The sequence below is a fragment of the Chroicocephalus ridibundus genome, chromosome 4 (genome assembly GCF_963924245.1).
Source record: "Chroicocephalus ridibundus chromosome 4, bChrRid1.1, whole genome shotgun sequence".
Classification (NCBI taxonomy): Eukaryota; Metazoa; Chordata; class Aves; order Charadriiformes; family Laridae; genus Chroicocephalus; species Chroicocephalus ridibundus.
In genome coordinates this window covers 61,278,458-61,422,636 of record NC_086287.1, presented here as the reverse complement: position 1 = coordinate 61,422,636, position 144,179 = coordinate 61,278,458, and the positions used below count along the sequence as shown (strand labels likewise).

Genomic DNA, 144,179 nt, shown 5'->3' with positions numbered 1-144,179 from the left:
AATTGTGAGGCTTATTGAGAACCAAAGGGAACTGGGACTCTCTGGTTCCTTCTGACCCTTTAATTAGAGCAGGAGGGTAGAAATAAATAAACCCTGCCTTCTTTATTTATGACCTTTGATTTCTGACACTGCAAGACACTCTGAAGAAACATTTTAATAACAAAATTCCTCATCTGAGGGAGGGGTAAATAGTCTGTTCTTCCCCTCCTGGTACAGTAGTTTGTTTAGAGATGAGAACGTGGCACATTTTTGTTCAACAAACAGATAATGTCCCTTTCAGTTGAAATGGGTATTAGGTACTTGGTGTTACACTATTGATCTTTAGTTAATAGGGGTGTGTTCCAAGTCTGAAAGAAAGTTCTTCCTGAATGTTACTATGACAGATGAGTTAAATGTACTGAGCAACTGATTCTCATTTTCATGATAAAAAAAGAGACAAAAGCTCAAATTGAGTCAAACAAACTATCTCATAATATTAGAAGAACAAGTTAAAGAATGACTTATGTTTCAAATTCAAAGCCAACTCTTTTACTTGATTTGAATGTAATCCTATAAAGCTGTTCTTTTTTATTTTTATTAATTTTTAAAATGAAAACTCCCATTTTAGAAAAATTGGAAAATCTTTAGTGTAAAAAATTCTCAGCTAGATGAAATAACTGAGTACGATCCAAATGTGTGTCAGGTTTAGTTAATTTGGTTGGATTTCCAGTACATTTAATGGTTTTCAAAAGCAAATCAGTCCACTTAATACAGCTCTTCATAAAGACTTGTTTGCAGACTCTGCTTTGACCTGCAGCCGCATTTATTGGCCTCTGTTCTTTTCACATAAAATCTCTGTCAGAACAATGAAAACTTTGAGGCAGGCCCTCAAGCTGGTATAAACTGAAGGAATTTCTCTGGCTGGTAGATTTATGCTAGACTGAGATTCTGGTGCTTCATTTCAGCAGCTTTATGAATAGTTCAGAAAAATATATTCTGTAGAAGATTATACAACACTGGTTTAAAGAAATACAGCTATAATTATCTGGTGTAGTTCTTCCAAGTGTACTAATCCAATTAATTTTCATCAGCAAGTGTGTGGTCCTTTTTATATACTGGAGACTCAAGCATAAGCAGTGACAAATAGGCCAGACATAGCTAGGAGAAGAATCAGTGACTTCAGGAGACACACGCACACACATCAACTTAGATCAGATAATAATTTGGCCCAGTAATCTTATTCTTCCTTCTTTTCCTCCATGCAAATCCTGACTTGTGATGCATTTTAGGAGTCTAGCTTTTACAAGACTTTTTTAAATTATTTGGACATCTTTATTGGCAATGTACTGGAGGAATAATAGTAAAGCTTCACTTCTCAAAGGGCCATCCAAGAAAGGGCCTTTTTCGAAGGAAACAGCCCTTTGTTTCTCTCAGCAACACAAGAAAGCCTCCCCGAAGAGCTTCCTGCTATTCTGCAGGGTGTCTGAAAAGAAGGGGAATTGCTGTTAACCATGCCTCTCAGGCTCCATTGTTATCAGTATCCAAGTTCTTTGCCCATTTTCCCCTCACCTTTTGCTATTTATATTTCCTCAGGCACAAATTTCCTGCTTTTGAAAAACGGATGCCTACCTGCCTCATGAGAAGCTTTTTGGACACAGGGGAAAAAAAAAAATCAGAGAAAAGTAATCTTAAGTTATACATATGTTAGTGTAACTTGAAGACACTACGGGTTCACTTTTCCCCCATATATCTACACCTTCTTTTTACAATAGACTCACGGTACGGGAGTAAGGCTGCGTGGAATTCCCCTCCCCTACTACTAGCTCCTCAGGAAGCCCTGAGACACATTTAGTCTGTGTCTCATACACACCATATTCTCCCAAGGTGCCAGAAACCTTAGGTTTTGTCGTTATTAACATCCACTCCCTGTCCATTTTCAAATGTTAAAATGAACAGGGATAAAAAAAATGCAGGTAAATCCCCCTGATCTTAGTTTTCACTGGTTAAAACTGAGGATTGTACCTCCATTATCATTCTTTGGGCACATCTTAATTATTCCCATTTAAAAATCATGGTTGTGTTGATAATGCTTTCATATGAAACTGTAAAATAAAACAAGTCACAAATCCTTTAATTTGTCTACAGATTAAATTGAAATCCACATATAATGGGATTTAACATAGATTGAATATCTCTGCTCTAGTTCCAATATCACCAAACCCAGTTGAGTTACTGGCTGCTGCAAAGAAACTGCGTAGTCTAAATAACCACAAATGTTCAAAGAAAGGACTGACAGGTGCCAAAAAAATTCTTCTCCTTGAAAGAAATGCTTCTGCAATCTGAGTGACCAATTTCTCTGCAAGTCCAAAACAAAAATAGTCTAGATGTACTTTGTAGCTAGCATCTGACATACGCTACATTTTCACCTTGGTAAAAATACAAGATCAAAAGAGCAGAGCCGAGGGGTATAATTTTCTCCTCCTTTGTCACATCCCAAAATGTTAAGTACATGTTCTTTTCCAGCAATCCCCACACAAAAGGATAAAATGAACAGCAGTGAACTTCAGTCTATTAAATGTCACCCCAAAATAGGTAATTACCATATGAACATTAAACTGATGCACTCCTTTCCTTACAAGCTTCCTTTTTACTAGCTAAAGATATTACCAGATCTTAATTGGTGTGGAAATGAAGTCTCTTGGAGCTGCAATTCAAAGACCTCCAAAGTTTCACCTACCAGCTTATTCTAAACAGTGTTAATAAAAGTAGGCCAAAATAAGCCTTAAAAAATAATCACTAAGCACACGTACACAGAGCATGTGTTAGAGCCAGAATTGCGTGCAGAACTTTGAATTCACGTCTATGCATTTAATCTACACGGGTCACTTCTCAGACAGTAATTGCTGCTCTGTTCCTCTATGAAAGGTTTCTACACCCTTATCTGTGTCCTTACCCATGAGCTTCATGGTGAAATACAGACACATGAGCATCAGTATGTTGTAGACTATAGGAAAATAGGATACCAGCAACAGGCATCAGCTGAGGAGTTCAAATCAAAAGCTACAGACAGACTGCACATGAATCTAGCACTTGTTTCATTCACTGAGGATAAGAGAGGAAAGACATGCATTTCCAGTTCTTTAAAAGATTTATCTGTAAAATTCAGAGCTATTTGGATACAATCTGATTTATCTTCACTCCAAAGAAATACTTAACAGGGAATCTCTTTTCTATGATAGTTCCTTCATCAGCTCTTTCCTAAAATAGAGGAAAGGGAGAGAAACCCCTGGACGACAGGGATCGTGAGAATGGCTGCATTCGTCTTGCACCAAGGGCAACCATGAGAGAAGTCTTAAAATTAGGTAGCAAAGGAAAAATAATGGAAAGCGCTCCAGTCCAGACAGGCCAAAGCATGAAGCTTTAGTACGTCACATTATTTTAGTTCAGGATGTCCTATCCAGTTTTGTTCTTGTATGAACTGTCACAAAGCTCCTTTTTCTGCTTATATAGTACTTAACAGTTAAGTAAAGAGTACATATAAAAATACGCTGACGCCGAGAGGCTGAACAAACCCTGGCATGTTTGAGAGGATGATCTATGTTAACTTTCAAATAATCATCTACACCTTTCCAAATGTAAAGCAGCTGATATTTACCACGAATGAAGAATATTCTTTTTTTTCTAGAGGAATTGAAGAAACTGAGAAGTTACTTCAAAGGGAAGCAAACGTCTGAAAAGCCACACATACACATAAATGCTCTGTAATTTTAAGGTCACGTCATATTGTTGATCAGTCCATGTAATCTCCATGTCAACATGGAGAAGTCATATATGAAAATATGCTACCATCTTTCTAACAAGGTCTCTAATAAATACCATATCCTTCCATGGACTCAGCACTTTCTTTGTTGCTTAATACTCAAAAGCCATAACTTGTAAAATTATTCTCCCAAGCCCACAGCTTTCTGCTTAGCTACAAGTTTTCCTTAACAAGTGCCCATGAGCACTTGTATGCTAATAGTATTTCTTTGTTTCCTCACTGCAGATTCCCATGTAGGAGGAATCACCATAGCCCAAAAACTGGGCTACACAGGGAAGGAGGCATGTCACAAAGCTGCAGCTCTCCAAAAGCTTTCAACACAGAAATGAGCTTTCATATTTCTATTCAAATTTGACAGTTATTTTCTCCATTTGTGTCAAAAGATGAGTCTCATCCACAGTTTTGCAGCAGACCCAATCCAACTGGCACTGCTAAGCTCACAGAGGCTTGATGCACTAAGCTATAAACTCTGACATGAGTTACTGTCCCTGCTCCACAGACCTGCTTTCTCTCAGAGCATCAGGGGAAGAAAAAAAAAAAACAAAACAAAAAAAACCCAACCAACCAAACAAAAAAAAAAAAGACACTAGTCTGCTTGCAAGGGTTTTATTTTTTCACTCCTCTGATTCATCACCTAAGCATTTATTTGTTGGGACAATCACTGTCATTATCATGCTAAATTGACAGAAAACTGCAATTCCTGATTTATATCCACAGCAGAAAGATTCAAAAGCAGCACAACATAGAATTCAACAGCAGCACATAACTTCTGCAACCAAAACTTTATGGAGAGAGTTGTCTCGTCTTACCTCCCTCCCAGCTGCCACAGTCCTCCCCTCTCCAACCTCTGTGGGCTCTTGGGCCTCCAGTCCCTTCCATCTGTTCGAGCCTGTGTGAAGCTTGGAAGTCAACCCTGGATCAACACAGATCTCATGAGCACAAGTTCCATATAGATTTTTACAGCTGCTCTTCATGTTCTAAGCCACAGCACATGGACTGATTCATCTGCGAATACCTTGCCAGCTCCTGCACTTGGTTCTGCCTGTGGAGAACAGCAGCAGTAAAAAAGGTCATGACTGCCACGACTGTCACTGTTCAGCATGCACATTTAACATGCTGAAATAGTTCTTGCAAGAGCTAGCACAGACACACAAAAAAAATTAAATCCTTGCTCCAGGATGCTGGCAAGGAAAATTATTCCCTCTACCAATATGTTGTCAATGAAAATTTTTTACTTTTTCCCCCCTCTTCCACCAGTGCTTTCAGATTGGAAATTTTCTTTGCATCAGGATGCTAGCCAGTCTAACACAGCTCAAAAGCATGTTGAAGTTGACATTTTTTATTTCCCTAACAGTAACACTGAAATCTTTCAACACCGGCTTCATTAACTAATAAGCACTGCTTTCAATACATGTAGAATCATAGAATTGTTAGGGTTGGAAGGGACCTTAAAGATCATCTAGTTCCAACCTCCCTGCCGTCGGCAGGGACATATCCCTCACTAGCATCTCATACAGAGAGATTTTTAGGTATACGAGCCATTCTACCATGAGGTTAAGAGATAGCTAAGAGAACACAGGTTATGTTTTGTGCTTGTGCAGAGAGATTAATTGTGTCCAAGTTCTGTCACTGACATACGCTGCCTCTGCAGATCAACTTTCTTCTCCAGTCTATATCACAACCTTAATTTTGAAGCAAGAACATTCTCAGTTTTGCTCCTACCATGCTACAAGCCTCTAGGTTCAGGGAAAGACAACCTCCACCTCATATTGCTCTTTAAGTAAAAGAGGATTTGCAAGGGCCTACTCTCAAACTCAGACATTGCCTGGCACAACAGGCACAGCTTCTCATTTATAGTACATACTTTCTGCCGCATTGGACAAGTTGCAATGGAAGAGGGAACTTCAATTTTTCTCATCTTAGACCCAGAAACTGATGCTCTTGGAGCCTGCCCACAGCTCCAGAAGTTCCACATTCATGTTACACCACGCCCCTTAAGCGTGTCATACGGCCGTACACTACTTCTCAGCAGGGTTTATTGGATTAGGTTCACTAAAAACTGCATGGCTTCTAAACAGGAGCAGACCTGGGACATGGGTACAGAGCCTTATGCATCTGACCATATTAATCGATACCTGTTTTCATAGGCCTTGCACATTGCCATATCTACCAAGGGCTGCTTTTGACTTCAGGCAGAACAGTCACCGTGAGTTTAGCAGCAGCATTTCACAATCAAGGTCTTCCACAAACAGTAATTTTCTGCAAGATGAAAGCCGATTCCCTGGACGGCAAGTAACTGGCTCCCTGCAAAGTTTGTGCTCTATGCCCTTCAGATTAGGGAAATTGCAGATTTGTTTTCATTATGAGAAATAAACTGATTAGCAGATAGCTTTTCATTTTTTCCCCTCTGTCAACTCTAATATAATATAAATGGAAATCTTACTTCAATGAACATTCAAAGAGCTCTCAAAAAAAAAAAATCAAAATTCCTGTACATTAAGTGTGTTTTTTGCAAATGAAGTAAATTAATCTTTTAAAAAGGAACTTTGTTTTTACATTTGACTGATAGCACGCAATATGATTAAAATACATTGATCTGCAAGCTTTAAACAGATGACTGAAGATTAACTTGGACATTAAACCCACTTAGCTAGGTTTTACCCAACTGAGTGGATATTCTTCAGGCTGTGTAAGTATCATTTGCTGTCCTTTGGCTTAGTATCTTTATCAACATGCAAACCATGATAGGGTGTTAAAGGACAAAAACTCAAGCAAGAAAGTCACACTTTCAATTTGTCACACTCTTCGGGGCCAACAAGTCCGAAGCTTTTGCCTAGATGTTGGTTTCACATTTATGCAGCGTGCAGTGGAATGTGCATTTGAAATACGCAGGAAAGCACTCATGCAGGAGGCACAGAAACGTGTGCAGGGAGGCCTGAGCCCATTGCTAGAAGAAGAGGTAAAGATGACCTGTCACCCTGGATGCATCATTCCATGTATCTTTCATCTCCAAACATTTCTCTGCCAGCTCTATTTTGATTATAAACACTTAGTTAGGACTGCTCCCAACAGCCCAGGGAGGTCACTGCCTCAAGGGGCTTCCCAAATAGCATAATGTGAAAACAAACAACTCTGGAGGGGATTTAAAGCACTATAAAAATACAGGAGAAGGCTTTATTTCCTCTGTAAGCTGTTGTTCAGAAATCACTGTGAAAGGACAAAAGTCACCATTACACTGGGTACTCTCCCGTACCCATTCAGCAGATCAACTTTAATAACAATGGGATCCAGCCTTGCTATAAAGTTGTACAAAAAAAAAAATACCACAGCATTTCAGTGTATTGCTATCATGTTTTCACATAATCTATGCCTTCTTGATCCCCTACTATCACCTATCCAAGGAATTGTCATTACAAATACTTTCTCCCTGACCCAGGGAGATGAGGGAAAGTGCTGTGGATTGGTTGCAATAGTTTCCTTCTCTTGCCCAAACCCAGCAGTAAGAGCAGCAGTACACCAGGGTCCAACACAATACCAATCAAAAAATATGAAGAGTTACTGTATTGTAGTAGCAAATACAAATCTGGACCAGATAGGAGACCCGTAGAGCAAGGCACATAGTCAATGAGTGCTTGCCTCTCACTGGGAGTATACCTCTAGTCAATAAAGCACTTAAACATATGTGTAAGTCACATTGCAGTCAGTGAGCCTTAAAATGATTAAGTGCTTTCCTGAAGAACAGCTTAAAGAGGAAATAAAGTATTCTCCTGTATTTTTATAGTTTATTTCAGAAGAGGGTCCCTTGATTGAAATAATACTGTTTGTGTTGTAACTATTTGACGCATGGCTTGAATTTCCTGCCGTATAAAGTTTCCCCAAAGAACACCTGGAAACGATGAAATGAGGATTTTTCTTAATGGCCATTTCCAGTCTTGCAGTAAGGGCATCAATTATCTGTTTCCTCCGAGACAATGAACAATAAATTGTTATCTAAAAAAAAAAAAATCAGTCAGATATTAAAACATTCTGTGGAGCAGAATGAGATCTAGAGCTGTCATCCTAACCCAAAGTCCGGAAATGAACCAGAAATGAAGTCTTCATGGGACCTGAGGGAGCAGAGAGGACCACAGGGCCTCCTAGTTCCCCTCTCATTCCCAGTATATTCCTCGTCTTACTTTGACTCCCTGGGTAGTAATACCAATAATGTATCTCAGGTAACAAATCCACAGATCTAGACCCTTTTTCAAAGCCAGGTTTACCTGCCATTCTTAAAGCGTTCAACTGCTACCTCAACTTGAGCTCTAGAGCTCTCTAACAATTACAGAGGTAAGAAAGGCTTGCAACCTTAACCCAACTGGCACCCTTTGGGTAACTGTTTAAAGCAAACAGACAGGGCTGAGCATGCTTCAGCCCAGTCCATCAGGAACAGCACTCAATCCTTCCTAAGGAGAGTGCAAGCTCAGAGCCCAGAGCAGTCAACCACAGGCAGGAGTGTTGGGTTACAGGACCTGGCTCATGGTCCATATTACAAAGCCTTTTCTTCATCATATGACGACAACCCTCCAGGGTTAGTTTATCACCAGGGATGCTTACCAAACCTTCTGCAGTTTGCATGGCTTCAAAACTTTAAGAACTTCCTAGTTATTTCACCCAAAAAGAAAGAGTTAAAGAAATTTAAAGCCAAGAGATTGGATTTTTACTGTGTGAGATGAATTCAACCGAACACAGCAACCCAGTGGAATCCCCAGACCTCTTTAAAAGAGCCCCTACAGCAGATAATCTGGTCTTAATCAGTTTGATGCTCTGATAAATCGGCTCCTATTTCCTAGCATGGGGAGAAAAGGACCAACTGAGTCAACGCTTGTTTGAAACAGAATATTTTGAGATAGAAGCTATTTGCATATGTAAATGCCAGAAAGCCTCTAATTTAGAAACACAGGCCATTCATTTCTATTTCAACTCCATAAATCTGTTTGTCTAATCCTGGGATATTTGGGGGGATTTTATGTTAGCCCATGTGCATATCATTCCACTTGCCTGCGCAGCAAAATTTGCCTGAATACACAAAACATATAGCTACTTGTTGGGCTGAGTAATAGTAATAATCCATCTAATCACAGTCAATTCAGTTGCTGGTTGCTTATAGGCATCTTTTACACATTAATTTAAAGACTGAATAAGCAAGATCAGAGCAGCTATTTAACAAAAGCATGCTCATAAAGCTTCTCTAAGCACCCAACACTCATTTTCAGAGGCTTGTGATCTGGGAGCATGCTTTTAAAATAAGTTTACCAGCTTTAACCTTTCTGCCTGTCATCAGAAAAACACTCTCAAGTCAAGGAATTTTATTTCATTTGTTACTAAATAACACAAATGTCTGATCGCTAACCTGAGCATTGAGAAAAAGGACACAGATATACAAACGTAATGTGGTGGGGTTTTTGCTTTATTTTCAGTGAGTTACACTCACTCAGTCAAAATTACCCCAGCAAAGCGATGGGCAGCACAGGAGGTCTAGGCGGCAGGAGCAGTTTCTTCATGAAGAAATATTTCTTGTTTAAATATGTTTAAGCAGGGATACTCTGCAGCTGCCTCAGAGCTGGCTAGCAGTAGTGGTGACCAGCAATGAGCAGTTCATGGCCTACTCAAACAGGTCACTGCTACAAGCCCCCTCTGCTTAAACCTGTGACTTGTGTCCCTTACAGTGTCACAACAGGGAAGTAAAGTAGTCCACTAGCTTGTGGCTTCAAGGGTGGATGTTGAAAAACTAAGGGACAAATTCCCCCAAACTAGGTGGACGTTCCCATGTGGAGCAAGCACCGCCTGGTCAGAGTGTCAGGATGTTGTATTGCAAAGCACACAGTTAAAAAGCACAACTCCAGACTTCTGTCCAAACTTGTGACAAAGGTTGTTACAATCCATGGCACCATAAACAGGATCTGGTCACTTGGACCATGATTCAGAGCTGGCTGGAGATGATTTTGTAATAAAACCGTACCAATCAGTGATATGCTTCCCCACAGGCCACAATACCACCACAGAAGGTGGTTCAGGGAAAGCACAGATCAATGGAAGTCATAGTGGTAAAGAAATTAATGTTTGGAGCAGTGTGGGGTTTTTTTTAAGTGAAGTATTTGACATGACAGGTAGGTATGCATGGAGATGTCACTGGTTCAGGTCCAATATCACATGCAGAACCTAAATTTCAATTGGAAGTCACAGTTGTGCATTACCTTTCCCCTTCTAACTTGAAAAGAGATACTAAAAAGCTCCCTAGTTCTTTTTAGAACAGTACCTTTCTTTTAAAAACACTTATTTACACATGACTAAGGATGTGCTAAGTTCTTGACTATACATCTGGTCAATATAAATTTGACTTGCCAATATAGCATTTGAATTGGTTTATGAAGCAGCAAGGTCTCTGGGCAATGAACTCTGCTGGTACTGGCTACAAAGTTTTCATGTGCAATTAGACTTCTCTAAAAAGTAATCACTTTTTGATCAGTAAATCATTCTATCATATATTGCATACAGGTTTCTCAAGGAGGCTTACTAATCACCATAAATTTCAGAATATTCCAGTGATATGCATTTACTATACTAGACATTGCAGAAGAAAACAGATTGAAAAGCCAAGTGTCTTGCCCTCAGATCCCTTAAATAGTCGGTGTCAGATTCAAATTGTTCTTTATAGTAATGAAAAGGAAGGCTGCTTAATAGCTAAGCACCAGATTGATATTGAGACATGTCAAGTCACTTCTTTCCCATACACCTTTTTTCGTGGCTGGCATGCTTCCAGATATCTCCAGGTTTATTCCTAGTACAACTGGGTGAAACTAATTAGACAGGAGCAAGATCTGTGACTCCTTAGACAAGGACAGAAAGTGTCAAAGTAACCCAGCCACACACAGCACGAGCAAGTACTGCCTGTACAGTAATGTTGTTTTCCATATGAACAAATGGAAAAATAACTTCTCTCTAAATTGCCAACTGTTTAGTCTTAGACAATAGGAGCTAAAGCACATGTTAATCCAAGTAGATGACACACTTTACACAAGGCAGCTGATTCCACCTTTCCTTTCAAAGTATAAAATGATTTCACATCAAGGCAGTCTTGGAGCCCCAAGAATGTGGGCACCAGCCCATCTCACACTAACTGTGAAAAACAGGGACCTGCAATTTACAGGAACAGCAATATGGATCTCGGTCTTATGGAATTAAAAATGTGAAAGCAGAGACATAATGGAGTGATGTTGGCTTTGACTTCATAATTCCTTTGGTTCTGTGTTTCAATAGACTTATTCAAAAACTTGCTTAATAAAAGAACGCACCTCATGCATATGGGCTCCTAATATACTATGTTGATTTCAGCCTTTCTTTATATGTTCTCTGGCCAGTGCAGTGCAATTCAAATCACACATTAGCTTCAACCTTTTCATTCAATCAGCTGTCAAATACATAGTATACATTGAAATATCTTTCCTTCTCTACAAGTATGCAAAATTTAAGATTAACAGAAAGGACCTCTGGGTCAGGCTTAGAAAAATGGTACAGAAAAGATCTGGCTTTTCAAGCATTCCTCTATACCCTGTATATGTTCTTCTACAGCTTTCCCAGTATCAGTAAGTCTGTTCATCTCAGGGGGATTACATTTGATAGCATATTTAGTTCACAGGACTAGCACGGTTACATTAAACAGAGGCTGCTAATAAAACATTACATCTCCCTCCCCCTGGCACTCCATTTGCCATGATGTAAAAGGCAGACACCCCATAGAGAAATTAATCAGAAAGAAGGAGAATGAATCTAAGGAGTGAAAATTAAAGACCCCATGACATCTACATCCATCTACTACATCCAGATGAAACAGTGTCCCAAAACTCAAGGATGTATTAAGATCCTTCTGAGAGATGGAAGTGGTTATAGAATTCAGCATATTATCATCAATATAAATTATAGTTATTTAAATGGAAAGATTTCTCTTTGCTCATCACTGAAGCTCCACAGAGAGTACAATGTCTTTTAGAGGAAAGCACACCTGTTTTGCTCTGCAAAGTGATGGAAAAGCTTAAAGGCAGATCCTGTAGAGGCAGTGTCAGTCTGACTGCGGTAAAGCCATTCTGCTTTACCTCCACTAAGGTTACAGCCTAAGAATATACATTTCCCATAAAGGGAAATCTGAAGAAGTGACTGTGTTCAAAGAAAGAGACATAACTGGGTGTCCCCAAATCCCAAATTTGGTCTAACTGCTCTCAAAGCTTTTCAGCACCAGAACTATTCCAACATAAGTACCTAAAACTGTCTTAAGGACATCTTCACTTACGCTTAGCCCTTAACCAGATACTCATCTGTCAGCATCCATACAAAAAGGTGCCTGCAGAATCTATTGAGGCTATATATGGGAAGGATCCCAAATGCCTGGGCTAACAAGTTTGGCTGAAATGGATAAACCTGGATAGAATGCAAAAGAAGCAATCTTGGCTTTAAGCACACATGCATTATTCTAACCTTTATAGACTTGAACTTGTAGCACAGAGGACAGCTTTAACCAGCAAGGGAAATAGTAAGATGTGGACAAAAGTGCACGCATTGTGCAGCATGTTTTAAACAACCATGCAGGTACACAGGTTTTGCAACTCCCTAACTAAATGCTGGGATTTAAATTAATGACATGTGAGCAAATTATATGCAAGAAAAACCTCATGAACGTTAGCTCCTACAGACCGTACTAGATTTATGAAGCAATAACCAGATTAGAGCTTCCTTAAAAAGGAATTTATTAGAGCAGGGTGTGAAATGCTACTTCCAAATCTCTTATGCCTGATTCAGCTAGAAGACCTGAACTTCGAGTGAGGAGTAGGGAGAGAAAGACCCCTAAGTAAATCACAGCGCTCCACAATCCAGGATACAGAGTAAACACAATATCCTTGCTGTATAAGTTAAGTTACATCACTTCAGGTGTCCACATATGAATAGGACTGAATCAGCCATGCAAGCCTAGTTTTTTTTAGCAAAGGCTTTAATTTTTACCAAAATAAAAGCTTAACTTTATTTTAAATTTAAGCTCCCCTCTTCTAGACACACAGAGCAACCTTAAGTCACTTTAACGGAGACTGCAAAAATCCCAACAGGACAAGAATTTTAGTATAAAGCTGCTTCTATTCTCAAACACGAAGATTATTCCAATCTTGGCAGCTCTGAGTCAGACATCACAACTGGGCCTTGAGACATCGTTAAACAAGTATTAACGTAGGATGAGGACTATATTACAGGCTCTTGCTAGACAGTCTCATACTTCCTGTGTCACAAAAGCTGTTACTTGCTGAAACAAGTGGCCGCATACCAGAAGATAGATAGGAAACACCAAATTTAGTTAGAGCCGAGTTTCAAAACACACATCATAATTTATTCAGACTGAAAAAAATTCTTACCTCATGCTCTTGCAGACTGCTGAGTTGAGGAGAATACAGTGATCTTGCCTCCTCTGCAGGAAAGACAGTAGTATCAGACTGTTTGAGGGTGGAAAGGGTCTTCCCACATATTTTGAAGTCCTGTTTGTATTCACACTCCAGTAAAAGTCAATCATGGCAAAGACTGCAACCAAAAAAACAAGACAGACAGTGCTCCCATGAGTTGCTATCACTGTAAGCCCACTACTTGTCAGGAACATCTTTGGTACAGTCCTGCCTAGTTACAGAAGATGTGCACCAAGTCCTGCCACCAAAGCACCAGAGGAACAAACTGCAGCAAACAATTACTTTGCTACAAGATTCAAGTCTGCCTTTCTCACTTTGTCTCTCCAAATGCTCCATCTTCATAACAGCTTCCTTACCTTTCTGCCACTGCATATGCAAAAGACAGCCAACAACTAACCAGTTGCCCAGGCCCTGCATTTTTCAGAAAAGCCCCTCTGAGCATCCCAGCTAATAAGGAGCCCTCTGTTTAAATTTACTAAACAACCCAGTGACCAAGCAGCCTCCTATTATTTCATCTGTAGCATTCTGTTACTGGAGCTACTTCATTTAACAAATTTAACTAGATCATAGAATAATTTAAATTGGAAAAGACCTTTAAGATCATTGAGTCCAACCATTAACCTAGCACTACCAAGTCCACCACTAGACTATGTCCCTAAGTGCCACACCCGCAAGTCTTTTAAATACCTCCAGGGATGGTGACGCAACCACTTCCCTGGGCAGCCTGTTCCAATGCTTGGCAACCCTTTTAGTGAAGAAATTTTTCTTAATATCCAGTCTAAACCTCCCCTGGTGCAACTTGAGGCCATTTCCTCTTGTCCTCTCACTTGTTACTTGGGAGAAGAGACTCCTACTTTGCTACAACCTCCTTTCAGGTAATTGTAGAGAGCAATTAGGTCTCCCCTCAGCCTCCTCTCTTCCAGGCTAAACAATCCCAGCTCCCTCAGCCGCTCCTCATAAGACTTGTACTCTAGACCCTTCACCAGCTTTGTTGCCCTTCTCTGAACATGCTCCAGAACCTCAATGTCCCTGTAGTAAGGGGAGGAAAACTGAACACAATATTCAAGGTGGGGCCTCACCAGTCCTGAGTACAGGGAGACAATCACTTCCCTAGTCCTGCTGGCCACACTATTTCTGATACAAGCCAGGATCCTGTTGGCCTTCTTGGCCACCTGGGCACTCTGCTGGATCAAATTCAGCCAGCTGTCGACCAGCACCCCCAAGTCCTTTTCTGCCAGGCAGCTTTCCAGCCACTCTTCCCCAAGCTTGTATCGCTGCATGGGGTTGTTGTGACCCAAGTGCAGGACCCAGCACTTGGCCTTGTTGAACCTCACACCATCGGCCTCAGCCCATTGGTCCAACCTGTCCAGATCCCTCTGTCAAGCCTTCCTACCTTCAAGCAGACCAACACTCCCACACAACTCGGTGTCATCTGCAAACTTACTGAGGGTGCACTAAATCCCCTTGTCCAGATCATTGATAAAGATAGTAAACAGAACTGGATCACCACTTACTTATACATCAGACACCTGATAGTAACAGCTCCTCCCAGTATTACATTATAAGAGACTTCCAACACCACCATCAATAGAACAACAGCACACCACATGAAAGCACTATGGCTATGTCCAACGCCGTCCTAGTACTTAATTTTTCTAAAAGTGGCAAAACTTATCTTGGGCTGTGGCTGTAGTTACGTCTGCAATACCAAGATATCTCATTCCACCACTGCAGTGATAGCAAGGTGCTATCCTGGTTACGTGATAGGAAACAACAAGTACAAAGGGAGTGTTCAAGTAACATCATTTAGTAAAATTATTTATGCTACAGGTCTTCTGGGATTTAAGAAACATCCCAAATACATCCTATAAACGTTATGGTACTGTCATTGTAAAACACAGGAGAGGAAAGGATGAGAATATTTGTAACAAGTGTTCATGGCAGATTAAGTCAAGATGACTACCTATGCTTAAATGTTGTTTGGAGGATGTTGGTTTATTTACCTCATAAAGGGCGGAGGTAAACTACTAGATCTTGGTGCTGATCAGCATTACACATGCAAACACTGCAAAATATTAACTAAGTGAAATAAAGTGAGTTGGAAGTTGCCATGTGTTTCTGACTTTGTTTAATGCCAGATTTTTGTAAATTAACACTCACTGGCTTACTCTTGGCATTTCCCTTGGTTATTTTCCACTACAACCGTATGAAACATTAGGCATTATTTCATTACTGTGTTCAGTTCTACAGTTCTCTCTCTTCTTATGTTACTATCACAAGAACAGTAGGAGGGCTATTCCCTATACCTTTTAAAAAAAGGTCTGGCCCCATGGGCACTTGCTGAATAGAAACGCAAAGGTTTTTTGCCCTTGGCACATTAATCCGTTCCCTAATACAGCGGGCAAACAATAATTAAGATAAAAGCTTAGGTATATGAATAACTTTCACTACATGTTAGACTGATGTCAAGGGTAACTTCACTCAAGGGTTAATAATCTGCCCAGGGTTGAGGCCTGTGTGAAATGTCAGGGTTTATCTGAAGCTGTAAGGAAGACTTGTTCTAGCTTTCAACACCAGCAAATAAAACACTTTATTTTAACAAGTTCACAAAGCAAAGCAATGCAATTTTGTTGCTACCACAGTTTTCTGCCTGAATGTGTCTGTGCGTATAATAAAATGAATCATTTAGTCCACATCGGCTTTCCCCAGGAATGTGACAATACCCAATTGTAAAAATATCAGTGAATTCCAACCTGAGGCAAATTTAGCAGAATTCAGATTTGCTAGTTTTACAGCGACAGTACAAGTATCCTTTCCTCAGAAGCACATTTTTGTCCTGTAAATAACATTTCTGCATTTGATTCAAGATGTTTGCACAGGTCCAGGCAACATTAGACTGGTAGCTCTGGGATGTGGTGTATTTTCCAACAGCCAGAATGAGGAACAAGGAGCCAAGTCTACTACCTACTATCTTCACTGACTTGTGTGCTTTTGCTCTTCCTCAATTACCCTCAATAGCACTTCTCTAGTAATAGCTTGCTTCAGTGTTTGCAAAATATACTGAGTACTAGGCACTGTGCACCTAAATACATATACTAACAATTCTTCTTCACAGTAGGGTGCTCAGCTCCGAAAACAAAGTATTTTGGCATGAGAAAAGGCTTAACTGAAAACCTCTTCTCAGACTAAATGCTTTAGTTCAGACTGACAATTTACATTGGAAGAATTCACATCCACTTCAGGCTTAGATGTGCTTCAAACTAACAGAACTTTTTGCACTACTACGAGAATAAGAGAACTCTGGTAGGAAATACACATATCAGCACTTTCTTTTCCCTTTAACCACAGTGCAGGCTTTGAAGCGGCAACAAATGAGAACAGGTGTATTTTGTAAACAAATTTCTACATCAACTTGCAAGATTCCCATGCAAAGTGATTAAAAGACTCATCATCTTCCTTACCATAAAGAGTAACAAAAATAAACAATTTTATTTTTTCCAAGATATTAAGTTGATCAATTAGGCCTATTGCAGAAAGACTTGAATTAGCCTGATTAGTCTCAGCTACTTAAATTCAGAAACAGATGCCTCACTTTGCAAGACTGGTGATTAAAGGCTGCATTCACAAAAAAAGAAATTGGATTACGCACACTTAAGACAATACCTACCATTTTTCAGCCCTCCCCCACCAGCAGATGGCCTGTACAATTAGTGACTTCAAAAAATTCTCACTAAAACTCCTCCAAAGCCAAGACATGACTGCCCTCACTTCTAGAGACAAAGGTATGTACAAGCCAAGACTATTTTCAAATGTTCTCATATTAGGACTGATCACAGAGGTCAAGAAAGCCATTCAAACCATTTACACAGGGGTGCAAATCAAAATACAGCGCTTGCACGTTCCCAAAAGAGTCACCCATATGGCTACTAGCAGCACGGGAGAGGCAGAAGAATAATATAGGAGGCTCAGCAGCAAATAAAATCCACATCTCACCCTCATAACGCTCCAGCCAGCACAAGCAAGTGAGAAAGCCAGAACTCAAACACAAAATGGCTCATTATCTACCCCAGAAGGCACAGCACTGCCAAGGCTGCTCTTTATCAAGTCCTTAACAGGTGTAAAATTAGCACTCGTTATTAAAGACAATGGAGTTACATGTATTGCCAGCAGCTGAAGAAATGTGCTAGAATTGTTTTCACCTCCAGTTAATTCGCTACCATTCAATAATGCACATGAAGCCCGTAAATTAGGGAAGTGCTTTCTGAAGCATGGCAGTGAGTTAAGCCAGTGTGTAAGCTTCCTTTCTAAACACAGGTGCTTTCCTGAATTACAGCCAAAGGACCAAATTCTCTTTTCATCAATCCTGATGTAAGTTCAAACAAACTAAGTTTACCTGAGTGTACTCTCAGGTAAAGCTGCGCCAATGTAATCCATATCCAGAATCTGGAGCTGTAAGAAATCCTCATAAGCAAATTCCAGGACAGAGTTATTTTCAGCTTTTCTAACCCCACTGAACACAGATCGACTGGCTGCACCAATACCCTCTCTTCTCAACTACTTACAATTCATTCCTGGAAGCAAAGGCGTTATTTACTGAGAAAAGCAAAACCCTATTTCAGATGTATCTCATTACGGGAGATGACCTCAGGTTTAGGACTAGAAGTCACTGAATCACTCAGGAGTATGTTGCTTCATTGCGTATTTTTCTGGCTTAATACCATGCTCGACTTTTTAGAAGCAAATTACTTAGATTCATACTGCACACAGGAACTCTTCTCACCACTGAGCCATTTTTATTCAATAGTGCTGTACATATGACCACTCTCCCCCTTATCCTCAGTAACTGGGAGGAGGGTTGGCCGCCATCAAACAAATATGACCAAGGACAGAAATCTCAGTGATAATTACGTTCCCACGGGGCTTCATGAAAACTGGCAGCGAGATAGAGGAGGAAATTAACTCCTCCACCAAGGGAAGGGCGGACGCAAGTCAGGCATCAAGCAGTCCCTGCGGCAGCAATTGGCCAGGCAGCCAGCATGCGAATTGCTCTGCACTAGCCACAGCACACGCTGCCTTTTGTCTGCTGGGGTTGTTGCTGGGGACGTGTCAGGAGCTTCACTTTAGTAGCTGTAAGAAACCATGCTTCTCTGCTTCTCCTGACAGATACCATGCACAGCCTGAAGTGCAAACCCTGGGGCAAAGCTCTCATGCATTAATACGCTCTATTACTGGTATGTGTGGGAACAGTACTGGTCTAAGGGAGAACAATAAACTCAGAGATAGTTACTAATAGCCGCAGGTTCTCTTCTGTTGTAGTTGTTCTGCAGTCTTCCTATTGTCATTTCATGATGCAGTCAGAACATGTCTGAAACACCCACTATAAAAAGCAAACTGTGTTTCTATTCAAAGGCCTCTGGACAAGTTCAAGTTTGGACAAAATGGGGGGGAAAAAAAAACCCTGTTTGCTAAGGTATGAAGCATCTTACTGCTGTCCTTGGTTCATCACGCATCTTAGAAAAGGCGAAAATCAACACAAAACAAATAAAAAGAGCAATTTGTCTTTATACAGAGTAAATCTCCAGCTCTCATTGGATTGCTTGGTGTGGTGAGTCACCAGCACACTGCCAGGGCTGTCAAGTCGTCACTCAAGCTGGCTACAGTACAAAGCCGAGTCCTTCCACATAGTCACTGCTCCCCTCTGTGTGCAGAAGAGCTGCAACAAAAGACTACAGCCTTTTCACTCCTTGTTCCAAATGCACAGTGAAATCTGTTATTTCTTCATTGGTCTCACATCGCTCTGGGCAATGGGAGTGATCGTAATCTGACGCATGTAAATGCTAACGAAACCCCCATCTTGACATTAAGTGGTTTAAAATTTAAGGTACAAGAAACAGCAACTGCAGTAAATAAGGACAAAAAATGGACACGTTCCAGGTGGCCCACACTGGCACTGACATCTGTGACATTGCTAAAACTAGACCTGTGACTTTTCAAAGACTGAGAACTAGCAGGAAAACTTGAATCATAGTCTGGCTGCCACAGATACTTCTGTCAACCAGTGGAGCTGCTCCGTCAGGCACTGACCCTCTCCCCAGCCTACAGGTGTGCACTCCAGAAACAAAAAGCAGCAACGGGTCCCTTAGAAGAGTATGTGCCAACACGTTACAGACTGGCAAAACACATCAGGCATTCACTCTGATAAGATGATGGCACAACAGAGGCAGGGCTGATGCAACACATTTGTAAACACAAAGCCACGCTGGCTTTGTTGAAGTATTGCCACATTTTAAACTTACATACAAACAGCACAACTACTGCCTGTGCAGCTTATTGCTGTGGGAGATTACAGTTAAATTACCCCTTGCAAAGTATCGGGAGCTCTGTGTAAACAGCAACACAGTGGAAGCCACTTGAAATGCATGCAACAACTTGCATGTGTCCTAGAGTGCTGGGAGTAGCGCTACATCTTCTCATTTCCCGTCGGCTGGAAAATTATTAAGTAGCTGTGTATATGCATGGAGCAGAGAGAGAAGGGAAGGCAGGGCACTAGCATTTCCAAAGGTTCCCAGTTAGTTTGCATATGGTGCTGTCAGACTGCTGTGCTCGTTTCCAGCCTGATTATTAACACTGCTAATGGAGAAAGGCCTTGGAGGGCAAGGACTGCACAGCTGCATGCCTCGTGGCATACGGAGCCAAAATTCCTGGCCATATTCCCAACAAATACAAACCTATCTATTATATTAGCTGATCTTACATTGCATCCATACCATGAGCACCATAAAGGGGTAAATTTCATGAAGCTTTCGAACTTCCATTTACAATTTACACACCCGAAAAGGGATCTTTAGTACCTACGGCAAACCAGTCAGTGGGTTGTCAGTACGTCTGCAAGTCCCTCCTGACAGAGTAGCTTCCCTAATTTCTGATTTTAAAGAAAAAGTAAATGAGATGTGTCATTGAATTTTAATGTTTTGATGCTATTTCAGAGCTCGGTTTGTGTTGTGTTGGCTGTCAAGGACAACTCCATGAAGCAATTTCAGCATTCAAACTGGAGAAGGGAATTTTTCTAAAGTCACAGGACCTTTGAAGAGTGCTCCAAGGCACACCAAGAATATACCAGACCTTAGCTTGCTGATCCACTGCATTATTTTTTTCCAAACAGTAGATTAATAAGGCAACATAATAAGCTCCGAATACGTAAACCAAGAAAAATAGTTGCTTTCTGCATTCAACACTTTCCCTCAGCAGCCTACCAGGTACTTTATAGAGAAATCCCATGCAGACAGTAGCCATCTTGTTGTGGCTCTTTGGAGTATGGATATGTGGTGCGTATGCATTATTTCAGTAGTTGCCTAAAAAATAATCTTAAAAAATCCTAGCAGTGTGAAGTTCTATCTTTTGAACTTGTATTTAGTAATCATAGAATAGAATCATAGAATATGTTGGGTTGGAAGGGACCTTTAAAGGTCATCTAGTCCAAGCCCCCTGCAGTAAGCAGGGACATCTTTAACTAGATCAGATTGCTCAGAGCCCCATCAAGCCTGGCTTTGAATGTCTCCAGGGATGGGGCCTCCACCACCTCTCTGGGCAACCTCTTCCAGTGTCTCACCACCCTCATTGTGAAAAACTTCTTCCTAATGTCTGATCTAAACCTACCCTGCTCTAGTTTAAAATCGTTGCCCCTCATCCTATCACTACATGCCCTTGCAAACAGCCCCTCCCCAGCTTTCTTGTAGGGCCCCTTCAGGTACTAGAAGGCCGCAATAAGGTCTCCCCGGAGCCTTCTCTTCTCCAGGCTGAACAACCCCAGCTCTCTCAGCCTGTCTTCATAGGAGAGGTGCTCCAGCCCTCTGATCATCTTTGGGGCCCTCCTCTGGACCCGCTCCAACAGGTCCGTGTCCTTCTTGTGCTGAGGGCACCAGAGGTGGACACAGTACTCCAGGTGGGGTCTCACGAGAGCAGAGTAGAGGGGCAGAATCTCCCTTCTGGATCTGCTGGCCACGGTTCTTTTGGTGCAGCCCAGGATGCTATTGGCCTTCTGGGCTGCAAGTGCACATTGTCAGCTTGTGTCCAGCTTTTCATCCACCACTACCCCCAAGTCCTTTTCCAAAGGGCTGCTCTCTATCACGTCATCCCCTAGCCTGTATTGATAATGAGGATTGTCCCAACCCAAGTGCAGGACCTTGCACTTGGCCTTGTTGAACTTAATGAGTTTTGCTCGGGACCACCTCCCTAGCTCATCCAGGTCCCTCTGGATGACATCCTGTCCCTCTGGCATGTCGACCACACCACTCAGCTTAGTGTTGTCGGCAAACTTGCTGAGGGTGCACTTGATCCCACTGTCTATGTCATTGACAAAGATGTTGAACAGCACCGGTCCCAGTACGGATCCCTGAGGGACACCACTTGTCACCCCGCTCCATCTGGACATCAAGCCATTGACCACCACCCTCTGGATGCGACCAGCCAGCCAGTTCCTTCCGCACCAAACAGTCCACCCATCAAATCCGTATCTCTCCAACTTAGAGAGAAGGATGTTGTGGGGGACCATGTCAAAGGCCTTGCAGAAGTCCAGATAGATATATCCGTAGCTCTCCCCTTGTCCACTGATGCAGTCACTCCATTGTAGAAAGACACTAGGTTGGTCAGGCAGGACTTGTGAAGTCATGCTGATTGTCTCAAATCACCTCCATGTCTTCCATGCGCCTTAGCATAGCTTCTAGGAGGATCTGTTCTGTGATCTTCCCATGCACAGAGGTGAGGCTGACAGGGCGGTAGTTCCCATGGTCCTCCTTTCTACCCTTTTTAAAAATGGGTGCGATGTGTCCCTTTTTCCTGTCGCCAGGGACTTCAGCTGACTGCCATGACTTTTCAAGTATCATAGAGTATCTCATCAGGTCCCATAGATTTGTGTATATTCAGGTTCCTCAGGTGGTCACGAGCCTTGTCTTCACTTATAGTGGGAGGGACTTTGTTCCGCAGGTCCCCATCTTGTGGTCCTTCAAACCAGGAGGCCTGAGGAGAGAGACTGTCAGTAAAGACCGAGGCAAAAAAATTGTTCAGAACCTCAGCCTTCTCCTCATCAGTTGTTACCAGTTTGCCATTCTCAGTCATCAGGAAGGGCACGCTTTCTTTGACCTTCCTTTTCTGGTTTACATACCTGGAGAAGCCCTTCTTGTTATTCTTAGCATCCCTTGCCAAGTTCAGCTCCAGCCACGCCTTGGCCTTCTTGACCTCGTCCCTACATACCCAGGCAGCATCCCTATGCTCTTCCCAGGACACCTGATACTGCTTGAACTGCCTGTGCATTTCCTTCTTGCCTTTTAGTTTGACCAGCAGATCCCAACTCAGCCATGCTAGTCTCCTCCCTTTTTTACTTGATTTCTTACACCTGGGGATCGAGAGCTCTTGTGCTCTATGGAAAGCATCCTTGAAGATCTGCCAGCTCTGTTCTGCCCCCTTGTTCCTGAGGACCGTTTCCCAGGGGGTCCTATTGACTAACTCCTTGAACAGCTGGAGGTTTGCTTTCCTAAAATTCAGGGTCCTGATTAGGCTCTTCATCTGTCACGTATCCCTCAGGACTGTGAACTCCATCAGTGCGTGGTCACTGCAGCCCAGGCTGCTTCCAATCCTGACATCCCCGATGAGCTCACTGGCACTGGTGACTATGAGGCCCAGTATGGCATCCCCTCGGGTAGGGCTGTCTATTTCCTGTCTTAGGAAGTTATCATTGAGGCACTCTACAGCTCGCCATGTTACTTTTCCAGCAGATGTCAGTGTGGTTGAAATCCCCCAGCAGGACAAGAGCCTTTGAACGTGATGCCTCCTGTAGCTGGAGGAAGAAAGCTTCATCAGTAGGTTCCCCTTGATCAGGTTGCCTGTAGTAGACACCAACCACAAGGTTTCCCACATTGCCTCAGTCTCTAATTCCTACCCATAAGCTTTCACCTTCCTCTTGGCTGTTCTTTAGGGACATCTCTTCACACTCTATCCCTTGCTTAACATAGAGGGCAACACCTCCACCCCTCCTTCCTCATCTGTCCCTTCTGAACAGCCTGTAGCCATCGATAGCCACACTCCAGTCATAGGATTCGTCTCACCAGGTTTCAGTAATGGCCACTATGTCATAGCTTTCCAGCAGCACAGTAGCTTCCAGCTCCTCCTGTTTGTTGCCCATGCTGCATGCATTCGTATAGAGGCACTTCAGCCAGGCTGTTGGCTGTGACGCCTTCTTAGAAAAGCACCCCTTAGGGTGTTTCACAGGTTCCTCTGCTGACTTGAACTACCTCAGGAGCCTCTGGCTCATCTCCGTAAGACTTTGGCTGTGAACTAGCATCCCCACCATGCCTCAGGGCAACAGGTCGAAGGCCCTTCCTAGCACCCTGTTCCCTCTAACCCTGATGTGATGTCCCACAGCTTGTCACAGACAAGCCTAATATTTTCATCCCCCTCCCCCTTCACATCTAGTTTTAAGCCCTGTCGATCAGCCCCGCAATCTCTTGGGCAAAGACCCTCTTCCCCCTTTGATAAAGGTGTCTCCCATCAGATGACAATAAGCCCGGTGCCATGTAGGCCATTCCGTTGTCAAAAAACCCGAAACTGTCAGCAACATCAGCCACAGAGACATGTATTAATGGATTGGATGTGCCTGTTCCTTCCAGTGTCACTGCCTACAACCGGAAGGAGTGAGGAGAAAGTAACTTGTGCCCCAGACTCCTTTACCAACCTTCCCAAGGCCCTGAAGTCCCCTTTGATTGTTCTTGGTGTGCGAGTTGAGCTTCATCTCCACCTACAGGGAAAATCAGTAATGGGTAATAGTCTGAGGACTGTATCAAACTAGGGAGTTTCCTAGTTATGTCCTTAACCTGGGCTCCAGGAAGACAGCAGAATTCCCTGTGAGGAGGGTCTACCCGGCATATTGGACCCTCAGTTCCCCTCAGGATGAGGTCACCAATGACTACAACCCTTTTCTTCCTTGTGGGTGTGGTAATAATACAGGCAGTACACCTTTCTGACTGTGGAGATGTATCTAGTGTGGATTGCCCATCATCCACATCCTCATTTGACTGGCCTTCCTCGTTCAGTACCTCATTATCTGTTGTTCAGAGGTACTGAGGGGGATGGGAAGGGCAAGGAGAGGGTTTGCCCACTGCCTCAACCGTCCATTCACTCCCTTCATTTAGGCTTCTACCTGGCAGGAGCAGGGTATAGGGGCCTCTTGATGCCGGCTGCTTTCTGCGTTTCAAGGAGGGCAGAGCCTGGCTCCACCAGTCTACTTCGTCCCCAGCCTAATACTTGTCAAGCTTTCAACTTCCTCTCTCAGCTCTGCCACCAGGCTGAACACATCATCTACCTGTTCACAACCTATGCAGCGGTTCCCATAGCTGCCTGCCGTTGCCGGTGAAAGGCTCCAGCACTCCCTGCAGCCCGTGACCTGGACGGCCGCCCGTCTCTGGGGGAGCTCCGTCTGGGTTCCCACATCCCTTCGGCTGAGGCTGAGCCCACAACCTTCTTGCGGGTGGAAGCCATAGCTAAGCTCTTTAGCCCCTTAGAGAGTGGGGTGACTGCCTATGTCGTGGTGCTCTCAAGCGACGCCGGCCCACCCCTCGTTCGCTCAAGTGCTGCGCTCCCGAAAGGCTTCTTTTCTGAGGGGGCGGGGAGGGGAACTTACGCCTCGTTTCGATTTGCCGCCGGGGGCGCTGGCTCCGCCCCGCGCCTCCTCAGCTGTCACCAGCCCACGGAAATCCCGGGTACCGGCCCGGCCTGGCCGCTTTTCCAGGCTTCGAAAAGCCCTCAAAACGAGCCCCTTCGCCGGCCTTTTTTGCCGCGATTCCCTTCCCCAGTACGGACTTACCTGCACTGGAGCCGGTCTCCTCGGCGAGGGACCGTTGGCGTGTTTACGCCTCGTTTAAATCTGCCGCCGGAGGGGGGGGGGGGAGGCGGGGGCCGCTGGCTCCGCCCCGCCCCCGGCTGGCTCCGCAGCACCAAGCTCCCAGCCTGAGTCAAACCGAGTGTTTTGAGTTCTAGGTGTGGGCTCCATTCCCAGTTTTTCTACCAGGCAGCTTTCCCTTACCAACCCTTCCCTCTTCCTGCTGTATCCTCGCCGGGCAGAGGCCAGCCCCCATTGCACAACATCTAACGGCAAACTGCATTTACAATCAGAATATTAGTGAAGAAGAGCTCGAAGAAAAGGTGGAGATACTTTAAGATATCAAGGAGCAAATCAGAGACAACGTGAGGCATCCAAAGAGGCAACAGTAGGAAGGAAAGACGATGCCCTACTGAACACTAAGAGCTGGCAAAAGGAGGAAACAGGGCAACTTTGCGTTTGCAAATGTGTTTTATATCATTGCTACATCAAAGCTATACATAGGGGTTTTGCAAATGATTTGGTTGGTAGGACTCTCAGCAGAAACGTGACCAAGGATATACGTGGAGAGGAGCAGCACATGGCTGCCCTCGCTCTTCTCCAGCGCTTTGTGCCTGCCCAGCGTGCACGGCTTTTGCAAGGAAGTGGGCAGTCCAGGCACTGGCATTTTCTTCTGTTATGGATGTATCTGTATACATTATTACATTTTCCTCCTTCTGTTTCTCTCCCCAAAAGCCGAAGGGAAAGCAAAGCATTTCCTGTCATACAAGTAAATAACATGTCTTCACTTTGAAAACTAGGCAATTTGAAAATGGGATCCCATCGGAGCCTGTCTGCAGTGTTTCAGCTGCCGCAGCTGAAGGTTTTGCTCCGTACTCAGCACAGGACATTGTGAGATGCATTTTTAACTGCTACATGCTCAATTTGGAGAGAAACAGAGTAGTCCACTTTGTCCTTCCCCCTCACACCCTGTCTATTTAGGCTAAAAAATTGTGTTTGTACAGCACTTAGCCCCATGAGACCGAAGCCTTTAGGTACAATGTAACTCATTTAAATGGTAATGTACAACAAAATGAGTGGCACCCTTCAAAACAAGCGGCATTTGTAAGTATATCTGTGCCAGGTGCTGACAAATGGAGGGTCATTGTTACAGATGCAGGGAAAGGTCTTGCTGAGCCAATATTTAAAAGTCAGTTTTTCCAGTCAAAGGCCAAACTCTAAAACGTCCGCTTATTTCTCCACTGCCTGTGCCCTGGAGCACTGCGCCTGCCTCCCAGAGAGAAGCACATTAGGACTCCAAAGGTATTTCCCATACAAGGTCAGATCAATTAAAATGTGCTTTAAATATAGTCACGTGAGCTGTGTCAGGAGCTCTGCAGCCCTGGTTAGGTCCCTGACACTCTGAAGGGCAGAATCTGAGGCAATCTGCTGACCTCGCCTAGGAGAGCCAGATAACAAGGAGGCACAAACCTGCTTTTTCACTACCCTGGGACTGAAGGCTTTGCTCCTTCTGGCTTCGTAATATTGCTGTAATACCAGTGGTGCCAGGAGTTAACTAATGACCTGGTTCTTTTACTGAAGTCAACAGCAAAGCTCCAAAAATGAGACTTTTGAAAGTCCGGACAAGCTCTTTCAGCCGTCCCAGGGAGACCAGGCAGCACAGCGTGTGCTGCTGCCTTCCTTTGCCAGACCTGATAGGATGCTCCCACAGAAATGTTTACATTAAAGAAATAAATGAAGCAAAACCTTTGCAGAATTAAGCTATTCTCGCTCATGCTGGGACCTGGGCTGTCCACTTGGAAAATAAATCAACTAAACAAAAGCTGTCTCAGGGAGACCTCCTTACCACCAAGGTCCTAATCTGTACAGAATATGTTAATATAAAAGCCCAGCAAGTGAACTATGCTACTGAATAAGTCTTGATGCAGTGGAGAGAAGGCAGAAATGTTATTTGTATCTTCTATAAGAACATCTCTTTACTGTCCATCCCCCACTGAGATGTAGCCATGACAGCTGCCCTTCCCTCTCATATGGGAGCAATGCAACAGTCAGAAGCAAAAGATGTATAAAAAAGGTAAAAGCAGGCTGCTGAGGAAGTGTGCATCACCCAGAGTCCCTGTGTGGGTTGCTCTGGAAGATTCCCCTCCTTTTGCCACCATGCTCCTGCTCTCCCGCCCCCCAGGCTTGTGGGGAGAGTCCTGGGAAGGGAAACAATGAGTGAAGTAATGGGCTCCTATGTAGGCTGTTGTAAGGTTACTGTCCTGCCAAACAAACCCCACCACCAGGCAGTTCCCCTGCAGGTCTGATAATAAATCTCTCTGAACATCTACACTGTCAAGAGTTATGTCTTAGTCTTTGTATTCCACAAGCAGATTTCTGCAAGTCAAATTCTGCATGAAGCCATGAGATGCTACATACAGGAGCAGCCTGGGAGGCAGTTTCTGCTTTCTAAGTTGCACTTGTGACACCATTGCACATCAACAGACTCATTCTTTCCTTTCTCCCAAATACCACTGATAAGTAAAATATTTTCAGCGGGATTTTCATCTGGTGAAAACCAGCATACCTCCACTGAACCACTGCTAAAGCAATTTACACCATCTGAAGCCCTGGAGCAAAAAAATCCAAGTCAATGGGATGTAAGCCAAAATTGGAGTGTTTTGCTGGATACAAACCAGATTTACTTGTTTGCTTAAACAGGTGCCTAAGTGCTCTAGTGAATTGGGGCCCAAATACGGCACCATTTTTTATTTGCGTCCACTTCTGCCAGCTTGGACATCTGATACAGAGGTCATCTTATAGCTAACATTTTTGCCTTAAACCCTGCCTATAGCCACAATATAGAACAGCTGCCTGTGGGGTTATGTTCCACACATAACTTTAAAAATAAAATGCAAGTGACTGGAAAACGTGGGTTTATAACTAGAAACAGAATACATGAGTACCTTGAAATAGAAAGAAATGAAACACTTTCTGCATGCTGAGAAAAGAACAAATAATCTCATATTTCTATTACATTCTCTTTTAGTACTGATGTTTCAGTACTGCAGTTAGAATGTCCTAGAAATGCCTTAGCTGGAACTGGTTAGACCAGAAGCCCTGCAAGGAAAAAGGTTTTACACATGCATTCAATGAGTTTTTGCCTACACACCATCTGATTTCTCTATAGGGAATCTATGTTTGTAATAACTGCATTTCCAAACACTTCTAGCAATGCGGCAATGTCCCTGTAGCTGCACCACTTAGTAAATGGTTAGCAAGAGCACAGCTTACAGGAGTGGCTACTGACTCCTTCAACTCATCCATTCAACTTGTAAATTCTGACAAGTGAGTTGAAATCCCACCTCCCAGGAGTAGTTTTCTATATTGGACCATGACCATTGATTGCACGGGAAAATGCAAAAGTAAGCTTGGAGGCCATGCCCAGAATGCAAGGCTCTCCTTGCTTTCCTGAGCCCCTGGTCACCAGATAAGAGTCCTCTGCTTTCTCACTTGATTTCTGTTCCAGTCCATACTTCATCTCTTCCTGAAAGATGCCTGACTGTGTGACCGAGGCCGTGAGGACATCTCCCTGCCCCTCGCACACAGGCAAGCTCACCTCTGGTCTCCTGGTTAGTGAAACACAGTGAGAGGTGGGGTTTGAGGAAGGGGGAATTTACATCCCAGTTCCTGAAATTTAATCTTTAGGCTTCATCTAGAGTCACCATTGCATTGGTTTAAGAAAAACAGCAGCTGTCAATATATTTTTTCACATTGCCAGGAAATAAATGTGATGTGAGCTGCTTGGTAAACTGGGCCATCAAGGGACTTAGAAAGGGTTGGCCCAGCAAGGAGGAGGTGAGGGATTTCATGGAAAGGTCTGCAACCAAGGCAGAGAGAGTCCTAGTGTGAATTAGCCCTGCCAAAGCTAACTCGGGCAGTTCTCCAGCTCCGGTGTGTTTCTAAGGTTTTATTTGACACCGTAGCAAACTCAACACCACCACTTCTTGAAGTATGCAATTTAATGGCTATTTGAAATCATTAAATCTCGATAGAAAATTAATGAAATAAAGCATCCAGCTTAATTTTGCAATTATGATTTGTAACCTTATATAATCAAGCCTTTTGCAGAATAGGCTCGAATCAAAAACTAAGCAAATAATTGTATAAATTTTAACCAGACAGAACTGCAAAAGTAACCAAAAAGAAAGGAATAGTACAGGCTTTGGGGTCTTGAGATATGAATGATAATTTACTACCCAAAACTACCTATAAAGAACAGCATTTGCACAGGGAGAAGTCTGCTATTTCATCCATCAGTGCCTCACCTTATTTTGCATCTCAGGCTTGTTTTGTGTCACCGAGCCAGAGGCTAAATGTATTTAATATGCATGCTATTGCCATGTTTACATGGAACTAAGCAGCCCTGAAATGTCTCTTTTGATAGTTTGTGAGAAACATAACCACAGTTCGAAATTAAGGAGAAAATATCAAAGGATGCAGGCCTGATCAGCAAACGCTGTAAAGAGGACTAGTTAAACAAATTGTCGGGTTTATAAAAATTGGGATGGATGATTAGTGGCTTGATTTTTATTTCAGAGGATTACAAGATTGCCCGAATTGGGGAGAAACAATAAAGACCTCTGAGGAGAGGAAGAAGTAGCTGGCAAATAAAAGAAACAAAACCTCTTGTGTCCATTCAGGAGAGGGTTTCAGGCTACCTTGAAAATAAAAATGTGAGCCCAGCCCTGCTGTGACCAGGGCTCAGAGGCTTCCACAGGTCAACCTACCTTGCAGCAGCACCATTAAGATGTGCATCTCCAGAGGACAATATAATGGCACCAGCATAAAACCTAACACCACAGCATGGAGCTCCCCATGAATATATTCTCCTTTGGCCCTCTTGTTTGGAGGTTTTCCCCTCTGCTAAGAGACACTTATCCCTCAGCATGCTGCTGCCTTTTTTATTTTGATTGTATTTATTTATCTGATCCTTGCTCTGAAAAAAAAATACAGCGTATTGAATTACTACATGGGTTTGATTCCATCTTTGGAAGAACTGTGACTTTCTGCACACATACAGAAAGTAAATATAGCAGGAATTTACAACTTAATAAATATATCTGGTATTTGAGGATATCAGCAAGGAGATCCTCTAGAAATCATAGATGCCACATTCCCCCACATACAACCAAAGGCAGTGCCAAATGTCAGTAAGCAAACATGGTGCACCCTTTTCCAGGGATTAATCACAGAGGTAGGTAAAAGCGGGGCATCCTTTGTAACCTATGCAAAGTCACAAAGATATTTAAGCCTCAAACTCCTGCTCTCACTCTCCCACTTTTCCGGCTGCAGAATGAGGAGGAAAGCATTTACCCCCCTCTCTCACAGGCCCCCTGTGAGGGAAAGAGCACTTGGTGCTTGGATGCCATGCCATTAGGGCTGCATAAGGAGACAAAAAGAGGGAGGGGAAAATTTCACACATTACAGTCTGTTTGGCCAAATAGCTGGAAAATACTTGAGATGGCAACATTAGGAAGCACTAGCTTTACATTAAATCTGCCTGGAGTTACTCCAACCAGCATGAGTGGGAGACGAGGACGAGGCACAGCTACTGTCTAACCAGAGAGCAAACGCAGCAATGACAGAGAGAAATGAACATAGTCATTCGTTATGATGGACCTACATGGCCCAGGGCATGACTCCAGTTCCTAAAGTTTTCTTGTGTTTTTAGACCCATTTTTAATTGCTTTGTCTCATCAGGGATAACAAGTATGTGAGCCGCAGGTCTTTGTTCTGTAAACTATGAAGTGCTAAGAGAATATAAGTATTACCATTGCTATTTATTTTACCCTTTGGTGTTTTGTCTCTCTTTCCCGATTGGTTTATGATGACTAATGTCAAAACTCTGTTCCCAGTTATCTCTCTTGGGCAAAGAGATAATATATGACATTTAATAGTGTACCACAGGCCATCCGCTCTCTTCCAAATGCTAAAATCATGTACACAGCAAGAAGCGATCGTAACAATAGATGTATCTTTTATTCACAGATAAAAACTGAAGCAAGCTGTTATAATACATATTTGTACAAAGGATTTGAAAAAACCATAAAAAGGAAGATGATTAGAAAATATGATTCATTATGAAATGTGGTATTACGTACACTATTAAACCTTTTCAAAAGTATTTGTTTGGCAACAATTTATCAATAGTTTCCACACTTAAGTGGCCTCCTTCAAAAAAGCACAAATCTCATGCAGCATGTATAAACTTGATCCTGAGGGTTTGCCTTCCTTAGAAAAACTGTAAAAAGATATACTATTTGTCTTAAAAGTTCAAAATGCAAATGCTATATTTATAGTCAAAACTATATAAAAATATGGACCTAACTTAACATTTACAAAAACTTTTTGTTCCTTTTTTTTTTTTTGCTTGTTTTATGGTTTTGGTAATAAACATAATTCTCAATTCCTGCAGTCAGAGAGGAAAAAAGAAACCCAAAACAAACCACAGTGCCCTTTGTAGACCTCCTCACATTAAGTTTACGACTCCAAAAAAGACCAGGTCTGTGATAAGTGAGGTTAGTAACCAAGGAAGTAGGTAAGCAGTTAATATATATCTATATATGTATCTATAAAATGGAAAACAAACATTTATTTTGATCTGAAAAAAGCAATAATACAAAACCTGAAGGTAAAACAATCATCTCAAAATGCCATAATACACCTTTTCAATAGATAAATGTTCATAAAAATATCTTGAACCCTAACCAAGAAAACAATTATAATACAATTTTAATTCTGCTACATAAAACAGCTTTTCTATGAAACAAGAAGGCAAGTTCAGGTATGAAAACATAATTTACTTATTGCTTTTGCTACAACGTTGTTTGTTTTTTTTACATATAGTCATAAATACACTATACAGTATAAAATATTTCGTAGGAATACATTTTGTGGTCTGCTTAGGTTTGCTGGCTTTAATTCTAGCACCAAATACAAAAATGAAAATCAAATGAACTTTAAAGGCACTTCCATTGTATGTTTGTTTATTTGTTTGTTAATTAACGTCTTGGTTTGTACTAAATTTCTTCACTTCCCTCTGGTGGAAGCAATACTTGATCCTACTTTTATCTTTGTACAGTTCAAGTCACATTGAGGCACCAAAAGATTTATGAACATTCCCATCCCTCAGCTGTTTCTTCCTCTTACAACATTCATTGTTGCTTTTTAGTCTTCACCTTTCCTCCTTCACTTCCCAGCTACTTAATCTCTTTACTTCTTCATGTCGTACGATCCAGCTTCACTTCCCTCAGTCCCTTGAAAAACCTCTCTTCAAACCTCCACTTCCTTTACTCCATCTTGTGCATCTGTTATTCCAATATCAAAACACGTCACTATCATGATATGTGACTTGCACAGATTAACACACTGTTCCAGTTCCTCTGTCACTTGTTCCAGTGCCTCCAGGTACTCCTGCGACTCCTTATCGAGATCAGGATCCACTTCAACTGTCAGACAAAAAATTAGTGAGTGAGAGAAACAGCTCATGGCAAAAACATTATTCTATCACAAGGGAGCCAATAATGTAGAGTAAAATTTTATTTCTCTTGAACTAAGAATCTTTTTCACTTTGTCCAGCAGATGCAAAACATTTTTTTCTTTCTTTGGAAAGAAGGATGATAAGAGGTTATATAAGTATTTAATCTTAACAAGCATCACAGTGAGTCACCGCATTGTTTTGATGTTCTCTTCTGGTTGGTTTGGAGGGGGTTTTTTGTTCATTTCCAGTTCTACTCGGCACTGAACAAATCCTGTATCACAGAAATACGAATGGAGCCACAGAGTATTTTAGGGCTCAATTCAACAAAATATCTTAGCAAGTGCTTAACTTTTTCAGTGGCACAGCTCACATGCTGAAAATTTGTTATATCCTGATCACACTGTTGTTTTTGCAAAATACTTACAGTCTTCTTTCCACTTATTTGGATCCATCATCAACCTGCACTTTGTCTCTTCCAACTCTTCCTTCAAAAATTCATGCTTTGCCTTTACTTCTCTGATTCGCTGCTGGCGCCTTTCCAGTATCTTCAGTTTGGTATGGAAATACATCAGACCCTTTTAAGACACAGAAAGGCCATTTCATGAATTTGCCTGCTATGAGCTGACCTCCAACAGTTTGACACAAATTGCTCCCAGCTAATTACTTGGAAGAGTTAGCAGGTGGGTTGTTTTGTTTGGTTGTGGGGTTGGTGGGCTTTTTTATTGTTTTTTGGGGTTTTTTTATTTGAAGTTTACATTAATGGATTCTAATCTAGAGGAACAGCATGCTAGATCATTCAAGCATTTGTTGCACTTCTTTGAATTAGCAAACATCTCTAATACATTCTGAAATTACTCCTGTTTGTAGAGGATTTTTTTTCCCAGCGGTGCAAATGATAAACACAGCCTAATATAAGAATTATATTTAATCCTAAAACATATGAATTCTTATTTTCTTAAAAGCATTCCTACCTTCTCAACATCCTGGAAAGGCTATTATGAAAGAAACGGGAAAAAGGCATCAGAAGAATATAGAATTCTGGTCTCCAAAATAGAATTAGCTGGTGTTCCAATTACAAGTAAATTAAACTCAGTGTATCCCTGATTTAATAGAATCCTGTCATTTACATAAAGAGTTAATGACCCTATAGTTGAAGGATGCTGTAATGTTTCATCAGCCAGTCTAAGATTATAAAGTCTTCTCATAATGTGTTCATCGGTAACTTCCATTTACACCATCAGTCATGTTAGACACAATTAATTTTAGACAGGAATCATTTTCATTTTCTGTGTTAAGGGTACCCCAACATATGAATTGTAAAATTAATAATTATAGTGCTTTAATTGCAATCAATTTTCTGAACACCACTCCAGCATTCAAGCAAGGATTCTGCCTGTATACTGTAATTTAAGTTGTCTACAGTTGTTGTAAAATATGTGCTGACCTCAGTTTCCTCTTGTCTGTGTCGCTGTAATCGTTCCACATCATCAATCTCATAAACTTTAATTTCAAATGGCTCTTTTAAAGTGCCTGGCAAAGGTGGTAGATCAACCCATTGGCCAGTAACACTGGGTTTTCTTCCTAGGGAGGCAGCATCTGGCAACGGAGCAGGAATCAGTCTACGACGCTGGAGACCTAAAATACAAAAGACAAGCGTTCCTCAGACTCCAAGAGGCTAACAGACTGCAGAATGTACTGCAGTAAATTAAAGAAAGATCTAGGTTCTCAGGATACTTAAGAAGAAATGCTTTTCTTGATCTTTTCCTTTTAGTAAAATACCCTCAGGCTGCTAATTGAGTTACTGCCTTGACAAAGTATGTTCCACTTGGTTCATGGATAGGAGTAACAGCCATTCCTCTCCCAAAGTAGATGTCTGAGCATCAGTTTTCTGTTCTCTCCTTACAAAAATATTTTGCCTGGATTAATTTTTCTTTGGTGGGCTACAATGGTATTCATTACCTTGTAATGATAATGAGATAGTAATTTCAACCCAATACTGATAACTGGCAAATGAGTCTGGAAATCTCGTGCTCCTCCAGTTAAAGCCAAGCAAGGCTATATAAGATCCCTCTCATTGTATTACCTCTTTCCAAAGCAAACAGTTCCCTCCAGAACTGCTACCAGTGCTTTAAGCTGTGTATCGGGTTTGCAGCGGCAAGGGGGGGGTTTGGGTTTCGGTTTGGGGTTTTTTTTTAGGGGGGGGAGGGGGGCAGCTACGGGGGTGGCTTCTGTGAGAAGCTGCTAGAAGCTCCCCCTATGTCCAATAGAGCCAATGCCAGCTGGCTCCAAGACAGATCCACTGCTGGCCAAGCCCAAGCCCATCAGCAACTGTGGTAGTGCCTCTGGGGTAACATATTGAAGAAGGCGGGGGGGGAAACCCAAACAACTGGGCAATTGCAGCTGGAGAGAGGAGTGGGAATATGTGAGAGGAACAACTCAGTAGACACCAAGGTCAGTGAAGAAGGAGGGGGAGGAGGTGCTCCAGGCACCAGAGCAGAGATTCCACTGCAGCCCATGGTGAAGACCATGGTAAGGCAGGCTGTCCACCTGCAGCCCATGGAAGTCCACGGTGGAGCAGATATCCACCTGTAGCCTGTGCAGGACCCCACACCAGAGCAGGTGGATGCCTGAAGGAGGCTGTGACCCCATGGAGAGCCCATGCTGGAGCAAGCTCCCAGCAGGACCTGTGGCCCCACGGAGAGAGGAGCCCATGATGGAGCAGGTTTGCTGGCAGGACTTGTGACCCCATGGGGGACCCACACTGGAGCAGTCTGTTCCTGAAGGACTGCACCCTGTGGAAGGGATCCATGCCAGACCTGTTTGTGAAGAACTGCAACCCAGGGGAAGGACTCAGGTTTGAGAAATTCAGAGGACTGTCTCCCGTGGGAGGGATCCCAAGCTGGAGCAGGGGAAGAGCGTGAGGAGTCCTCCCGCTGAGGAGGAAGGAGCAGCAGGAACAACATGTGATGAAATGACAACAATCTCCATCTCCCATCCCCCTGCGCTGCTGCAGGGGAAGAGGTAGAGAAATTGAGAGTGAAGTTGAGCCTTGGAAGAAGGGAGGCATGAGGGGAAGGTGTTTTAAGATTTAGTTTTTATTTCTCATTACCACACTCTGATTTGATTGGTAATAAGTTAAACTAATTTCCCCCGAGTCAAGTCTGTTTTGCCCTGATGGTAATTGCTGAGTGATCTCTCCCTGTCCTTATTTTGACCCACAAGTCTTTCATTGCATTTTGTCTCCCCTGTCCAGCTAAGGAGGGGGAGTGATAGAGCAGCTTTGGTGGGCACCTGGCATCCAACCAGGGTCAATCCACCACATGGTGCTAAATACCAGCAGTTTTCAATTACTTTGTGGGATTAGGAGGCATTCAGAAGGCACTAACCAACAAAGCTGTAACTTGAGCCACCTCTAATGTCGAGGCCTATCACCATCCATTTGCACCAGCACTCAAAATAACTTCACAAAATAACTTCTGGGCTGAGACCTCTACAGGAGAGTTAAGTGCAAGTTAAGGCTGTCAGGCAAGCCCTGTCACAAACTTCAACATGAAATGGAGACAAAATCCCAGCAGGTACCCCCAAAGCCACACACTTCCATAGACACCTGAAGAGTTACCTGCTTACGTATTCTTAAGTATCCCTAATCCTTAATTGCGTCCTTGATAATTTCTAAATAACAAGAACAATCACAACAGGAACGTTTTGGAAAGAAGACTTGATTCTACTTCTACAACACCTGTTCATCATTCTCACAACCCCAATTCATTTATCCTTAATCACCCACTGTAACTCTGACCCTGTACCCACTTTGGTGGCAGCAGGATCCCTCTGAAGAGGACACTGAACAGATACAGTCAAACACATATACTAAGCAGACAAACTTCATATCCTTCCACTCTACCAGCCAGGGTCAACATCATCTCTCCAAGGATGAAGATAAAGGATAAGGGGACAAGGTTTCCAGTGGCATATATGGGAATAGGATCTGTCTTTAAATCCACAGACTGCATGACTCCAACACAGTTTGGAGCAATATGAGGTACTCCAAGAATCTCTTAACACTTTTGCAAAAATTTCAATATATTTTAGGCCAATAATGGGTCTGCACCAAACATTTCTTGTAAGAAATATTTCATGAGCTTCCTAGGAAACCTCATTCTACATATAAAACACGTAATTGTCTCGAATTCTACAGCACTCCAAAAAAGTAATGCATAATTTACTGATATAGAGCAATTTCAATTGGAAAAAGAAATAATTTTTCATTTTTAAAGACCTTATAAGCATTTCCTGGGGCAAAAACAAATACAAATCTGTCAGTGGGTAATGCCTTCTCAACATGTGTGCAACTTATACAGCTGTTAATATTGATTTGTAGGAAAGGTTTAAGAGGTTGATATGCTATGGAAGGAGAACTGCAGCAAATGTTACACTAAGTTTCCAAAATGATTTATCACCTGCTGAAGCAACTCAGTTGCTTTGACCAGAAAGCACCATGAGATCTACATCAGTTTAACTCATGTGGTTTTATTGCCAGAATTGAGCATCATGGGTGTCTACAGGGACTATAATAATTACAGCTTTCCAACCAAAAGTGCATTGCTGATATTAGTGCCTATTATATTTCCAACAGTCAGTATGTTTAGGTTGCTGAAGGAGGCTGGTGGTCATTACCTAAATGACACCGATTGCCACAGATTCTTTATGACACTACAGAATTTCAACGTAGATCAGTAAAAACGAATACTGTAACAGCAGTCATATGAGCCTGATTTTAAAGCTGGCTAGAACTAGTGGCACTTACATGAGCACCACCTGCCAAAGCAATAAGGAAAGGCACCGGAGAGCAGGAAAAGGGACCTGGTTCTCGTACGCCCACCTTTGCATGGCATGGTCAGACACGTCTGCCTTGGAAATAGGATCCAGTCCATTTCCTATTGCTTATGGTATCCACGTGTACACTCTAAAATTTCTTTATAAAAACACTATTACAGCGCAATACAATAGTTTTGCAATTAGCTGGTAGCATTAATGTAAGAGTCAGTGGATGTTACATATGCACCCTACTGCTCTGCCCCTAAGCCCTACCTTTGGATAATCTAGCACACATTCATCAGTCCTCATTAATTCACACGCCTTTCCCCTCCAGGCCTATTCTCTTGTTTCCAAACTACAGTCCCAGCCCCATCTCACTGAAATTCCCTCACACACGCCTGGCAGCAGAGCTCCTCCTCTCCTCACTGCCCTTCTCTCCACCTGTCTTCCCGGACACTCACTGGATCCTCACAAAAACTCATCAGCGCCCACCCAGCACACTCACTCTTCCCAACCCACTCATAACACCCTCCTATTCTGGGCCGCCCTGGTGCCGCACTTGCTGCCGACCCTGCTGAGGGAGGAAGAAACGTCCTCCCCTCTGCCGGCGGACATCTGCTGCCTCCTCTCTCGCAGGGAGGCTGCTGGCGCCCCGGGGCACCCGGCACCTCTCCTGCCCTCTCTGCCGCAGCACCTGTGTCACACCTGCAGCTTTGAAGTGAAATAAATGACAAGTAGCTGCTGTCACAGCAAGATGCGTCCACACGCAAGCGCATGCAGGCAGTCCGCCTACACACTTTTGAATTTCCCCCAAACCTCCTTTCCCTCTCTGTCAGAGACGCCATGACAATCCCCCATCCTAAGGGACGCAGTGGAGCATGGACACCTAGCCACCACCTTCCCCTTTCATTTCTTACCTGTCGATCGTTTCTTGGGGGACTTGAGGCTCCTCATCCGACCCGGCGACGACATCCCGCTTTCGCTCATGGAGTCGTGCGCTGAGGAGGCGCTGCCGGTGGCCTCACTGTCCCGAATCATGCTCTCGTAGCCACTGCTGCCCCCGCTGTGGTAAAACAGAGCCGTCCTCCCCATGGCCGGCGGCAGCTCCCCACTTAGGACACTGCTGTTGTCGCTGCCGTGCCCGCTGCTGTACCGCTGAGGCCGCCGGGGTGCCGTTATCTTGCTGTACGGAGAAGGCAGCACCGGGATTTGCGACTTCTCATCGCTGAGGTTAATGCCGCTGTCATTGCCGCTGTCGGAGTCGGTGGAGCCTCGGAAGTGCCCCACCTTGGCAGAGCCGCCCGACACCAGCTCATTCACACGGCTGTTGGCCGCCCTCATGGCCTGCTTGGTCCCCATGATGGTCCCTCGGCCGGGTTTGCCGCTGACAGGCTGCACGGAGCGGGGGGCTGCCTTCCCACCGGGGGCCATGCCAGAGCCCTTCCCTGCCGGCTGCGCCAGGGATTTCACAGAGGAACTGAGAGACTTCGACCCACTGGCGGAGAGGCCCCGGTTTTTATTCCCGTTCGCTTGCACTTTCGGGTTAGCTGTGGGTTTTGCCTGGCTGTTTTTACTGGGTGCAGCAGTGGTGAAGGGCGGTGGTAAACCCACACCAGAGGCAACAGGGGGGACCCCCAGCCTGGGGACAGAGCGCCCTGCCCGGCTGTTGCTCCCATTCTCCCTCACCAAGCTTGCTTTGGATCCAACCGACGTCAGGCTGTCGCACCTCTCCAGGGACATGTGGCTCCCATAACGGTGCACGGCATCACTCTTTGGCGCCTTCGCCTTTAAGCTGGACGTCATCTTGGGCAAAGAGTGGTCGCCCTTCAGGTTAATTTTGCTGCTGGCACTTTCACTGAAGTAAGACCCAGCTTTCAACCTCAAATCTGCTTCGTCTTCAACCTTTGGGGTGGCAGCTCTGGCAAAGTCCAGGCTGGAGGCTTTTCCCCCGCCATTACCCAGACCAACAGGTTTCTGTTCCAGGCTCGATTTGCGTACAGGAGGTGTTGGAGGTGTTGGCCCACCTGGCCTAGGCAACATGGTTGACTTCTGTGGTGTGCTCTTCTTTCCCAGTGATGATTTCAAGCTGCCGGTGGCCAAGGAAGCATCCAAATTCCCTCGAGATACAGACTCCGACAAAGTACTGTTAGCATGCGACACTGGCATCACTCCCAGCGTGGTGGCTCCTCTCTTCAGTTGTGGCATCTTCATCGTAACTTCTGACTTCTTTGCAGCTCCGCTGGAGGATTTGCAGGCCATTTCACAACCATCCACAACCCTCTGTGAACAGGCGAGCATAGTCTGCGACTTCGTTGGCCTGGGTGCTGCGCCAAAATACTGGGCAGCTTTTCCTGGCTGCTTCTCAGTACCAAATGTGTGAGATTTTGGAGACAGCAGTGAGTCTGCAGGTTTTGCTTCCAACTGATAATCAGTGCGCAACAGCCAGGGATCTTCAAATGTAGCATGTGGATTCTGCAGCTCTTTATAGCTGAGGACAGTATTATTGTGGATTGGAGACGAGGTAGTTTTTGTTTTCCTAGGAAGACTAGAATGTATTGTTTCTATCACAGGCGTATCGCGAGAATTACTAAATTTTATTTTTACGGGCTGATCAGTGACACAAAAAGCACTTTTTATCTGAGATGCTTTGGTAGTTTCAGAGGTTTGAGGGCTTTTGCTGATGCCCGAGGAGAGCTTGCTGGAACTCAAGCTCTCACTCTCCAGTTCAGAGAAGCAAAATCCACTGTCATTCAGAGCGCTTTTTAGGGGGATGGATAAATGGGATGAATCCAAGTTGAAGGGTTCCTCGGACTTATTACAGCTGTAAGATGACTGTGCAACAAAACTGTCACTAGACTGGGCTCCATCACTTTCGATTGTACAGATGCTGACTTCACTAAGCCACGAACTGATGGAGGAACGTCTGCTGCTGGTAAAGGGGTCCTTAGCAAAGGGCACAACAATATCAATATTTACACCAGTAGAAGTCTCCTGTGAGGTATAAGCATCAAACTCATCATTTATGCTGCTGATAATGCTGACTGGCCTCGAACCTGATGCAAGGGCCTGAAGGGAGCAGTCGCTGTTAAAGCTAATGATACTGGAAGGTCTTCCATTATCCATAATCCCACTAATGGATAGCTCTTCCACCACAGTAAAAACAAGCTCATCCTCTCCATTCAGCTCAACAGGCTGCTGCAAAGTCACCGTGGTGGTTAGTATATCCCGATCGAAACATTTCCCTCTGAATGCTGACCTGAAGCTGTGTACCTCTATCGCACCTGATTGATTCTGGCCATTGCTACCAACCAGGAACGTGCTTCCTACAGGGTTTTGCTCAGATTTGTTTCCCATCTGCTTGCTCATTCCCACAGGAGGAGTCCGAACCGCATTGCCATTGTCCAGCTCCAAATTCTCAGCTTTGGAGCTCAGTATGTGCTCTTTCTGCTGTGGAGGTGGAGGTGCTGGGCTTGGTAAGGGTCTCTTCACATACAAGGACTTTTCCTTAATGACACATTCAGCTGTGGCCTTATTCTGCTCTGGATTCCTTGAAGGGCTATACCTTGAGGACTGTGGGGAATCAGTGATTGTCTCTCTCTCTCCCTCCAGTACGGCATCTATTATTTTGTTGTCAGCTCTGCTCTGTGGCTTGGAAAGCTCTGTTTTCAAGTGAGGTGTGCTTTTTTCATGACAATTGCCATTGCCACCCTTTGGTGCAACAGCCTGGAAAGGAAGGTTATGTCCTTTTTTGGGAGATGCAATTTCTTGTGGAGCTGGTTTCTTAAATCCTCCAGAAGGAGAAGATATTTTTTCCTTTATCATCTTAGACTGTGCATTTTCTGTACCTCCAGGGACTGGACTACAATTGGACACAACAGAGATTTCTCCACAAGCAAATTTCATGGGTTCCTCACTTCCATCAATGCACTCTAACCTTTCTTGCAGTTCAGCAAAAGTGTTGCATTTAAAATGGTCCTTGTCAGAACTCCTACCACTAGCAGAATTGTCTTTACTTCTCTTCTTGTTTAGAGATGGGATTATGGGAACAAATTCTGGAGGACCTTCATTATCTGTCAATTCCCTGTCAGACAAAGCTGCACCATTGGGACCAACATAGATGACAGTATCACAAGACTGTTCACTGCTGGAGGAATAATCTGGATCACTAGATATACTCAGGACGGGAAGGTCGGGGTCAAGGGCAACAGTTCGCGGGTGGAATGGTCGCAAATGGGGCGGTCTTCGGACATGTCCTTCTTCACATGAACTCTCTCCTCCAGACGAGCTGGATGCATACTGCAAATGATCAATAAGGGAAACGTTATTAACACTGATTGATATATAAGTGTATATATATGTATATATAATTGATTAAAAGGTCAGGTTTCCTATATACTCTGTGCTTTGTTTATACTATCTCAACTACATCTAGTGGAAAAAACATTAGAGTGTGAATTAAAATAACAAGGTCACTCTACGTAGATTTTACTGTATTAGAAGTAATACAACAATCACACCTTTTCAGATAATTTCCATTAAATATTATGCATTGTCTTTCTCCTCAACAGTTTTCTGTTCCTTTCTTATTGTTTAATTAATACAAATAGGACCTTTTGAGATAGTTCCGCACATAAGCAAAGAAAGAATACGTGTTTGGAACAAAAAGAAGGGAATTTCAGGATTAAGAATGGGGGGCGGGATGATGGCTCAGTGCCAAGTCATTTGTCAGTTCCTCTCCTGAGCTTTTATGCATTTTGTATTCCTTCTTACCACCGAGAAATCCCATGTTCCCCCACCAAGAGGTTAGGAAAACTAATTTTCAAATGAATTAATTTCTGCTTGTTTGTGAACGAACCTTGGATTTCTTCTTTCTCATTCGGTGGATTCGCGATGCAAGCTGAATGGTGGTGAGAGTTTCTGCATAATTGGCTGGGGAGTCAGAAATATGCGCAATCATAGTAGTTCTGCAGTTGATGTTCCCAAGCGACTCCCTCAACAACATTGTCAACTTGTTGTCCCTGTGTAGCAAATGAGAGCACCAGGATGGTTTAAAGAAATCACAATCTTTTCTTGCAGATTTTTACACCACAAGCTGTGCTTCCACTCTCATAGGACATATGCAAGTATGGTACGTGTAGATAAGAAATAAGCTCCTATTAATTGACCACACTTAAAATGTGTCTAAATGTACACATACAAGAGATACCAATATTTTAATTATTTATCTGCCTGTATTTGCAGTATGATAAGTCATTTTATTTGTTACTTAGACAACTGTAAAACAATTGATTGATAAATGGTTTCGTTATCTCAGGTTTAGCTCATCTTACCCAAAAAGCTCACTAGTGCTGTTTTTGTAGCTATGCAGACTTAGTTCCTGGATAGCTAAGCTCTGTGAGCAATATTTCAAACTATTTTGATAACAAGAAAAAAATAAGTCAACAGAAATGGTAAGAAATTTCTAAACAAATATAACACTGTTAGATATCAGCAATATATTATCAGTATCACCCCAGCTAATATAGTTTCCATTCTGCCTGCTGTACTGTGGTCTGACATAGCAAACATGAAGCAGAATTTCTCTCTGAAGGCTCTCCTGGTGATGCATGTCCTCTGCCATGGACAGCAAAGCTGACAAGGCAGGTGACATTTTGTCCTCCACTGGTCTCCAAGACATCTTCCCCGGGCTCCTTGAAGGCTGCTTCCTATTGCCCCCCCGAGCTGGCCCAACGTGTAGGAACTACTGTCATGTCTGCTCACTAAACCATGGTGGGCGACAAAGTTGAGGATCTGCCCTTCCCTATTCTAGCCCATCCATCCTCTACTCCATCCACAAACCTAGCAATTAGCCTGAGGAAATTATCTTCCTGCCTAATACAGAAAGAAAGAACACCTGTTTGTGATGCAGCACTAGATAAATATGTGAAATGACATGATTGATAACAACGGCACAAAGTTATAACGCGTGAAGACAAGCAGCAATTAAATTTAAGGACCGAAGGCCAAGTTCTGGTAAGGGTGTTTACAATGTGGCTGTTGTCTTTAAGCTGGCTTCCCCACAGGTGTGTTTGACATAATATTATTGTCAGGTACACGCCACAAAGGAACACACCTAAATGTTCACTACTTCTGCTAAACAAGTGTGCAACATGGTGGTCTTCTTTCTCTTTAATTGAAAAAATGTATCATGCAAAAAGGCATACAGAAATAACAAACTTTGATGACCATACTTGGTAAACTTGCTAGTATTTTCTCAAATTTCAATACAATTTTTAAATTTGGAAAAGGGAGAGAAAATCCTATGAAATTTTGATGAAATTGTTCACTAACATCCAGCTGGCTGAGATCAGTCTGAATTCCAAACCCAGGAAACTAAGAGGAGATAGAAGGAAAGAAAACATTTGGGCCATTTTCCCCTGCTTTTTTCAACAATCAAACCCTCCCCAGCATCTCGCCCAACTTAAGTATATACCAATATGCATATAATTAAGAATTTCATGTTACTGTGTGATGTTTTAAAAGTTGTGTGTATGTATATATACGTACAGACAGGTAGAAGAATAGATATACGTATCTGTAATATAGAAGTGACCTTAAAAGAAGACGAACCCTTCTCTGACAGAACTTCTTTTAACTTCATCTTAGGTAAAGAGTAAATTGTTGATGCAATTCATTGCTAAGGTAACACCAGCCACAAATTTAAGATAATGCAGATAATAATTCACTTACTTATATGGCACATGCTTAGCACCATTAATTAAGGCCAAAATTACATTGCCCAGGGCAGAGAGAGACAGACACAGAGAGCCTCCTCCATCTCGGCTCTTGCTCAGCACTTTTTCACAGCTCCCTAGATCAATGAGATGCAAACGGCTGCGTCCTCCAGACACTAAAACAAAAAGGGGAAAAACAGTTGTACATCACGTTCTTGCATGGACTCAAGCCAAACTTGGTATTCAAAATGTATTCAAATGAGGAAAATAATGAATACAGCATGGGATAACTACCAGATTAAATATTAATAGAAAGGAAACCAGATATTAGCCGCAGCTACCAAAGTTAAAGGTGACTCCATTAGCTTGAGGGTTCACTTCATTTTTTCTTTTTTAAGTTTATTGCAAATTATTGCTTAAACTAACCCCAAACCACGTAATTTAAAAATAAACAATATGGTAAGAAGGGTCATACTTCCTCCTTTGCCACTCTTCTCCATGCGATACTGGTATATGTGAAGAGTAAAAAGCATATGTGAATTCCTCCTATCTTCTTCCTCGCATTCAGGTTTGCTGGTACTTCTGGCAGCAATTGCAGCATCAAGGAAAAAGGCAGCTTTCTCTGCTGTCGGGGCCCTTAGCTCACTTTGGTTTTGAAGCTTGAATATAAACAAGAAAATTACTAATTAGCACAGGGGCTTTTTTTTTTTTTCCAAACTGGTTAAATCTCCAGGGCACTAAAAGAAACAAATATGTACGCCGTGGGAGCAGGGCTTATAAATTAAAAGCAATAAATTTTTTTTACTGTCTTAAAAGTTGTCATAGTTGTTGTCAGATAAAAGGAAATATAAAGCAGAAGAAAGGCTCAGAAAAATCCATGTTGCGATATCCATTATACCTGGGTTCCACATATTGGATCTTCTCTCAGATAAACCCCAGGAGACTGGCCGTCCTGAAGGCTGCCAGTGGCTACTTCAGCTAACAAATCCTTAAGGTTTTCATCTTTGCCACTGATCTCCACAGCAGATACTCTAATCGAGAAACGAGTCCCAGTTTTTTCTTTACGTTCATTGATTAATTTGAAGAGCCAAGAAATTGCACAGGGGATGATACCAAGGCTTTGCGTGGAGCTATCTTTCCCAATCATGGTAAAAGATTTTCCTAGAATGAAAAGACAAACATGAACTTAATTCACCTTTCTTGTACAAGACAGCATCCTCTTCATATCATCACTGTACACTACATGTAACGCCATGTGCTGCACAGATAATGGGAAAGAGCAGATGCAAAAATGCAATGTATTTAATTATTAATCCATTACTATTTATTCAATCAGTTTTGCAATTTTTGTAACTCAGACCCACAGCAAATTAACGTTAAAAACATCTCTGCTCTTTTCATTTTCATCACAATGCACCTATATAAACTTTTTCTTGAATAAGCTAATCTGATGTTACGTTCTACCTTTTCAAATTAAAACTTACAATCCCAGTGTAGAAATAAACCATGATAAGTTTGCAAAGCTAATTAAAAAGAAATTCTAATCTATTCATATACTCCAGGTTTATTGTTCCAGGAGCTGACAGCATGTAATTACCAGACTGACATAGTAATTAACTGTAACGAATTTGGGAGCTCACCAAGCTTGACATGACCAAAGCAAAATATGCAACCATCTGCACCATTCACAACAGACTGGATTACTTCTGCTACTGTTCCAGAGCACACCTCAGCCTGAAAGAAAGATTAGACAAATAAGTAAAAGAGCATATACTGCTCTGTTTTTCACTATTCCTCTGTAATGAAATGAATGACTCAATATTTTTGAGGTGTAATATTCTCCCCATTTTTATGGCATCAGTCCTATTATTTTAGTAACTATGCTATCTTAAAAAAATAATAAAATATGCTACTGCAGCCTAAAATAGTTCTCAATTCTATTAAACCAATTCTCTTGGAATATTGATTCTATGACTAATGTAGCAAACTGAATGCTATCCAACCAGGCTTCCTGCTGGTATAATAGCTTAGCCAAGGCTATTCAGCAATAGCAGCAACTCCACTGAAATTAAGCTACTCAAGAGTGCTCACAGGAATTAAACAGACAGTTATACTGGAGAAAATGCATTAAGATCCCTGAATAAGATTTATAGTATCACATTTTCTTCTTCCAGGGGAAACATCATCATCAATGAAGAGAACTTGCTAAAATATCCGAGTGTACTAAAACCAGTTTATCCACGCCAGTGAGGGTTTCAAATATACTATAAGATGATCTATTAAGTACAGCAACTGGGGGTAGGGGAGAGGGTTGGTGTAAATATGTAACTATGGTGAAATGATAAGGCTCTGTTTGCAGGTGCATGGCAGCAAGCTTGCCTCGAGCAACGACGCCTGCACAGAAGTGGCTGTGCTGGCCAACGTCACCCAGAAACACCACAAACAGGCCACCCAACAGGCCCACCACAAGGACCTGAAAGAGCCTTAGCCCAAACCAGGGGTCAACAACTTGAAGGACTGGTGCCAAAACCAGCAGAGAAGCAGGCTGTGACTGGCCACCTTGCAGCAGGGGCTGGCAACACAAGTAAGAAAAAGCCACTTCCAGTTCGGGACTAAAGTCGAGATCACTGGTGCATATTTCTGCCTGAAGACGGCCATTTGAGCTTATGCAGAGTCTTAAACCCAGCCTCCTGGCATGGTTACCATTGCTTTAGACACTGATCTGTGTGGGAGGCTATTCTCCATCTTTCAGTGCTTGGCTAGAACTTGGACCTAATAGATATTTTTATATCTCTAGTTTGGGACCCCAAAAATTAAACGAAATCCTAGAAGAAGATCTGAGAGTGGGGTTCTGAACTAGATCTTGTCATTTTTTCTCAACATTAATATACCATTTTCACCTTGGACATTTTGTGTGTTATTTTTCTTTCACCAAACCCTATATTTTGTCAGGCATTTCAAACTTAAGTAGTTCTTCATACTCTGCTTAATTTTTTTCCTTTTTTCAAAGTTGTTCTAGGGCTCTTTTTCTGAGCCCAAGACTTTTCCCAGACGGAAATTCACGTGCCCAGTCTCACCAAATATACTGCAGCCCACTATCCTCTCAAAATACCAGCCCTCTTATCTGTGTATCAGTTTTCAGATGTGGGCTCCTACACCCTTGAGGGCAGGAGAAAGGCATGCACCATCAGCACCACCATCAAGATAAAATAATCAGTCAAAAACATAGTATAAACTACCTGGAAAAAGGCAAAGAAAATAGAAAAACTCCCTAACTGTTTCAGTATAGCAATCCCACAGGGTTAGCTGTATCTCTTCTCCTAACAGCAGCATTTAGTTTAACGTTAAGCACATGTTCATTTCCCATTGAAAGCAGTGGGGAAGGACTTTATTTCAGTGACATCAAATGGGTTAAAACCTAACTGGATGGAAAAGTGATTCTCAAATCGGCTGTGTGGCTTTCTCTAACAAGAGAAAATACAGGAAGATAATTTAGTCGGCAAATCCATCTCCCCAGCTATTACTCCTTAATTTTACATCTTGGCTAAACTGAAAATGTAAGAATTTACCCACTTATCTGTTAATTACCATGTTTTTTTCCAGGCATTAAGGCAACTCATTCAAATAAAATTCCCCAGAAACCAAAAGAACTCTTAAGGCAATCAAATGCAGTGGCCATGAGAAGACTCAGGAGGTTTATGGGAGTGACTCCAGTACCTGCGAAGCATCCTGGGGGAAAACCGCATCAAAGGCAAACATCTTTGGGACAGCAACAACTCCTCTCCTGTGACCTGCATTGGAAGGCCCACTTGCCGCTGGGTCATAAAACGTGATTTGCTTTTTTCGCGGGTCTACCTTTAGGAAGGACATGGATTCGGATGTTTCATGAGCTCCTTGAGAGGGACAAATCCTTACCATCACTTTCACCTGCAAGAATTCAGAAGAAAGCAACAACTTGAGTTCCCAGCTACAGATAAATGCATGCGAAGCATTCCTCCCAAACCCACTCCCCCTCCCATGACACGTTCATTTGTAATATTTAGGTGTGTCAGAACAACCGTGGGACAAAACTAGAGCCAGATTTTCCAGCCTGGTTTCCACCCTGGGGTCTTCACTGAACTAGCTTTTAAAGGTGCACTTTGTCCCTTCAGTTGACTCTGTTCCAGTTTTACCATTTCAATTTATAAATGTCTGGTCTGCAGGTATAATCCACTGTAGGTGTAATACCATGCCTAAAGAAAAGGAAACTCCAGTCTCCTACCTTTCAAGTACTTAACATGACCGAAAGCACAAACTGATCCACTCTGAAAATCAGTCTGAATAACACAAGGATCGAACAGCTAGTGCATTCAAACTGAACTATATCTAGAAGCTTTCAATTCCTGGTTCACATTCTTCTAATAAAAAGGTGCTTCTCTTATAGCCTTCCCAGGCAGACACCTTTATGCTGTCATTGCTAGGCTCTTTGGTGGTTAGTTGCAGATGGAGGGAAGAAAGAAAAGCATTAGAAGGTCAAAAAGCTTGAAAAGAAACCACTCACAAAGTACATTTCCATTGCAGCATTGCAAATGCCAATTTCCTACACATGGCATTTTAAGACAGCATTTTTAGAGAGCTCAGACGTGTTGGCTGCGATTTCCAAAGCAGCTTATGGGAGCCACGTGACTGGGTCTCACTAAAGTTCAGCAAAGGCTGCACACCTGCTTCTTTTAAGCTTCCTGGAAATCATACTCTTTGAAAAACTGTGAAATACTGCCTCACACCCACTTACAACCATTTATCCTTATGAAATGCTCCCAGGTCAGAACCAGCGTGTTTTATACACCTTGCACTGAAGTAAATGACTATTACAGGCGCAGTGCATCGCTTTGCCGATTTTCAATTCTGCACTGCTCAGCTGTTCAAACTTAAGAGAAAAGCAGTGCTCGGCCAGAGTGACTTCCCATGGCCGATACGAAATGTTTCAATAAGAAGTTGAACAACAGTATTATCTCTTTATCCAACTACCAGACAACTTTCGCAGCACCAGTGTCAACCATTTAGTTTCACTGGTGAAGAGCCTCCATGGCTGTAATTCACCACAGCCATCAGAGCTGGAACAATTTACACCCATACTCTCCAGAGTGTCCATCAGGAGCTTCATCTTCTGCAATGCGTCTACTGACCCACAAAACACCCACTAACTCCTTTTACAGCACTTGCACCCGATTTGGAAGGGGAGTGACAGATAGCAAACCCTCTGCTGCAAATCGCCAGATGAACCCTCCAAACAGAGAGGACGTGGTCGCTTGCTGATGTGAGTCAGACCCATCTCTAGCTCTGTGCTGGACGTTGCATGAGGAAGCCGGGTTTGGAAAGCATCCATCTCTGATAAAGAATAATCCTCCTTTTCAGTAACTTTTTGTTGCTAAATTTAACCTTAAATCTGCGAGAACAATTTGACTCCTATCTACTATGTTCTGAGAACACGTTTTCACTAAAATAGTGTGCACTTGCTACACTGACACATTATTTATGTCTTTACAAAAAAATGTGCTTTGCAGTCAGCACTTCCCTATCACTCCTGGATCCAGAGAAACAATGGCAAAGAAAGAACCAAAGCTCAAAAACTACTTCAGCAAAGCATGACATGGGAAATGAAAGGAACGAACAGAGACCAGAGCAGGCTGAGCCACCTTCTAGGACTGCCCTTCGTACCCGACAAGGTGACAGCATACACACCTGCAGCCAGTGGGTGCAAGCAAAATGTAGTGTCCAAGCCAGGATCACCCACAGCAGACGGGTGGATGCAGCAGTAAGCACCATGCCAAGCTGTCCCTGTCTTTCTCAGCTGGGGAGGGGGAGTAATTTGAGCATTTAATTTAGGTCCTCAACTGTTTCATTTTTCCAGTGCCTACTTTCTATGGGGGCTAAGCTGCATCCTTGCACAGTTACTCAAGCATCCTCACAGAAAATATTTTCCAGAAAGCAGCTATAAAAGCTTTTCCCCAACATTTTTTCCGAGCAAAGGGTTAAGAAACAACCGACCCCACCAGTAAACACTGCAGGAGACTCCAGCAAAGGTAGCAGCAAATTCTTCCACCTATTGACTCAAGCAGCCTCCCAATTTCAACACTTTATTTTCTTTCCCCTTTCATAGTGATATGAATATGAAAATACAGTCCCAGAAAATAAGCGAACCTTAGAATAAATGAAACAGCTGTTTCAAAAGCCAAGTGCATCAGAGGTGACACGCTCAAGGCTGTTTCCTTAAAAGCTCCATGAAGCCAGCTTTGTGCATTAGCCTGCTAGCTCAACCTTGACATGCTACCAAGGTACTGAGAAAAATAACCTCCCTCGGGGAAAAAAAAACAACAAACTCAACCAAACCTAAATATATATAAGTACAAATGCCCACTTCAGGGTCACTTGATTAAAATGAATTTTAAAATATATCCTGTTTTCAAAGCACTTCTCTAAACAGTCCTTTCTGTTCTCTCTTCCACCTATTATTAGATTATAGCAGCCAGAGCTTGGATAAGAGGAAAATTGGTTTGCTCCTGACCTAAACAGCAAGTTACCTCCATCAGAGCATTGCTCCCCCTAATACAAAGATGGCTTCACCCCCACAAAAACCTTGTACATCAAATCAGTTTTTTGAGACCACCCCTCTGAAGCAGAAAGATACTAAAATAGCAGCTCCAGGAAAAGCAGCTCCAGGGAGTTCCTCTTTTAGTGTTTTGTGTATAAAAGCTGATTTGCAGAGCAGAAAAACACTGATTTCAAATTTAGTTTCTCTGCCCACTAAATCTATCCATAAGTGATGCCTGCCAGAAACTGTAGGGTAATAATGTGTCACACTCATTCACGATGCTGAGCCAGACTCTGACTTTGCTCAGAAGTGAAGCAGAAATGCTCTTGAAAGCACCAGTAAGCACAAAGATTACTCAAACGTATGCCTTTACAACAACAAAAACTAAGCGCAGGCAGATCCTGGGTGCATGAACACACTTCTAAGTACGTAAAAGAAAGGTTTGGTGTTATACCATTTATTCTTCTTACAGTTCTCGCCCTCCTGTGTTTCAGGACCAATCTGAAGTGACAGGTTTTTATTCTCAGCTCTGAAGTTCATCCCAGTACTTTTCTGGGATAAGTCCTGCAGAAAAAGCAGTGTACCATAGAGCCAGCATGGTTCCTACCTTAAGGATCAATTTAACTGCATTTTCTCCTGGGTCTCTTTATCTAGTCCTCGTACAAAAGGCATGCTCACCTGTAGAGATAGCAACGTGCAGTGCAGGAAACCATCCAGATACAAGGGCCTGCAGTGAGGGGAGGATTCAAGAAAACATGGGAAACTGCAAATTTTAAAGTTGCTTTGGCCCATAACCGGAGAGCATAGCAGCAATACCTGCGCTGCACTCTAATACTTTTATTTGCTTATGAAAATGAGTGACTAGAATTAAGTGCGATAACACTAATTTCAGGCCCACTCAGGATCACACCCTCTGAGGGCAGTTATTCAACAATATGGCCAGCTTTCCGATGGTCAGTTCCAACTGCAGCGGTACCAGCTACTGGTAACACTTGCACAAAGCAAAGAAAACACAAGATAAGGAATTTAGAGGAGAATGGATGAAGAAATGGAAGAATAAGGCAGTTCTGAAAGAATAAGAACAGGACTGGGGCGGGGAGGGGGGAAGCTAAAAGGAAAGGGGGCAGGGAGGAAAGAACACAAAAAAGGAAAGACAATACAAATACGGCAATTTCGGAAAAGTCATCTCAGGCTCAGGGCATCTCTGACCTGACCACTTTTAGACTCCTTAAGGAGACTTAAGATGGCACATCCTTCCTGTGATGGGGGTGACCCTTCCTGCTAGAACTGGGGATTTTTGGGAGATTTAGATTAGATATTAGGAAGAAATTATTTACTGTAAGGGTGGCGAGACACGGGAACAGGTTGCCCAGAGAAGCTGTGGATGCCCCATCCCTGGAAGTGTTCAAGGCCAGGCTGGATGAGGCTTTGAGCAGCCTGGTCTGGTGGGAGGTGTCCCTGCCCGTGGCAGGGGGGTTGGAACTAGGTGGTCTTTAAGGTCCCTTCCAACACAAACCATTCTATGATTCTACAATTCTTTTTTTTTTTCCCCCTCCCTTTTTTGTATTTCTTCTTCAACGTCACAGAAAGATACAGAGTAAGAAAAAGAATTACAAGAGGAAGTTTATCATTATCAAGGATACAAGGATTTGTACACAGACGTTCACAGAGACATTGAATTCTGGATAGAAGCTCCAATTTAATGGAGGATCTTGATAGAAAAAAAGAGGATAGATTTGTATTTGAGTTCTATTTCTGCAAATAAAAATAAAAGGAACACAAACATGACAATACTTGCACATTGTTAACATTTTTCTCAGTGCCTGAAGACAGCCTAAATCATGCCAACCACTGAAGTATCTCATTAATTAACTGACTCTAATCTGGTGCATTTTGTACACTAGGGGTTAACACTCAGCTGCTGAACTTTCCAAATTCATGTTTCTGCAGGAACCACGAGGTCAGCAAAATTGCTGAAGGAAACCCTATTAAAATCAAAAGTGTTTGGGAAAAGAAGATGGCAAATACATCCTGAATATGCCATTAAAAGATAAAGAATTTAAAAAGTAAATAAACAAGCACATAATTTGGAAAAGCCCTAGAAATGGGTGGCATAAGGTCAGAGGCCCACCTAACCAGCACAACAATGGGTGTAATTTTAACCTGCACTGTCAGTCAAGGATGGGACAGATATTCATAGCAATCAATGAATTTTTTTTCTATTTTAAAAGTTTATTTGTCTGTCAGCCTACAGTGGAAGTCAGGGAAAAGAAAGTCTATAAAAGCAAGCTAGAATTCATTTGCTCCAGGTACGTAAGGGCAAACCCAGTGGATGGATGCTGTAGCATAAAAACAAAAGTCCTATCGCAGTCTTATGCATGCGTAAAGAATTTTAAGGGAGACAAACTGACAAAGGGCAGATTTCTGAATAAAATGAGAGCGCGAAAAAAAATGAATCCCCTGTTTGGAAGACAAAGGCCATGTGGAGAACTATGGGACTAAACCCCATACAGTTTTTAGAAATATCTGATGAGACCACTAGAGAACCACAGAAACATACAGTACACTCAAATATCAGTGATTTGTTGGGGCCCTGAGCCAAAACTCTAATCCTTGACATCTTGAACCCTTATGAAAGTCAAATACAGATGCATACTTAACAATTCTGACCTAAACAATTCCAACCTGACAGGGGAGTCACAGCAACTAAAATAACAGGTGGCTGCAGGACTGGTCAAAGATAGTGCAAAACATCAAGTGTATGTCAGTGTCAGAAAGCAGGTCTGGAAAAAGTAAGAGACAGACCAAAAAGCCGTGAAACCCAGATTTCAAAGGAACTCTCTGACATGAATGCGAGACTGATGGCCAGAGGCAAGCTAGCAGTTTTGTCTAATGCAGACCATATATTTTGGATATGCTGAATTGAATGGAGCTACGGCAAAGTCATGCATCAATGAACACAAAACTCCTCCAAGACCAATGAGGCATGTGTCGTCCCAGAAGAAATCCCGTCCAGGGCTGAATTTATAGAGAAAAGACCTGGTGATAACAGAGAGAATGACACAATCCTACACAACTTTAGACAGAAACAGCCAGAAGACTGAGAGAGTCAAGTTCACATTGATTATTACTCCGTAATTAAGAGAGATGGTAGGGCTATCAACTCTGAGACCAGACGAAGGGGAAGGACAGTCTCACACTTAAAAGAACCAGGTGATTTGGATTCTGATCCTAAGACTATCACAAACCTCTACTACATGTTTTAGACAATGAATAAAAAAAAAATAAAAACCCACACAACTATATATATCTCAGAAAGTTGGTCATTCGTCTTTCAGTGGAGTGAAGGGTGCCAAATACTCTATGCAGTTAAATTTGGGGCAGACATGTAGACAGAGAAGACTCCACTAATTCACTAAGTAATGGCTAAGACTCCATGGCATTTTGAATGCTGAGGAAATTAAGACCCTGACCCAGCCAAGTATGATAGCACAGGCATAAATGTTAACATATGGTACCTCCTTTGAAATTAATGGATGTGCAGTGTTCATGTGTTTATAGTGATGCTTTGTTAGCATTTGATGCTATATAGTTGTCAAGTTTCAAATTAGACAGAATGAGAAGGAAAAAATAGCAGGAATGAATTAAAAAGCATGTAGAATTTTAAAATACATGCACTCAAGCCTTTTTTACTAAAATAAATTCTGACTTTATCCATCTATATTTTGGGAAAGTGCTGGCACTATACTGGAATCCATTCTAAAAATGCTGGTCATATTCTGCATAACACCAGTATCATAATCCCTAAATGAACAAGCAATTTGGTCTCTAGCAATAAATGTCGTTATATCAAATTTGAATAGACACTAAATATTCCCTGGAAATACACATCCTTGACAGGCATTGTGCAGCCAGGAAGTTAATTTTGTCCAATGTTCACAAAATGGCATATAACAGCAGGTTAATTAAATGACTATGTTTAGACATCCACCATTCTGAATTAAGATTTCCCAGCAAGAAATTACAAAGAATTCACATTCAGTTGAATAAAGACCATTTTCCACTGAAATCACTTATTTTTCAACTACAGTGTAAATCAAATTACAAAAGTCCTAGTTCCAAGCCGATGTTTTTCATGGATTTAATTGTAACTGACAGATATATAACCCTTGCTAAATTGGTTTACTGAGGGTCGTTCTTACAAGCCTTTCATATACTGCCACTACCAATGGATGGCAAATTTATATGCAAAACTGCCATAGTAGCATAGACCATCTAGCTCCCCTGGGAAAACCTAAAAGAAAAAAACAACACACCCAAAAAACCCAACCTCACTTCTGTATTGTACTCTATTCAACAAGGATTGATTCTCTACTCCCAGGAGACGTGAAGAAAACTATTTCATTTTTAAAGGTGGAAACAAAGTAGAAGACATTGTGTATTTTTATCTAATTTTTCCACATTTTTGTTTAAGCAGTTCAAGGCATTTCAGCAGGGATGTATGTACCTTGGATGATATGGACTACATACATGGATAGAAGAGCACTTAGTATGATACATGATTTATATCAGAAATAACACTCTAGTCATTAGGAAACAAGCAGCAATAAAGATGACAAAATTAAGTACCTATTTGTTATCCGTCATCAAACCATCGTAAGAACCAGTGAACGGGACATACAGCACACTTAAGAAAACCCTGCATGATCAGTAAATCATATTACCAGTACCTTAGCTATGGCTTGGTAAAGCATAAACGAAAGTAAATGTATAAAACACGTAAATGGAGACCAATATGTATATACCTGTCCAAGGAACATGTCTGACAACTCAGGTTCTCTTTAAACGCTCCACTTCAATTGTCTCACATAGGAGGATTCTGTCATTCTAACATAAAAAATTGACAGGATCCTTGGGAGAGACAAGCACTTAAAGTTGCTGTTGTAAGTGATGCAGTATTATAAAGAATGAGCTGAATAGAACCCCAGAAAAAACATTTTGCATGAAAAAGGCTTCCTACCATGCTAGAGAAAAATAGCAAATTAGAATGCTATGCAGCAGCCACTGTAAAAAGGATGTCTTTTTTAATACCACAATATGATAAATTATCTTAAGTAGCACATTAATGTCAGAAATTGAGCATAATCTAACTTCTTTCCAGTGACAATATTAAATGGCTTTCAGACGTCTTTCCTACTATTCTGACATTAAATTTAATAACACCCAGAGAGACCACAAAAATGATTCAGCTACAAGAATCATACTGTACTGGATCATTGCCTTTTAAGTAGGTTTCAGCTAAATGATTTGGACTCTGATGTTTTTGGCACATTCAAGAGAAAGGTATGAAATTTGCTACATAACATTTATCAGTAGCGAGCAAAATTCCTTTCAGTATCCAGTTTGCATTAGTAATGGGATCTTCCTTTGTGCATGAGAGTTTGATTATTGTTGATTATTTGAAAAAACAGTCCTGAATAGACCTACAGTTCTAAATTTTTATTTATTAAAAAAAAAAACCCAAAAAAACAACCACACCAACTTTTCCTTGCTTGGTATTCCTGAACATGGACAAAGCCTGCAAGCACTTCTAAGAGTGTATAACATTTTGCACTCTTAGTAAAGAAAATCAAGCAAAAGGCTTAATTAAAGATTTGTATCACACGAAAAGTCCACACACTCCTGCTAAAAATGTTATAAGGGGGAAAATTGGTATTTGTGAAATGGAAAAAATTAGTAAGACATTTATTTCTCACCTTCCAAGAGAGTACTTGAAACAATGATAAATTACAAAAAGAAATTGCAAAAGATAAATATAGGCTCTCTGCTGTAGTAAGTCTCTAGCGACAAACGCATTCAACCATAAAAAAAACATATAGCAACTTCACCACAGCAGAACTGTATGATATGCACGGAGATGATGATATAAGACTAAGAACAAATTTCGATCTTGGGCTCAAATAATCAATAACTGAGTTCTAGTGCAAGAACTAGCCATCACAGTCTTTTCACACTCCTGCCTCCTGCAGCAGGTCTGACAATGCACAGTTAACTGCCTTTGCTATAGTCATAGAGCTAACAAAAAGCAAGAATTCAAGCCTCTTCCCTTCCCCAAATGTCCATCAAGCTCACAAGTTCAGGACAAGGTCCCACAAACAGTGACAGGACCTGTCAGCCAGGCTGACCAATTCCAATTCTAGTCACCACAAAAACATCCAAGATAGTCCTGGTGCTGCCTATGCTCAATTCAGTCAATTCACAGAATCACAGAATTGCAGGGGTTGGAAGGGACCTTTGAAGTTCATCTAGTCCAACCTCCCTGCCAAAGCAGGTTCACCTAGAGCAGGCTGGACAGGAACGCGTCCAGGTGGGTTTTGAGTATCTCCAGAGAAGGAGACTCCACCACCTCTCTGGGCAGCCTGTTCCAGTGCCCTGCCACCCTCAAAGTAAAGTTTTTCCCTCATGTTGAGATGGAATTTCCCATGTCCGTTGCCCCTTGTCCTGCCAGCAGGCACCGCTGAGAAGAGTCTGGCCCCATCCTCTTGACACCCACCCTTTAGATATTGACAAGCATTGATGAGATCCCCTCTCAGTCTTCTCTTCTCCAGGCTAAACAGACACAGGTGTCTCAGCCTTTCCTCATAAGAGAGGTGCTCCATTCCCTTGATCATCTTTGTAGCCCTTCGCTGGACTCTCTCCAGCAATTCCCTGTCCTTCTTGAACTGGGGTGCCCAGAACTGGACACAGTACTCCAGATGCAGCCTCACCAGGGCAGAGTAGAGGGGGAGGATGACCTCCCTCGAGCAGCTGGCCATGCTCTTTTTAATGCACCCCAGGAGACAACTGGCATTGCTGCCTCATGGTCATCCTGTTGTCCACCAGGACTCCCAGGTCTCTCTCTACAGAGCTGCTCTGCAGCAGGTCAACCTGTACCAATGCACGGGGTTATCCCTCCCTAGGTGCAGGACCCTACACTTGCACTTGTTGAATTTTGTTAAGTTCCTCTCAGCCCAACTCTCTAGTCTGTCCAAGTCCCTCTGAATGGCAGCACAGCCTTCTGGTGTGTCAGCCACTCCTCCCAGCTTTGTATCATCAGCAAACTTGCCGAGGGTACACTCTCTCCCCTCATCCCGGTCGTTGACAAATATATTGAACAAGACCAGACCCAATACCGACCCCTGGGGAACAGCGCTAGTTAACAGGCCTCCTCTGCGCCACTGATCACAACCGTCTGAGCTCTGCCGTTCAGTCAGTTCTCAATCCACCTCAGTGTCCACTCATCTAACCCCCATTTCCTAAGCTTACCTATAAGGATGTTATGGGGGACAGTGCCAAAAGCCTCGCTGAAGTCAAGGTAGACAACATCCACTGCTCTCCCCTCATCCACCCAGCCAGTCATTCCATCGTAGAAGGCTATCGGATTGGTTAAGCATGATTTCCCCTTGGTGAATCCATGCTGACCACTCCCGATGACCTTCTGTTCTTCTACATGCTTAGAGATGACATCAAGGATGAGCTGTTCCATCACCTTTCCAGAGATGGAGGTGAGGCTGAACAGCCTGTAGTTTCCTGGGACCTCCCTTCTTGCCCTTTTTGAAGACTGGAATGACACGAGTTTTCCTCCAGTCCTCAGGCACCTCTCCTGTTCTCCAAGACCTTTCAAAGATGATGGAGAATGGCTTCACAATAACATCTGCCAGCTTCATCAGCACTCACGGGTGCATCCCATCAGGGCCCACGGATTTGTGGGTGTCAGGTTTGCCCAAATTATCTCTAACCCAATCCTCCTCGATCGAGGGAGAGTGTTCCTTACTCCAGGCTCTCTCTCCTGTCTCCAGGGTCTGAGGTTCCTGAGGGCGAGCCTCAGCAGTAAAGACTGCAGCAAAGGCAGCATTCAGTAACTCCGCCTTTTCTGCATTCTCCATTACCAGGGCACCTACCTCATTCAGCAGTGGGCCCACATGTGTTACTCATGTGTTTAACTTCAAAACTAAAGAAAAGGATTTAATGGATGGGGAAGCTCTCCACTGAATCGGTGCTTTGGCTAAGGAAGTTTCTTTGGCAGGAAAAGAAAATAATCATGGTAGGGCAGCTTTGAAATTGCACATCAAATAAGAAAGTTAAAATTCTAGGTAGGGAGGTTAATTTGTTTGGTGAGGTCTTTTTTCCAAAGGTTTAGGCTTACTGGGGTCCAACTCTGTACCAGCAGCAAAAGACACATAGCTGCTGCTTCTGCATGCTGGAGGCTTAGGATCCAGCTCTTCCCTCACTCAGGCACAGCAATAGCTCCCCTCTGAGAAGGTAATTTAGAGATAAATACATGGGGGAGAAGGTTAAATTTTCACATTTCTTCAGTTGTTACCATCCTCTATTAAACTTCTTTAAAGATATTACCTCAAGGAAAAAGGCCAGGAAAGAACCAAACATCAATGGGTGACTGTTACTTAAGCATTATGAGCCTGAAGAGGAACATGTAGTTACGTCACATACTGCTAGATACCCCCTAAAACTAAAGATACTTAATCTTCTTGCCTCCTGAACACTCAATAAAGCATTTCTTTAGAAGCTCAGACTCATGATAAACCTAATGCTGCAGCTTCCGTGATGGCTGGTAAAATGGCTACGGTCATGCCTGATTTCCTCACAGCTTATCATTTGTGCATGCATAGTTAGAGCTCCTTTTCTTACACACATTACCCTGTGTTAATCATTACTAAAGTTCATCTGCCTCTTTATCCACCCAGTAACTTCAGCGGCATGAGATCTTTTTGCAAGTCTTCACAGTCAGTTTTAGTTTTGGTACTCTGAATACGCAGCTTCACCACCTCATCCAAACCATTTCGGAAGACACGGAACAGCACGGACCTCCATATGACACCAGTGCTAACTTTGCTCCAGTGTGAAATCTGCCCTCCTGTTTCCTACCAGTTATTAAACCACTAGAGAATACATGACAGCTTAGGGTTTAAGAAACCTAGGTCAGGGGACTTGTCAAAAGCTTTTTCGAAATCCAAATGCACTCTATCAACCAGACCAACCCTATGCAAATGCTCACTGGCTCTTCCACAGAACACCAACGTATGCGTTCGACCTGTACAAGCTTCATCAGGTGAACCCTACTATATCACATTAACCCGTGCCTGCTAATTTCTGTTTTTATCATTGTTTCAACCACTTTGCCTGGTTGCCTGGTCTGAAAGTCAGCATTACACTGACACTATACTTCTAGATTCCTGCTGGAGCCCTTTTATCCCTTTTGGCCCCAAAGTGACATCACATTTTCCATATTCTGTTCCTGTGTCTCTTGTAATATATTAAATACCAGCTAAAAGACAACCCTGAGCATCGGGGAGGGGGGAGGGGTGGGATGTTAGGAATTACCATCACAGGGGAAATACAGGAAGCCAATCAAATTCGTCATTGTAAATGTTTCAACATGTACTTTGCTCTAAGCTTTCAGCAGATTCACAAAAGAAATAAGACTACTTAGAGTGTGTCACTACATGTAATAAATAGTCGCTGTAGTATTCAGGCCTTACTTTCAATAAATGGAATTTCCACACAGCTGACATATCATTCACCTCTTCAGCTTTTCATACAGGGAGTCACATTGCTCCCATTGAAGTATCTTGGGCACTTCATGGGTTTCCAGTTTATTACTCTATTTTTCATTCTAACACAACTTACACTCTTCTTAAATTTTATCTCTTCAGCCCCTTCACAGTAAGAAAAGGCACGTTTCTCTATGGAATCCTGTCCTGGTCTGAAAGAAACCATTTGACAAGAAGGGAATTAAAGTTTGTCAAGATATCTGTGCTCAGGGAACTCACGACTGCTCCTCAGCGGGTCATTCGTGGTAAGGTGAAGTTAGACAGGAATTAGGCAACCCACCAGCGCTGCTACATTCTTACCTCTAGAGCAGAAACCAGCAAGGAAACCAGTTCTCCACATCATAACTAACCATGAAAGACAAAACAGCAGCAAGCTGGGAGGTGAGGAAGGAAAAGGCTGCCCCACCAGCTGCTTAAACCACTGTAACCACACAATAATAATAGGGTGAGGGACACCGCTGACCTTGGAACCATCACAGAAACCAAGGAAAGCATCAGCCACAGATGCTGCAGTAGGAAAAAGTGACTCCAGAATCCACCACTGATTCTGTCCCCGATGCGTATGATTGGACAGGCTGTAAGAAAAAGCCATGGAAAAAGATAACCAGGAGCAGTGTAAAGTAAAAAGCTGTTAGAAGAAGAGGGACTAAAGTTAACAGAGGACCACAGCACATCTGCCAATGTTTGCTGATTCTTCTCTCAATTGTGGTAATATATCCTCATAATGAGGAGCACTGAAACTAGTAACTAGCACACCCTATCACCATTTGATTGGTCTAGATCTTAACTCAAGAACTAAAAGGTTGATTCAATTAGCAGAGAGCTCTTATCCTCTCCAGCACAGGATTCTTCCAAACTGTGGTCACCAAGTACATGGCAAGAAGGACACAGCTGGAACCCTGGGCCCAAACAAACAGTATCTTCAATAATGTTTTCAGCTGAGAGCTAAACAACAGAGACATCTTGAGGGTGAACAGCAGCTTATTGATCCATTAAGTCTGGAAATTCTTGGTGTAGTGTGCCAGGTGGGAGGGAAATACCACCCACATTGCCAGCATACATACAGGATACATATATATGCCACGTTGGAGGAGAAGCTCATACAGCTGAGCAGCACAGCTGCTTGAGGTCCTGACATGCACCTTGGCATTTTGGTAGAGCTCTTCCCTTTGAAAGCCCTCTGCTGTGCTCACTAATTAACAAAGCAGGTAGACCACATGATCCAAGGCATGTAATCTCCTGCCATCTGGGATCATGCACTTGATCTTTATTAGACTTTGTTGATCTGTTTGAAGACAGCAGATAAACCATAGCTTTCCACGAGGCACAAAGTCATGCTGGTAAGCACCACCAGCCACCCTCAAAGCACAGGAAAAAGGCTGAAGTCTCTTGGCTCCACATAACTGCAGGCGTTCAAGTGCAATGAGGTGCAAAGACAGTTGTATCGAGCTGCAGGCACAAGAAGATACAAACATGCTTTGAAGGTCCTAAGGCAAAGAGCCTCAGAAATGCCACACTCCCTGTTATTCCTGGTGGCACAGCCAAGTGCTAAGCCTCATGGAGAAGTGGCAGGCACAACAAATGGGCTCTGCAAAAACACACACGTAGAAAGGGTGTTCCTTAACAAAACCTCCTCCACCTGGGAATCTCTAAATTACTATGCCAGGTTTGCTGTATTCCACCATTTAATACTACATCCTCTTTTCTAACAAACACTGGAAAACCAGGAGAAGAAACCACATTTTCATCTGTGAGTTTTCACCTGCTTAAAATAGCCCCAATTACTCCTTTGTTTTCCATTTAGCACAAACTCACTGGCTTAAGAAATACAGAGTGTTCTCCGTGAGCAACAGCGTCAGCTATAGGTATTTAGGCTGACAATCTCTTTATGTTTATGCTGATTTTGTATGGTTACTCAAGGTGCATATTTTAGCTCTCCTGTGCACATTACTTACTTCAATTCTATCTTCAAACACTAATCTCTTATAACCTATGTAAATAAGTATTCAGACTCTGCTGTGTGGGTGATTAAACAGTTATAAATATGAATAAAGCTCTAAATAATCGGGTTGTATTTTAATTAATTTTAAATAAAATTAGCACAAATTTTACAGTTTGAAAGGTGCTGTGTTTCCTAAATCAGAGAGACATCTATTTCTCTCTTGCTACTTCATTTCCATACTCCTGATTTACAATGACACATGAAGCAGAGGGAAGCAAAGCCCCCTCAACGTATCTCCTTACCCTCAAGCAGACAGACAGCAACAGAGGCCGCGCCTTGCTGGCAATGCAGAGACTACTGTCTGCCAAAGGTGAAGCCTGCATGTCCATTGGTTTTGGACCAATGATGCCAAAGGAAAATTTGTCTCTTGCTTTAATAGAGGGAAAGACAAACCAACCTTTGCCAATGTTGTTGTCAGAGATGTTAACTGGCTTCAAGGAAGCCAACGCTCTAGCACGGAATCTGCTCTGAGGCTGCCAACTCTTTCCAAAGTCAACAGGTGATAACAGCTCTCAGGCATATTCAATCAGTTGTGGCTATTTCTCTACCCCAAGACCCTTCCCTTGAGCCTATCCGACCCTGTACTAGGCTGAAAGCTTCCAGCCCTGTTAAAATTCATCCAGAAAACTAATTTAAAAAATTGAAATCCAGAGTTACCTTTCCAATGCCAGGGTTGTCCTTGATTTTGGACACAGCTCTCAGAAGGCATGGTGGTGCTGGGGGAGGACAGAGCTGCAGGATGCCACTAAAGTTAGTGGCATAAATAGAGAAGTCGTGCGTGTGTGGCAGGGGCGGATGGTATTTCTTTCTCTTCGAAGACAGGTTAAGCTTCTGTGCTGCTCTGTATAAAAGTAATAGCAAGAAAGGACAATGTTACTAGGTGTTAATGGGAATCTGGACCAGACAAACAGATGCTCATTGTCATCACTGCCTGCTTAACAAATCAAGTCATTGCGTTCTAATCTGATTTCACAAGGACAAACCATCAGGAGACTGAGTAATAGAAGGAAATACGGGTAGAAAAATTACTGGCAAAATATTCACTTAATTTCTCCCCCGACAGAGTTTCAGTTATAATCTAACTTTCCCCTCTTTCCCCCAACAGCTTGACAGTTGAATCCTAAAATGCTAAAATCTCACTGACGTAATAAAAAGCTGAAATAATCCCCTTGTCGCTGGCAGGACCAGATGGACTTTGCTGGTGATAACATTATGAAAGTGGTTCTTTGTACTCTACAAGTTACTCAAGGCAGAGGATAACACTCCAAGTCAGCTGAGCTCAAGATCCTCTCTTGTTGGCTGCACTGAAAATCCTTAGATAACAGAGAATTTCCTTCAAGACAGATTGGTTTTTTCCTCCTCAATTCCATTCTTTCACATTAAAAGGGAAAGCTATTAAAAAGACATGCTTTAATGTTCTGAATGATAATGATCCTGCTTTTGAAATGCAGAATTTCAAAACATAAAAGATGAAGGAAAAATTAAAACATAAAATTAAAATCATAACGTTCTTCCTTTTGAATAAGAATAGGAACGTAATCAGTTTTCTGCTATTTCCCATCAGAAATACCAAACAGTATAGGAAGAAACAAAAGCAGAAACTCAACTCTACGTCAAAAACCACACCGGGGAAAAAAAAAAATCACCCTGCAGAACTAAGTAGAACAAATATACGTGTTAGCGAGCACACGCTGGGCAACTGGAGGTGGCAGTGAGGGTGAAATCCCAGCTCCGTCAAAGCCAAGGAGAGCTTTGCCACCTGAATAAGATGCCTGTGATCTGACCCTGAGACTGTCAGTAGACAGCCCACCCTCAGATACATATCATAAAAAGCATGCAACACGCCATCTTTTAACATTACTTTGAATGACTGTTAGGCCAGAAAAAAAAATGCAGAGTGCTACACTGACAGTATCTGTGGGCAACCTGAGACCATGTTACTGATGCCAACAGATCTTCTGGGGACAAAGTACTATTCTGGTCCATGCTTGCAATATAAAAACACTTCAGACAAATTAGTTTACAAATACATGATGACAATAAGTCTCTGTATACGACGGCTACTTTGTATTTTCATCATGCCTTTCAGCCCAGGATCTCCAGGTACTTTTCAGTGAGATCAAACTGGCACTAGCACCTGTGAAATGTTATAAGCAAAAGACATATGGAGAAACTAAGGCAGTGCTTTGCTGTCATACCTAATTCAGGGTAAATCTAGATCCCCTAACCTTGCCACAAATCTAGTCACCAGGCAGCCTCAGGCTGAGGCAGCTTAGTAATCTGATCAGAGAAGGAAACTCTTCCTTTGCTTGTATTTAGGGTAGGTTAGAAGCAAAAATAACCACCGAGAGCAGGAAGGCTGCACAGTTTCTTGCAGCAGTAGTATTTGCTTCAAATAACATACATTATAAAGAACTGGTTGTGTCTGAGCAGCAAAATTACTCGCATCAAGATTAGACAGCTAGTCAGTACAAGGAGCAGGACTCTCGATACAGATCTCCAAAATTCCCAGTCCTATGGTCTATATTCCCAAACTTGTGTGTTAAACTCCTGGACCTTTTTTACTTCATCAGCTTCTAGAGATGCAGACCCCCTACGTGCTTCCTTCTCCCACTACAAACACTGCAGTATTTAGGAAAAGACAAAGACTCGTGTGATGAAAAAATAATGCTCTAGTTCCAAACTCAGAGGGAGCCAAAAGCCACTGCCTTTTGAGGGACAATTTGGACTTTTGCCTCTGAGGAAAGAAGCAACTTTTGACTCCTGCTGCATCCTGAAACCAGCAGGAACCACATCCCACAGTGAAGCAAAACACTCCAATCATGGGTTTATACAGAACCTCGGGTTTTTGGTGGCAATGAGAACTGATTTAACTGCCTAAATCTCAAATTCCCTTGCTAATACCTCATTCAGTATGAAAACATATGCCTGAAATAGGACACCAGGCAAACAGTTGCACAACTTCACTATGGTTGCAGCTGCACATTAAAACCATAATGCCTCCTAAATTATATGCAGCTTTATTGTGCAGAAAAGAATCCCTACCTGTCGGTACTCTCATTGTCAAACTCAAGACAGTCATTACCTTCTATCTCCAAGTACCAATTAACAATTGTGGTTATTATTTAATCATCTTGTTGATTAATACGAAGATAATGTTTAGTTCCTTGTTTACATGCTATGATCCCTTGTTGAAATGATAAAAACTCCTCAAGAGAATGTCTTCAAAGTGCAATCAAGATATACATTAAATCCTGATGAAATAATTATTCCTTCAATAGATCTGGCTGAAGGAGCTCCTCTGGGAAACATATGTGAAAGAGAATGAGATACAAAGGACGGATTTAGTCAGAAATTGTGTATCCAAGCATCTAACTAAGCACTAACAACTCAATGAGTAAATGCACCCAAAAAGGCCAAGCTAAGCAAAATATATAAACAAATAAACAGAAAAGTCAGCCTTTTTAAAGGACAGCATCTCTCAGAATAGCTCGGTAACTAGAGTTTCGGACCGTTTCAAAAAGCAGATCAAAGATATCAAATCCATTACTAGCTGTCTTAACTTCCCCAAGACAGAACAACTTTCAAAGTAATTCACTTCCACAGTATTCAGACACTTTCTGCATCTCCACTGTTCAAAGGACAGTGCCATATGCTAGATAAAGCAATTAACTGCTACAATGCTGATAAATCCTCTTCCTATGAGTCTGGAGTGCCACAATTTTACTAAGAAATTTGGCAGAGGGACTGCTGATGTCCGTGCGAGATAACAGGAAACTGAAAAAGCAGAGGAACTGGAGTAGCTGTTGTAGAAAATAATCAGTGCTTTGATGGGCAACAGGCCAACTGCACTAATAATGATGCATGCGTTCACATTTAAAAAGCATCTCTTCTCAGGTAGCAGTGCGCAAACCTTAATTACAACCTCTCTGTGTTTGAATGCAAGAATTGTTTTGCCTGACATTCAAACGAGGTTGTTTCTGGAGATGGAACATCACAGATATCTTGTACCTGCAATATCAAACAGCGTGTTGGGTGGTTTGTTTTTTTTTTTTCTAAAAAGGAAAAGTTAAGGATCTAATGGAAAGAATAGGGCAATTTAGGCAAAACAAAACATCACTAACAAACTGTAGACTCTGAATATGAATTTAAGTAATTGTCATCCTCAGCTCCTACAAAAAGCACAGTCAGTTCTTTAACTACGACAAAAGCCAGCTGGGCAGCCACCTTCATATGCTTTGCTTGGGCTCCTGGACTGGTCCAGGCAAAGAGCACCACATAAGGACTCATCAATCCTTACGCACTTCTTGCAGGACTAGCAATATACTTGGTGGCATCCCAGCCAAGTACTCATTAGGCCAAAATATAGGCCAGGCTGGTTTGGACATGGGCCCAACTAAATTAAACAAAATCCAACTTCACAAAACTCCCTACTTCAGTAAAATTCATGAGGATATGTATTTATAGGGAGCCACTTCTGAGACACTCCAGAGTGCTGGATTTTCTGCAGTCCTTATCCAACAACCCATTACTGAATTCACACTTAAGTTTCCAGTCCTTTTTTTCTCTAACATTCCTTTTCTCAGGTGGAATTTGTCCCACGATGACAGGGAAGGCAAAGCTCTCATGAACCGCTCCCTTTTTGCCTATCACCAGAAAGAGAGAAGACAGGCTCATACCAGATCGCTTTCGGCAGGAGCCTATCTAGGTGCCATGCCTATTTCCTTATTTGCTTATTTTTTGCAAATTTAATCTCGCACAGGAGGCCCTCACATCCATCTTCAGCAACACAGTCGCTGTCTGACCTTCTCCAATATCATTTCTGTTTCCTCACAGGGAAAATTACGACCTCTAGGGAATACGATTCAAAACTTAAGTGTTACAGTCATTTGTTTTTCTGTGCATTTTCCAAGCATTTTGTCACAGCTTTGACACAGATGTATGCTTTCCACCTACCTTCGCTTTCCCCATTCAACCTCCACCAAGCACTCTTCTACAAAATATTCTTGCAAGGGAAACTAAGCTCCACACTCTTATGCCTCTCTTCCAATTAAAGCACGAGAGAGACCCATATATATTACTTTTACCTCTGGCTGTGAGATCTACTATCTGCATTTTGCTTAACTCTTTCCATCTTTAATAGAAGATGTCTTTTAAGATACTCTGGAGAGTTCTTTTCTCATAGCTCGGTGTCACAGTAGAAAATAAAACTAATATATGGCACATGCAGGGGCACTCAAATATCAAATGACGAGGGACAGTCTCTAACCTGCTCTTTCCCCCACACAATTTACAGATTACGAGGTTTTCTGCCATGCACGGATGAGACCAGTGAGGAAAAGCATGGCCAGATCAATTACATAATGCTCAGCATCTAGGGAATAAGACTGTGCAACCACAGTAGCTACAAAGCCTACACATTAAAAGAACCATACATTTTCATATTTTAAATTCTGTCCATGTGTTAACACAACATTTCAGATATTCTGATGCGCAGCAAGCTGCTTCTAGCTTACTTTCACTGTACACGTTCTGCACATTCTAGCTGTGAAAGTAAACAGCACAATTTAAATCCCTAAAGAACAGTGATCCTTCTGGGCATAACTCCTCCATGAAAAAGGAAACTAGATTTGGAAGTTTTATAATTATGCAAAATTATAAAATTGTTTTGCTAAAAACTTTGTGATGTTTATTAAGCTGCAGAAGGAGGAGTGATGTGAAATACACGCCAGGACACATACTAGAAATGGGTCAGCTGGGAGAGATACAGAAGATTTAATTGACCTGGTGGGTTTATGGACAAACCGCCAGAAGTCAGAAATGGAACCGACAATCCTGCTTCCCATTATTAAGCTCCACTGACAAAAATAATAAAAGAAAACTTACACACATTCATTTCAGCATGACTCATTACATATTAACAATTTTAGTGTTATTAGCCGGCCTTATCTTTCAGAGATCACTGTTGTTATTATTCATATTGTGAGAATGCTTAAGGGCTCCACAGAGAGGGTCAAGGCCAAAGAACTTTACAGTTCAAGCCTTAAATATCCTGAACTTAGGAGTCTGCTCAAGAGTGCACTTATTCAAGAGTTTTGGTTTGACCTTGACAGCCATCACGGGAGCAATTTTTCTCCCGGTTCTGAACCCTCTGCAAAGCTTGCAAAATTCTGGACACAGGTTTATGCTGGGAATAAGTTTACTCTAAAGCAAGACTCTTCCAAAAATTCCCAGTTCCCAGCCTAACAAGGCATCACTCCTCTGCCACACAACCAATATCCCAAGCCTTTCCCACTGCAAAGCAGCTCCAAAGGAAGCAGTGGGAAAGTCACAGTCTGTCATTGTATCTGCAGTTCCAGTTATTGTTTCCTTAATTACTCGTCAATACAGACAACAAATAGACGGATGTCCTACAATACACCCTCCAGCACTCTGTCCTGAGCCTTCCGCAGCTCACAGAATAAACTTGGTTGGCATTATTACTTTTATTATTGCTATTAGTATTTGATTTGTGGTTCTAAAATTAGAAAGGTAGCACAATGAAACAGTGCAGTTGCTACCCAAAATCCCAAGCAAACTTAAAAATAAAGAAGGTATCCATTTCCACTAACGACATTTGATCTGGAAAATAAAGTCTGGTTCAGAAAAAGCCATTTTTAAACAGAAAACCGAGACTGTCTAAATCTGTCATGAAGGTTTGCGAAGGACAGGCACCATCTGTACTCCTACAATAAATTTTGTCCAAGGAGTTACTTATACAGTATATGTTAAATTTTGAGGTTATAGACTTCTCTTCCCCCTAGAACAAGTTTACTGTGTTCCTGTGATGCATATATAGCTTCAGGAGGATATAAAGGCTTTCCTCACTTTACTACCACTACACAAGTACAGCACCAAACCTTTGTTTGCTTAGCTGTCCCAGCAATGCTGTCACGAGGCACTGCCAGGAAGAACAAACAATTAATGTTCCTTATTTCAGTGGTTCAGCTTCCTCAATAAATAATTAGTTCATGTGGATCACAATGCACGGCCTCAAACAATAGCATTTTTATAATGGGTGATGGTAATAAAGTTTCAGTAGAACACCATTATTCTGAAACATTCCAAAATGTCAAACCACATCTAATATTGTAGGGATATTACCAAGCCAACATTATGAGAGAAAGTATTTCCAATATGAGATTAAATTCATGCCTTGCCTCTTGCACATACCATAATCTTGCAATTCCGGCTTGAATTTCGGTCTCTCACTTTGAGTGACCTCTTAATTTTCTCTTAGTATCTCTTATTAAAATCAGCAAGGCAGAAATAAAAATCAGCTATGTTGACATATTAGGAACATCATCTGCTCACAGCTGATCAGAGAAGACGGGTCCAGAAGGGATTTTAAGAAGTTATCTACAGTTTCCCAATGCTCCATGGTAGGATGAACTTTACTTAATAGATTCCAATATATATTTGTCCAACTTGTTCTTAGAAACCCCCAGTGAGAGCAAGTCCACAGCCTCCTGAGGCAATCAGTTCCAGTTTTTAACTATTCTTACTGTTGGAAAATTCACACCTCATGTCTCACATAGATCTGCCTTGCTGGAATTTATGTTCTTTATTTTCTCTCACCTGCCCAGCAGACATGCAGAAGCACTTATTTCCTTCTGCTGCAGCAACTGTTACCTGTAGGAAGACCACCACCGCACCTCACTCCTCTCTTTTACAAGCAAAAAAGTCATGGCCCTTCCAACCTTTCTTCAAAGGCTGTTTCCTTGATTTCTGGCCATCCTTGTTGCTCTCCCCCTAACTCTGTTCACATCTTCAGAAAGTATGGAATCAAGGCTCTGTGCACCATTGAGCAACAGCCGAGACTCACCTGAATTCAGGCACCACACAAGAAAGACTGGGCAAAGCCACTTTGAGATAAACTCAAAAAGACCTCTGGAAGATGGCAAGTTAAAATAAACCTTCAGGGTGCCCCTGACATCAGAAGAGCTTCCTCATGCTGTACAGACCCAAGAACTGGTCCCTCCTCTCAGCTACACGTTATTATTTAAACAGAAGCAACCAAACAAGCCCATTTTCAAGAATTCAAGCAATGTGCATGCAGGAATCCAAGAAAGAATTTTCACAGCTCTTCCATGTAATTTTTCTCCAGGTTTAAGAAACACCAACGAGCAGATCTGCACGAGCATGGACTGTTACGCTCCAACCACTTTTCTGCTCTCCCAAACCAGTGGTTTCTGAGGTCGCTGCTACAAAATTGTCGTGAGCGATGTCAGCTCCATATTCTCCTCAACTTGCAGATTTAAGACACTTTTCTGGCCAAAGAACATTGCTTCAGCAGCCAGGACCAGGGTTCAGGAACTGACTTTTTTTATATATATCTACCAGAATAACAGCTAGTCACTGCAGCCTGCCATATACCGTTTCCAGCTCTGTTCACTAACGATGTTAAACAAAGCAAGAGCAGACGAACATACTGCTGTACTTCCATACTCGCTGTTTACAATTGTACCATATGACAAACTGCTGAAAACCTGTGTAGGTTAATCTTTATGTAAGCAAGACTGTCAACGCCTAATATAGAAATATGTCAGTTCCTAGGCTGCACACAGCACAGATAGCTACGTATGGAAGAATCCAGCTACCTGAATGCCAGCAATATTTCCTCGCTCTGTTTCATGAACTAACTGAGCTAAAGCAGGCAGAACCACATCAATCTAAGCGTGCTCCTTAGGCAAAAAAAGTTGGCCTTGTTTGCCAGCGAGACTTAGCCTCATGAAACAGTCAGGTTGAGGAGAATAACATTCTAGTCTCATTTGTATTCTATCAAGAAAAAGTAATAAAGACATTCTCAAAACTACAAAGTAATGACACAGAAACAATGGTGCTAACTAGCCCTTCATTATTAAAGTAATTACTTATATAGATCACTTACAATTTTGCCCTGCAATATCAGCTCCCGGTATATAGAAAGAAGCCAGCATCAAAATGACTTACTAGGCAATAAATTATTTTTGTTACAAAGGATATTACACTCCATGTTATTCATCAAAAACAATCTGGTATGAAAAGCAAAAGCATTCTGCTCGTTCAGGCTGCTCCAGGGAAGAAACAAGCACATTTATGATTGGAAAGGATGGGAGATAAAATACAGGACACGGCTAACAAGGGGTTCATCTGAAGCACAAGGTTCAGGCAAATACCAGACAGGAAAGAGGGGGACAGAACGAAGGGGATATCCAGGATTTTCACATTCCCGGTCACATCTGGCAGTCTGAATACAAGTTAGCACCTGTGACTGCAAAGCCTGCTTTACCATAAAAGCTCTGGCGTGGGTTATGTTTTCAGGTTACCTTCCTTTGCCCCAACACACCATCCCCACAGACATACCTTTCTCATCACCTCCAGCTCCCTCAGTTCCACGTTTTAGTGCACGTCTAGAAAATCCACAGAGGATCTTTTCCTGCTCCAGCTGGGTTTTATTTCAGATGCTAAGTCAAAGGCTTGACACCTATACTGCCAAGCAAATAACTTCTCAGAGGGTGCATTTACTTATTCCTACTGTTGGCGAGTTAAACGGTCACTGACAGCATTAAATGATGCAGTGGAAATCACCCAAGTACAGACGTCGTATGCCCACATGATGAATATTTTTAAACAGAGGAGGGACACATGGGCTTCTTAAAGCCCAGCATTCCTGTGATTTATTTAACAAACCTCGGTTCTGAAACGATACTTCTCAGAGGTATAATAGGCTGAAATTGCAGCACCATTTAAAATAGCACTTAGCAGGAAAATGTGAGCTGCATTTTCCTCCGTCACTGCAGATGGAGAGATTTGACTATTTCTGACCCAAAGCTGATAACTTGAAATTTCAGCAGAAATAAGTAACTCCTGAAGACGTGATTGAGACACATCATCAAAGAATAATCTGAAGCTTGCCCTGGACTCCAACTAGCTTCACTAATAACGCTTAGATTAGATTCATTTTATGCTGATTAACTTCCACTGAGTCATTTCCTCCCAGTAAAAACTTCATCGGGCAGTGCTTCTTAGTAAGCGAGCTCCACCACCGAGGACACAAAAAGCCCAACAAAGCAGAAGGCAACCCCAAGAGCATCACTCTGTGATAACCGGCAAAGCAGCACTGACTGATGCTGAGTGAGGTACTGGCTAAGCTCTTTGAAATGTCCTGCCAAAAGAAACATCTTCCATCCTCTATCAGGAAGGATGAGGAAAGTTATAGAAAGCCAAAATTCACTATTTCACAGAGAATTTAAAAGTACCTTCAGAGTAGTCCTGCAGTTGATGAAGCACTGCAGCTATAGTGCTGGTGCATCATTTTGGCTTGACATTTCATTTTTGTTACAAATGATAATGTAGGATATCTTATTTTGCCACGAGCACAAGCAAGCAAAGCAGCCTAGCTCAGAATAGAGACACTGTCACTTGAAAGCCCATCTGCCCTGCAAACCGCATCCTGCACACAGTAAACTAAGTGTTGCAGTGACTGCAAGTCGGCCATGAGAACTAAATATTCAATTATCTATCAGTCTGATTTTACTGTTTTGCCTGCCAAGTCTGTCTGTCTTAACAAAGTATTAAAATAGTTAAATACATTATTGGAAGAGTCTGAAAGGCACTAATAAAGTTGCAAAACAGGTGCAAACTGTCAAATTACATCCCCACAGGAAAGTCACTGTTATCGTTTTACCTATGGAATGCTCCATTCCCACTGCAGCAAAGCCACCAGCACAGCTGCCACTGCCACCATGCTGAGGAGCCCCAAATAACGGAGTCAGAGCAAGCACTGGTGTTCAGGAGTCCAGGAACCAAAAAAGCAGGCAGACTGGGAGGGCTGGGGTGGGGGGAGAGGTGAGAGAACTGCTCATCTTGACAAGGTAGGAAGGGCAGAAAGAAAGGAAGAAGTCGAAGGGAAAAAGAAGCTCTGATAGCTAGACGACAGTGAGATTCCATATATTCAGGAAAACAGAATGATCAGGTGCATTCAGCTATAAATGAACGAGAAAATATAGAAAGGCTCTTATGAAAAATCCTTTTTGTATTTCCTGCTAATCTGGTTGGCACCAGGCTCCCCCCTTGCTTCATTTTGCCACTTCCAGCGTAGCCCATCCTGCTTCCACACAACCCCTGTGGCCTGTGCTACCCAGATAAGGCTTCTCCTCCCAAACATCTCCTTGACACTGATGCCTTGCATGATCTCTCCTTGGCTCATACCCTGGATCCCTAACCCTCTATACTGGGGAGCTTCGTTTTTCAAGCCAATGCCTCCTAAATGCCCAATGTTGCTTCATCTGGTCACCAACACCCCCTGGTCACCATGACCAATTCCCTTCAAGGTGCTCTGAAATCCTCACCACGGGCTCTCCCCCTCATCTGATCACTCAGTGCATCCCCGCTCTAGTCAAATAGCCATATCCTGATCTCGGATCTATCGGCCTTTGGAACATTTTTCATGCTTTCATCAGCGTTCTAACTCAGCAGCGCCGATGTCCAAAACTCTGCCTTCCCTCTCCCCTCAGCGACTCTAATTTCTTTACCTCCTCCCTTTGCTGAACTACAGCTCTGTGTCTCATCTCTGCTTGCCCCGTCAGTCTCATCATCATCACGGAGGAGCTCTTCATAGCAGGGAACCTGGATTACTGTTTGCTGATAAAGCACTGTGTAAATGTATGATGCAGTATTAGCAATGATACCAGTAATGATGTTCTGCTCTTAAACATGCTGTCCTGAGAGTCATTTCTGTCTCCAAGAACAAAGCCTACTAAATTCAGGCTTATCTTCTAATTTATCCTCCTTACGGGCTAATGCCAAACGGGATATACCTAAAGTATGCACCGTTTTGTTTGTCCTTAATTATAGGCAGTATTATGCTGCCACAGCAACTAGGAAAGCTAAAGCCGCCCTAAGACGACACAAGATACCGCACAACACTGCACACCCTGCCCTGTCTCCTGTCCACACATAGCACCATGCTACGCTATGTGCTCATGTTTACTCTGCAGGGACAGCTAGCAACAACATTCCAGCAGCCGCGGCATGGCACCGGCAAGACGAGGCAAGCCGTGTGGTGGCACCCGCTCCGTCTCCATTTGCACATCTGCATGAAGGCATTCCTGCTCCCCCCGTCTCCACACAAAGAGGAAAAAGGGGGCTGGGAAGGCATCTCCTTCTCCAGCACCATGCAGCAGGGAGGACACTCTGCAGGGACCAGGCTGCACTAGATCCAGAAAGGGATTCATTAAGGGGAAAAGGCTAATTATATACCTGTCCCCCCCTGAAACAGCTGGATGCTCCACTTCATCTGCACAGCTGTAGCTCTCCCCCAAGCTGCAGACTGCTTGGCCACCCTTCCTGACCGGCTTGCAACAGTGATCAGATGGCAGCAAAAGAAATTGTGGTATTTGGGGCATTTAACGAAGAAGGGTTGATGCTGTTGAGCTGCGTTAATGCCAGTGAGCCATCACATCCCTGGAAGTGCCCCGCAGCTCCTGTGATACTGCTGTGACACTGCAAAGTACGGACAAACCGTGCATGGGTTTTGGATATACCTGCCAGCAAGGCAGCCTTAATTGGGAAGAGCTGGTACCCCGCTTTCCTAGGTGATTAATTCAAAATTAATTTTCCCATATCACTTCAACACAGGATTTCTTGGGCGTGGGTTGAGCTTAATAAGGAAGCTTTAACAACTGACTCCGCTTCTTTCCTTGACCTGTCATTCACCAAGAATTTACTACGGTTACGTGTAACTGTAGCAAGCACCTCTGTTTCAGCCTCACAGACTAGCTTAACTACCACAGGTCAGCACAAAAAGGTCTAACTCAGGATCCAATGAGTCACACGTTTTCTTCACCTTTTGGTGAACTACTACTTATTCATAACCCAGTTATCCACTTTATCTGTCAAAGAGATTTAAATTGTGCCAGCTCTGCACAAAGCCAGGATACCAGTGCATCACAGCAGGGTACAGGGCAAAAGTTTACAGCTATTAAATACAGAGAACTGATGAACTACATTATGACCTTAGCAGAAATATAATTCTTGCTTTTAACAGGACAGAGAATGACAGGCTGAAGTGATTTAGCTAGTAACATCTTAAACATGGCAACTTAAAAAAAAAAAAAGCATGTTTCATATTTTTTGTGCTTTTTTCCCCTGCATTAAATTCTGAAAGTACTGATAGTCATGGAATAATCAGGTTTAACAGGTTAGCAGTAATATATGCCTCAAGTGTTCCTAATACATCATAATCTTCTTTCACAGAATTTGCATCACTGTCAAACCGAACTACTGATTTTCGGTTGATGCTTTTAACATGTTTCTATGGTTACTTTCCAAGGTTGCATCACAGAAGCCTGAACAGCAGTTCAGAAAGACAAAAGGCATTTTGCATCCTTCACCATATTAAATAATTTATGAAAGTTAAGGCATCCTCATGGAAAAAGAAATACCATAAAAGAATAGGTTCTGAGGTTATTTTCTCAGCAACAGTTTGAAGCACAATAAAATCAATATCTCTACAAAAGCCTTCAAGAACCAGACTATTTGACTAATGTTCCATATGGTACAAAATGCTAAGGAACACATACTAAGTTTAGATCTATATGCACAAGCCTATATGAACTGCATGAATGGATCTTAAAGCAGAATATGTAGACATCTAATTTGCTGCTGTCAGCTTCATCTTTTAAATCAGGGACTAGGCATTGTCTCAGAAAGTGTTTTACATGTGAAAAATGCAAAAATAAAACTGAAAAAAAAAAACCAAAGTAAAAATGGTAATGACAGCCTTTATTATTTCCATTATTTTTCATTCAAAGCCACACAGATTTCATCCATCCACGAAACGCTAAGAATTTTGACTAGTGTAATGAAAGCTTGTACACAAAATATCTGAATTCTCTGCCTACCGCTACACTAGATCAGAGTTTATTGGAACTAATTGAAGTGTCTGAGGCTTGGAACAAAAACACATTAGTCATTTAGTGGTTGTGCTAATATTGCTATGCCTTTCCTGCAGTTTCATTAGATACAGGCTGCTTCAATACCCTAATCATATGCTCAGTCACAGCACAATCAGTACACAGAGTACTGACAAGCTGTCCCACCATGCCTAAAGCTGATAAGGTGTCTGCTCTATGAGTAACCTCAATTATTGACTATATTTTATGGTCAATCTAATGACCAAATGCTTATCAGTGAACCATCAGGTGCCTGTAATAGGATAGTGACCCTTAGTTTATATGTACCATTACTGCTCATTAGTGAATAATTAGATTCTTTAATCCACGACTCACAGGCATTAAAATATGATGGAATATCCTGAATCTAGAAAAAGACGACTATGCTTATTTTAACTCTTAAGATGTTCAATTACATTACTCAGAGATTATATGTTATATCTTGTTAAGAAAAGCTGCTTGCAAAAAGCATATCATGTGTAATGTTTTATGTCATGTCTAAATTGACACAGCTTTCCCAAACATGCAGGAATACGACGAGAGTGGAAAGATAATGGGTGTGATTCACCACCGTGGTTCTCTAGATTTATTAACTTAAATGGTTTTAATCTAGCAAAGCCCAGCAACACTGCAAATAATTTAGAAACCTGAAAACTAGTGAGTGCATAGTGAGTACTACGTTTGGAAGACTAATTCATCAAACAAAAGCAGGCAGATGCAAGGGAAAGTAGCTGCAACTCCACGGCTATTTCCCTGCTTCAAAGGCGGCAGTCCCATGGCAGCAAGAGCAACCCTGTGACCAAACCAGTTTTTAAAAAAATGTGAAAATAACCCAACATCAAACAAGATTAAAACTTAAGGGAGACTTAACACAGTCTGTCTTCTGCTCAGCATTGCTCAGGGCTGCTTGGTTTTATACATTATTATTTCTTCTAAGCAGCTGTGATTCCTCCTGGCTGCCCTGTCACTGCTCAAACCTTCCTTCCAGCTGGCCTTTGTGTGCCGAGGCCAGGCAGCCATGCCCTCACCAGAACACCGCGCTCCCACCCGGCAGCACAGCCGGTGCCGCCACCACTGTCACCAGCCACCAACAGGCGGAAATGTCACGTTAATAGTGACGGCTTCAATTTCTCGGGGGCCTTGATTCTCCTCCCAAGAGAATGGTATTTTCTTTTTTGGCAGACAGCCCATTAACCTCTACACAAGTGCATGCCCATTCTCCTCCTCGCTGCCCTTCTGCCTGTTCTTGGAAGCATCATTTCCTCTCTTCCCCAGGTGTCCAGTTGACAAAAAAACCCAGCAACTTACTCAGCTTTATACCACGATAAGCCAATATTTACTTAGTTGTAAGTATAACCCACAGAAGGGTCCTACAACTATCTCACATATTTTCACTTAGTAATATAAAGTTTGTTCAGGTTCCTTATACAAAAAAAAACCAAAACAACCCAACCCCAAAACCTGGAAACAAGTATGAAGCATGGAGCACTAAGGAAGGCACGGCTCATTCCACACTAAGGTAACAAAGCCCAGCTGCATTCTCTTAAATCTAAAGAATGCAAGATTAAACTTCCCCTGCATTTAAAGGGTAAACTGGGAGCCTCTTCACAGCCATCCATGCCCATGAACTGCACTTTTTGCTCTGACTTTCTTAGTCTGCCACTGACCTACTGAGAAGCTGCATTTTCTGCTAAACCCTCTGGTCCTTCAGTAGCATGACCATTGAGTAACGTCTGGCAATTTGCTTGTGTGACACAGTCAGATGTTAATCAAAGCTTTCCTCCTTCTATGACAGATCAGAGTGAGGAAAAAAGCTTAAAACTGATTTAATTTCTTAATACGCTTCTGTCTGCTGGCTCTAATATTTGGCTTTGATTTTGAATACTTAGCACTTCCATGCTAGACACTCTGCACTTCTAGGTAATGAATAAAATACTACTTTTTTTTTTTTTTGAAAAGCAGAACATAATTAAGCTTGAAGAAATTAAATATGACATTCAAATGAGAAAGAGCTTTGGATGAATATGTAGATTTGGGCCGCACATATGCTTAACAAAATCAATGCATCCACTGCAAAGACTATCCTAAAGATACCCATTTTAGCCATGGGTACCTCTTATCACCAGGTAAACATTTTGCTGCGGGTCTTAGTTATTATTTTCCAGGTGAGGACATGAACTCTCTGTACTGTCTTTTGAGTTTGTGACCTTACAAACACAAAGCTATGACTCCCACTGAGGAACAAACGGCAGTAAAAAACAAACCAACCAACCAACAAAAACCTGCAGAGACCTCCTGCCTTCTCAGGCACAAGACAGCCCACAAGCAAGAGTCAAAGGGTGCTACCCTTAAAGACTCCAGTTTTAATGTGAAAAAGACATTTATTTGCTGCCAGGAAACTATGCCACAGCCCAAAAGCTAATTGTGCTAGGACCTGTACAAACACAGTTAATGCTATTCCATGAAGAACAAGACTGGAATCCTTTATTCATGTGAAAAAAAAATTGGGTCTAGTGTTGTTCCTGCTAAGGAAATCGCAGATGCAGTCTCCACAAGCACCCTACGAAGGCTTTTTCTTCCAAAGTAATTAACCCTGCACCCCAATACACCGAATGTTAACAGACACACATATTTTTGCCTAGCTACTTTATTTCTGTGACAAAACAGCCCTTTTCACAAGCTAAGGTCCCAACCACAGCCCCTTTTACAAAAGGGCTCTTGTAAAAACATGAAGGTACTCAGTAGATTTGGTCAAAGAGAGGGCAATGATTCCAAAAAAATAAATATGTGTGTGTGATTATCAATATATTAATTGCATTTATTCCAGTAGAGAACAAGGAACAAAACGTGCCAGGCTCTGCATAACGCGAGTAACACACTGGCCCCACTATGAAGTTCACAGTTTAAGTGGCTGAGGAGGGAAACACGGTAAGGAAAGAATCAGCAAATCCAATGAACAGGGACCACAGAGTAACACTAGTGCCACGACTCCTCTTTCATCTCTAGGGGCTTGCTGAGAGAGGATTATCTGAACTGAGAGACAAAGGACAGAGAAGTGGATGTTGCTGCAAAGGATTCAAGGCAGGGGTGACCTTCTTCCTCAGCACGCTCAAGGCCGGATCGTCCAAAAGCAAAGAGAAGACGGACTGGAAAGGCTGGAGCAAAGAAGCCTGATGTCCCATCAGTACTGAACAAAACCAGCCAACACTGTTGATATCCCAATATTTGTGGTCCCTGGATAAGCTGCTACCACCCCAGTTTCTGCCGGCATCTGTCTCTCACTCATTCTTGAAGATTTCCTCCTCTTCCTCTCCCCTCCTGCTGAGGGCCGCATGGCTCGAGGGTGGGAGGAAGACTCAGCATGGAAACTTTGATCCATAAGGTCCCCATGCCAGGAGGAGTCAGAAGAGAAGAAGGAGCAGGGGGAGAGGGAACCTCTCCTGAGGTTAATGCCAATGGTGGTGGAGCAGCCTGGCCACGACTATGCACCTGACAACCTGCTCTACATATTAATGTCCGCCAGGGATCAATAATGGATCTCTCTCCCCCAGCCTTTGTGAGTGTTTCAATTTGTATTTTTAATCACAGTCATAACTGAACTTGTTTCTTGAATGCTTGCTTTTAGGGAACCTGAGATTCTTAGACAGGCTCTGGAATACTGAAATACATTAATCAGCAACGTGATGAAAGATCATGAAAATTCTACAAAACTAATTCAGATAACTGATAATTGTTAAAGGAAAAAAAATATTTCTCACTTAAGTCTCTCTCTCCAACAACAACCACCAAAAAAGAAACAGAAGTGCTTTGTGCAGAAAAATTTCAACCAGACCCGTTCTTTGGTTAAAAAATTGAAGGGAATCGATTTTGAACAGAGGAAACATGGGTAGGGAATAAGCAATGTACTAATGGGTTTTAAAGTGTTTTAGCTAGCACATAGCTGCTGAAGCTATAAAACTCTGATTCACTCAAGGCAAAGACAGATTCATGAGAAGCAATTAGTGCCTGATCCAACCTACAGTGATGTCATTTGCCGTCTTGCTGTTGACTTCAAGAATCTTTGAATCAAGCCAACGACAATCATTAGTAAGGATCTGTCGCTTTACAATAAAACCAGAACTGAGTTTTTTCTGACCAGTGACAGAAACATCACTGGGCGAAAAGGTTTTGGATCTTATTTCAGATTATTAGGCACTGATTTCTTTCTCTCAATTCCAAAGGGCCCATTTTATTTTCTGGATTCCCCAGTGAAAGTGACAGTCTTTATATTTGCTTACGATATACAGAGTCACACTGAAATAAATCCAAAGGAGTTTAAGCTAGACTGTTCATACCCACGATATGAAATGCAGTAACGAAAGCTATGCTCTTGTCCAGCCTAGGTACTTTGGAAAGGATTCATCTGTCCTTATTTAGGCAACTAAACAAGAAAAGAGATGTCTGAGCTTTTCCCCCTGACCTTTCCTCTCCACTCCCACTGATTGCAGACACCTATCTTAAAATGAAACAAACCATTCTCTGTAAGCAACCATTCCTCTGTGTTGACTTTAAACCTGCAGCACTTAGCACAGACACAAACACCAACTTACACACAGCACTCCTGGGCAGCCACGTCCCAGCACAGACACAAACACCAACTTACACACACCACACCTGGGCAGCCACGTCCCAGCCTCCTGTGTACAGACAGACTGTGATAATTAGGCATACAATGCTTAAGACTCATTGTACTATGTTCTTTTAAAACACAGGACGTGGGAAGTTGAGCTCCTCCTGAGGTCAGATTGTAACTTATAGTAAACGTCTTCTTTTTTTTTTAATGGTGCAAAACATGTTGAAGATCAAGGAAGAGGAAACAATAGAATTACCATCATGATTACATGATAAGAAGGATCCTCACTCAGTGCATAAATTTGACTTTAATGCCATTCACAGACATACGTTTTTCAATATTGTCTCAAAACATGTTCAGTTCTGAATTAAAAAAGGAGTTTGGAATGTAAGTACAAAGCCCTGAATTTTGTTGTCTTAAATACCATCTGCTTGACAGCGTATTGCATTTAATCAACATTCCTAATTACAACAAACATTTCACAAACAAAACTAACATATCATTTTTGTTATAAGACCCAAGAATGGGAAAAAAAGATTGTGCTGAGCTACTGCTAAAAAAGAACGTCTTAAACTGTTTTAACTGTTGCTACTGACTATGGGGAGACTTCTATTTGCACACATAAGCCATGCTACTGAATAAAAGTCTAACTTTTTTTTTTTATTTAGGTCTGAGTAAAAAAAAACTTGTTACTTCAGCTTTTGCTCCAAGAAAACCTACAGAGTAACAGACTTGCTACAGGTAGGAATGGCCATTAAGGACTAGATAAAGACCAACACACATTTTCTTGGGTTTTGGTCAATAGAGGTTCTTGCTCAGGTCTCCAGTGAGAGAAATGGGGGCATTATCATCACAGTCCTGCTCCCCAGTGGTAGTGGAAAGCCACAGTCATGACCAGGTGACCAACTCCACCTCTCAGCAACCAGCACCACACACACCACCTTCTACCCATGGCAAAGACGCAACAGCATTTCACAACCAATTGAAGACCCATGAGCAGTTACAGAAACCAGAAAGATTAATAACTACCTTATGAAGAATGATGCTGCAGCTGAGGTACCTGCCGAGATTCCAGCTGGAGCAACCAGGCTCTGGGAGGTGGCCGAGCCGCCTGCTCCCACGGAGTCAGAGTTGTTCTGCCCTGAGCTGATCTGAACACTGGGACCATCCCGGCCACTTTCTGGTGCTGTTTCCGCCTGAAAAAAATAAAAACACGTATACAGGTTAATACAGTTGCTGAATAGCCATGACGGGGAGAAGTCTCATGCAGCACTTCCAAAGAGTTTGCAAGGGCGAAGGTGAGGATCAGCAGCGGCTGAGGAGCAATACGGCTGGACAGGAGTACCACAGTAGGTCCCGCAACAGAGAAAGTAAAAACCATGACCGCAGCAGATGAGCGGAATAACACAGAGACCCTTTGTGATGGGTAATGCACAGTTAAATAGTTTGACAGGCATGAAGAAATGGAAAACGATAAGCAGAACCCTTTTGTTTTACAGTGTTATTTGGGAGCTGGCAGAACTGTTTATCTGGTTCAGTTATAACTGTCAGGAATTATTTCTCAGTGGCACATCATCTACGAGACCTATCTGTTTAAGAGGAACTAACCAAACAGTCACGTTTGTAACATGTTTCCACATGAATAATCCCAAGAACTAAATAAAAAAAAATTGATTTTTTTAAAACATATCTATAGCCCTGCTTTTCAGCATTATTTATCTTAGCAGCACAAGTGCACGGCATTTGTTCCTCCTGCAAACCGTTCCAGTGGAAGAACAGGAGTGACTGGAGATGCATCTTCTCCAGCATAATGAATCTGTGGTATTTGAGACAGAGTTTGGAGGGGGGCGACTGTTTTGGGATTTTGCCAAAATATCAGACATCTGTATTGTGAAATTGCGTCATGTTGATATCTTCATGCTTAGGCCACCAGGCCTTTCAGTACCACGTTCAATTAAGCCCCATCAGTCAAATGCTCATTGACAGTGCTGGGAAGGCCTCCTTTTCGGAAGAACCTGCTCTATGTCTAGGAGTACTGAAGATTTAATTAAAGACGACACCACAATAAATATTTGTCAAAAAGAGTTAATTGCTTCATGTATGATAATATATGATGTTTCTGTCATCTGAAATACTACTTTGACATTTCCAACTAATTAGCTAAAATAAATTCCAGAAAAGGAGACAGCCTTGTAATGAAGCACAAACGCAATTAAGTACTTCCTGGGATGCCACCAAATTTTAAATTCTGTGCTGCCATAGATCATGTTTTACAACTATAGATATGCAGACATGGTAATAGGGCCTTCCCAGTTACATACACACCCTCAATTTTCTCATACACTGACAACCCAAACAGAGTTTTTCTCATGAGAACTGAGGCAACCCAGTTATTAGGTATCAAGTAAAAGAAAACTCTGCCAACCAAGCAGCGCTCGACTGATGCATGAAAGGCCGTCTGGAGTTTCATGTGGACTCATTCCCATAGGTTGAGTGCTGAATTCCCAGTTCCCAGCAAAGTCAACAAGAAGAAAGCTCACCCAGCTCTTTTGAAAGTCTGCTCTTTAAAGATTAATACTATTATCAGTATTATGGAGTGGCTGACTAATGCTTTACCATAGACTGCTACACAAAAAAGTTCTTTTAAGAGAGCTGAAGCTGAGACACAGAAGAATACTCATGCAGATTAACATAATTTTAGCAAAGCTACTCACACTAGAAGCCTAACTGGAAACTTTGAATAACTCTCTGCAAAACTGTTCACTCTGTAATACAGAAGTCTCAGGAGACTTAGCAATGCAGGCAAAAAGGCAGTGACCAAGCACTGCTAGAGGTAAAGATTGGCACAAAAAATGGTATGCCAGCAATATGAGCAGGTACTTCACTAACTGAAGCAACAAGTGTGCGGTCTTGACACATTTTGGTCTTTAAAATCCATGGAAAGTATATGGCATGGGGAAAACAATGCAGACTGGGAAAGATCCAAACGGGACATCTGAACTTTTGAGTTACATAAACTGATGCAAAGCGCTAATAATAAGCGGTGCTTCCTACAGACTTAGCAATTTACAGACTAAGAAACCTATACCAGAAACTCTGGAGCCAGTACACCGGGCTCACAGACTGGCACGCCAAGGGGCTGCCATGCACAGTGGCCAGTGGCATGATAGCCAGCAAGAGAAGGAAACCCTACCAGCAGCCACTGGCAGCCTAACATTAGCATTTGAATACTCCCATGTGTTCTGCCAGGAAGACAACCATAACGCTCTATCACATGTGCTGTTGTCTCAGACTAAAAGTTACAAGGTCAAGATTAATTCCCAAGACATGTTTTTCCATTCACTTTCAACAGGGGCTATATTAGACAACAGGACTTTGAAACAAAGAAAATTAATGTTTAAGCAAAATATGGAAAAAAGAAGACAGAAGCAGCAACCTGTTTCTAATCGCTCATACTTTTAATTAATGCATAGTCTAAACAATGGCATAATCTAAAGCTGAAGATGGAATCTGTAGAGTTAGCATGAAACTCTAGTGAATTTTACAGCAAAGTGTAACAGATTGGTAAGAACTGACTGGAATCTGTTAACCAGAAAGGGGTTTGTTTCTTTGTGAACACTGTATTCATCTTCCGAGAGGTCAATTTCCGTAAAAGCTATTCACATTTAGCAAAAATATGTGCAATGTATAACATGCATGCTTTTTTTCATCACTTTTTTATTTCTACAAGAACTTAGAAACCCACATTTCTACGAGACCAATGATTGTGGACATAGCATCTAACTTGAAATACCCAAATCAAACCTAGTATTTCAGATAGCAGATGGCTGAAGTACTTTCTAAACCAACATATCTGAGTTGGATGTCTGTAAATTGCCATTCACACTTTTGAAGACTCAAACTGTAATTTCTGGGTAAATTTGGAAGTTTTATTCTCAGTTCTGTGCGTCCGTGAAAGGAGAATGAGGGGAAGCCAAGGAGAAGGCATTGACTCTTGTAAAGCAGGAAAAACTGAAGTAAGACACGCAAGATAAAATCATCAGAAGACAACCCATATCTTTTTCATTAAGTCTTCAATTACCCAATTAAAATTCTTAAACACAGCGGTAACATCAGTTTTGATGCCTGGTGAGAAGCTAAAAAAGCACAAAACAAGTTCTTCCAAGTTTAGGACTCATTTCAAGGACTGCTTGCACCATCCAAAGTGCAGACATTTTCCAGCACAACCATGTTGAGCTCCCCGAGACAGCTGCATCTCTCAGCTGATGCGGAGGGCTCAGGTATGAGGAAATTTGTGAGTCCAAGCCATTTGCCCTGAGGCAGGAAAACTAAAGACAAGTAATGGGACCCTCCTGGACTCTCCAATTTGTCACACCAAGGTTTTGGCTTCTGTCGCTTAGAGCTGCTGAAGGGATAGGAATAAGATAAGGGGGCTTTGTTTTTAAACGAAATACTTCATGTATCTCCGTCATCTCAACCCATGCTCTTCTGGGGACTGCGTGTGGAAAATATCATTCTCTAGAGGAATGAGAGCAATTTTGCATGACTTTACTAAGCATGCAAGTCTGCACAGGGAGAAGACTCCAGTCTGCAGCTGAGAGGGAACTGTGCTTCACCATTTACTACATTTTCATAAATCATTCATGATCAAACACAGAAATCATAACCTTATCACTATGAAGTGTTACTGACTGCACTGAATATTTAAAGTGTCATAAGCCTCCACATCCAGAGATTAATGTTTGTTTTCATTTTCTAAGAAAAGGTTTGGGGGACAAAAGCCATTAACCCTCTGGAAACCAGCTAATCCTCAGAGGAAGGTTTTCCAAAACTGTTCCCAGGACACCTTCACTCTGCTATCTCTGAAGTCTCATGAAATCTGGTACCAATAAGAGCACAGCAAGGACAACGCTCAAAAATGTGACACCAGGCGTTCTGCATGTGCAGGAATGACTGATGCCTCGGTGCTTCATATTGGTGCCTGCATCATGGATAGGCGAGTTTCTGTACCAGGTCTCAGTGCCCATCCTGAGGACACGGGAGCAGAGCTAGACATCCTGTGTTTTGGCCGGCAGCTTCCACACACGCAGCTGAGGTTGGCAGGGCCACAACAAGCAGCGACAGCATGAGTTGTTCCTGGTTACGATGGCCACAGGCTGGGGGAGAGGGCAGGAAGAGACAGAAGTAATCTGATATCCTTGAGCTGTGGAGGTGTGCTGGGCAGAGCGGGGGCATCCCCTGCCCCGTCCCGGATTCCCAGCACACAGGTTCCCTGCCCTGACCAGATGGCAGGAAACATCTGCCCAAGTTTAAACAAGTCAGACTAGTCCAAAATTACACTACAGAGAAGTTGGCCATAGAATAAATTTCCAGGTACACAGTACACTGCCAGGCCATTACCATCTAAAGGACAATTACAACCCTAACAAGCTCTTCACAAGTTTGAAGTGCAAAGCCAAAAACTAAGCCATAATGTTTCCAGTTTCCTGAATATTTCCATTCTCTGGACATTGACCTTTGTCCAGGGATCCAAAAAAGCCAAGTTAGGTACTGTAACTTTGTCTCTGTAACTCATGCAAAATACGTGCCTGGTAACGGGCAAGAAAAACATGGGAATATAAAAATCTAGAGGAAAAGAGAAGAAATCAATCCTAGCATTGCACGGCAATGGTAGAAGAAAACCAGAAGGCTGGATAGAGCTGTAGCAGAAAGTAATCAGATACGATGTCTAAATATAAGTATCAAGAACAGATTGAGAGAAGAGGGTATGGAGAAAATTACAAAAGCACCAACAAGTCTGATACACATCTGTGTAATCAGAGTCAGAACTCAATACAATTTATTTTATTTCAAAAAATTGGTCCCATAATGAAAGCATTCAGCAGGGCTTCAACAGTGAATTGCAAGTGAAGCTCTAGCAAGATCAAGCCTTAGTCTGTGCTGGGTCTTTTTCTATTTTTAATTTTCTTTTTAAGTTGTTTTCACTCCATTCTGACTAGCAGGCAAGCATACAGAATTTTGAGTATTTGCTTTAACTTACTATATTGCCCTTTCAGACTGGAACGTCATAGCCAATTAAACTGTAAAAACTGCTTGATCTAATGATTTTGCAATATATTAAATCTACTGTTTGTATATGATAAAACAATAATTTTCCCCCTAAATGATTCATGCTAAGACTCTTATGACCTACTACCACTAACTGGAATAAACGTGACGTAAATCTCTATCTGGATAATGCTCATACTATAAACCCTTCCTTCCCGTAAGTGTGGATAAGTCCTGCATACATCTTCTATGTGAAATGCCTCCTCCTCCTCACGCTGCCGAGCTTTATGTAAAGTTAACTGTGCGGTACACGCCAAGCTGAAGTGAAACATATTCTGGATAAACTTTTTACTGCCTTTTGACTATGTTTCTGCCAGGGCTCATTATAAAATAACTAGGGCATTTTATAACTACAATAGACTACCATAGTCATTTTATAACCTGCAGCTGCAATGTGGTAACAAGAATGCCTAAACCTGTAGTTTCAGACTTTTATGTGCATCTCGTGTTCAATGTGAATCAAATGCAGGGCATAATATCCCTTCCTCCAAAATAGGTTTTCAGCTACAAGAGCTGCTAATGCCTAGCTTATCATTGATCTCTGAAGATGAGGCAGAAGGAGAAAAATCACAGAGAAGTAGAATTAAATAGAAATAGGAGGGCTCGTCTGCTGTCACAGACTGAAAGTAATATAGGAGATTTAGAGACAACCTCAGGGCCCTTGCTTTTTGGATTAATATCTGAATTACTAAAACAGGTTAAGGGTTTGGATGTTTACCACCAAAAAAAATCACTAGCAGTCTGTGTGTCATGCACAGAAAGGACCTCATCCTTCAACTGGAGGGTTGCACCCAGCTGCATCCAGACCTGATGCCTTTGGCAGAACAAGGATGGAGAAGAGGCAGCTTGTTTCCCTCTGACCAGGAGGTCCTGATCTCACTTTGGCCCAAGATTTCTCCTAAACCACGCTCCTGGGTCCCTGAGAAATTTATTAAGGTTTGGGACAGGTCTGGGGAGGCCTTCTTCATCTGCAAAATGCCCGTTCCTTCCTTGACTCCATGTTCTCAGGCTGGAAGGTCTCTGCAGCCAGGGCTCTGGTAGCACAAAGATGCCACTGGGCAGCGACGGACCAATTACTTCACATTTCAGACACTCAGGACAGTGGTACCAAAAGAGGCAGCAAACGATGGTTCGGGGTTTTTTTACCTCCTCACAGCTATCTGACTACCAGTCACACAAACTTCACCTTCCTAGCCGCTTGTGTAAACCCAACACTTGGAAAGTCAGGAGGACATGAAAAAGCGCTATCAAGAAGGACGTGGATTCTGCTGCACATAAACACTCTCGAATTGGGACTTTTCACATGGAATGGGTTTAAAATAGCCAGACTAGAGGAACTGTTTCTTCTAATGCCTCCAGGCAAGCATCAGAAAGTGTTGCTCAGAGCCCTCCCTGCTGACACGTATTACAACAGTTACAGCCTGCAAAGCCAAAAAGATATAGCTGTATACTGCTCAGGGTGTTTTAATTTACCATTGTGGTCAAAATTAAAAATGAACCGTTTATTCAAGTGGACAAATATACAGTTGAATCCCTGCTTTTTGTCAGAGGCTGATATGAGCAAGTGAAGGAATTCATTAACAAGCTCATAATAATGCAAATTTCTGTCAGTTTAGGATTGGGTTTCCTACAAGAAGACAAATGCTTTTCCATTAGGACTGACTTCCACAGGCCAGATGCGTTCTTAACAGCAGCAAAATATGGGACACATCCAGAGCTTTGGATCGGAAGAACTTGTGTCGCCTTCCTGACTCCGCAAAAAAATTTCTCAATGACTTTAGGCAACTCAACCAAAATCTCACTGTGTCATGATTACTCTCTATACAGCAAAATGGAACAACCATGTTCGCAAGAATTACACATCTTATAATTTTATTGTAATCATTATATTGTTATAATGATTGACATAAAATGTCAGCAAACAAAGGCAAAGGTGGACAGAGACTGTCATACCTAATTTCTTTCAATCATGCTTGAACTGCTTATATATTGGATGTAACTACTTTAAAGAGAACATCCCTTGGGACCAATTTGCCTGACAGCTACCACACACAAAGCACCCATTGACTAGTATCTTGCTTGAAGAGATACAAGCCCTCGTTACATGAACGGAAAACGGGTCTTTAGTACACCCAAATCTAGAGAACAAGGTTCAATTACAGGCAAGCTCATGAAGCATTATTAAGTTTGCAAACATGGGGACAGCTCTGACTATATGATCATTGTTGAAGGACACTGAGCTTCCAAATTAGGGATGGAGCTGTGCAGATGCTGCTCTTTTTTCCTTGTGGCTGTTCCCTGATGACCCGTTGTTCACTCCCCCCATGGAAACCTGTAACCCAGACGCACAGTCCTGACTCACCATGACTGGAGTGAAATCTCCAAGTCTGCAGATGTCCCAAAGCTCTTTCAAGTGGCCAAATGCCATGCCAGAGATGAAGAACTTCAGAAGAACTTCCCAAATGTGAGTGGGCAAAGAAGAGCCAGGTGACATTTGACATAGATAAGATCATGTATTTAGGGAAAATATAATTTAAACCACACATAAATGATGCTGAACCCAAAACTGGCAGTTCCAACTCAGAACATCTAAAGGCCGTTGACAGTTCCTCTGAAATCATCACTTCAAGATCGGGCAGCAGCCAAAAAAAAAAAAAAAAAAAAACCACCAAACAAACCCCTTCCCCCCGCAAAAAACCCCACCAAACAAATTTTGGACATCACAAGGCAGGGCACTGAGAACAAGAAGGAGGGGGTCCATACTCTGAGCACCAGGTGCAGGCCAAGCCCTGCATCTCAAGACAGTGGTAGTGGAGTAAGGGAAATGACAGAGACAAGCAAGTAAACGGTCAAGAGGATGGAGCAGCTGCCTTAGAAGGAGAGATGAAAGAGGCTGGGACTCTGGTTTGTAGAGGGGAAGGCTGAGGGTGATCTGACTGAGGCTTGCAAAGTCATGGAGATGGCAGCTAAGCTGAAAGAGAGAGAGTACTTATTTGCACTGGGATAGTGAACTTGTGGAACCTGCTGACACAGGAGGCTGTGGAGGCAGAGTGTCAGCAGATTGAGAAAGGGATTAGATAAATTCCTGGACAGCAGGTCCAGAAACAGATACTAATGGGAACAGAGAGGGATGTGTCCCTGAGACTTCCCTAACTGTGTATGATGGGGAGTATGAGCAGACTGTAGAAAGCAGACAGGCTCCATAGCTCTCCCTAAACAATATTTCAAGCTCTGCTGATGCAGACAGCCCTGGGCTAGATGGGCTGGAGCTCAGACCCAGTAGGATATTTCTTATGTTCTTATCATACCCATACAGTCTTTTCACACCCATACAGTCTTTTCACTAGAGTCTTTCTTAGCTTAACTGGTAACAGGAGGTTGTGCTATTCCCATAGGCACCCACGTGTACTTCAGAGTCATCAGGAGAGGTTGGTGAGACTCAACGGGAGGTCTACACAGCCACTCTGCATGCAGCAACTAAACCCAGACCCTTCCTAAGCCAGGCATCACAAGGGCTGCTCTCCCCTTCTTCATCCTTCCACTGCCATCTGCCCCCCTACAGCAGCCAACTGCCTTACCCAACTTTACCACTGTCGCTTTTGAGAAGCGGAAGGAGGAGGTTCTGTATGGCAGATCCATTATCTTTGCCTAACAACGCCAAAAACACAGCAATGGACTTCTGCCTATGGCATCTTTCAAATGCTTCCTTCAACTAAGGTATAAGAAAAGAATAAACTTGTCCAGTTTTGAGATAGTGGCAGCTATGCAAACCCAGAGGAGTTAATTCTAAGCACTTGGGCACCAAACAAACGCAATAATAATAGGTCGACTCTGGAAGATGCCTAACCACATCAGTTTGTATAACAATTTATATGGACTCACTTGCCTAGAAGTATTTCACGGTTGAATCTTACAAGTACTACTTTCAGATTCAAGGCAAACCTCTAATTATTGATCCTTCGTTACACTGGGAAATTACCTCATCGTAGTTTTAAAGTTCTATTTATAAGTCTAATAATCTCATCATTGATTACAGTGACGGTATTCTAATTATAAATCCATTATCTCCTCAACAATGAAATAAAATCAATAATGCACGTAAATGGGAAAAAAGGAATTTAAATGCATACATTAATGTCATTTCAAGTAGCACTATTTTATGCACCATCTCTAACAAAACTGTGTCACATCATTAGCAATAATGTGAAAAATCTTTTTCAATTAACAGAGACGATTTGATGCTATGTTCAGTAAAGTGGCAATCCATTCCATTAAACACACACATATGAAATGCTTGAAACATCTATGAACTCCATCTATACATCATAAATTCTCTCCCAAGTGCTGAAACAGAAAAGCAGATACATTTTCTATCGACGCTTTTTAAACCTCCTTTCATAAGCCACCACCCAGGGCATTGCAGTGATTCCATTTGCAAGTAACAAAGAGCATCAATATTTGCCACATGCTCAGCCGCTCATGCCACAAAAGAACGGGAGATGCTTTCGGCAATGCTCACGCTGTGCACAGCTTGAGTACCTGGAGTCCCACGACCTCAACATGCCATCAGCCCAGTACACAGCCTATGGAGCAAATGTTATAGGCGAGGCGCTTTCCAAAAAACGTACGATGTTCGATCCTATTTTACACAAGCCGGACGACTGGGCAATCCACACCTGCATCCAGCCGCGCAAAACAGTTCCTTCCACGTGGTATAGAGAGATCACTGCAAAAGGCTTTCTCTCCACCAGCCCACACACGGCCAAGGTCTGAGCTCAGCCTGAATTTATCTGGTTTCTCTGCTGCATTAACTTCTGAAACTAAAGGACATTATTCAGCTGCAGCCCACCCGTAACAACCAACATAGCCAGCGCAGAGCAACAGCAGCCACATTAAAGCACTTCTATGTCAGCTATACAGAGTCTTTCTCAAATGTTGGATGACACTTCTGAGCTCCAGCCAAAAAGCATGAGCCTTTCCTGTAAGGTGATTTCTAATGTTGGGGTGGCGTGGGATGCATGGATTAACAATCAGTTCACTGGCGAGTTCATAGTGGAGCATATGCACAGTATAAATGGACCAGGAGGAAACAAAAGAAGCTGAAAGTGAATTAAGTGAACAGAAAAGGCCATCCCAAAGAAACTAGCTGAAAGGCGAGAGTAGAAAATATAAATATTTCGCATAAAAAAAGGAAGGGATTTTTTTTAATCTTAGTGTAGTTTATGATAAAACTTGCTGGATGAGAGAATGACCTGTGGGCCAAAGGTAAATCCTGTGGATTATCATTTGCACATAATCGCTGAAGTCTGCTTGTTTAAAATCTACTCCTCATGAGTTCAGGTGAAGTCTGGGCCGACATTCTTTATTACTGCTTGTTGACTTCAATTGTCAACAAAGGCGAGTATGGACTTGTCTCCCTGCGAGTGCTGTAATAACAACTGCTTAGCCTAGAGGGGTGAAGGATCAAAAGAACAGTTTTCAGGTGGTAATTTGAGCCACAAGAGGGTCTGAGTCCTGAGAATAGTTACCCTGTCCCACATTGTAAAACCAATAGTATGGCAGAAGTGTCAAATACACAATATAAAGAGACACAATCCACACCCTCACCTAAGAAAATGCTCATTTCCAGCTTGTAGCCAATACCCATTCTGTCAACTCTTAACATTTTTCCTAAGTCACTCTGGTACCTGGGGATACTTTTTAAAGTAACCTCATTTTCACCTGCAGCATCCTACACTGGGGGCAATCTAGAAAAAAAGAGCACAAAGTCCTTGGCAAATACACAAAGCAGAGGGCTATGTTTTTATCTGCGTGTTCAAGGCTAAATTTCCAATGTGAGCTTTCTAAACGGGTCTGCTACCTGGCTGCTGGGGCAGGGTCTCGCTGACTCTGAATGCAAGGCGCTGGTGGCCACGTCGTCCTCCCAACATATCCCTCCTTCTGCATTTGCCAAGGCAGCAAAGTGCTGTAATGCAAGGCAATACCGCCCAGGCGAGACGCAACCAACCCGGGAAAGGTCTTTTCCATGGGGGCTATAAATTAGGTTATTATGACAAAAGCATTTAGTAACTTGGATCAAAAGGTTTCCTTCTGCTCTTCAGACTTGTTACGGAGTGACCAACACTAGCTTTGAAGATTTGGGGTTTTTTGTCACCCCCTTTCCTTTATGTTCTCTCTCTACAAAAGCAGTAGCACCACCACCGCTAAAGCTAAAGGGAAAACAGAAAAGCCTCTATGCAACCCTGGCCCCACCACCTGTCTGGGGTTTGCTGTTGACTTCTGCAGAACCAAGATGTTATATGTAAAGTCTGAGAAATGTCCCAAAGCTCAAAGTCATTCAGACATCTCACAGCCAAGATTTATGGTCAAAGCACTATATTTTAATTGTTTCGTTACAAAATATATGTCACGCATTGTATTAATAAAAGGTCACTGAGAAAGCTATCAAGAAGGATTTTAAAAATTAATTTAAAAATCCATTTGGTGTGACATTTATCAAAGTAAAAAAGTAAATGCTGGAAAGTAAATCTTGTCATTCTTCTGTTTTCCACAGTCAGCTTTTTATTGCATCTTCTAAGCAAAACGTAAGTCATCCTTACTATAAACAAACAAAGAGGATTTAAGGAAAGTCAACAGAGGCTGAAATACCCTCAGATGAATCCATCTGGTTTACATTAGCGTAAGCAGGAGACTTATTCCTAAGAACTACAGGAAAGCTTGAATTGTGACCAAAATAACTTTCAGAGATTTTTCACATTAAACAAATGAACATAACTCTTAACGTTAGAGTACATGCACCCATTTACACACGTCATGGGTGAACCCTCCCTCTCCGAACCTCACTGAATCAGGCCATAAACTTATGCCTAACTTTAGATTTGTGAATACTCTCAGGGAAATACGTTGGCCCATTGATAAATTTACAAGTTTATATACATTTGCTTTAAAAGTTTTACTTAAGTTGCTTTCAATTTCCAGCACTCCAACTTTTCCCGTTTCATGGGAATGATGCATTTTTAAAAATATTTTATATCAATTTAGAAATGGGTAAAGATTCAAGGAGCCATAATATTTTGCTTTGTAACCAGTACCATTCATATATATTCGAATAAGAAATACAGCATGGCAAGGTTTAATTTTGCATAAGATGAAAGAAAAAGCAATTTGCAAAACAAGCTCTATTTCACCGTGATGTCTTTATAGCACATGGCATGGCTACTTTACCACTTTTATGCAGTACATAACACTGCATACTAATCACACAGCCAATGGAAAGCATACAGTAAGACCTCTTTTTCCACAATACACGACATATGCAGATACTCCTAACAGGCGTACAAGGTATTTGGAGTGGTTTTAATTTGCTACCTCTCAGTCAGATTCCAACACACCTAGGAAGCCTAAACTGCTCTTGCTCCTCTGCTTCTGTGTTAAACTGAGTGGCAATGCTGAGCACTGCTAACATGTTTTTTTTTTCATTTGAATAGTAACCTTATATTCACTTGTCAGGCCTAGAATTAAAAACACCAATATAAAACTATTCATTAATGAAAGTTGTCAGTTGCCCACTACAAATCAGCTGTCTTACCCAGAGTTAGACCAGCTCCCTCCCTTCCACAGTGCTCGTTGTCTGGTCAGACTACTTATCACTGCTACTGGTGATTATTTTTTGTAATTTTTCACAACAGGCCACTTGGGTAAAGCAACTGATTACAGCTTCACCTTTTGCACCTTGGTGGCAATCCCAGTCTTCCCCTCCCCGGACCTTCCTCTGGATCCTTAATTACTGTTCCTCTTCACGGCTCCCAAAGCCCACAGTTATTATTTTGGTTTGAGCAGCACACACAACATGTTTCAAAGACACATTCCTGTTCAAAAAAATTTATAATCTATATAATGGATTTTCACACTTGAACTCCAAACATATATTAAAAATTTACAATGTCTTGCACTTCTGACCCCCAACATTCAGCCCAGAAGTGTTTTCGCAACCATAAGTGACGTTACAAGGCAATACATGCGAATTTGGGGAGGGAGATGAGAAGAACAGACATCAAGTAATTTTTTTTTCCTCTCTGCAGACAATTGCAGTACTGCCACTCTTAAAACTAATCATAAATAAATCACCTCAAGGCACTGGGCAAACAGCACCACCCAAGCAAGGGTTTGCCCTGCATCACCCATCCAGGCTCTGCAACAGGCATCTTCATCAGACAAGTCAAGCCAAAACAGATACCCAAGAGATGAGAAGGACAAAACACCTCTTGGAGGTGCCTGTTGCTCTCCCTCAACTATAAAGGAAGCTTCGGTAATTAGCTTAGAGTAAACACCTGTCTTTGGCAGCTAAAAATAGTTGAGATGAACTCCAGACTTGATCTATGTCTGTCTTCCCATCTAGAAAACTAATCACATTCACTTTGGATGGAGCACCAAGTTAAATCCCTTGGATGTAAAGCACTTGGATAACAGTTTCCTACCAGGGAGTTCAGCACTTGTTTCAAGAACAACCCTTTGATAAGAAAATGAGGCAAAATTAGAGATTCTAAGTGAAACAGGGGTATTTTCAGAGTGGTCAAAATAACTCACATCACTCCTGAGAGTGTAAACTCACAGGGGAAGGGAAGAACTTTTTCTTCTGCATTTGTGTGGTATCTTGCCCAGATGGGGGCTGTAGACTCCGAGATGCAGTAACATTACACATAATACATTCAATGCTGTCCTTTCTACTGCAATTCCTCTTGCTCCAGAATTCCTCTAGCCACCCCAGCTCTGCCTTACAAGAAAGACAGGCATCTCCAAAACGTATGTGTATCCACAGCTCTCTCCTGGGTTAATCTTAAACCTAAACCATGTCTCCAACTTCATCAAAGAATAGCCAAAATCAAAAGTTAAATAAATAAATCAAGAAAACTTTTCTAATGGGAAAGGAAGGTCAGACTTGACAATCAACAGAAGCTGGGGAATCCCAGTCTGCAAAATTGTAAGACAAGGCAAGATGAGCATTGGACAAGAATGTCCCGCGGTGGATGCTGTCCTAGGCAAGGGCTAGACTAGCCGTTTCCTGAAATCCTTCCAATCCTATTTCCTCCAACACCTGTGATTCCTCTAGGGAAAAGCGTAGGGGAAGCACTTTCTGCCTCACCCACCCAAATAGCTTCATCAGACACAAGGCTCTTAATAATACAAAAGGCAGTAGGAGAATTCAGACAGACACAGAAAGCACAACGTCGGCAGAGATGCACAACAGAGTCATTTGGGCTTAAATGATGAAAAAAAAAAATGAAAGAATGAAAGAAAGAAAGAAAACAACCAAAGCCTAGCTTCTCTCCAAAGACTGCTTCTAAATCTAAACTGTCCTTGCAGATGACTGGATCACATCCAAGCAGCCTCCAACACCCGCAGTCTAACAGTGTTTGTCCTTTCATTAAAGGTCACTGTTTTCCAGGCTACTGAGCTTCTTTGCACGTTTCTAGATCACACTTAAGCTCTGTTGCATTATACACATTTTTCCTTCACAGGGGTTAAATGAGGCAACTCAGTTTTACCTTAGAATAATGCAGTGGTTAGGGAAAACCACATCTATCAGTCAGCATGGTTAAGCAGGAAGAAATCTGGAGCTGGCTGTTAGTGAATTATTTAAGACAAGAATAAGGGCAGACAAGGAATGAGCAGAGAAATGGAAATACTTTGGCTTCCAGAGAGTGCGGGTTTCTTAACCGCATCGCTTTCCCATTTTTTCTACATTTCTGTGATGTACACATTTAAAAGATAATTAAGAGGTAACATCACATGCCTTATTTTGTCCAAATTGATCCCTAATGCATGGAGCAGCACTTTAGAGAAAAGCACTCATAGCAGCAGCTTCTCATAAACTATGAAGAGCTGAATGGGCCATTTTTCTCCCTTTTCTCAATGTACAATTATCAGAAAGCAATCTGACACCTGTGAAGATTCACTGGATTTAAATGGGGACCCCTCAGAGGTAGGATGTGTGTCCATTCACAAATTTCCACATGAGAGAGAAGTATGGGAGGAAGGAATCACGTCTCCAAGCCTTTTCTGGAAGGAAACACAACGGCCACCCTGTGCAAGTAACGTTATACAGCAGCACTCTTAAATATTTATTCTCTGATGATCTTGGAGCTCAACCAGCTGAAGCTACCAAGCAATATTAGGTAGTGTTTATATACAACAGCACTGAAGGCATTATGTTGAATTTAAAGCTGCCTAGCACCGACATAGCTGGTCTTGCAAAATCTGCCACAACATCTTTAAGTGAAAACCATGGCTTCTATTCGTACACATTTCATCATTACCCACACTCCGCCGTTCACTACCATGGGAAAACGGTTTAGGAATAAATCTCAGTCAAAATCAGTCACTATATCCTTCTTCTTAGCACGGTTCCATAGTCAGTCACGAATCTGTAATGAACTTGCTGTTAAAGGTAACATGCACCTCTATAAAGCTTTTTCATTTCCCACAAGAGTTCTTAAAATATACACAGAACACAGGAAATCAACATCAATGCTTAAAATCCAAGTGCAATGACATTTACAGGCATGTGGCTCTGAAGCAACCTTCTGAACACCTTCCTTTACAGCAAACTGTTTTGCAGCACATCTAACCTGAAGATTAATGCTCTCTATGACAGTCTATCAACAGCATCTGCTGAACTGAACACGGCCTTAGGAGTTCAGCGTTAGACTTGAGGGTCAAATTAATCTTTGGGATAACCCCACAAAGCTCCCAGAGTTTCAAGTGTAACAAACTTGGCCTTTTCGGTTTTTCTGAAGGGGTGACCAGGTATGTGACAACCAAATAACATCACGTGCATACATGAAGCTAAAATAGGTGCAAAAACACCTGAGGAAAGGATCTCACCATCCGAGATAAGAAAGCAAATTCCTTGTGACATCTGACAGAACATCGTTCAAAGCTCTTTTTCAGCTCTTGAAACATGGTTTAGAATACCATTAGCTGATCCCCTCTAAGATAAATATGTATGCATCTCAAATTTTGTCTTTATCTCTCTGTATATCCACACACATGTAAACAAAACTCAAGGATCTGAATTATCACTACTTACGAGACAAGCCTGAGGCAAGAAGCTGTTCACTCTGGAGATACTCCACATGCCCTCGAGGTACTGCTGAGCTTGGATGGTGACTGAGCTCAGAGCACCGCTGAGACCGCTGGGGGCCACCGTGACTTGAACGCTGGAGTTCGGAAAACTGCCCACGCCTTGAGACCATCCAAGTCCCTTCTTCCTCTCTGCCCCAGAGAAGAGATTGGGTGACTTTCCAGGCTGCCTGCCCACCTGCCCAGCAATGAGAGGCAGATCTCTCTGCGAAGAGACTGTGACCATCCTGGGTACCATGCTGGTCACTGCCCCGGCGCCGGGCGGGAGGTCAGGCATCTCTGGGTAGCTGGCTTGATTGAGGGTGTGCATCATCTGAATGGCTTCCTGCTTCAGCTGGTTCAAGTGAGTGGCACAAGTTTCGCATCTGCTCTCTCCTTCATTCCTGTTTTTCTGTAAATAGTCAGGCACTTGAAGCTTGTCAAAAATTAAAGCTGATAATCGGGGGTCCTAAAGAAGGAGGGGAAAGGGAGGAAAAAAAAAAAAAAACAACAACAAAAACACATAGTGAGTTAAAACAATGCAGAAGGAGAAAAAGGAAGAAAAAGACAAGTTCTCTGTGATTTGCTCTCCACCCATGGAAGTACTTTAAATCTATTCTGGTAACTCTCAGCCTTTTTTCCCCCCCCAAACACCCTAACAGAGTTGCAGGTCACAGCAGATTAATAAACCATAAGTGAATTCATTTGTATTAGATCCAGCATGAAAATTATCATCAGAATTAAACAGCGGAGCTGCAGTGTACTTGGTAACTACTCACTCTTCTAATTAACTCTCCTTTGGAGACATCCAATGTGCCTGTGTTTCCCATGCTCAGGAACAATGTTAGTTGAGATGCTGAACCTACAAATACCATAATGTGTTTCAAAGGCATACCACCACCTTAAACCTATGAAAATTAGACATTAAAGTATTTCAAAAAATTAATGTGTGACCTGGTAAATGTTTTGTTGTCCTCACCCTCAGAAATGATTAATCAAGTGTCATAAAAAACAGTTTACATGGTGCTGCCCACAGCTGGCTCCTCTGCCAGCGAGGACCGTTATTTCTGATCTTTGCAACCCAGATGGTCACAATATTCCCTTACGCTACAGTTGCTTTGATGAGAAATAGATTTGAGCCTACAGCCATGTGTGAAGGTGTGACAATGTGCACTGATTTAAAAGCAACACCTATTTTGTTTCCACAGAGCAATTTTCCCTCTCCTTCCCCTTGCTAGTTAATTTTAAGGCTGCCCAGACATTTTAAAACCCAGCTCTGTGTTTCTAGTTCAGAGATAGAGTTACCTATCTCCTGAAAGACACAAACACCTTCCCATCCCACGCCCGCTACCGTGAAGATTAGTCAAGAGATTAAATCCAGCCCTGCCGTAAACCTGCTATCAAGAGTAATGCCATGCAGTAAAACTGACCCAGCTTCACACACTCTCTTTGAGCTCTCTAAACAATTAAGGTTTTAATGAAATCACAGCACAGCCAAAGGTTTATTTGTATAATTATTTTAACTTAAAATATTTAATTTGCTTGTTAATAACGAGGGCACACAAAGCTAGTAAGTTAGCCATTCAACATATGCTAGGGGTATCCCCAGATCACTGCTCATTTTTAAAAATGTATTACTTTATGCCAAACTGCAATTGCTCTCCAGGAAATGAATGTCCTATTAGAAAACTAACTAATTCTGGTTTTAATTACAACACACATCAATAAAAGTCTTTTAAGAAGTCTTGGCGCTGGTACTTTGGCTTTGCTCATTATTCTCTTTCAACTGTGCTATTTCCCTTTTCTCTGAATTCAGAAAGTCCTAAAACACTGCCTAACTTCTGCAGCAGCAGCACAGAATTTCTCTCTTTTTCAGCTGCTGGACTACTCCTGCAAGAGTTTTTAATCTATTTTACAAGACACAGCACAGTGTTGATAGAAACCATTGTGAGTCTATCTAGCGTCGTGTCATTCCACAGCCAAAAGCTATTAACAAAAGTTGCTTTTTCTGCCATAATCTAAACAATTGTTTATTTACTGACTTGAAGAAAAAAAGAAAAAAAAGGTACTTCTCAGGCTAAGAAAAGCTACTCCTGCTGCTGAATGAACAATAAATTGCATTCACATTGGTGAACCAGTTTACAAAATCAAGTGAAAGACGCTGTTTCATTTTTGTCTCTATTCTCTTTATTAAGGTTTAGATCCTGGTAAAAATGCCTTTGAAGTTGCACCATTTGCTTACCATCATGAGCAAGAAAATTCTTTGCCTCTAAATCTCCCAGAAGACCATAGTACTACATTAACAGATATTAGTCGGGGGGGGAAGTAATTAACATTTTATAAACTTTTTTCTAACCCTTTAGCAGAAAGTGCTATTGGTTAGACTTAAAAAATATAAAGACTCGGTGCTGGGAGCGCTATTAAGCCTCAGGCAAAACAAAGGCCACGCAGTCTATCTCCCAAGAAAAACAAACAGCACGGCACTCCGCAGAAACCTTTCCAAGGGAGAGCCCTCTGAGCAAATTCTTGCCGAGGCTGACACACAGCATCTATTCAGACAGCCCCAGAAACCAGCACCTTCCAGCGCCGGGTGCCCCGTCCGCGGCCAGGCACATCCCTGGGCTCCCTCCTTTGATCCAAGTTGGGCACAGGAGGAAGCACCTGCAGGTCCCGACTGCGCGAGCCTCATCTGGCAGCGTTTAAAATTGCTATCAAATGTCAAAAGTTTCAAATAAGCAATTAAAGCGAATTACTAGGTGAAACAGGCTTCTCATTTAAAAGAAGCAACTTCTTTTGATGTAAAGAAAATTAATGACCCCAATTCTGCCTCCATAAACACAGTTTACAGTGTAAGGCAGATCAGAGTCAGGCCCGTCTTGGAGTTCCAAGGAAATCGAGTGGATGCCATATTAAAGGGGAGAACAACAAAAAAAAATTAAAATAAAAACATTTGATTTATTTAGAAAGTTACACAGAGCAAACTGTGGAAGCACACAGTATACCAAATCTAAACCTTCTAATTTATTTACAGTTTAAAAAAAAAAAAAAGGTCATCCTGTTTCCAGTGCTTGTAGTTTGCCAAGCATTTACAAGGAGCTTTTTACCCTGCTCATCCAGCCTCTGTGATCCCCAGTTTGCGTCTGTGGCCATCCTCCTCCAGCATCTCACCAAGGGCCCAGCTGTGCCGTTAGATTACTTTTATTTTTCCACTCTCTGCGACAAAAACACCTGGCTAATGGTTGGGCGTGAAGGGCAGAGGAAACGCACATTACTGTTAAAAACATTAACCAGAACTTAAAAGTTAAGCCAGCCCCATTAAAGAGGTTTTACTACCCGGTGACAATGCCTGGTGCCGGGGAGCCCCCGCTTCGGCAGCTCGCGCCCTAACAAGGCAGGGGTGGAAGTTACACTCTCGTGTTTTACAGAGGGAAGAAATAAAACTTGAGTGACCAAATGTGTTAGAGACACACGTGGGAGCGGGGGGGGGGAGAAGTTAGAGCCATCCTCGTTGCAGCTCCGCCAGCAGAGGGGTAAGCCAGACAAAGAGGGTGTGCAACTCGCTGGGGGGAATGGCACAGAACTTAAACACACACCATTACAAGTCTCTGCTCCAAACGGGGCTCCAAAACCACTTTAGTCTGCCATGCTACAAAGAAGATGACTCCTTTATTCCTCCACAGCATAAATAAACCGTGCTGTCTTTGTCACACCTACTTTCCAAACGCTGTTCTTGCCTTCTGAACAAGCAGGATAAGCACAGTACTCTGATGTGGTAGCATTTATAGCTTCCCCTCCCGCTACAGAAACCAAACCCCTCATTTCAGTCACAGCTTGTTAACTTTTGCATACGAATTTGAGATATTTAAACACTGCAGACTGTTAGGAGGGTGAAGTAGATGGTCCCACTAGCGACAACTGCACTGGCGAGCCCAGCAGCACCCAGCCAGGTCAAGGCACGAGATAATTACATGTACTTACATGAGCAACAATTTTCTGAGATGTCTGAATTCACCAGTGCTTTTCAGCAAGTGGTTCTTACAGACACAAGCCAGCTTGCAAACCGCTGCTGGGAGATTAAACACACACAGGCACATTGCCCACACAAGGAAGAGCACATGGATGTGGTCTGCAAGCCCTTCCAAGCTCTACTGGGCCTGATGGTAAAAACTTGGAAAACTGGGATTGTGTTCCCACTAGAACGCATGGCAAAACACCCATTTAGTTCAACACCAGCTGCATTTAGCCTGGAGTTTGCCTTCAGGCTTTATCTCTGAAACCAGGAGTCAGTAAAACGAGCTCAGATTTGAAAACACATCCAGCAACATGCAACAGAAGGAAAAAAACAGTCATTTCTACGATTCTATGATTTCAATTCACGCTTCCCTCTCTGATGTATGCCCCAACTGCTGCATTGCCCCCCCGTGAAATCCAGCACGGACCAAACAGGGTTTCAGCCATAACACCTCACGAAACACCCACCTCACAACTGTGCAACACCACGGCCTGAGACCGTTGCCCTTGAAGCTACAGACACACTCAAAGCAAGGGGGACGTGGCCAAACGGCAGCAGCTCTGAAAAGCCCTGCTACAGCTTAGGCACCCAAATCACAGCCAGCTTTTCAAAAGCACGCCACACCAAATGACCTTGCTGGAGCTGAGCTCCTTTGGAAACCTGAAGCAGTTTGTCAGTGAGACTGCACTTAAAGAAATTAGGTTCTTTTTGAAATTTTAGCTCAATCTAATTTCCCAAGTATTTCAAGTTTGCAGTTAGATCGTTTGTTTAGTTAACGAGGAGTAACAGGGAGCTTTTCCACTGCCAGAGAGAAACAAAGATACAAGCTTTAAATCTTACCTGCAGCTACTGACTTGTAACTCCCAAACTGAGCAAGAGGAGAGGACGCAGAAAAGCATCTGGATTCTCACTTAAGAAGTCCCTGAAGTAATACCCACCCCTCTGTAACCTAATCCTTTCAGCGAGGAACTATCCACTGAGTGCGAACAAACGATGACGAACAAATGATGAAAAGTCAAATTGCCAACAACCGTCCTCCGTAATTACCTACAATTCTGCCTGGCACTAGTTTCTGCAACGCAAGTGTATCTGGAGCGGTATTCTGAAGTAAATTAAATTCTCGATATAAAGATAATTAAAAAGAAAGAAGAAGAATCACTGAATGTCACACTGAAATATATACTTAAATACAGACCTAGGTAAACAACATTTTTAAAGGATGCTTTGGGAGAATGGAATGTACTTTCCCAGTGCAGAAGAATCAATGTTAACGATTTTTTTGTCTTAATTGTCTTTCCAGATTTCTGCTGTGCTGCTTACAAATTAGTTTTTATCTTACATGACATTGTGAAATATCCACTAATATCTTCTATATTGACAAATACTTTGAAGGCCGATGCTTGCTTTCAACCGTATAGCAGTCATTGTCAGAAAAAGAGAAGAAAAAGAGAACACTATACTCAGCAAAAACAGAGAGTGTTCAATGTAATCAAGGAAAAAAACAGTGCTAATGGTTAATTTTTTTTTTTTAAAGAAAAGTTTTCAAGTAGCTGACTATCTCAAGGGAGTGAAAATATGAGCTGTAAGTCTTCAAGTAACCCATGTTGTGAATTCATTCAATTACTGACCTAATCTTATCAGAACATAAACAATCAAGGAAAAACAAACACATAAAGCTTTCACAAAAACAGAATTCACCAGAAGTCCCATCTCCTGAGGGTTAAGGGTTTCTGGAACTTGCAGTGTAACTTTGCTGTCCTTGAAAACAGCCCTCTCAATAAGCAGGAGAGCAAGCCACGCTTCCAGAGTGAGCAAAAAACACATGCATTAAAAAACAAATAGATGAATTTTTAAGGCCAAATTTCAGCCGGCCTCTCTACCTGAATGTCTTGCTACCTTTAGGTGGAAGATTAATTTAAGCCGATGGACTGTTGTCCTCCTCCCATGCTGGCCGATAGCAGGATTTCTTCAAATCTCCAATCCCGTTATTCTGTTTCCAACCACAACCTCAGGTACTGCACACAGACATATCCCACTGACTCTAGCCAGCTGAAACTCAACCTAATTTCTTTTCATCTTTGCCATCCCAAAAAGTTTGAAAAAAAAAAAATCCAAGCACATTTTCTTATTTCCTTTAAAAGTATACTGCATCTCTTTTAAACGGTGTTCATCTTTCTAACAAAAGTCAAGCAATACGATAAATCTGCTAAAAAACGCATGACCCCACACTAAAAATGACTGCGGCGTGTTTAGTTATTCTGCAGCCTCCACTGAACTCTATTTATTTCCATTTCCTGCCCACTTTAATGTACTTCAGTGGCCCGCAGTAAAGTTAAAGCAATAGGTGTCTGTCATAAAGATGAATAGTACTATTGGAATGCATAATACAGTGGAAAGAGGAAATGAGAGCAATCTGGTTTATTTACATCTCAGGCTCCCATCAGCACCTCAACCCACCTCCCAATGGTTTCAGCCGCCTTTCCTGTTATCTTGCTGTATAGTCCCCCCTGCAACGATTTGGCTTTTAACCTCGCAGAACCAGAGGGTATGAGCTGATCTCCCAGATTCCCGTTCGTGGGCCGGCAGAGTACTGCCAGCAAAGAGCCAGGCAGCGCGTTCCGTGCACAGGAAACAAAATAAAGGTAGTGGTGGCGATTTAAAATAATTAAAGACACAAACAAAACAAAAGACCCCAAAGAGATCTGCTCTCGCAGTTAAATTTAGATGAACACACAGGAACCTGACTACTTCTGAAAAATAGTAATTACTGTATGACAAAATATTACTTTTAATCTCCTTTCTTTACGATCTAATTAAACAGATATTTTACTTGCCTTTGGAAAATGTTTTTCTTAATTTCATTCAATTTTAACATTTGGTGTATTCTATAAACTACACATCCAAACTACTATGTAATTTTGTGCTTATTTTTAATAGTGTATGACTTCATTTAAAAATGATGACTTTTAATTTGCATGTTTATTGTTGGTTTTAAGTAATCCTTTAATTTTCCCTCATGGGTCTGTGGCTTACTGTAACTTCACAATGCAAATTCAGTACTGATTTCGTTCATATGAAAACACCATCTTCCAGCATCCATTGTGTCTTTTTTTTTTTTTTTTTAAACCTGTATCAAAGGAGTATCATTTTGAACAGCAGCAAGTGTTTGGGGAAATAGTTGCGTGCCCATCACCACACAATACTGATGTCTGAAAAGCCTTTGTTTGACTATTACTTTCAGAAACAGCCACTGAGACAAAGTTCCCTTTCAGAAATTCAGACAAAAACTTTTGATAGAAATTAGACACTTTTATTTAAAAGATAAATAGCTTTCCGTCCTTAATCAGTTCTTCCTTGAAACCAGAGAGTAAGTTTTGGTTAGCCTATGAGCATGGTAAGTCAGGTTATAGAAAATCTGCCTATTAGACTGCATAAAAAGTCACAACTTCTCTTTCCTCCTGAAAGCAAACTGAGTGCTTATGAAAAGTATTAGAACTACTCAGGAAACTGATGCTCTCCAATACTTTCATGGCATTGAATACTACCTACTCCACATAGAGTTTGAATTCCATCAGGCTCCTCAGATAATAACGTAGCTCTGAATTTCAGCACAGGGATGAAAATCAGAGAGCAGCACCACTACACGGAAAGCATGCTGCCTTGTCAAAATGCCTCAGAAACATCAACTCTTAATACCATTTTATTGGAAACAAAAGGCTGTTTCCATTATTACAATTATTTAGGCAACAGCCTGTGTTTTCAGAATGACACATTGCAATGGCAAGCCTTGTGAGATGGACTCCTTCTCTGATGATCGCTGGCCGGAGACCAGCGGCCCAGCCCAGTGGACTTGGCGAGGAGTAATGCCCCAGATGAGATCTCCAGCATGTTTAAGTGATCGTAGCCACATTTGTCCCAACAGACCATGCCCATTTGTATCAGACAGACCTTTAATGAGAGAGTTCAAGAACGTCTGGACACAAGCCGTAGTTGAAAGCAACTTTGGCTTAGAAAAACTGGATAGGAAAAAAAGTGCTCGGAGCGCTCAGGACATCTGTATACAAACCCTACAACTGTTTCAGTCCAACCATCTGAATCCAATTAAAAGAACGCTCAGCAGCAGAAGTTAGGGAGTGGACACATTTTCCAAATGAACATCATTAGCATAATGTAGATTTAAAATCAACTATGAAAACCAGTGCTTGGCATTGGATCACACCCTCTTAGTGTCTCTTTCACTTGCTCATTTTATCAATTATTTGTTTGTAAATGAATACTTGAGGACCATACAGAAACGATTTAGCTTTCACAACCGAAGGGCTGCCCATTGTGCAGTCCTCTTGCAAGCTACAAATTGCTGCATATAGCACACAGTTAGCACACCAGGCAGTCTGTCTCCAGAAGCAAAGTGGATTACACTTATTCTTCATCTTAATTAAAGTGCCACTGCCTCAGCTTAACTGTTTCAACAAAAACTGACTTGTTGGCAGAAAAATCTTGGGTTTACATGTGAATTTAAGCAATACTGTAGTGGGTTAGAGTTTTTTCTTCTTCTTCCTCGGATTTAATCAAGGAAAAAAAGAAGGAAAAAAACAACCTCTAAGCAGGCATGAAGAGAAGAGCAATAATGAAGTCTATTTCTAATTCCTCAACCACAAGCAGGCCCCACACTGTTGGAAAAGTCTGCTCTGGTTCCTTTGCTTACTCAGCGGCACACGTGTGAGACACCACCTCCCTCTCCAATCTGTCCATTTTATGGCACTTCTTTAAGATGGACTCTAGGATGGGTTGGTTTTGTTTAATGCCACTCTCCAGCAGAGGAACTTAAGCAAGCAAATTTACAAATTTGCCATCAACTACCTGTTGGAAAGAGGAGTCCTGGTGCCTCCAGTATCTCTGGACTTGGATGAAAGTAAATTACATGGCTGTCCCTCCTTTACAATTCAGATGCTGGTGCAGAGAATTAACTGACCCCCATCATGCAGGAGAAAGAAAAGATAAATATGCAGATCCTAAGGGACCTCTGCAGGTGGGGGACATTGCCCAAAGAATCAAATGATCCTCCTATGAAATCTCATTGGGGTGAAGTATGATCTCAGCCATATAAACAGCAGATGGAGACAGACCATTCGAAGAGTGTCTATAGCACAAAAAGCAGTTTATAAAACAAGAATGTTGTAGGAAGTTCAGAGGAGTGCCGTTTATTTAGTTTAGAAGAGCGAGAACTGAGCAGAGTCTTCCAGTACACAAAAAGTAGTTACAAAGAGACTGGTGACCAGTTACTTTCCATATCTACCTGGGAAAGGACAAGAAGAAATCATCCTACTTTTCAGCAAGGATGCTTTAGGAAAAACTGTCAAATGTGAGCGAATACTGGCAAGTGGTTAGAATGATGTTGAGAAATCTCCTTCCTTCGTGACAAGTTCTGAAGAGCAGGTGAGAAATATCCATGGGAGGTGACCAAGAGATAGGCGATCCCATTTCAGTGGAGGAAGCTGGGCTACTTTTTAAAGATCTAAAGCTCCTTTTCCAGGCCTACGTTCCTATGAACCTGGTTTTGGAAAGATGAGTAACACATCTGTAGACAGACTTGTTGCTTGGGTTGAGGTGCCACAGACAGACAAGGAATATAGACTTCAAAATACTGTTCTCCTCAGATGACTATTCAGTAACCTAGGCTATCTTGCTCACAGGTTTTCCAACTTGCATCACTCCTGCATTAATTCCATGCACCTCATCCTAGTTGTGACCCTCTGTATCACCTTGAATAATTCACCTTTTGCCAAATATTCATCACGTACCTGAAGCCATCTCCATGTTACCTGAAATATTCTTTATTATTAACTATACGACATAGATATCCCACTTTCAATCTACCCTTACAGATAAAAAGTACAGAATTGTTACATTTCATTCCCTACATGTTCAGGGGATAATTTTAGGAATCCAGACGAGATACCTAAATTAGATGGTGTAAGTCCAACCTCTCCTATCTGTCCATAACATTCTGGAAATAAACATAATAAAAAACTAAAACCTCAGAAATAAAAATTGGAAACAACACAGCAGCGAGTACTAGTTGCATTACAACAACTAGATCACCTCCTTGAAAAGGTTCAAAAAAGCTCATTGCAAAGCCCGCTAAAAGGGGCTGTGAAGGAATGCAAATTAGCCATTCCAGATTACAAATGGAAGATGTCTCAGGGTTGGTGATGGTTCACCAGAAATGTTGGTAACAGGATGGCATGAGAAAGATGAATCCGTAGGTATCTGCCAGCTTATCTGTCCAGATGTTTCTGAAGGCTCTGCCTTCAACACATATCACAGAGCCTTCAAAAAAAGTCCTCTCAGTAAAACTGTCGCTCCTCTGACCCTGAGACATTTCTGTCAGGTTTTCAGGAGTAACAAATAATCACACACACACAAATGACAGATGGACAGAGATATCAAAACCCTAAATATATACACTGAAAAAGAATAAGGACTAGTTACTTAAAGAGCTTCTGAAAACTTAAAATAGCCTTTATATTTTACTATACTTTACTACAGACTTCTCCTATTTCAACAGTTCTTTGAAGAGAAGTTCAGCATCTAGCACCACAACATCATGAACCATGAACTAGTAGCAGTATCACACTAAGGCACTATGTAAAAACACAGTAAGAACAAGATTATTATTAGTAGTAAGATGTTCTGGTTGCTGTTTTTGTTGATCCTATTGGTCTTCAACAGCCCTTGCCTGAATAGTATCAGCTAATCTTTACCTATGAAACAACTTATTTCTAATAGTCCTATGTCAGATCAATCAATTGCTTTGCATGAGAATACTCCAGCTTCCCAGGAGAATACCACTTTTTGCAAGTTACCTGCTACCTTTTGATTGTACGGTCTTGTAATAAGCCCTTCAATGGCTATACTCTATTGTGAACAATAAACCATGTATCCAGCCTTGAACACCTGAAATACCTGACTGGGCACCAAAAGGCATTGTACGTTTGCTACGTGAAATAACAAGAAAGAATTGCCTTTTTTAACCCGCTCTCCTTTGTTAGCCCAGCAAATCACACTCGTCGGAGTTGGACAACAACAGTCCTGTGATTAATACCCACCTGTAATCCTTATGGCATCAACAGTGAGAAGCCCTGCAGTGGTCCTGCGAAACCTGCAAGCTCTGCAACCTCTCCCCATGCAAAGGGCTGGTGTAATCAAAGAGGAGCAACTCCCTTCTCCCTTTGCCCAAGGTCTCTCTTCTACAAACATAAATCAATGTGGTTATGCCCACAGGCAGACAAAAACCCACTCCGCGCATGCTCAGAGCATCTTGAAAGCCATGTTCACAGGGTTTATAAACTCTGCTGTGACATAGATTATAAACACATTAAACACATGGGCAGAGTGAGGTTGTGTCTGCCTATAACACACATACATGTAGACAAGCCCACAGATGGCTGGCTAAAATACCTCTGTGAACTCTTTCAGGTTCCTCACACACACAGAAAAAAAAGTGCTTTATCTCCTGAGACACAGAAGCAATCAAGTACCTGGCAACAATTTTTGAAACGCTTCGAGCCAGATCCTATTAAAACCAGCAACTAAGAGATGAAAGGCTCTAGCTCGTCCTACCAGTCACACTTACAGGGCTCTTAAACATTTACAGTATCTAACATTGTTTCTATAGAAATTCCACAAACGTAGACAATGCCTGACATCACAGGATACATTTATGTTTCCATTCAATTGAAGGTGCTACATAAAAGGCTGTTTTCATTTTAATTTCTGTTCTGGGACATCGGAAAAGAAGCTGCCTCATCACCTGCTGGAAAAAGCCAAGTACAGAGGAGGAAAGAGTTCTTTTAAGAAAAGAAATTACAGTCCCAGAGTAAGACCTGGGCCCTAAAGAACTCCATGGCAACAGTCGTACTGAGTGCAAAGTCAGTATTTCCTCCTCTAAGTTCAAGTATCCCTGTACCTAACTTCAAATCAGCAATGAACTTTCACCAACCTGCCTCTCCTTTTCATAAAATACCTATGAAATGTTTGTAGTTGTTGGGTAATGAGTTAAGTTATATGTTGGAGTGCAGATTTCCCCCTCCATTTTAAAACAAAGTTTTGTGGCAGTAAATAACATTGTGTCAGATTTGCAGTAAATCATGAAAAAAAAAAAATACATGCCACCCAAGTTGCCTTGTTGTTATTACAGATGTAAATACACATTTAAAACCAGAAAACGGTGTGTAACCATGCCTTGCTAACATCCTTACAAAATCTGACAGCTCGTCAAACAGCCCCTGTTGTGGACAGTGCCGAAGCAGTTCTACAGATCATTAGAATTAAAGGCCAGTGAAGATAACCATCTTGTCCGGCCTCCTGCACATCACAGCCCTGCTAATTTCAACCAGAAAAGGCAGTGACCCCAATAGGCTTATTTAATGAAAATAGACGCTTTAGTATTTTAAGAAACACTCACTTTTATTTAAGCCCACATATCTTCCAAAGCTGCAGTACTTTGGAAAGAATCACGTTTTTAAAGTACAAGGTATATGAATGAAAAACATACAATCAAAAAGACAGGGACAGCATTTGAGATGACATAAATCCAGAGCTGGCACACACTACTCTCTGCTCCCGGACACGGACTGTGTACTGGTAATATCTGATTTACACTTGCAGCTCTAGTCTCAGAGAAACTCATTATGCAGGATATGCTCAAAGATGTGTGTTTTACTTCACAAGACTGATGCTGTGATTCACAGGGAAAACCCGCACAGAAGGCACAGACTGGGATGTTATTCCTCCAGCACCAACCAGCAAATAGTCACCGAAATAAATTAACATCAGCATTTCATGGAAGTCCCTGCACGAGGAAGTTAGGCAAGATTTATTCAAGACCACAATCTCAGGAGCAATTCATCAGAATCAAAGTTAAGCCAAAAAATAAATACATGAAAATGGGACCAGCTAGAATAACAAAGCAGCACGGCCAAGGCAGCAGCCACATGACAGCCAGAGGCATCTCCAGAGCGATCAGAACAACTGTCCGCAGATCTTGCCAATGAGCCAGATGCTGCTGCTGGAAGAAGGCTTGTGTTGATATAAACTCGGAGATGTGAGATGCTTAACACCAAGAGCAATCAATCTTCACGATTCCCACATGCCTGCCAAGCTTCGCTATTATGCCACAAAGAGATGAAAACAAACTTCATAAAACACATGTAGATTCTACACAACATCAAACTGCCCCCGCCCTCCCCTTACTACTCAGAAACAAACCAGCGATTTGGGCGTAGCTATAAATGACCCAATGCTTTTCCTGAGTTAACAACAGAACCAGGAAAGAATATCGTTGGCTAAACAGCTCACTGTGCACACGCTGCCAGAAAACCAATGAACTTATCATACTGTATAGGAAATTCCTATCTTCCACACCAATTAGTGACCCAACAGTGATTGATTTTATAATCCCAAACTTGACTTACAAAGTGACTTCCTCTGGGGCCAACTTTCCATTACCCAGCATGTGGAAAATTGCATACGGTCAGTGCGCTATGAAAACCAAGGAAAAATAAGTGCTATTTACACCCCGATTCTATCGTGCCTCCACATTCTTGCTTTCCTAAGGGAGATGCACTTTTGACAGTTACTTCCTTTCCCTGCCCCGACATCCTATCTCCACCATCCACCAGCTGGGCACTCAATCAAAACAGAAACAACAACAGGAACCAGCAGTTATTCATTACAATAGGATCAAAACATTTCTAGGCACTAGTGCTCCACCAAGTCACTGTCCTTGAAGACCCTGCCGCAATCCACTTCTTCCCTCCCATTGCAGACACCATTACTGAAAGTGGCTCCACTTCAGCCTGAAGAACCACATATTAAAAGTCACGGCTTTTTAAATCAGAAGCCACTTGGTGGCAGGCGGTCACATCTTAGAACTGCCAGAGGCAGTGAAACTGGGCAGCAGAAAGGTGAGAAAATTAACTGGCCAACAACACAGGCCGATGTTTATCCTTTATTTTAATCAAGCTAACATTAGCTCCAGTCTATAAAACCAGAATTGCAATGCAAACTAACTACCAGCGTAATCACAGAAACAGCACTGCTATATGATTACTGGATGCTAATTATATCTTATAAAGAGTTAAAGACAATCAAGTACATGTAATAAAGATTTATATGCAGTTTTCCACTGACCTGGAAACAGCTTCATACATTAATAAGTTTACGTTACTGCCAGGAACAAAGCAAACTGTTACATCTACATGACAAAATACATGAAACACAAGAGCCAGATGTTGGGTCCTTTCATCAAGGAAGCAATTATTTAATTCCTGGAAAAAGACTTTCTCTCTCATTGTTTCATCAATACATAATATCGCTTATAAAAGACCCAGTCCTGGCTTCATGGCCTGGTCTGGGTACATATCTGCAGTATCACACAGGGGCACAAGCTAAGGGTCTCCTCTTCCTACTCTGCAGTTGCTTCTGGGCAGTGAGCACGAAGCAACTGGAGACATCCTCGGACCGTATCCACATCTCCCCATTCCCACACGACAGCACAGACCCCAAAGTGGCTGCCAAGAGAGACTGTGCTTCCCCTCGCACCTCTCCAGGAAGGCCGGTTCTCCACGGGTAAGTATAACAGGGAATGCCTGGGAGCTGTCAACACTCTCCATCACAGCTCCTGACCTCCAGCTCCCAGACACAAGGGCTCACTTGGCCACCAACCTAACGGCTCCCTGCTCCAAGCACCATCACGAACTGATGGTCTTCGATGAGTCATTTTGGCCATACCCTCCTCACCCGTTGTCCCTCCTCCCAGATAACAACCACCATAATCTCTAAACAGGTGAACACCCAGCAGCCACCATCAGCAGCCACCCAAAAATCAAAGAAAAGTTTGGGATGGAAAGGATCTTTGAAGATCATCTAGTTCCAACCCCCCCTGCCACAATCTGGTTGCTCAAAGCCCCATCCAGCTTGACCTTGAACACATCCAATGGTGGGGCATCCACAACTTCTCTGGGGAACCTGTTCCACTATCTCAACACCCTCATCATAAAAAATTTCTTCCTTATATCCTATCTAAATCTACCCTCTTCTAGCTTAAAACCATTACAACCCTTGTCCTATCACTACAGGCCTTGTTAAAAAGTCTCTCTTCATCTTTCTTGTAGGCCCCCTTTAAGTACTGAAAGGCCACAATAAGGTCTCCTCAGAGCTTTTTCTTCTCCAGTAGGAACAACCCAACTCTCTCAGCCATCCTTCAATGGAAAGGTTCTCCAGCCCTGCGATCATTTTTCATGGCCCATGCTCAGCCTTACCCCAGAGTGCTTACAGAGCCAAGAAGGAGTAAATATTTACACACTGGTCACACCCATAGGCCCAGCTGGATCTAGGTGCCTCCCCTTCCCATCAAACTCAAAACTCTAAAGCATTTAATGATTTTTACCAAAAATCACAAATTACACATTACTCTACACAGCAAGCAATTCAGCAGTTTTGCTAACTACGCTGTCGACATTGTAACTGAGAAAGCACATCCCTCTGCAAGGTTACTCTGAGGCTGTCACTAGATAAAACAGACACACACACAGCCTGAAAATACCATGTGCAAGGTACGCTCCTGAACAAGACACAACAGATAGAAGCACTTAATAAACAGATCCATTAACTAGGAAACATCCCTGCAGCAATTAAAACTTTGCAAAGTACTACAATGTACACCTGGTTACTGCTCTGACATCTGCTTAGGTTTTCTATGTGTTTGTAAGTTGGACCAAAGAGAAAGATAATTGAGTTTATGGACATATCATGACAAAAATGACAACGAGGTACTGTTAACTGTTCATGAAAAATGGCATAAAAACCTCAAATAAAGCATGTGTATTGTTTGAAATACTTCAAAGTTACCACATTTTTATAGTGAACCATATACAACCAAATGGTGTTTCTCCTATTGCTGAAGAGTAATTTTATTCAGAACTAAGGATCCCATCATAAAATGAGAGGAAATTCACAGTCTGAACAATCACAGTTGTGCCGAGCACATTTTTAGGCATATGGCAGTTTTATAATGGTCATTGGGGATGAAGAGCTAAAATTCTGTTGCAGGCTCTGAATTTAAGACATTTCACATAAAATTGCATATCTCAGGAAACAAATAAATTGTTAAGCATGCAACCTCATAACATTACAGGCAATATTCAGCATATGTAAATCTGACTACCACAAAATATGAATGCTCTTTTCAGTACAAGGACACGATTACTTTATAAAGGGTCCAAATAAGTAAAAAAGAAAAAAAAAAGTCTGCAAACATCATTAAAAGAAAACAAATAGAATGAGATCTGCCTTAACTTTATACAGTCTGAGATACTGTGACATTAGGCGGCTACAATATGTGATCCAACGTTCCCAAGTAAATGCCCTGATTACTATTGTAAGCCTGTCATTTAAATAGTTCCTTCCTGTTTAAAATGTAGAAAGCCAAATGCATTTTCCCACCACTAAGCATTGTGTAAGACTCCTTTCTCTTCCAGCAAGCTGGCTGAAGATGGATGAGCTTCCAAACTGATATCATTTTTAATTACGCGTTTTTCTCTCATTACTAATTTCCTAAACATGTCTCTAATCTTGCAGTGAAATCTCTGAGCGCAGTAGGTGTATCCACATACATCATGCTCCAGAAAATTAATATGAGATAATGATCAGGACTGCCTTCACAACATAACCTGAAACAAGCAAGATACACCAGAGGTGATACATACTCATTAGACTCTGATCTCAAGTGTTTCTGGAAAGCAGCTGTTAATGGATAGTTTCCCTCCCTCCTGCATCTTGGAGCCAATAACGCAGTTATTGGGGTCTAGGACAGGGAGATGCTTCAAGCAACCTCCCCTTTGCACTTTCCACCAGGCAGTTATAAGCTCATGATGCCCAACGCATATATTCACACCCCCCCCTTCACCCTAAATACTCCACCAAGAAGCACTGTTTGCATGAGGGAGCCACAATCATCTGCTCCTCTACAGACAATAAGCACAGGCATCCCCGTTCCCTCCTGCCATCAGGGGTCCAACAGCTCCCTCCACCTAGGAGAAGGTCTCCTGGTGGGGCTGTCCTCTCCAAAAGCACAGGAGAGCAGAAAGCGTTGGAGGTAGCCGCACCCAGTGAACAGGTAGGAAGGCACATGCCCACGCACGCCCCACGTGCCAAGAAGGGTCACACACCCAGCAGCTGTCTGCATCAGATGCTCTTTTGGCGGGCTGGAATCAGGACTCTGTATATACCCGTCGGCTTAGGTCAACCAAGTGCCAGCCAATTATGCACACGGGATCTCTCTCATTCCTCAGGTACCTCTCACCACCTGAAAGGCATTGCACAGCGAACCGTGCTGCAGCACTCTTTCACCACTAAACCAACAGAGCAAGAAGGCAACTTTTAGCAGAAAAGGGGGGGGCGGGGGGGGGAGGGGGCAACTGTCAAACTGTCACTGGGCTTTCTCCCCAGCTAAACACATCACACGCCAAATTCTTACAAGAGTAATTCTTTCAGCACACCAGCTGCCTTCTCATCAGCTGACACCAAATAAAAGGGGCAAATCCTAGGAACTGTTCAGGGTGGCTGACATTTAAGAAATCAAATAAAGCAAAACAAGATAAATCACAAGCACTTAAATAAGTTTGTATCTTCTAAGTGGTCTTAAAATATGTCACACGTATGACTCTGCCTAGTTACTCAAAGAAAAGGGATGGCTGCTGTTTCACAGTCAAAAATATGAAGGTACTACGAGATTAGCAAGACAGTTGAAATATTTGCACCAGAGTAATGCACATAAAAAAGTGCATATATGAAGAACACCAATAGGAGAGCTCTGGTATATATGCATGCAGCTCAGTAGTCCGTAATTGCATGCTGAGCAAAATACCTGTGCTAAAAGTGGTAAGTATATCTAAAAATGTAACGCTAGCTGACTTGCCCAAGTCCCTAGGGAAGCCTGTAGCACAGACAGTGTGAGTAGGCTGAAGGTAAGATGTTTCACTGTACTCACACATGCTGCTATGGAAGCTAGCTGATGGAAAAATTACACAATTTCACAATTTCTTCTCAAAAAAAAAGTCAACATTTTCCCAAAACTGCTACCAAAATTACATCCTGTTTTTCTACCTGCTGTTCATCTACTGACCAAGATCAAAAGCTTTAAATCCAGCCCTGACTTCCTCAAGAACTTGATGAAGAAATTTGACCTCCTATGAAAACACTGGTTCTTCTTGAAAACAAGTATTTCTATCCTACTAAACTTCACTGATTCATCAAAGGGAAGGAAACACTGGGGGATGCCCCATTTTCACCTTCCCACAGGGTCTTGAAAGGACCACAAAGAGGAGAGGTACAAACCCAAGGCTTGCCCCATCCCTGGAAGTGTTCAAGGCCAGGCTGGATGAGGCTTTGAGCAGCCTGGTCTAGTGGGAGATGTCCCTGCCCATAGCAGGGGAGTTGGAACTAGATGATCTTTAAGGTCCCTTCCAACCCAAACCATTCTGTGATTCACCAGAGCTTGGCTGGGCAGCACCCACCCCCTTGACTGGAACTTGTGCCCACATCGGACTCGTGATAACACTGAGCTATGCAATACAACCCTCCACCTCAAGACAGGAATGAACTGACCGCTGAAGTCAAGGCAAGCCTTTCAAGTGACTTCACCGGGTTATGACTGGGCTCCCACGTTTTAATTCTCATTAGCATTTGCTGACAACTCCTTTACAACCAGAGCGACAGGTTCTTTATGAGAAGCTGTTTCGTCTACCCCAGCTAATGCCTTAATCCACAGACTGAAGCTGGTCAGATTATCTACACGTATCAAAGACAACATTATGCTTCATAAGCTATTTTTCTGCTTCAGTAAGGAGTAAGCACATTTTTATTTCTTACTACGTTTACCCATTACCTCACCAAGCAACATTATTGTTAGTCTTTCTGAGGCTCTCCTAGAATAGGAACGTATAAAACAGGATTTCCTCCAGCTCTGCATACCTACTTACTCCAGAGTCATTAATGACATAGGACTGGATTGAACAAAGGATTAACATCAAGTGAGCATTCAAGACAGCTGGGAACAAAAACATATCTGCCTGGAACACTGCATCTCTGCTTTGTCTTTAAAAGAAAAATGCCGATGAGGCACAAATTGGCTTTAAAGACCCCTTTTATAGAAATGTTTTCATGAGAAAAATGGAAGATCTAAACACTTGCATGTGGGACGTACCTCAGTGGGCTCCAAATTAAGTTTACTGCAGCTTTTACACAGCAATCTGCAAATCAGATTGTCCTTTTTGCTGGAGATAAGAAGTAACTTCACTGCTGTCAAAAGGAACCCTGCAGAAAAGGTCAAGTCTTGCATGAAAATCCTCCAAAAACCCAAGCCAACTACATATGTGTTTTCTATGAGATTACAAGCAATAGCTGAAATATCCAAGGGTAGGTAACACTGCTCAATTCTGAGGTTTTAAAAATACCTCTGACCAATATTTTAAAGAAAACTTAGAGATTTATATATGTTAGAAAAATACAAGCTATAACTGCCCCAGGATTCGTAGAAGTTGATTCCTCAGGTTGTTAATACCACCGGGGTGTCGGATGGGGACGTTCATCAGAAGACTTTGTTCCCCTGACCGAACGTGCTTCCCAGCAAAGCCAGCGCGGCACAGCAACACAGGTCCGGTCCCCCTCACATCGCACCCCAGGATGCGCCACCCACAGCCCAGCACTGAAGAGCGGCACAGCCTGCTCCCTTCTCCTCTCCCTCCCCACCACTCCACAGCCAGACACGCTAACTCAAGGTACGCTTTCAGAAGCTACATGGTAAGCACATCTCCCCTGAAAATTAACAGGCATTTGGAGGAAAATTATAGGCAAACAATGAAAAAACAAGCCAGAGGCTACAGACTGTCCATAAAATTACCCTATAGAGGGCCAAAGTCAGTACGACATGGAAGAAATAACCCAAAAGCTACAAGGATACTGCTCGGGTTCAGTGCTTAGCATCCAAAAATTACCTTGGCAATCTCTTAAAAGACCTCCATATAGGTGGTGTACACAAAAGCAGAGGCAGCCAGCAGGCTGGGAGAAGAACACAAGCAATGTAAGGATGCTTGAGGAGAAACACTACTGCTCTTCTTAATGCTATCAGCTCCTGCCTGCCTGAGGATATTCCCTACCTCTACCTACAAACACAGCAATTCCCCAACCATTAAGTAAACAGTCTTTGAAGATAATGAAGCTTATTCTAATCTCTCACTGATGTCACTCCTGTGTTGTACTCAGCTGAGATACAAGACTCCTGGGTTAACTAACTCCTCAATAAGATCAGGATTACCTTAACTCTTTGCTCTTGCACAGACTTAAGGAATCCTGACAAGGTGCAGAAAGCAGCAGATTTTTCACAGAGTGGATCTACATTTTTCTCTTGTTGAACACGACATTTTTCAGCTCACTCCTTTAGATGCAGCTGAACCGCTTCTGTACCATTATGCTTAGTGAGACTACCTTCTGTAGCAGGCCTTTCATCACTTCCAAAGAAAGCAGAAGTACAGCCTTTAGTATACCCTGGACTACTTCCCAACACTGGCAAATGAGGCTGTTGCTCCAGTGGCAAGAAGAAAGAAAAAAAAAAAAAATCAGATTGAATCTGGACTAGCAAAAGGAACTAAAATGGAAACTACAAAAAAGAAAACACAGAAAAGTAGAGATCATCTAGTGCATCACCTCAGAGAACAATGCCTTTGTGTGCTCACTTGTGTTCACTTCCCAGGGTCAAGTGTTTATTCTGCATTGCAGTTCCTTAACTATATACTCCACACCTTTCTTTGCACCCAGTCCTACAAGAGTCAAGCCCTCCCACAGCAATAAAAATCTCAGTGAACAACTGAGGGTGGGTCAGAAAAGCCAGCCCTGCATATAACGTATCTTTCATGTCATCAAAAGACTTGGCAATAAGAAGCTGAAACCCAACTAAATTCTTACAGCACAAATCAGAGCTATTTTGCTCTTGAGCTCCGTGTGCTTAGGAGTAACCGTGACCAGAATAATAAAAGGATATACAGCACAAAGCTGAGAAAAGGGGCTCACGTTGTGGCTGAATATTCACACCCAGTGTCAGTCCCAAGGCAAATTTCTTTTGGAAAGTCGGAATATTATCAGCCTGGGTTGTTTGCCTCTTGGATAAGCTATATCTTAGTTATACCAAACAGATCCTGGCACTATTTCCTCCCCCACACATATACAGGTAATTATGTTTCCGCTGAACAGAAAAACGAAGAGGATGTGCTGGAAAAAAAAGGCAGACAGAGGTAATGATACCCACACAGAGAGACAGATTTGGAATACAGACATTGACCCAGTTCTGCAGTCTGGCTTCCTCTTCATTTCACCAGCGTAAATCAACTGAAACTACACAGCGCCAACAGGCTTCATTTTCCACCTGTTAACACAGGTTTTTGATTCCACTGTCAATAAAAGAACCACGATGCAAACTGTTACGAAATGAAAATCCGGTGCCGTATGTAACTGAAGACAGAAGTAGAGAGATGTACAGCCAGATTCAGGACAGCATATTGCTGAAAATACTCTTCCCTAAACCTAGCCATGGCTCCCCAAAGGGCTGTTACCAAAGACAACTTTCCACTGCCAAACACCCCACTGGGAGCTGGTAAGGCCATAAGCTGGGGCCAGGGTGTTGCTACTCATGATCAAACTGGCAAATGCTGAGCACAAAGTTCACCATTCCCTGCAAACGTCAGAGAAACCCATTCACAGTCTGTGTTTCCCAGGTGCAACATGGCAGGCTAAGGAACTCTGCAAAATCACACAATTATTTTTCTAATCATTTAGCTCTTTGTGGAGGTCTCAAATCTTAAACCCAAATAAAAAGTAACTTTACCAGAGGTCAGTCAAGCGGCAGTAAGGCTGCACAAGGTGGCAGGTTAAAGCATCTCGTATTTATAAGAGTATAAGTATGAAATTCAGAAAGGGCCCCCAGGGATCCCAATGCAAGACATGAAGGTGTAATTAAAAACCATAAATCCATCAAATGAAAAATATGTAAACTTAATGTATTAACTCATATATTTTTCTTCCCCGACCACATTTGTCTTCCTCTACACTCTTTCGGAGCCTACAAATAAAAAATTAACAATATCAGAAGAAATATTTCTTAATATGTGGAATGTGAATATCAATAATAAATGCTTTTTACTTTATTCTTACAGGTAATTCCTAAAAGCAGCGCTCTCAGCAGACTGCTGAGACTCTGTACACATTATAAATTACTTCAGCTGTATCTCCTCTTTACAAAACCCACAAAAGGACAATATCTTACAGTGTTTCCATGCCACTCAATCATCCACACAAAATTACCCTTGTGAGAGCTCGTTGGAGGAATGTCAAATGTACTCGCCTTTCTTTGCAACAAAGTCTTCAGAGAAAGACAGCAAAATAGCTCACTTCTGCCTTCACAGTTACACAAGCTACACTAACACCTGAACATTTTCACCGGAGATCCTGGGTTTAACTTTATATTTAATTACAAGCTACAGGCAAAATAGTTACAGGCCAAATCGTGGCCTGTGTTTCACCCACAGCATAGTTTTCAAGATACCTTAGCTTACAAAAGCTCTGCAGCACCTGTAGTTCATATTAAGGCTAAGGCACTTCTAAAAATGGTATCTGGGACAAACCAGCCCTTCAACCTTCTGCCCACCTACCAGAAAGGGAGCACCAGCATTGCCCAGAAGGGACAGTGACAGAGACACTTGTGCCTCACCTCCATCCTTCAAAGGCCTAATTTTGAACAGCAAATTTGTTTCTCATCGCTAATGACTGTTTCCTTGGGACCAGGGCCAGGCAGCGGTATGGGAAGACCTCTCTTCCTCACAACACACCCAGCATTAGCGCATGCACGTGGGGATTATGTGACATTTTCAAAGGTCGAACGCCATTTCCTCTCTGTTACTGGAGCGCTCCTTCTCATAAGTGGAGCAGCAAGGTCCCTATACAAACACACACAGGTACGCGTGTTCAACACAAAACTGATGCGCCATCACAACATGGCTGACATTGCTCAAATAATACCAGTCAGACAAACATCCCTTCTTCAAATGCTCAGCAATCAACTTCACTAAATCCAGGCCAAAACACAAACACAGCTCTGCTGCTCTTTCAATACAACACACAGGGCAACACTGGCAGAGGACAGCACGCTCTTTACACGTGTCCTAAGCATACTCGCCATATGGGAAGCAAAATCCTCCTTTCCCTGGCTGCCAGGGATCAGCTCACTCAACTGTCTCCCTACCCTTCCTTCGATTGTTTGGACATCAGGTGCTCTGGCATCAGTAGTCAAGGTTCACCTGATGAACGCAGTTCACAGGGCTACCAAGATGATTAGGGGACCGGAACACCTCCCTTATGAAGAAAGGCTGAGGGATTTGAGTCTTTTTAGTCTGGAAAAAAGACGACTGAGGGGGGATCTTATCAACACTTAGAAATACTTAAAGGGTGGGTGTCAGGAGGATGGGGCCAGGCTCTTTTCAGTGGTGCCCAGCAACAGGACAAGAGGTAATGGACACAAACTTGAACACAGGAAGTTCCACCTCAACGTGAGAAGGAACTTCTTTACTTTGAGGGTGGCAGAGCACTGGAACAGGCTGCCCAGAGAGGTGGTGGAGTCTCCATCTCTGGAGACACTCAAAACCCACCTGGACACGTTCCTGTGCAACCTGCTGTGGGTGACCCTGCTCTGGCAGGGGGGTTGGACTAGATGATCTCCAGAGGTCCCTTCCAACCCCTATCATTCTGCAATTCTGTGAACAGAGCCCAGATCCGTCCAACTTTCACTGTCTCTTTATTGCAGCTGAAAATCATTTCCTTTCACAAAACAGTCCACTTGGGATGCTCCCAGTCTGGGATGGTGACTGGTCACCTAGGCCTGGAAGTGGTCTTGGCTTCTGGAGCCAGTTCCACACCAGCATCTACCAAGCACTCCATGGACAAAGCACAGAGAACATTTTAAGGTTTGGCTCTTGGCCTCTTTACCCTCCTGGGAACTGTGCTATTGTTCGCTATAGCCTGGCTGTAGTTGGGCAGTAGATACAAGCAGTTGTTTTTACACTATACAGTAGACAATTTTGTGTTAAAGAGAGAGTCTGTCACAACACCAGCACGTTTTGTCCAGAGGCACTCAAAGGGGACTCAACAGCTACCAAGGAAAGAGCTGAATGCTTTCACCACTCCACACCAAGCAGTACAGAGAGCCGCTACAGATGACCCAAAAGTAGTAAAGCAATTGCAACAAGGATGGGCAGATTTCCTGATCGTACAAGCCACTTGCGTAATAATTCCAACAGCTGCTGAAACTGTCGCATCCCAGAGTCCCTGGAGACACGACACAGTCTGGGGATGACAACAGCTCCTGGTGCCCTGTTTTGGGATGGGAATCAGACGTGTACCACCAACCCAGCATGGTGCCATTGACCTCAGCCACCCCAGCAGGCTCACCTCCTCCAAAACACTCAGCAGCACCACTCTGCTGAAGGCTGCGGGATGTACCCTGGGCACAGCCATCACCTCTGAACTGCTCAGGAGACACATCAGATGCAAAAGCAGCAGGCAACCCCTGCAAAAAAGTCTTACTTGACAAAGCTACAGGCAAAGCTGTACTGCTATATTCTGAAGTCTAGGAGAATAGCAACAATGCCAAAAGGAGTAAATACATGCTACAACACACAATACAGTGAGAACAACACAAGGCAATAAAAAAAAAAAGAGCACAATACAAACTGAGTACATCTAACTTCCCAAATGACTTAAAACACACAGCCAAACACTGCCTATTTACAGTATAATCAGCACTGATCAATATATACACACCGACAGCAACGCAAACCATGCTGTAACAAATTGCATGTTGTGGCAAAACAGGAAACACATTTAAATGTAATCTTTTGAATGCTGTGAGAACTAGGACTAATGCTTCACTTTCACAGTTAATGCTGAAAGCCAGTCAATGCCCAGCCTCGCCAGAAGTATCACAGTTCAGTTCTGTACAGAAGGCTTCCCATCCCATTCACCGAGCAGTGTAAAATCCCTCAGCAACGTTAGGGGAAGATTTGCTAAGAGCTAAATGAAAATTGATCATTTTCCCACAGCTGTCCAGCATTCCAATCAATTCTGCACAGGTATTGACGTATGGTAATGCCGGCCCAGCCCCAGCCAAAACTCAGAGCAGCCTGCCAAACTCCAGGAACGCTGATCAAAGACTGATTTTAAGGCTTGACTCAGAAAGAAGGATAATAGTGTGCACCTAAGCCTCTCTTTGTGAGCAGTTGCTGAGATTTCATGGATTCACTGTATGTTAGGGCGATGCACGCAACAGTCAGACTCTTAGTGATAAAACAAACATGCAACAATGGCATTATGCTGCCTAAAATAAATGGATATATTTATAACAGTTAAACATTCTTTCTCCAACATGAAAATGAACATCTGCCAGCTACGCCTTAAAAACTCATGCAGCTTCAAAGCAAAGAAGGCAGTCCAAAGAACTACACACCAGTTTACACTCACTGTGTAAACTTTAACTTATCCTAGAGAAGAATACGTCACTCCTGCAAAGTGACAGATCCCCACCACCACCCTTGCTCGGCATAATCACTTGAAGCTCTGCTCTTGGGTTCCTCTACAAAATTTTACTTTTTTCCATTTAAAAATAAAATAAAAAAATTAATGAAAAACTAATAAGTAACACACTTTGGCATAAACTTCAACAGCAGTATGAGGGACTGAAGTGACTAAAGAGTTCCCGGTTTACTACAAGGCCACATCACATTTCCACAAGACAGCTTTCTAGTTTCATCACAGGGAGGCACAGAGCAGTGTGCAGATAAACCCCTTTTAGACAGCACTGGTACAGCTCTAATCTGTGCTCCCCGAGCTGATCTGATAACCTGCTACTTAAGCAAGCTCCCCTTTGCTTGGACATACACCACAGCACCTTCAGTCCCTTTACACAGCCTCACCACTCCCCTCCTGGTGAACCGGCAGATTTTCAGGACTATCTGTTACCATCTTCATGGTTATCTGAAATCCCTGGCTTTTTCTGTAGCAGAGACCCCAGCCCCAGAACCCTCTCCCCTGTCCCCAACGTAGGGACACCCGACCTGAAAGTTCATTTGCCGGTCAGACTCCACTGGCTTCTGTGTCCCTGTGGTATTACGTATTCTTCCTTATTATGCATATTACAGGACCAGACAGCCCTACTAAGAGCAGCAGTCAATGATGCTCGATGCCATCCATACAAGCCAACAGCAAGAAAGAAGCCCCACAACAACAAAAAAATGTTACTGGAAACGGATGAGAGATGGAAGATTTTTCTCTCTGCTGGGCAAAGGAGAAATTAAGCATATGGATATTAAGCAGCTTGTCCAAATTCACAAAGTCACTGAAAGATCTAGGGATTAAATTCAGGTGTTGCATCCCTGCCCTGTGTCTAAACAGGACACAGCTCCTCCTGTTAACAAAGGGAGCAGGAGGCATGATTCTCCTGAAAGTAAGGCCCAAATGTCCTCCTGTTAGCCACTCATCTGAAAGACTATACAAAATCAGTAGACACTTGTAAAATAAATCAGCCTGTTCCTGATCACGAGCACTACCAGTGGTGGAGACAAGATTCCCACCTTCCTGAAGACACCTTCCCTTTGAGGATACACTGAACACATAAGTATAAAATACTTATTCCACAGAACTGCAGGTCTGAAGTCAGAGAACAGGGAGACAAATCCAGACAAACCAAATTCCATAGATTTCCAGTAAATAAAAAAAATGAAGATACAATGCTCCCAAATGGACAGCTGCCTGCCACACTCAATGTGAGCAATATCCAAATAGATCTAGTTCCTGAAGGTAATCCAATTTTGAGAAAGGCAAGAGCGTCATCATGGAAAAATCTTCCGTAAGACACACACACATTTCCGGATAGATTCTCCGCCTCTAAGCCAGGGCAAAGCAAAATCTCTGCTCACTTTTCACAACAAAATGCTCATCAGCCAGCTGAAAACCCAGGGACTAACTCACTCTTCTCTACATCAGCATCCTCACTGTGGGGAAAAAGGATTCAGACCCACAGAGTGCAGTTATCGCAGGGTACCCGAGCAGCAGGAGACCCATGCAAGCTACTGTGTACACTGTAGGCAATCCTGGTCTTGGGGGAAAAAAAAAAAAAAAACCACTCTTGGTGGTTTCAGCCACCCCTGCTCCAATACCCTGTGGTGTCAGGTCCAGAGCAGCAGCCACTATCAGCTGCTGTGGGCTGGGGGAGAGGAGGATGACTACGGCCTCCTACAACCTCACTGTTAACAAGTCAGAGGTTGGGATCACTGTAGGTGGAAACTCTTGGCAAAAACAATAAAGCAGCTACTACATATTTCAACAGGTTCAAAGTAACCTCAGATGTTAGAAGCAGATGCTCTTTTCCACCCCCTGGGATTATGAAATGGTTTATGTGTTTCCTCCCTTTTCCCTAATAGGGCAGGGTGCTGAAGGAATTAGCTAGAGAAAGAGAGGGAGCAATACTAATTACCCTCAGCTACCCGGGAGACTGCAGTACCTTCAGCTAATTGTGCAATCCCTGCTCCCCCACTTCAGATCCCCCAGCGAGAAGGTCTCTTGCCTCCGGCATCTGAACTGCAAGATAATCCCGCTCACCTGTATTTTAAAAGGGCATGCTTGAAAATCCTAAATGTCTAAAGCAAACTCATTACAATTAGTTTCCACGGCCTATCATATAGCACGGGGACTACTGCAGTGACTGGAACAAGGGAAGTGCTCACGTCAACACATTTGACACAGTGTTGTCACTAACCCCATTATTAGACTGCACACGTACCTGAAACCCACATCTGAGCTCATAGCCTGAAGCGCTCCACAGCCAAGTCTCTGCAGGAGTCTCTCTCGCAAAATTACACATTAAAAGTGCATCTCGAAAAAACAAAAAAATGCCCCGTAGTTTCATATTTATTAACTATGACATTACTTTTCCACTTACCCATTTTGGAAACATTAAATATAGAACTTTTTAAGGTGCATTTAGTGCTTGTAAAGAGCCCTGAAAATTGAATTCGTCTAGAGGCAAACCTGTAGAAGACAGTTCTCCCACTCAATTCCCCTTATCCATGTCAACCGAGCTGCAGAAAGGCCCCCCATGAAATGAAAAGCGGCCCCTCAGTAACAGAGGAGCCCAAACTTAGCCAAGACGCAGCACAGGGTTTCTAAACCATCACCGGGACTCTCAAATTCCAGGTCACCGTGACACTCAGTAGAAAGGGCCGACGCATTAATAGAAAACAATAGGCACGGGAAGAAAACCACCACAAAAAGTCAGGGGTTGCTTCTAAAAGCTGAGGCCTATTCCATGCGCACCTCAGGTGTTGAGAGAAGTCCCCACGTGCTCCAAAGCCTTGTTCTGTCAGGGAAGCGTGAGCCTGCAGGTGAACGCTAAGGACACAGAGCCCTCTCCCAGGCTCCTCCGTGTGCAGCGCAGGCTCCCAAAACGCCCAACAGTGAGGAGACAGGTACCAGCAGCCAGGGATCGTGCTTGCTACTAGCCCTGCTGATACCATGCTGTCAGAGTGGCCAAGGTGGGAATACGAAAGCGTAGCTGGCCATCATGCATCAAGCCCACAGTCCTCAATCCCATGCTTGTCCTCTTAGCCTGGTTTTCCAAAGCAATGAGAACTGCTATATTGCCCTTCTCTCCATCCTCCTTTGCCGCCAGCTCTTCTAAACAGCTTTTGAACCTGTCAAATGGTCTGAAATTGAGGCAAAAGGCTCAGAGCAAGTTCCTACAACTTCCACAAACTGGCAGTGGGAGAAGCTGGGGAGGACCCACTTGTTATTAATTGTTTGACAGAAGCCAGATGGCCGGGGAGTACTAGTTTACTGTCAACCAAATAGTATGTGTGCAGCTCCAGCCGATGCAGAGAAGGCGCTGCCTCTTATCAAGTCATCCGGGACAAGGAGGAAACAGCTGGGATTAACACAGAGGGACAGGGAGAGCAAAGGAGGTGAGCAAAGCATCCATCCCACCAAACCATCCTTCCTTAGTTCTGCTACTCACGGAAACATGTGGGGATTATTTAGCATACAGTAGAAACCCACAGGAAAGAGCATGCTCTTCCCCAAACTTTGTTCTCTATCTCCCCTTCAGGTGATGCAATCAGCAGCACATACAGGTGTACCAAGAGACCGTCGCTTTGATCAGCAGCAGGTGTGGTGGGAGTTCAATCCAGCAGCGCTGCCTGGCATTGGCACAGCTGAGACACATCGGTGCAAACAGTGTGTCTACAGCCACTGCTACCCTCCCCCTTTTAAGGAACAAGACAGACTTCCTCCCACAGGAGGCTCTTCTCCACAGAGCCCTGCCAAGGACACGGCAGGCTAGGACTTGCTTAGCTCTCTCAAATGATTCATGGTTCGTTAACAACCAAAAGCACAACCTGTCCTGGTCACCAAGACTCTCTGCAGACCAGGGCTGGCAGCGTGCCTCTTTGTACCCAACCACAGCTTACCCAGTCAACTGGGAACACAGACAATACTCAGTGGGGTTTTTTAGGTATCAGAGAAAAAGCTTTGTCGATCCCACCCGCAGTAAAGAGCCCACGCTCGCTCCTTTGTCCCTCAAACCCCCAGGAAGCCGTTCAGTGGTGTGCCTCATGTAACACTCGGTGTGGATAATGCAACATGGGGATAAAAAAAAAAATAGGGAAGAAAATAAGCTCTCAAAAACTAAGACAGCAAGAACTTGGCTGAACTCAAACTACGATACAATATGTGTGTTTCTGTCCCCCTTAACGCTGCCCCCGCCTGCACTGGCAGTGGGTACTATATCAACTGCTCAGACCAGGGGGAGGGTCAGGGTGAGTAGGGATGGGGACAGGTGAAATGGGGTGTCTGAATCCCTAGGCTGGGAGAAACCCAATCCTCAATGCTAATCACTTCCAAAGCAAACTTCCACTGATCTTGGCCTCCTTTCAGTGCTGATAAAAAAATTCTTTTATTCCAGTATAACTGGATACGACTCTTACTTTTCTATGACCAAAATATTTATACCAGTATAAAACCCTTCTGTGGATGTAGTTGTATCAGCGCGCGCGTTCCTCATACCAAGAGAGCTTGCTTCCTCTGCTCATAAGGGATTAGCTAAAACCATTTTACAGGAGCTGTACAGCCTTAAGGCTGTTGCCTGTGCTAGAGGGAGCGCAGAGTTTACTGACAGCGATGCGGCTGCAGGAGCACATCTCTCACTTGGGAGCACATCTCTCACCTTGGACAGTCACAGCCTCTCCCCTTCCTTTCGGAGACGCAAACCTCGCTCCAACATACACCGCTTTAGAAATGACAGCACTGTTCGGGTTTACCGAATGGTAGCATCACCCCAATTAATTAATTAGCATTTGTGAAGCCCTGTGAAGATTTTAGGTGCTAAGTATTATTATTACTAATTTAATCTACATCCCCATTCAGTCCTCAGCCTCTCCTGTGAAACTGCCAACAGTGATGCCAATTAGCGGTAATTGTGGTGGTGGTTTTGTGACAGGGCTATTTGCCAAGTGGGAGTGAGACAGAGACCACCAACTCATTTCCCGTGGCTTGCCCCACAGCTGCCAACAGCAACAACTTCCAGGCACAACAACCTGCTCTCCACTCCGGCCAGAACCCTGGAGGTAGGAGATTCCTGTATCCCATTACCAGCTCCCCAGGAACACAGCCTGCAAGGCACATACAAAACTTTTAATTAGGGATAAACGAAGGCACTTTTTTTATTTTTTCATCCTCCACTAGTTCAGTACATGACCCAGCAGTTGATGCTGATACTGCAATACCAAAATGCTAACCTGCAATAATTTCAGATTAAACTTTGCTCGTTTCCTTCCTTGCCTGATGGAAAGAAAAAGAGAGAGAAAAAAAAAAAAAAAAAAAAAAAATCACACTTTGATTCACACACAGGCCTCACTGTGGCAGCAAACTGTAAAGGCAGCAGCAGTAAGAAGAAGGGAATCGACAGCGTGGGGTGCAGTAAATCTTGTTCTTAAAGAGTTTTAACACAAGCAAAGAGGTGTATCTTTTTATCAGCTGTCCACAGAGATTTGGAGGACTTTAAAGAGACACAAACAACTAACAGTATTCTGTAATCAATGCACATCATCTGAGCACCGAAACTTTATATTATTTATATATTTTAAATACGTCTAATTGAAAGGACAGCAACACATAAACTGGATGAATCATAGCCCTCTCAAGCAATTAGATTTGTTATCCCTTGCAGACTGCAAACAGTAGGTTGGCTTTTTATTCTAATGTGAATTCAATCCCTCCTCAGCTGCCCCACGCATGAGAATACACCTCCTCTCTTTCATCAGGAAAGATATCAACAGCAGGAAACTAGCCCTTCTTTCATCTCCGAGGCACCCACCCACCTTTCCAAAGGGTTTTCAACCAGGTGTGGAAATCTTTCTGAATCTGTGCTGAAAGATCCCTCAATTATTATGGCAAAGGAGGTAAATCCTTTGAGAGCAGCATGCTCCGAGCGGTAGCCTTCTGGTGTTTACTCATCCAGTAGTCGCTTAGTTTGACAGGACGTTAGAAGAGCTTGTGAGAAACTCTTTGGACTTTTATTGTATGGGCTCCTCTTACGGAGAGGAGCTGCTTTTTCAGATGTCTTGTTATACAATTAAACAAGAAAGGAATGGGGGGCGGGGGGGAAGCAAGCAAGCTGCCTTTCTGGCACAAACATTATTACACAGTGCTCAACCTGCCAGCATATTGCATCAGATTCCCACCGCAAGGCCAATTCACGGCAGCTGAGTCGCCGAACCCCTGACTGTTATCTCCCGCTAACCTACTTCACACTCCAAAGGCAGTAAGTAGGAGTGTTTATTGCATCTTCCTTCCTGAGGAGCTGCTCACTACACCAGGATTAGTGGGGGTTTGAGCTTGCAATTAGGCTAGACTTAGGCTAGAAAACGTATTTTTAAAAAAAATATTAAACATCTAACACTACTGTATGCTACTCAGTAAGTGATCTCCAGGTATCTGTTACTCTGTGATCAGGTCTGTCGAGGTTCTGACACTGTGGTGACTACTATTTTATTACGTTCCTAGGCGTGCTTTGAAACCCTGCAGAACAGAGGGATTAATTTACCCATCATCGAGTGCTTATCAAGGAAGTCCCCCGAGACTTGCAGGAACGAGACCACACAAACAGGCCTTTGCTCACAGGTCTCCTCACCTGAACACCTGGCCAAGGCCCCCTGACTCTCCTGAAATGGTGGCTTTTTTTTTTTTTTCCCATGACAGAGATCCGCTCCCAGATAGGACACTATTCTTTAGGGCTGAGGCCCACCCCAACAACAGGAACAGGGGTTTATGTGCTCCTCGCTCAAGCTGCCTATCGCATCCACTTCACAAGGGGAAATTAAACTTCTTTCCATCGTCCGCAGCAATCCAGAAAACAAAAGGTCCAGCAGTCCTGAATTCAATGAGATAAGATACGTGACCTTTTACACTGCTGAAATAAGAGCCCGCTCCAAACCCAGCAAGTCAATAGAGAGACTCCTGTTGATTTCAAAGGGCTTTGGATCTGGCCTGAAAATACAAACCTCACTGTGCATTCGGACACTGCTCCACAATGCACTTCCAAACAAAACTATATTTAGATTCAATGGGAATTCTGTAGATCATACAGGAACTCTTTGAATGAAAATGAAGGTCAGTAGGGTTTGGCTTCCTCTTCAGACCCTCCCCCCTATTCTTGCAAACATCCAGATAAGCATTGTTTAGAAAACAATACGTTACTTCCAAATGTTATCAAAAACCCAACACACGTTTTGTGTGCCTTGAAACTGAATCTCAGGGTCTTCTGTTGCAATTTGCCCTGTCAGCTAATCCTTAGATCTCTTCAGGTGCCTAGGCAAGACTCTGTATCAAGACCCGGTATTTTTTCACCTGTATCACCTCTTAAAAGTTTTGTTTTGCATGCCCTCACTAAAGGAAAAGGGACAACAATAAATACCTCTGATATACAGAAACAAACACGGAAAGAAAAACTGTGCAGGCAACTACGATGCACGCAAATAAAGCTGCGCATGTGTGAAAGGAAACCTCTGGCGTGCTCATGCACTTTCTCCATTCACTACTAGATACGAAGGGCCACCGTGAGGCATAAACTGGAGGAAAATGCCACAGCCCCGGCTTGCCCCAGTGACGCTAAGGACAGGAATGAGCCCATCAGCCAGGGAGGGACAACTCAAGCACCCAGACAGCCAAATCCCAGCAAAACCATCCCGCTCAAACTTTTCCTCCAGCGCCACAAACACGCGTGTGTGCTTCCCAGCTGCACTTTACGGGCTCCTCGGAAGGAGGAGCTGACCCGCTGCTACCGGCAGCTTCTCGTAGGAAGGACGAAGGGGCTGCAAAGCCCAGCCGCAGCACGCAGCCGGCAGCCCCGAGACGGCGTCACCCAGCCGGGCTGCCAGGGGCCAGCGGGAGCGGGATGAGGAGCTCGCTCGGTGCCCGGGTGCCGGGCTGCACCCAGCGGCGTCCCGGACGGCACCCGCGCAGCCTCCCGCCGCTCCTCCCCACAAAGTCACTATCTTTTTGTAACAGTTTCTGGCAGGCGGTGACTGTAGCAGAGGGGGAGCGTCCAGCCGCACAGTTTCGCTTTTTGATAACGCCCGGGACGGGAAATCCTTGAACTTTTGAAGAACCCTCCCGGCTTGGAAATCACCGGCTTTGCCGTCACGCTCTCCTCCCAGATCCGACGGGATGCACACCTGACCCCGCTCCCGCGGCCCCCGCACCCCCCATCCCCACCCACCCACCCACCCCCCTCCCCGCCGCCTCCCGCTACCGCCCGGCGGTGCTCGGCGCTGTACGGGCGGCGTGGGCGAACTTACCGGCGGGGCGTTGGGCGGGCAGCCGCCGGCGGCCAGCCTCGCCGCTTGCCTCCTCAGCTCGGCCAGCTGGGCCTGGCAGCTCCGGCACCAGCCCCCGGCCGCCGCCCGCTCCAGCGGCCGCGGCTCGGTCCCCGCGGCGGCCCCGGCTCCCTCGGGCGGCGGGCGGCTGGCGCAGCGCTCCTCCTCGGCGGCGGTCGGAGGCCTCTTCCGCGGGGAGAGCTCCCGCGCCGCGCTCCCCTCCGCCACCTGCGGAGAGAGCAGAGCTCAGCGCCGCGGATCGCGGAGGCAACGCGGCTCCCACCCCCCTCGCGGGGAAAAAAAGACGGGGGAAAAAAAGAAAAAGGAGAAAAAAAAAAAAGGCAGCCCAAACGCGGGGAGGAGTGTTGTAACAACTTACCCCCGGCGCCCGGGGCTCAGGTCCCAGACCCTTCCTGCCGGCGGCCGCGATCATGACAGCGGGGGATGCGCCTCTACCCCGCGCCCCGCTCCGCTAGTGCGGGCGGCGCGGTGCCCGGCGGCGCGGCCGGCCCGCGGCGCCCATGGCGGGGCGGGGGTCGGGGGGGTGCCAACAGTGATCGCGCCCGTTCCCCGCCGTCCGGGCTGCCGCGCTAGGTGATGTTGCCTCCCATGTTGAGGAGGGAGTGAAGTTTGGGTTGGGAGACGGAGGCGGAGTGAGCTCCCCACGGCGGCACGGAGAAGGACCCGGAGCACGGGAGCACGTCGGAAAAAAAAAGCTGGAAAAGTGCTCGGAGGGCAGGGGAGGAGGGGCTGGGCGGGGGCGGGTGGGGTGGGGTAAGCCGGGGGGGGGGGGGGGAGGCTCGGCCAGGGCGGGCTGGGGTTCGGGTTTGGGAGGGGGGTGGGGGGAGATGCCATTTTATAGTGACCCTACGGGATAGTCCCAAACGGGTGTGACTAAAGCGTGGGCACTCCCGCAGTTGCCGCCTTCACACTTCAACACCCAATTTCCTCGTGAGCGGGGAAAAAAGGGCCGGGCTGAGGGTGCCGGTACCGCTGCGGCGGCCCCTGCCGCGGGCGCTGGGGGTGCGGGCAGCTGCAAACGGGGCTCGGGCTGGTGCTCTCGGGCGCGGAGTGGGAGTGCGGTGCTCTCCCCCTCCGCGGGCAGATGCGCGGTGCCGCGGGGCACAGCTTCCCCCGGGGCCGGCTCCCCAGCCGCTCGGCGGGCGCGATGGGATGTTCCTACATGCGAAAATTGACCTGACAGATGGAGAAATTAACGTTCGCAGCTAATTGTCTACTTGGCTGCCGCTCCTGCTTGTATATTTAGCACTTTTCTCTTTTTTTTATTTTTTTTGTAGGTTCCCCACCCCCACCCTCCAGAGAAAGCGATACGCGCCGCTGTCTGTCATGACACCCACCCCCACCCCCCCCCGGGCTGCCCGGTCCCGTTGCCCCCGCGGCGGTGGGCAGGGGCCGGGCCGGGACGTGCCCGGGCGCTGCGGAGCGGCCCCGGCGCCGTCCCTGTGACCAGAGCGCCACCTGCCGGCGCCGCCGCGGGGCTGCACTCGTGAGCCCACGCTCCCACTCGGGACGGAGCCGGCACCCGGCGGGGGAGGCGGCGGCGGTGGCTTCCCCCGGCGATGGCAAACGCGGCTCCTTGTCTGTCTCCTTCCCCGCCACCCAGCGGGGGTGGGTGCTGGTGGCACTGGACCGTGGGGCGGGGTCTGCGGGGATGTGAGCAGCGCCAAGCACAAAGAGGGGGGAAAAACCTATTGGGGGGGGGTGTCCACTCCGCCAAGAGGCACCTTTCACGGCTTAAACTTCCCTGGCTTTCACCAGCACGTGTCTGAAGAGTGTGTGTGTGCGTGTGTGTGTGTGTGTGTCCCCAAAAAGGGTGCATGCCCCGGGGCGGGGGGGGGGGGGGGGCGTGTGCCCCCTGGCACAGCCCTGAGACGCCCCCGCACCGCGGGCAGAGCCCCTCGGGGCACTGCGGCCACTGCCTCCGCCTGCCCGGACCGTTCGCCTGGAGCCCGAGAAAAGTTTGGGTGGGGGGTGGAAGAGGAGAGAGGGAAGGGGAGGGGGGCTGTTGCCCGGGAGCTGCCGTGTGCCCCTCCCGGGGTCCGGAAGGGGAAGCGGGGCTGGCACAGACACATGCACTCGGTCGTTGTGCCCCGGCCCCCTTCTCTCGCCTGCCCGGGGCCCTGCAGGTCTCCGGACACTTGCTCCGAAATTTCATGCGTCCGAATAACGGCTGCAAAACCCTCCCTCGGCTCCAAGTCTCAGGCTGGACGGGGCGGGGGGGTTACCGGGGCGTGCTCCCCGTCCGGCGCTGGGGCTGAGCCGCGCTGCTGGGCTGAGCCCCCGCCTTTTCTTATGAAGTAAAAAAAAAAAAAAAGAAACAAAAAAACCTCCTGGAAATACCGGGACGCGATGCCCCCACTCCCCATTTGAAGTTGGGGTCGCCCCGGGAGCCGGCCGGGCAGCGCGGTCCGTCGTCCCTCCCTCCCCGCGCCGCTCCGCGCTGTTCCGCGCCGCTCCGCGGAGCCGCCAGGACTGTTCGTGGTGCTGAAACGCGCCCCGGCACCGCGCCGCCAACTTCCCACCGCCAACTTCTCCATCCCCTTCCCGTGAGCCGGCCCGGGACCGGGCAGGCAGCCGGACCCCACCCCACACCCCCGGCCTCCCCCATCCCGCCGGGGCCGGGGTAAGGTCTCCTTACCTTGGCTTTCCTCCGCAGGAGGTGGCTGGTGAAGCCGAAGATGATCTCCGAGTCCAAGCACAAGGCTCCTATCTCCAGCAGGCTGGGGTTTTTCCTCGTGGCGTTGGAGGCATCGGGCGATTTTTGAAAAGCCATAGTTTGGGGTTGGAAATATCCGGCTCCCTGAGCGGAGGCGATGTATTTGTATACACACACACACACACAGAGGAAAAAAAATTAAAAGAAGAAAAAAAAAAAAAGAAAGAAAGAAAAAGGATAAAATAGCAAACACCTCCCACCCCTTTAAAAAAAGAAGGAAAAAAAAAAGAAAAAAAGCCAGACGCGGGTGAGTTACTCCTTCATCTGCCAGGATGCGAGCTGCCGGGGCGAGGTAGCCAGCAGCCGGGCAGACCCACCAGCCTCCCTGCCTCTCTCTGCCTCTCCCCGCCGCTCTCCCTCCCGTTTTATCCCCCCTCCAGCGCACCTTGCCTGACGAGCGAGCGCGGGTGCGGGCCCCGCTCAGCGCCCCGCCGGCGCCGGGGCCGGGGCGGCCGCTGCGCTGGGTGCGGGGGGCCGGCAGCGCCCTGCTCCCCCGCCGCCGGCCATCAGTTCGCCGAGCGAGGGGGCTCCCACCGCCCGCTGGCCAGGAGCCCGCACTGCGAGCCTCCTGCCTCCCCCCATCCACTGCTGGGTGGGTTTAGTGGCTGTGTTGGTGGGGTGGTTGTTATTTTTTTCCCTCCTCCTTCTCCTCCTCCTCCGGGGTGAGCGCAAGGAGGGAAAAGCTGCCAGTGAAGTCCGTTTAAGAGGGGAAAAAGACAAGCACAGAAATAAAGAGGAAGGAAAACAGAAAAGAAAAAGGGAAGGAAAAAAAAAAAGGAAAGCCTGAGGGAGCAGAAGTGAAGCTCTTTCAGGAAGGGATCCGGTCTTTCACTCCTCTGAAAAGCTTCCCCCCCTCTTTCCCCCCCTGCTTAATTTTATTTGCAGCCGGTGAGGACGGCGGGGAGGGAGCGAGCCCCTCCTCATCGAGGGGGCCGAGAAACAGGTCCCTCAGGGCTGCCCCGGGGAGAGGGCAGCCCTCCCTGCAGGCTGCCTCTCCGGCCGCCCCCTCCGCCGCGGCGCTGCTGCCCCCCGCACCCCCACGTACGCATGTCCCCACGCGTGTCCCAGCCTGCGGGCCGGGGCAGAGCTCCCGCATCGGGGGTCTCCGCCGGGGCGCGGCCCGTCCCGTCGGGGCGGGCGGGATGGATCGGGCTCCCCGGCAGAGCGGGGGGGAGCCGGCTGTGGGCAGAGCGTTAATCCTTTCCCGTGTACTTTCCCGCTAAACAAATCATTCACACCCTGACAAAAGCATTATCCCGCTTCATAACGCCTGCAGCGAAAGTGAGTTGAATAATCTGTTTAGCCGGGCTCCGCGGGGGAGCGCGTCCCCCCGCGGGCTCCGCGCCGGCCGGACACCGGGCGCTGCTGCGGGGGCAGCCGCGGCCCGTCCCGCTCTTCCCACCCGCGACCGCGTCCTGGGCGGGGCTGAGGTCCCGCCCCGCAGCCCGGGCTCGGCCGGGGGACGGCACGTCGCGGGGGAGCGGCGTGGCCGTGGGTGCTGCGGGGAGCGGGGGGGCGGGGGGGAGGAAAGGAGGGGTGGAGATGGGGAAGGGGAAGGATGAGGGAGGGAGGGAGGGAGGAAGGAAGGAAGGAAGGAAGGAAGGAAGGAAGGAAGGAAGGAAGGAAGGAAGGAAGGAAGGAAGGAAGGAAGGAAGGAAGGAAGGAAGGAAGGAAGGAAGGAAGGAAGGAAGGAAGGAAGGAAGGAAGGAAGGAAAAGAGGGAAGGAGAGGAGAGGAGAGGAGAGGAGAGGAGAGGAGAGGAGAGGAGAGGAGAGGAGAGGAGAGGAGAGGAGAGGAGAGGAGAGGAGAGGAGAGGAGAGGAGAGGAGAGGAGAGGAGAGGAGAGGAGAGGAGAGGAGAGGAGAGGAGAGGAGAGGAGAGGAGAGGAGAGGAGAGGAGAGGAGAGGAGAGGAGAGGAGAGGAGAGGAGAGGAGAGGAGAGGAGAGGAGAGGAGGGGTCTTAAGTTTCTATGGCCACAAAGGACACCGTAGCTTCTCCATACTCTGTATTTACTAGGTTGCCCCTTCTGGGCTTCCAGCTAGTGATGAGCCTGTGTGTTAGATGAGGGAGGTGGGTTAATGGGTGACTCTGTACGATGGATTTGGAATACAGGAGGTGGAATACAGTTGTCACAGGCAAGGTGCTGGGATGGAGGAGAGGAGGAAGGGAATCACAAAATAGAATCATAGAAGGGTTAGGGTTGGAAGGGACCTTAAAGATCATCTAGTTCCAACCCCCCTGCCATGGGCAGGGACACCTCGCACTAGATGAGGCTGCTCAAAGCCCCAATCCAGCTTGGACTTGAACACTTCCAGGGACGGGGCATCCACAGCCTCCCTGGGCAACCTGTTCCGCTGCCTCACCACCCTCACAGTAAAGAATTTCTTCCTAATATCCAATGTAAATCTACCCTATTTCAGTTTGAAACCATTACCCCTCATCCTATCACTACATTCCCTGATAAAGAATCCTTCCTGTAGGCCCCCTTTAGGTACTGGAAGGCCGCTCTAAGGTCTCCCCAGAGCCTTCTCTTCTCCAGGCTGAACAACCCCAACTCTCTCAGCCTGTCCTCATAGCAGAGGTGCTCCAGCCCTCTCATCATCTTCATGGCCCTTTGCTGGACCCGTTCCAACAGGTCCATGTCCTTCTTGTGCTGAGGACTTCAGAGCTGCACGCAGTACTCCACGCATATGTACTCCACGGGAATGGTGAGATGCTTACAGCAAAGGGGCAAGGATTTGTTTGGCTGTTTATTGTGTCCCTTCCTGATACAGACATCTCACACCAGAGATGTGCCAACATGTCGTCTGGTCCCTGAACACACCTGGGGATGGAGTCTGCAGGGACCCAGCCCTGTACCACCTCACACAGACTCATCCTCTCATTCCCCACCAACCCCATCCCAGCCTCCTGCCTCTCTGTGCACCACTCTGCATGTCTTCCACCATGCTCCCCTGCACAGCTGGGACATTCCCCTGGCCTGGAAGACCCCTGTGCTTGGAAGGTGACATACTACCAAGGGGGTAGGAAGAAGAGGGTGAAAGGAGAAACAATTCAAGCAAAACGGTGGTATGAACATTAGCTGTACAGGTAAAGCATGTCCCACACAGGCCCTCAGCCCAGGTGCTCAGCATGAGGTAGAACAGTGCCCATTAACAGAACCCAGAATATAATGTCATTTCCATGCACATTGGCAAAAGAGGCTTGGAAACATCCAAGGGCAGAGGCAAACACAGCCCGGCCTAGGAGGCCTGTTGCCTCCTTTGTAGACGGCCTGAGGCCTCTGTCTGCATCCCCCACACCTTCAGCCTAACCCAGGTTTAAGCACTCACATCAGTTGATCTGGCCCCAAGGAGAGCCTAGCTCTTCCCTGTCCCCAGGCCACCTCCAGCCCACCAGGTCTCCCTTCCCCACTACAGTTTGCCCCTCTTCCCAGGCTCTTGGCAAGGATCCTAGGAAAGTCTGGGTCTAAAATATGCTCTGAATGTCAGGCACTGAGGGTCCCTGTGCAGCCCCAACCTCACCCCTAATCCTGGAAAGTCTCTCTTCAATCACCCCTATTAAAGCAAGTATCTCCCCACCCCACTGCCCTCAGGTGTCTTGCCGATAAACAAGCTGGAGGGAAAGTTATTAGCTTTTATTCATCGTGTCTAAACTAAAGTAAAACATCATCAGGGTGACTGTACATAATAATAGACTAGATAAAGTCCATTTTTCTTGGGCCCTCTGAAAGCGATCCCCAAGCATTAAAACGGGTCTCTTAATAAATATCTTATCTCCTCGCCACACAGCCCTGGCTGCAGATAACCAGACAGCCATTACTGTACCTCTGAAATAACCCCATTTCCATCAGGGCCACTTCAAACAGACTCCTCTTTAAAGACCCCCTCCCTCCCCCAGGGGAGGTGGGGGAGGCTTGAACCTCCCTGGGCACGGGGGAGCCAGCAAGGGGCAGGGGATTCCATCCAAGTCCCCAGGCAGAGTCGGGGGTTACTGCATCGCAATGCATTCCCTTCGCTAAGTAACCATGGAGTGGGGCATTCCCTCTGCGAGCCAAAAGCCTAATTCCACCTGCCCCCTCTGTGCCCTGCGTTGGGATGAGTCGTGCTGAGCTCCCACAGTCTGGTTCCCCTGGACCTGCTCTGCAAGCGGAGAGAAGGTTGGGCAGGAGAGCAGGCACACAGCAGGCAGCTGCCATTTCCTCGCAGGAAAAGGCCTTCCCAGTGTGAGCATCCCAGGCTGCAAGGTGATACTGTACAGGTTGCACTGGACTCCTTTATTAATACACTGTACAGGTGATAGTGGATTTATTAAGTATATTGCTGTGATTTCACATTTAATTTACTAAGAATACAATGGTTTGGGCTAGAGGACCCAAGGGAAATCTAGGCAACAGTGAGCAAAAATCCATGAAATTCAATGTAGCACACTAATCATGGAGGCATTATAGTATTAATTGCTATAATGATATACTTCTAATCCTATCTTACACCGCACCACATAATTTCATTGGGTAAGAGACGAAAGGAATTAAATTTAGTTCAATACAGGCAAGCATGTAACTTAATAGAGTAGTTTGACTCCTGCACACTCAGGGGTTTAGGGCTAATGTCACACAATGCGGTCTGCAGCAAGGAAGAAGGACAGCACAAGACTTTTGACACCCTCACCGAAATCTGGAAGCAATATGGAAAAGTGTTAGATTTCTGCTTTTCGAGAGGCAACCCGGCCATATAAAGGATAATTAGAATTCGTTGTAAAGATGATTTATCATGTCTATCATTGTGTTTGAAAAGGCTAGGTCACCCATGAATGCTGATGAAATTTCAAAGATCTACTCCCCAAGGACTTTCCGCATCTGCTGCCCTCTGAGATGGGGAAATAGCCCAGGGCAAGCTTCTCATTAATACCGCAGGAAAATATAAGCATTTTGTCCGACATAACATTTTTCTTCAGCATTATACCTGACACGATCAGACCTTTAAATAACGTGGTAATAGGGCTCACTTTAAAGTTCATGTACCTGGTGCCGTGCCCCCACTCCCTGTTCCATACCGCCCCCCCCCCCAGGTTTCTGCTAGGTAGTAGCTCTCGCTAGCAAGGCAGCGTTTCGACCCGAAACACACTTTCTCCCGTAACAAATACTGCGTGAGGTGGGCGGAGGTGGTAAAAGTAGCTTTTGATCTTGTTTGTATAGTATGCAAAAGGACATCAAAGCGAGGGAAGAGGGGGAGGGAGAGAAAGGAAAGCAGAGCAGGAATAGCCCTAGACGCTGGAAGACCAAATAGCTCATGAATAGCTAAATAAAACATAATTAGGAAAACACGATAAATTAGTGGTTCTTTACAGGGAGAGATGGCGGGGCGGGCTGGGAGCGCGGCCAGGGGGGGCGGGCACGTCCCTTTTCAAAGCCGGCCTGGAGGCCAGCCCAAGCGCAGCCCAAACCTCGGAGGGGGGGACGGGAAAGCCCCGGGGGCGCCGCTCGGCAGGACCCCGCGGAGACACTTCCCCCCGCTCCCGGCCGCCCCGGGAGGCGGCTTCCCCCGGCCCCGTCCCGCCCGGGGAGCCCCCGGCGGCCCACGGGGCAGCACGCAGCGGCGGTGGGAAGCCGGGGGGGGACGGGGGGGCGGTCTTCGGGGGGGTCCGGACCCACTCCCTGGGGCGGGGTAGAGGGAAGCTGGTTTCCCCGCGGGGCGCTGCAGGTTTCGGGGCGTTCCCGAGCGCTCCCCACCCCGGGCTGCGAGAGGAGGGGGGTGAGGGGGGGGGGCTGGGAGCCGCGGGGGCGCCTGTTTGTTTGGGGTTTGTTTGTTTGTTTGCTGTGTGGCCTCTCCTTTATTTTGATCAGGCCCGGTTGCCGACGCTAGGTTTAGTTGATTTGCGGGGCGGGCAGTTGAGACCATCGAGGGAAAATTCAGCCCTTGCAGACTGTGGAAAAAATAATGATCCTATCGGTGAAACCAGTGTGAAAAGCAAACACAGCCTCCCCCGTGTCCCAGTCCCGTCCCCCCCCGCCGTCCCACGCATACAATCATAGAATAGTTTGGGTTGGAAGGGACCTTAAAAAGTCATCTAGTCCCCTGCAATGATCAGAGACATCTTCAACGAGACCAGGTTGCTCAGAGCCCCATCCAACCCGAACTTGCATGTTCACATGCAGATGGGAATGCAGCCACCCTGGAGACCTAGGGGTGCCAGGGCGAAGCTGCAGGGCTGGACCAGCCGACTCAGACACCCCTGGGCTCTGGGGTGACACCCAGAGAAGCACCCAGCCCTCTCCCGGTCAGGGCGAAAGCTGCAAGAGGGAAGACGCTGGCTCCGTGGCGGCTCTGCGGTGCGATGTGGCTGTACCAGAAGGGACAGAAAGGACACATGGAGAAGAGTGGCCAAATTCACCCCCCAAGGCAGATTTCCTCCCTGTCCTTGAGATGAGCCGGGCTGGCAAACTCTGTCCTGCCTGTGGCCAGTTCTCCTTCCAGCTCTGCCATTTGGGTGCCTCTTTCCTGCAACACTAGGGCTCTGCCCTCTGCTTACTTCACTGGTGCTTCCTTGCCACCCCTGTGGTCCTGGGGGGTCCAGCCCAGCCTGCAGGACCCCATTTCAGTTCCCACCACAGTAACAGGACTCCCTGCCATGCCAAGACTATGTCGTGCCTGCACTTGGGGCAATTCAGGCCACAGAGTGGGTCTTACAAGTCTGGAGCAAAGCAGGGGCTTAAGCACAGCTCCAGGTCGTGACCTGCCTTGTAGGGGAGGGCTGGGTAAAACAGCTTGATACAAGGGCTCTCCTGTCACTACCTGGGCTTGGCAGCTCAGAGCTCATCTCGGCTTGCTCTGGCTCTTCGTGTCCCCTCTCCAAGGGGAGATCGAAAGCCCTCCTGTAAACAACTCGTGAAGGTCAGGGGAAGGAAAGCCTGACACCACTTAATGAAAGACAGTTGCAGACAATCTTTTGCTCAGTTGTCCGTGTCTGGGAGGCGTGGGGATCTCTGTGTTCAAGCTTTTTAATTTCCATTCTAATTTGCAAGTCATAAAGAGAGACAGTATGCAGTCCATGGTCTCTCCCGCTTAATTTCTTGTCACCCTAATCATGCCAGTTTAACCCTCACTCGCTTGTCTAGTTACTTCTTATGCTCAGCCCTGGCTACTGTCTCCTCTGTGAAACAGCCTGCTCAGACATATTAGTGTCCTGATTGCACTGTGGATCCGTGCTCTAATACTATTTCAGTGACCTCTGCCCAGATGCATTTGAGCAGTTGTAGCCCATAGGAAGAGCGTGAAAAAATCCCAAACAAACAAAAAACCACACACACACCCAAAATACCTCACCAAACTGCCTCCTTTTTAATGGCTGTATGTTTTTTAAAGGGGGTGGTGGGAGCAAGGATTACTTTTTCCGACCTCTGCCCGCCTGGTGAGAACCACCTTCTCCCTCGGTGCGAGTCCCTCGCAAGGCTGTGCAGTGTCGGGGGAGGTGGGGGCACAAAGCCTTGTCCCCTTTCCGTGCTGCCAGGGGACGGGGACCCCGCGGCGCCCGCTGCGGCCGCAGCGGTCGGGGGCGGCTGTTCAGCACCCTGGAGAGCGTCCCCGCTCCAGCCCGGCGCGGCTGCCACCTCCCTCCGCCCAGCGGCCGCTGCCTCCGCCCGGGAGAAGATGCTCAGGGGACCTTACCTCACTGGACCTATGGGGCAGATGTTAAAAAAAAAAATTAAAAAGGGCTCCTGGCAGCAGCTGAGGGGCTGTGTTTTAGTCTCCTTTTTAGTTTGGATCCCACGGGCTGCCAGGGATGGGTGGTGACAGGCGCTCCTGCAGAAGCAGAAGCTCTGGGGACTGTTCTGCTCTCTCCCGTGACAGGTTTGCATTACCAAGCCCCCACAAACAGCGTGAGAAGCAAAAAAAAAAAAGAGGTAGCAGCCCCATGCTGTCCGCCACGGACACCGGGTGCCACGGGCAAACCTTCACTCCACTGCAGGGCCGCAAACTAGGATTAACTGAGTCTCCTCCTTTTCCTCCTCCTCATGTTAGCGGAGTGGCTCTGGATGGTGGGGAAGCCCTCTCGTGGGGCTTTGAGCACCCTGGGCAGCAAACGGGACTTAGGGGAGACTTCACGCATGGGGGCAGGCAAAGAGAGAGGGGACAAACCAGACCTGGCTTCTAGACTTCATCAAACAGTTCCCACATCTCCCCAGTGCAGCATACATGCAGGTGCTCCCAGGGACACTGTGCTTAGTGACAAACAACTCGTTTCTAAAGCAAACATCAAATTCTACACAACCATATTTTCATCAAAGGTAAAACAGCATCAAAACAACTATGAAAATATCCAAGAAGTTGCAGAAGAAAGAATCAGCTCTGTTGGCCACACAGAGCAGAAGCATTTACAGCTTTTGTGACTTGAGAACACAGCAAGCACAGCGCTGGAAATACAGTCGTCCCCGTCCCTCCCTACAGAATGAAGATTATATTGTAAGGAACAAAGTCAGCAAACGTGTGCTAGAGAGATCGGTGTTGCCTCCTCTTGTGTCTCCTCTCAACTCATCCGATGCCTTGTCTTACTGGAGAATTTGGTTTTTTATTTCCTTCACCACATTGGATCTTGAGTGCATTTTTCTTACTGCCCTGACCAAGGCTGAGTGCTTTATTAATCCTTTAACCAAGCAGAAAGACTCCACTTTCTAAATTCAGTTTTTTAATATATTTCACTGGAAAGAGAAAATTATGTATCTCAATTAAAATGGGGCTGATTTGTCAGTACGAGACAAAGAACAGAGCAGGTGATTATTTTTCAACAGCCTAGTGGCTCCTCAGAGCAGATTTCACTCGCAGCAACAGGAGGGAAGTTTTTGATTGAAAAATACTGGTAATCCCGAGAACCACACCAGAGCAGCTTAATTCCCAAACCTCAAGAAAACACGAAACAAAGAGTATTTATCAGCCTTCGAGCAGCAGCGCTTCCAGAGCCGCCTGGAGCCCCGCCACAGCGCAGCAGCAGCTCCCGGTCTGTGCTTGCCGCTCTCAGCAGATGGCACTGCTCCGCCAGGAACCCGCACCCTGCCCTGCTCTGCTGCCAGAACGCCTGCCAAAACCCCAACTCAAGAGTTAAGAGGCACCAGAAACAAGACAGCTGACGAGAAGGACTGAAGTCGAGTGGAGCAGGGAATACCTGCGTGGCAACTGCTGGAATGTAGCCATGTCTTTTGCACGTTTGAAAA

General features: G+C 43.9%; 1 protein-coding gene across 2 annotated transcripts; it reads right to left on the bottom strand.

Annotated features, from left to right (window-relative positions):
* Nucleotides 1–31,143: 31,143 nt before the first annotated feature.
* KIF26A (kinesin family member 26A) lies at nucleotides 31,144–135,030 on the bottom strand. Of its 2 annotated transcripts, none has more exons than XM_063333474.1 (15): nucleotides 134,896–135,030; nucleotides 132,219–132,464; nucleotides 98,167–98,667; nucleotides 81,999–82,165; nucleotides 63,039–63,222; nucleotides 47,915–48,124; nucleotides 45,838–45,931; nucleotides 45,096–45,358; nucleotides 44,673–44,856; nucleotides 44,214–44,373; nucleotides 42,340–42,502; nucleotides 38,402–41,780; nucleotides 34,111–34,301; nucleotides 33,091–33,241; nucleotides 31,144–32,634 (listed from the first exon to the last, which is right to left on the bottom strand). In XM_063333474.1, the coding sequence occupies exons 1-15, from the start codon at nucleotides 135,028–135,030 to the stop codon at nucleotides 32,459–32,461; spliced, it is 6,204 nt and encodes a 2,067-aa protein (XP_063189544.1). In that variant the 3' UTR covers nucleotides 31,144–32,458. The 2 variants fall into 2 exon arrangements, with proteins under 2 accessions (XP_063189544.1, XP_063189545.1); XM_063333475.1 differs by lacking the exon at nucleotides 134,896–135,030 and adding an exon at nucleotides 132,616–132,924.
* Between the last annotated feature and the right edge of the window lie 9,149 nt (nucleotides 135,031–144,179).

Excerpts from the sequence above, each read along its gene's own strand:
- KIF26A (XM_063333474.1), bottom strand. The coding sequence starts at position 135,030 with ATGGCTTTTCAAAAATCGCCCGATGCCTCCAACGCCACGAGGAAAAAC. Across the intron at positions 44,857-45,095 it reads ATCCAATATGTGGAACCCAG|CTTCAAAACCAAAGTGAGCT; the intron begins GTATAATGGATA and ends TTTATATTCAAG. Across the intron at positions 44,374-44,672 it reads GAAGAGTGGCAAAGGAGGAA|TGTCTGGAGGACGCAGCCGT; the intron begins GTATGACCCTTC and ends TTTTTGTTTTAG.